This window comes from Dermacentor albipictus, chromosome 1 (assembly GCF_038994185.2).
Source record: "Dermacentor albipictus isolate Rhodes 1998 colony chromosome 1, USDA_Dalb.pri_finalv2, whole genome shotgun sequence".
Lineage (NCBI taxonomy): Eukaryota > Metazoa > Arthropoda > Arachnida > Ixodida > Ixodidae > Dermacentor > Dermacentor albipictus.
The window spans coordinates 439,640,903-439,785,081 of record NC_091821.1 but is presented as its reverse complement, the minus strand read 5'-3'; the positions used below and the strand labels follow the sequence as shown (position 1 = coordinate 439,785,081).

Here is a 144,179-nt window from a genome sequence, read left to right as displayed (position 1 = left end):
CCAACTCTGTGCATTAAGGCTAAAGAAGCATGATTTATTCCTTGAGTGATGACATACCAAGGCCCTGACGGAAGATTAGTCAATGTGGGGGAGTTTTGTAATGGGGGGCGCATGGCAAACTACGTCCAATCCTTCACTTACGCCAAAGGAAAGAACGTTTATTCGGCTACTACTATGTACCACACTGGAACGTGGGTCATAAATGGGACGAAGTTCAATGTTGTGTAGCGTGCTAATACAAAGCCGTGCTGTTTATCTATAAAATGTTCTTTACACTTACAAGAAGCAGGGAATGCAACACAGATTGAAACACTTCTGACGCAGGGTAGAGGAAAGATATAAGCCGGTAGTTAGTGACTGCAATTCTAACACCCGAAGTGTGTACGGGCACTACACATGCTACCTTCCAAGCATTAGGAGACAGACAAGACTTTAGGGAGCTCTTGAATATTTGTGTGTGAACGGGTATAGGCATGGTTTCACACCTCTTACGCAGTGTGAGAAGGATAGCGTCAGCTGCATAAAACAGTGAAGGTTTTAGGTGTGTCATATACTTTAAAACACGATTCTTATTGACTGATAGCGTGTACACCATATCAGCCTGATAACGAAGCTTACTTGAGGGCAAAGCGTGTTTCGAGCCACGCACAGAACGGAACTGTTCGAGGCAACATCGGTATTTTCATGAACACGACATGCCTTTTCGGAGCTCATTTTAGAAGAACGACCGCGCACGTAGATCCAGAAATATATTGAATTACCTGTGATGCTGCCTTTGCTACATTCTCGGAAAGACAGCTCAGCAGAAAGGAAGATTACAAGACGTTTTTTTAGGACGAGATCAATTGCGTTACGGACATCCGTTTGTGACATATTGATGGCCGATTTATACCACAAATACTTTGCCAGCACTACGGTGCGACATGCGTATTGAAAAATGGTGCATTTTGGAAACTATGAACACAAGGTCATCCATGAAGATACTAAAAAGTACTGGGGATATAAACGACCCTTCTCCGGCTTCGACAGGCCAGATAGAGCTAGAGTGACTGTATAATACTCCCTTTGAGATCAAGTGCAGAGATAATTCGTAAGGACGTCAGAATGTCGTGAATATCTAACTGTCTAAAAGGCGTTACTGAGACCAAAAAAAAAAACTAAACGCTAAGCAAATGTTGGTTGAACACGGAAACAAATGTAATCAGAAAGTGATTCAGGAAGCAATTGTAGCTCCTTTACCAGGCGAAGAAATCAAACTGATAGGAGGATACAACTGAAAACTTGTCAATGGAGGAAAGCAATATCTCCGGGAGAAATGTTTCTAACGCTTGGAAGAGCATAGACAAAATAGACATAGGTCTATGCTTTTCCATTACATACTTATTTTCTTCTTTGTGAAGCGACTTGGCCAATACAGTTTTTAGCTTTTCTTGGATAGAACATTGATCCAAAAACCCGTTCAACACAAAAATGTGGAATGCCTGAAAGCACCTCAAAGATACTTCGGAGCAAGCTCGCTGAAATGTTGTCAACACCGCATGGTTTGTTCTATCTCAAGCTGGAAATATTCCTACATAGATTATGTAATGATAGCCACTGGCGCAATGCGGAGGCCGATAAGGATTTTTCGGAACGTGCACTCCAGAGAATTCAGGTAAGCTGCTACATCAGGCGAACGAGCAAAGTAATGGCAAAAGGTCGTGCGGCAGTTCGGAACGGAATCAGTTGCAGAGCATAGGGGCGCTAACATAAAACTGTTCCAAACTTTTCTATTCGAATTCTGCACTCAGCGCTCCACGGTCGGTAAAAAAAAAATTCTGTCCACCCTACTTTGCCGGTCTGTCACGCGATGTCATGAAAACCGAGAAAACACCCCATTTGATAAGGTATGCGCACACTGATTATGCATGATGAAGTCAAATGGAAGAATAATAAATATTTTTATTCGACGCTTTTTTTGCCATCAGCCGTCTGCTATTGGCCAGGTGTTTTCGGGCTTCGCTCACTTCGCCTGTCTGTCACCTCCGCCTGGCCTCAAAACGGCGTGTACGCGTTAAGGGCGCATTAATATGCTGAACAAAACTGCTTTTTTTTTTCGAATAGCCGGGCAGTGCCCATTTTAGAAAGGAATAGGTGATGGTTGCCCACAGATCGCTCTGGTATTGTCGAGTCGTAGCTGCTGGGGAGTGTGGATTTATTTCCGTTTGATAAGCATTTTTTTGCACGGCAGTATAACATTATGGAGCTCTCCTTTCGGCCGATATACCGCATTGTTCTGCCGACTCTTGTTTGCTGAGGATCCGTTTTCGTGGCATCATTATCCTTCCGTTGCACGCCGCCGCAATTTTCGACCCGCCACCGCAAACTAAGGGGAAACGGACCAATCGTAGACGCCGGCATCACCCTTCGGATTCGGTTGTCAGTTTTCACTGTGCTGGCTCGGCGCCATTGAAACCCTCTCCACTTAAGCGGGCTCCTCGCCTCGTGTCAGCCAATTATATAATCTAAAGTGCTAAAGTACGCAAATAGAATTACCTCCTGTGAACGAGGACAGCGTTTAATTTGAGTTTTTAAACAGCGCTGCGGGTTCCCGCCCACTGTTTGCGTCAGTGTACGTACGTTTGACGTCAGGAGATTGCAATAAAAAACAGCATGTAATAATTTTACGTTATAGGGCCCCAGGTGAACTTTACCGCGTAGGTGGTTTAATAAAGACCACGTCTTTCGCGGGTTCTGCACGGTGTTCGAAAATATTCTCATTTTGCAGACCTAAAAAGGGCGACTGCTATGCTTCTTGCTGCTGTGTGCTCACCGTGTAGTGTTAGATTTTGTGAGGTTACTGCGAACGTTTCCACAACACACGTATTCCCGCTATAGCACGAATTACGTTAGCATCTAAACAGTTATGATTCTTTTGGCGTTACCTTGTTACTGTTTTTAGCCAAGCTGTCTAATATTTTCACTTGCTCACAGCAGACTTTGTAGACGACATGTGCAGTCTTTGGCTTCACTAATTCAGACCAATCAAACGCGTTAATGCAGTCGTATAGCTTGCGCTGGTCTTCCATACAAGTTTTAACAGCATTGTTAGGCCACCCATCTGATAAAAGCTCGTGCTGATATGGGCATTGATGACGCAAAGCCATAAGCCATAAAATATAGATCTTTCATACGTTGCGTTATGACGGATGAGAAGGATTCTATGTACGAACCGCAATATGATCAATGCATGAATGGACTGCATGTCTAAAAGCTCAACGTGATGACTAGTCTACTGCAACATTCTTTGCGAAGCAAAGGGCGTTTAGGTTAGTCTCCAACTTGGAATTTTTCATTAAACGTGTTGAATCGCTGCGAAAATGCTTCCACTTCTATTAAAACGTCGCTGACACTATTTGATGGAGCGCGAGAAACTGCGAACACTGATAAAAGGAGCTAAGAAATCCTGCCCCCCCCCCCCTGTACTGAATTGACAACACCACATCCTCCAAAAGTGAATGATACATCTATCTGTGAGACACATAACATATTTTTGACGATAATAGCAACCCCTCCTCCTCGCCGACGTGATCTTCTATCAAAGTGTTATTGATAACAGTGCCGAAATTTCATATACAACCATATTTCTGGGATGTCATATTCTGTAATACAAACATATCCAGAAAACTGAGTGTTGAAGTGACAAAAACTTTAAATTTGTTTTAATATTTTCGGAAGTTTTTTATCCTAAGCCGAAGCTTTATCTCGGAACCAAATGCGATGCCACGTAATCAAATACATGTAAAAAGCAGAAATATATTTTTTGGATAACCACTGGGCAAACTTTAATTAAATGTGTTGTATTTTAGAGAAAAACGTTTATGCTAGAGACTGTTGGATGCTAAATCTTGATTCAGGACCTGAAGTTCTTTTCCTTAATTTACCAAATTTGTAACCTTGAATAATATAATAGGAGGAAGTTTACAGATTTGTACCTCTGTATCAATAACAGATATCGCAGTTTTTTAAGCTGCGTCTGTTCGACCACCTAAAGTGGCCAACTCTGATTCGCGCCAAATTGAGCGCCAATTTGTTACGCGCTTAGTAGGAGTTTCACTAAAGCTCTACTCACATATCACTTGTGGATTCGAGAATAATGCCTAATACATAAATTTTGTTTATGTCCACTATTAGATGCAATTAATACAATTGTGGTCTGTGATTTTTCATTGCTGAGAGGCATGGCTGTCAACTTAATAGTTTCGTTTTCTAAAATGTCTGATTTTCAACCATCTTTTTTTTATAATTTGCCAGCCTTAATCGAAAACTTGCTACTAACAGTCACTATATCTTCACTTTTCTTTTTAAATGTGGCAAACCACGTGAGATTCGGTGCACTGGTTGCTGAGATAAACGATTTTATTTTGCCATGTATTTCAATAAGAGCCCTAGAGCTAAAACTTGCACTTAAGATTAACAATAATGAAGTCAAGCTTCGACTTCTGTCTGCAGCTGTCACAGAACGACTGAAAATCAGAAAGATCATGGCACGTGCTTGCTATTATGTTGGACCTTCTTTTCAAGTTATGCTAGCGTGTTGATCCAAATGAGAGCCAAGGATTAATCTTTCTTTGCGAAAATATTTCCGGCTTTGACCCAGCCGAACTGTTATCCCATCTCCGTTGGCTAAGGTCCTTGGCTTCCAGAACAAGTCTTGATTTTTTATTGTTTAGATTTTAATTCAAAAACAATTCTGGCAGCCGATAAGATTGATCACGCTCCTGCACCTTGCCGCAAACCTCCAACCATATTTGCTGAGCGGTCACAGACGTGTAGCAAACCAGTTCTGTAGGAATTGAGTCGCGCTTTCTTTGTAAGCGATGACCAGCTACCACTTGTGATTGGGTGAAGTCTACTAATCTCAGTATTGCAGTAAGCTGCCCCAACGTCTGCTTCAAGTCTTCGTGTTCTCGTGAAAGGCCGTCAATTTCTAAATTAGCATTACTACTATATTACTCACTGTCATTTTGAAGTTTGTGCAGGCGCTAAAGCTGCTTTGGGTACATTTGCACGTTAGATGATAGATCGTCAATCCGAGGTTCGTACTTGGCGTTTCGAGTCTTACATTCATTAAGCCGGGTCATAACAGAACCGTATTCATTTGACATAAATGTCACTGCCTCCTCCAGGTCATCAGCGGACTGCCATACTTTCGAAAACTCTACATTGACGGCTAAAATTGTGTCCGCTTTTTGAGCCAGCAATGGCAAACGAACAATAATCTCTTTTACGTCCTTGAGCTCAGCCCCCAGTGATCCAATCAGAATCGTGTTTTCCAGAAAATAAGCAGTGTCAGACTCTGAAGCAGAACCAACACGGTTTTTCGTAGTTCTACTGGTTTTACAAACTCACGCACCTTGTTTAGTTAACCATTGTCGTTAACGTATTCAGGCGTAATACGCGAGAAAGAGTGCCGTAAGTGATAGGAATGGCTGAAGCTTAAACATGTAATTAACTTTACGTCAGTGGGCGGCTGTTTCTGAAGCACCATGCAACCTTCATCATCGTGAGGCATTGTGATTTCGCTAATCAACAACAAAATTTTTGACAACCCCGAAACTGTAGTTCCGGTGATACACGCAACAAAAGAAAAATAAGACGAAGTGGTAAGACTCTACCTGTTATTAAACGAGGCGTCATCGCTGAGCTGAAATACCACAACCAAGCGCAAGAAATCATGGGCATTCATACAGTTGATATAGGTGCTCTTCTACCACACTTCCCAGATGAGTGAACGCTTGTCGCCAAATCCAACAACTAGCAAGCAGCCAATCGTAGTGTAGAAATAGGATCGACTGGTCATCCCACGCTGTGCTGAGCATCCCAGAATCCAAGAACAGCGTTGTGTTGTGTTGGGTTTAATGGCGCATAAACAACTCACGCTATCATGCGCCAAACGCAAGGTCAAAACAGCAGCGGGGGCGAAAATTTCAAGAATTGACAAAACTTTAGCAGTGCAGCATGAACATGTTCCAGCGGCACATCTGTAACCTGTTAAGAATCGAGGCGTAAGCGCTGGGCATGTAATATAATTGTTACATTTTGACGGTGCTTGGTTTGCCTGTGAACGAGTGCTTTCATTACAACGTTAAGCCCCGGAGAAGTCCGTTTATGTTCGCCGTTCATTGAAGGCAAGAATATTTCTCAACGCTTTAGCCCCGACTAATTGAGGTAATCGCAAATAGAATCAGGAACACCTTAGACTTCTGTCAACCAAAGGACCAGGCAGGATTCCGTAAAGGCTACTCAACAATAGATCATATTCACACTATCAATCAGGTGATAGAGAAATCTGCGGAATATAACCGACCCTTATATATAGCTTTCATTGATTACGAGACAGCGTTGGATTCTGTCAAAACCTCAGCAGTCATGGAGGCATTACGGAATCAGGGTGTAGATGAGCCATAAGTAAAAATACTGGAATATATCTATAGCAGGCCCACAGCCACCGTAGTCCTCCACAAAGAAAGCAACAAAATCAGAATAAAGCAAGGCGTCAGGCAGGGAGATACGATCTCTCCAATGCTATTCACAGCATGTTTACAGGAGGTATTCAGAGACCTGGAGTGGGAAAAATTGGGGATAAAAGTTGATGGAGAATACCTTAGGAACTTGTGATTCGCTGATGATATCGCCTTGCTTAGTAACTCAGGGGTCCAATTGCAATGCCTGCTCACTGACCTGGAGAGGCAAAGAAGAAGAGTGGGTCTAAAAATTATTCTGCAGAAAACTGAAGTAATGTTTAACAGTCTCGGAAGACAGCAGCAATTTGCAATAGGCAGTGAGGCACTGGAAGTCGTAAGGGAATACATCTACTTAGGGCAGGTAGTGACGGCGGATGCGGATCATGAGACGGAAAAAATCAGAAGAATAAGAATGGGCTGGGTTGCGTTTGGCAGGCATTCTCAGATCATGAACAGCAGGTTGCCATTATCCCTCAAGATAAAAGTATATAATAGCTGTGTCTTACCAGTACTCACCTATGGGGCAGAAAGCTGGAGGCTTACGAAACGGTTTCTACTAAAATTGAGGACGACGCAACGAGCTATGGAAAGAAGAATGATAGGTGTAACGTTAAGGGATAAGAAAAGAGCAGATTGGATGAGGGAACAAACGCGAGTTAATGACAGCTTAGTTGAAATCAAGAAAATGAAATGGGCATGGGCAGGACATGTAATGAGGAGGGAAGATAACCGATGGTCATTAAGGGTTACGGAGTGGATCCCAAGTGAAGGGAAGTGTAGCAGGGGGCGGCAGAAAGTTAGGTGGGCGGATGAGATTAAGAAGTTTGCAGGGGCGGCATGGCCACAATTAGTACATGACCGGGGTTGTTAGAGCAGTATGGGAGAGACCTTTGCCCTGCAGTGGGCGTAACCAGGCTGATGATGATGATGATGATGATGATGATGATGATGATGATGCTGAATTGAGGTAATCACTAGAGTAAAACATGCAAGGCAGACAAATACTCTGCAAAAATTATCCAATCGATATATCTGGGGATTGCGAATTGAACAAAGATTCTGACGTGTCCTATTTATGCTATATATACAAAATATGGCAACCGAACTTCATTGTGACATAGCCTTCCTTTAGAACGCAACATAACGAACATGTGTAAACACCAAGTCCAACTTTCTCCCACCTTTTTCTTTTCTTCGGCCTTTTGTATTTTATGGTCCTTGAACATCTCATCCCCTGCCCCATGCAGGGAAGCATGCATATATATATATATATATATATATATATATATATATATATATATATATATATATATATATATATATATATACCCTTGGCCGATTCATACTGCGTGCTGATCCACCACTGGAGTTGCTCAGGAATTGCGGACGTGTCTTGTCGTAAGCAGTCGAAGCAAACCTCAGAGTGCCACGATGTGGAGCTCACAACTGCTGCTTACCATCCGCAGACCAATACCCTCTGAGGACGCTTTAACCCTAAGCTCGTTGACATGCTCGCAGTTTACGTAGCCTCCGACCACACAAATTGGAATATAATTTGCCTTTCGCAACCTACGCCTACGATACCGACACTCAGAGCACCACTGGACTTTCACCCCTTTTCTTACTGTACGGCCGGCACCCGTCGCACGCAGTCGACACAGTCTTGCCGTACAAGTTGCATGCATCCGAGTGTGCGCCTATTTCCGCCACTGCCAGGCATGCCGAATAGCGTCGGGATCTCGCGCCGGCCTTTACTTCAAATGACCAAGTGCGCCGGAAGAGCGTTAGCGGTGATACCACTTCTGCGCCCACGATCCTCTCCGGAGCGCTTGTGTGGCTCTCAGTTCCTTCCACTGCACCTGTCTCTCGTCGAAACTACTGCCCAAGTATGAAGGCCCCTATCGCGTCGTCAAACGCACATCTCCGGTCAACTACGTGATCGAGCCCATTGAACCGTCTTCAGACATGCGCCGTCGGGGGCGGGACATTGTAAACGTCGACCGCCTGAAGACCTACTATGACCCACTCATAGTGAGAAGCTGCTAGGTCGGCGGGTGGCTCCCTTTTTCTTCGAAAGGTTAATTGTTGAGATGGATTGGAACGATATAGTCGGTCGCCCTCTTCAGCGCTTTCGCTCGTGAATGCCGCTTGCACTCGGACCCCGTGCTCTGCCTAGACTATCGCCACTACACTGCTCCTAGTCCGATCAGATCAAAACCTTAACGTTATATGTGTGTATATATATATATATATATATATATATATATATATATATATATATATATATATATGCGCATAATTGTAATTTTTGCTTAATTCATACACGCTATTGCCAAGGCGCCGATTCTGGCGGTTACTTCAGCAAGAGTTTGGAGAAGCTTCATCCGACTCTAGTTCCACAGAATAAAATTCTGCAGTGGCCAGTAGATCTGAGAGGCAATGAGAGAGACAATTACACAATCATAACTTACTAAAGAAGGACAAGCAGGATAGTGTATCTCCACTCATTCACGTGGATCTGTATATTTCTCTATAAAATGCTTGGGGTGAGTCTACATGATACACTGTTACCATTTTTTCTTGCTTGCGTCTTCTCCATGATTTTTTTTATAAAGCTATTCACACGAACATATGTTGTTTCGACTCATTTGCGCAGAATATAAGTGTTATAGAGCGAAAAAACACTGCTTAAGCATCCGGCAATAGTTCACACAGCACAGTAGATTGCTAATGAGAGAAACCATTGCTAACCAACGAGTTAGCAAATTATGCGGCGCGAAACATTTGCAGATGGCGTGATGGGAACTGTGCATATGCTAAGCCTTGCTAATGTTGACAGGTTGCGCTGCTGCAGTGTGGCGGAAAGTCTAAATCACCATTGTCTGTGGTAAAGCCTGTAATTAGAACGCCCGTCGAGATCCACGTTTGCCAGACTATTTTTGCCTCTTGTGATCTCGGAATCGCGTGCTAACGGCGCTCGCAAAAGTTATTCTACATTACGCAAAAATCCAGCCGAATGGTGAGGCATTTATCGGCAAAGCCCGAATAAATCTTACATTCTGTTGCACTGTTTTTGTCGGGTTGTCAGAACGAAAAAAAATAATAAAAGATGGTTCTTATACGTTGAGGCTCGAAAAGAGCTGCATATGGATGTGTCGCTATGTAAGTGCTCGTGCGAAGCTAAATTTTGTTCAATTTGTCACTGGGCTCGGGCTGCGTTTAGTTGTCGCACAGAAGAAAAAATGAACTGGTTTGCGCAAACCGGTGTATGGCAAAAATGGATAGCAGTCTGAAGACACTGGTTCAGTTGGCCGAGGATTTGAGGCTTGCCTTGGACACAAAGATAGATGGCCGGCGAAATCTGAACTGGCATGATGAATACCTTATTGAAAATGTGCGCTCCCCTTTCTGTCTTCCTTGCGAGCGCATGGACGGTGTCGCTTATCCGCGAGATGAATAGACTTGCGCGCCCACGTCCCTGCTATATTGGCATTTATGGCGTAGAGACTGAAATAGACCCATGGAAAGCTTAGCTGAATGTGTGCCGGGAAAGTGCCTCTCTGGCGTACAAGTTTTAAGAGAGCACAGTTTTGGTATTGAATGCCACGACACTCTCAGGGATACGGGTTAAAATATGAAAGCAACACTGACAACTTCTTATTCTTCAAAGCAGAATCAATTGTTTCCCAACTTTAACGCCTCGGATTCGCAAATGCGTTTTTTATTAGTAGGTGACGCTTTATTTATATGGTGCCTGCCAAATTGCCTTTAATTTTACTGTTCCCACGTTGGTAGAATTTGCGTATTAACACCATTGTTCGTTTGAAATTTATCAGGAATACAAAGAGCACAGATAACTTAGCTGACACAAATTACGTTGTTCTTGGAAGAGACACTTTGCGAGTAAGGTAGCGTGCATACGGAGAAGCGCCGCATTATTGAAAAGTTGCCTTGCTCGCTTGCTATGCGTTGATTAATGAAACGTGCAGTCGAAGATAAGATAAAAAAATAAAAGGAAAAAATCATTATGCAGCGGCCACTCAGAAACAACTAATCCGAGACGTTGACTTCGCCCCGCAGGGGCGTCTGTGTCAGCAGGCGTTTGGTGTGTTGCGACACCACGGACCCGAGCACACGAGGGTTGGACCCTCCCGCGTGTAGTCGTGCGCGGCTTAGCCGTGTCCGGGGAAAGGGGGATCCTGGAGGTTGAGCCGATGCTGGGTGATCGGACCTTTAAGGCCCCCCGGCGGAGGCAACACACCTCTTTGGCCTCTGCTTCACGTAGACGGCACCCCCGGACTGACCCACCCGGGGGAAATCGGTAGTCGCCTTTTCCTGTCTCTCTCTTCTCAAACCCTTCGTCTTTATCTCTCACTTTACATCTTTCCTGTCTCCTTCTCTCTTCCATTTACTTCCTTTCTCCACGGCGGCTAGGGTTAACCTTGTGTGGATATCCTACCTTGGGTACACCATATTGGGTTATAGTGATGGCGTACGGCTGGCGTCGTGCAGGCTTGTACACAAGCTCTGCCGCGTCCCCTCGTTGGGCTCCGTGGTGGGCGGTCGGCGCTGTTGCCGAATCTTATATATTCCCATGGAAACTCCCTTCCCCAAACTTCCTGATCGCCCTCCGAAACGAGGGCGCACCGAAGATGTTTTTCAGTTTTTCGGACACCAAATCCAGAATTTTCCCCGGTTCCACGTCATTCACTCTGAAAAGCCAAACAAAGCAGTGCGAAACATATCACCATTCCTTGTCTCAAAGTCCTTGACTGATGTTTTTGGACCAGGTTATAAGGTGTCCAGGATGGCAAGCGGTGACCTCCTCTTGGAGCTCCGCGACCAAAAGCAATATGAGCAACTACAGAAACTAGTGTCATTCGGGGAGACCCACATAACAGTAACGCCACACCGCACAATGAACACCACCCGCGGTGTTGTTTCCGATGATGATCTGCTTGAGCTGACTGAGGCGGAGCTCCTGGAGGGCTTTAGTGAGCAAAATGTTATCAATGTTAGAAGAATAAAGATAAGGCGAGATGGTAAAGAGATTCAAACGAAGCACTTAATAATCACCTTTGGTTCAAGTGTCCTGCCCGAGTCAATCGAGGCCGGGTACATCAAGCTCCGCGTTAGGCCGTATGTGCCCAACCCACTCCGCTGTTTCAAGTGCCAGCGCTTCGGCCACAGTTCGCAGAGTTGCCGAGGCCGCCAAACTTGTGCTAAATGTAGTGCCCAAGAACACGCCACTGAAACGTGTGAGAACGCTCCCCACTGTGTAAACTGTGATGGGGAGCACGCCGCGTACTCGCGGTCGTGCCCCTCCTGGAAGAAGGAAAAAGAAATAGTAACGATCAAAGTGAAAGAGAATATATCGTTCAAAGAGGCACGAAGGCGGGTAGCATACCTGCCAAAGAAAAGCTTTGCCGAAGTGGCGCGTCAGGGGGCAGCGTCACAACGGCCTCCGGCGACTGTCCGACCCACACGCAGTGAGTCGGCAGTTACGCCATCTGCCCCCACGGTGGTTGCAGCTAGCGCTGCTCCGCCAACCGAGGAAAAGGGGCCATCGACCCCGAAGGTTGGCGCAGCCGAGGCTACCCCAACCTCCCCGGCCCCTTCCAGCGCTGGCAACAGCCGGCGCAGCCAAATCCCGCACAGTGCCCCATCGATTTCCGGGCTGGTGGGCGCAGGGGTCTTGCCCTCCAAGTCGGGACCCTCGCTGGTAACTTCCCGCTCGCAAGAGCACGTGTCCGGCGCCTCACAGGAGGCAATGGACACTACACCTATCTCCACGGCGCGCCAAGCGCCTAAGGAGCGGCGAGGCTCCCTCGAACGCTCCAGAAAGGGCAGAACTCCCGTTACAGGGCCTCGAAAGAGCTCTGTAACCTAAGGCATCACCTCCGTTTCCGTAAACACAGCACCAATTTTTCTTTAAATATGGATACACAAATCATCCAATGGAATGTCAGAGGTCTTCTCAGGAATCTCGATGATCTGCAAGAACTTATCCAAAAACACAATCCAAAAGTGCTGTGTTTACAGGAAACACACTTAAAACCAAAACACACAAATTTTCTTCGACAACACGTTACTTTTCGCAAAGACCGCGATGATGCTGTCGCATCATCGGGTGGTGTTGCCATTGTAATTCAAAAAAGCATAGCGTGTCAACGTTTACAGCTACGAACGGCCCTCGAAGCAGTGGCGGTTCGAGTTGTCCTGCTGAACAAACTCATCACTATTTGTTCGCTTTACATACCCCCACATTACAAATTAAAGAAACCTGAATTTCAGTCCTTCATAGATGAATTGCCAGAACCTTATGTTGTTCTTGGCGATTTCAATGCACACAGCACCTTGTGGGGAGACTCTCGTATCGATGCGCGAGGTCGTCTCGTTGAACAGTTCCTTTTCTCTTCTGGTGCGTGCCTTCTGAATAAGAAGAAACCCACATATTACTGTCTTGCAAACAATACCTTTTCTTCAATTGATCTGAGCATAGTTTCTCCGTCCATACTGCCTGAACTAGAATGGGAAGTTACGAACGATCCTTACGGAAGCGACCACTTCCCCGTACTATTAAGAACACTTAAAGAAGACGAATATCCACCACAGGCTCCTAGGTGGAAGACTGAGACAGCAGACTGGGAGAAATTCCGTAACTTAACTAGTATATCATGGGATGACATGTCCTCGTTAGGAATTGATGCTGCCGTGGAATATTTTACAGCCTTTATAATAGATGCCGCAACTAAATGTATATCACAAGTAAATGGATTGGCATGCAAACGGCGAGTCCCGTGGTGGAACGACGATTGTAGGATCGCTCGTAAGAAACAAAACAAAGCGTGGGGGATGCTACGCGCCTCCCCCACTGCGGAGAATCTTATCAATTTTAAAAAAGTAAAATCCCAAGGCAGGCGAACCCGCCGACAAGCCAGAAGAGAGAGTTGGCAGAAGTTTTTATCTGGTATCAACTCCTATACAGATGAGGCCAAAGTCTGGAACAGGGTTAATAGGATAAAAGGGCGACAAACATATTCACTTCCTTTGGTGAACACACAAGGTGAAACACTGAAAGATCAGGCAGACACACTTGGAGAACACTTTGAGAGCGTGTCGAGTTCAAACCACTATTCGCAATCATTTTTGAAATACAAACAAATAGAAGAATGTAAGCCAATAATACAAAAATCCAGACAGAATGAACCTTATAACCGGCCGTTCAGTATTGCAGAGTTGAGAGCTGCTTTGACCACATGCAAAAGCTCTGCACCGGGACCTGATAGACTCATGTACGAAATGATCAGAAATTTACACACTGACACCAAACTTACACTACTCACGCTTTTCAACGCTATTTGGGCTATGGGATGCCTCCCATCCGCATGGAAAGAAGCGATTGTGGTCCCTGTTCTTAAGCAGGGTAAAGACCCCTGCTTGGCGGCAAGCTACCGTCCGATAGCTCTTACAAATTGTCTTTGTAAGGTTTTTGAAAAAATGGTTAACCGCAGACTTGTACATTTCCTTGAACTTAACAATGTCCTCGATCCCTTTCAGTGTGGCTTCAGAGAAGGGAGGTCCACAACCGATCACCTTGTGCGCATTGAGGGAAACATTCGCGACGCCTTTCTACATAAACAATATTTCCTATCCGTATTCCTCGATATGGAGAAGGCGTACGACACTACGTGGCGCTATGGAATCTTGAGAGACTTGTCGGGAATTGGCATCCGTGGCAATATGCTCGTCCTAATAGAAAGCTATTTGTCCAACCGTACATTCCGCGTGAAAGTCGGCAATGTATTGTCGCGGCCTTTTATACAGGAAACTGGTGTACCTCAAGGAGGTGTACTTAGCTGCACGCTCTTCATCGTGAAAATGAACACCCTTCGTGCTTCATTACCGCCAGCCATTTTTTATTCTGTTTACGTAGACGACGTACAGATGGGCTTCAAATCCTGCAACCTTACTGTATGTGAGAGGCAAGTTCAACAGGGCTTGAACAAAGTGTCCAAATGGGCAGAAGAAAACGGATTTAAAGTTAACCCCAACAAAAGTTCTTCTGTGCTTTTCACAAGGAAAAAAGGGCTCATTGCAGAACCCACTATCGAAATGTATGGTCAGCGAATTCCTGTGAAAAAAGAACACAAGTTCTTAGGCATCATACTTGATTCCAAATTAACGTTTATTCCACACATAAAGTACCTCAAGGACAAATGCTTAAAAACAATGAACTTGCTTAAAGTGCTATCCCACACAACATGGGGCAGCGACAGAAAATGTTTAATGAATCTTTACAAGAGCCTCATCCGATCACGGTTGGACTACGGTACCGTGATCTATCATTCTGCAGCCCCGAGCGCGCTAAAGATGCTAGATCCGGTCCACCATCTAGGAATCCGACTGGCCACTGGAGCTTTCAGAACAAGTCCTATTGAAAGCTTATATGCAGAATCAAATGAGTGGTCACTTCATCTGCAGAGAACATACATCAGCCAAACATATTTTTTGAAAGTCCACTCTAATCCTCAACACCCGTGTTTTAATATCATTAACGACACGACATATGCTACACTATTTAATAATCGTCCTTCCGTAAGACGGCCTTTCTCGCTGCGTGTGAGGGAACTTAGTGACGAAATGCGTGTCCCAATCCTCGAGCTTTGCCCAATGCATCCAGCCAAGCTGCTACCTCCTTGGGAGTGGCAGCTGATACAATGTGATATATCCTTCATGCAAGTTACAAAACATGCTCCAGAGATTGAAATCCAAATGCATTTCCGGGAACTCCAGCACAAATACTCCTGCACGGAGTTCTTCACAGACGCATCGAAGTCACACGACGGGGTGTCCTATGCAGCCGTCGGCCCATCCTTCTCTGAAACCGATGAACTGAATCCGGAAACTAGTATCTTTACGGCTGAGGCTTACGCACTGCTGTCGGTCGCAAAGCATATAAATAAGTCAAAACTCCAGAAATCAGTTATATATACAGACTCCCTTAGTGTTGTGAAGGCCTTGATGTCTTTCTGTAGCCACAAAAATCCGGTAATTAATCAACTCCACTCCGCACTGTGTAAAGCATATATATCAAACCAACATGTGATTATATGCTGGGTACCTGGTCATAGGGGCATTGAGGGAAACGTACTAGCTGACCAGATGGCCACATCCATTTCATTGCATTCAGTTAGTCCTACTGCTTCGGTCCCTGTCACAGACCTGAAGCCTTTCCTAAGAAGAAAACTGCGAAACCACTGGCAACGTATGTGGGACGCAGAAGTAAATAATAAACTGCACGTAATAAAGCCACAGTTAGGTTCTTGGCCCTCCGTAACAAAATCGCGGCGAACAGATGTCCTATTCTGTCGCCTCAGAATAGGACACACATTTGGCACGCATAACTATTTACTCACTGAAAATAATCCTCCAACCTGCGGTAGATGCGGGGAGAGGCTGACCGTCCTCCACGTCCTCCTGGAGTGTCGGGCAGCCGAATCCGAAAGAAGGAAACATTTTTCGCTAGCATACCGGCAGCACATCCCCCTACATCCCGTAATGCTACTCGGCCCAGAACCTTTATTTGACACCAACGCAGTCCTAAGTTTCCTGAAAGATGTTGTCCTGCATGTTTTTAGCCCCACATGTTCGTAGCGGGTCCTCTCTTCAGAGGATGCCGCTGCGATAGCTCTTTAGTATAGCACATGCCTCTAGGCCCTTGGGTTTCAAGGGCTCTGGCGAGGCAGTAGTGCTCCAAGTTTTTTTTACCATCCTATATATTTTTATTTTGCATCATTCTTCTACGATAGATTTTATTGTTCATAGTATTCGTCATTAGTCATCGCCATAATTTTATAGTACATAGATTTTACCCATTTACAGCGACTATTTTTAGGCCTCTTTACAGCCAAGTCACATCTTCCACAATACATCGATAACACTACCACCTGTCATGGCGCTCTTTGGCCAAACCTGGCCCTTGCGCCACAAAACACCACACATCATCATCATCACGTTGACTTCGGAGACGGGCCCAATTGCGAAGTTCCCTTAAAGAAAGGGAAAAACCGTCATCGAAGCGTACATCAGCTTAAAGCTACGAAGCTACAGAAAGCAAGGGCGCACGCGTAGGGTGAAACAGTAAGACGTTGCTTTAGATGGCATGCGCGAGTTTTTTCGCGCCATCGTATTTTAGTAAGCCAGCAGCACCCGCTGTCGATTTTCTCATGACTGACACAGGCAGGCGACGCAGCATTGCTATACGTGCACGAACAAAGTAAACCTGAATTCTTGCAAAACAGTGAAGGCCCGACAGAGTCTGTCGGAAAGTCCGATGACCCGTAAGAAATTATGAAATTTTAAATTCATGTTACATGTGACTGGTCCGCGCGACAAACGGCGACAGGTGATCTCAAACATTCCACAATACACTTTTCATGCAAGCTTCTCCAACATAAATGAATCATCAGGAGTATATAAGATTCATCAAGTACTTTATTTTGGAAATCGTAGAGAGATCTAGAGGTTCGCTTGCAAATGAAAATGAGTCTGTTTTTGATGTATGCCTATTTAGGGTTTGCTTCGGTCCGATGGATTAAGCCCACGATCTGCAAGCATGCGTTAGCCCTGTTTCAGTATGCGAAAACACACGCAAACTTAATCGCGCATTGCATAACAAGCTAATAAGACCACGGTACAATAATATCTTGTATTCCAGAAGGCGCATGAATTGATTCGCCGTCTATATTAGGCCACCTTCCGTAGATGTCGGAAAATAAATTCGCAGTTTAGCGCGAAGGTGGTGCATTGAAAGCGAGAGCAAGATGCAGTTTTTCCCTAAAGCCGTCTCAGAGTGCTTCGGCAAAGAAGACTGCTGCCTTTGGCCCTGCAGGCTTCGCACTGCAATGGTGCACTAGATGACACCAACGGTGTACTGCCAGCGTTGGGCGACATCCAGTGAAATTTCTCGTTAGCGTAAGGCTTACAGTCCACGCAAACCAGTGAACACACACAGGAGCTTGGTTTGAACGCTATAGTATGTTTACAGTGTGCATGCTCGTGCCAGCCTTGGAAGACAGAACGCTGTCGGCGCCGCCCCTAAGCAATTCCCTTGTGAGAGGCCGCTCTTCGAGCCACCTGCTCGGATGACCAGCAATGGTTGGTGGACCGTGCTTGCCTATATATGTCGGCCAGGGGGCTCCCAGACGTCTAGGGGCCCAACCACATTTAAATAGATCCAGTAAAGTTTCATTCATTCATCAATCCATCCTGCTGAGAGAAGCATTGACGGGGCGTACACTCCGCTTCGTCCTTCTTGCTGCAAAACGTACTTCCCGGTAACATTACTACCGCTTTATGGGACCACGATGTACAGACGCACTCGATCATTCGCAACGACATCCCGATGCGAAAATGCCATCTCGCGTCTCCTTTTTCTATTTCATACATTTAGGTTACTAATAAAAACTTCTGCTACGTAATCTACAAATCAAATTGAAGTGTTTAAACATTTCTTCGAATACCGCGAACACTGTGCACGAAAATAAGGAGAAACTAAGACAATGTGTTTTACAGATAAACATGGATAATGTTATTGTAATCCCCACATCCGCTTCTTCATAAAATGAACCAAGGAATACAAATATGCCGATAGCCAACATGACACTAGTGCCACCTGGACGTTTAGTATGCATTCCTGATGTCGTCGTCGTCTTCATACTATTTTTTTGTCCCCTGCGTGGACGAATACCTCTCCCGGCGATTTCTAATTACCCCTGTCTTGCGCTAGCTGATTTCAAGCTTCGCTTGCAAACATCCTAATTTCATCATGCCACGTAATGTTCTGCCGTCCTCAACTTCTCGTCCCTTCGTTTGGCATCCATTTTGTCATTCTAATGGTCCACAAGTTATCTGCCCTGCGGATTACATGGTCAGCCCAGCTCGACATTGTTCTCCTTCTCCTAATGTTAACTAGAACATCGGCTATCCGTTTTCTCTCTCATCCACGCCGCTCTCTTGCTGTCTCTAAACGTGAGGGTTAACGCTATGTAGGCATCGCTCTTTGCGCGTATGCCTACAGAAGCCGGCAAGCACCCGCGTGCTCTAACGGTTAGTGCTCTGAACGCATAAGCGCTCGTCCACGCTACCTTCACAATGCCCCCCTTTATACTTGCGATTCTTTAAGCACTACGAGCCATCTGTATTGGGCTGTTGGGCCGGAAGTTGATTATGAGTTCAGCGAACTGCCGAACCGAGACGATCCTCGCTCATGGTAAACTCAACCTGCAATACATATGGGGCACATGGCTATTACGTGCACCGTTATATTCAGCCTGCGCCATTTTGCGAGGGCCCGCGCTGTTCCTTACTGTCCGGTACGTATGGTAGCGCTACCTCAAGACCATACCACTCACCCTCTATTATCCATGCTCATTCACCGATGGCAGGATCGCTGTGGTTCTTATGGTTCTTTCGCTGCGTTGCCGCGATTCGTCGGATAATGCGGCTATTGCAAGCCTCGAGAGGTTGAGTTCCCCAGACGTCTGGCTGCACCTAGACGCTGTAGTCGTGTATGTGCCTACAAGTTTGCTCGTGGGACTAGAGACACGTGGGAGCCAATTTTTCACTCCTGTAGTTCGGAGGGTTACGAGCCCTCTGGAATGGTCACATTTTCTTCTCTAGTCTGTTATCTCCACGTAGATTATTTGAAATTTCATTCTTTCTTTAAGGGGATCAACTGCAGTAAGAATAATGGCAAGCTGTAGGCACGTGAAACAAAAAGCCGCCGGGCTTGAACAACCTTATCAATTATGAAAATCATATAGGCCACTGAGAATGCAGTCAGACAAAGGAAAACAAGGGAAATGCCTGCGCCCGTGTCTCCACTAAAATGTCCATTCTCTGCAACACTAGGTCAACGGCTCTGTAATGGGTAGAACTCGGCTGCGACGAGAACGTTAGCAACGACGGCGCCAAGGTTCAGGACAGCTAAGGCGAAGGATGGCGGCCATATGAGCCGTGGGTGTAGAGTGCCTACGTTTGTTTTCTTTGTTTTTTGCTTGGATGTAGAAAGACGGGAAGGTAAGCTAACTTAGAGCCGGCTATGACAAAATCCTAAATTTCTTAGTCAATTAATATTTTAGAAGGAAAGAAGCGAGAGCATGCAGTGATATTCATTTTATGTATTTGTTCTTGAAATATTTATGGGGAGTTGGTTCTAGATGCACCAAATTTTTTTAAAATTTTGTCTGGCAAATAACACAATCCTAACCATTGATCTAAATTACTCGATTAGGCAGCCACTACTCGTGCGAGAAATCAAAATGCCTTATTAAATAACTAATATAGATAAACTAATTATATTTCTAGCTCATTACATTAGGGCTACAATTCAAGCTACAAACTGTACCTAGTGAGGTTGAAAGGCATCTCGAGTTGTGACGAATTCAGAGGACCGCAGTGGTTTCAAGATATAGGTGCCGTCAAAGTTGCAGCAAAAATGCGCGGTTGTTCGACGTACTTTTTTTTAAGAAAACGCTTTTCATGCATTGAAGCACAAAATAATTGGAACGAAAATGCATTTCGTTGGACACTTTGAACATTAATATCTTGAAACTGGTGTAGTCTTGAAAATCAATTCCAAGTGGGTATGCTATGCGTACTCACAATCTACCATTCGAACATTGAGCTATGTGCCATAAAGAAAATAAATAAGATGTGATTGGCGTAAAAAAGTCAATAATCAATTAGGCATCTTCATTTCTTTTAAAAATACTGGCCGCCTGATCGGGACCAAGCGGCAAAATGTTGCTAACTGCTGCAAACAATTTTTTTAAAATTTGATGCAATTAAGTAAAACCACACCCTTTATGTTCAAATATTGCAATCATGGTGAAGGACTAAGATAGAATTATCCAGTCGTTGGCATTAACGATGAAGGCGACAAATAAGAGGTGGTCTGGTGTTATCCATGCGACATTAAGATTAATATGACAAGGTCGCAGTTACAGAAAGCGGGGACGGACAGGCTAAGGCAAACCAGCTTTCGCACTCGCAATTGTGGCAGTAAACGTGCTAAACTGAAGCGAGAGTGTGAGTAGGTCCATTCTGAGCTGGCTATACATACGTTCAGTGACTTTTACAAGATGAGTGTTGCAAAGTCATAACAAGCAATAAGCAACTTGCATATGATAGAAGGTAGAGAAAGCAAAGGATGAAGCGCTGAGAGCTCATCGAAATTAGGCTCCGGTTGACTGCTCTGCGCTTGCGCTATGAAATGAGGGAGCAAACGTTAAAGAGAGAAGAAGACAAGAAGTAAATCCAGCCGGACAAACAACGGGAAAAGCCGAACAGCATTTTCCATATGTAATTAGGATTTTCTTGTGTTTTTCTGTTGTATCGGTTTTAGGTGGTTTTCACGCCGTCATGTACGTAAGTGCATCCTCATGGTTACTATCGAAGTGTGCGCGTGCTTGTTAGGGTGTATAAGTATGACCAATCCCGGAAGTCAAATTTTCGTTGTTGACAGTTAGCGCTTGTCTTCGTCTTCGTTTCTTCTTGTGTCCCTGTTTTCTTGCGCTATGATGACCTTTATAATGATATGATGATGACGCATTTCAATGATGACCGACCAACAAGCCCATATCTCTACCAACGTAGTTTAGTATGTATCCCTATCATCGTCGTCATTACCCTCTTTTTATGTCCCCTGCAGGACAAACGCCTCTCCCAACGATCTCCAATTACCCCGTTCCTTCGCCAGGGGATTTCAACTAGTACCTCAAAATTTCCAATTTCCTCACTTCACCTAATTCTCTTCCGTCCCCTAGGGCGCTTCCCTTCCATTGGTGCCCATTTTGTCAATCTAATGGTCCACGTGTTATCTACCCTAAGGATTACATGGCCAGCCCAGGTCTATATTGTTATCCTAATGTTAACTAGAACGTCGGCTATCTGTTTTTGATCTCTCGTCCGCATAGCGCTCTTCCTGTCTCTTAGCGTTAGGCCTAACATTTCTCGTTCCATCAGTCTTTGTGCATCTCCTTAAATGAGCCGGCAAACATACGCGTGCTCTAAATGTTGGCGTGCTGAACGCAGCGCTCGTCCATGCACTCGTCCATACTTTAAGAAAGGGGGTCAACCGAGGGGCCCGATTTTTATTAGTCACATCATGAGAAGCCAACAAACACTGCCAACAGGGGAAATTACTTGTGCTTAATAAATGAAAATAAAGAAACGATAAATTAATGGAAATTAAAGTGGATGAAAAACAACTTGCCGCAACTTGGAGCATCTGTCACCGGTCGTGCATTGTAACTGCACAGAAATTATAATCGTAACACAGTGCACAAATCAAAAGCAGGAGTTCTGCAAAATATACGAGGGCGAGTCGAATGAAAGTGAACCAATGCGAATATATGACAAACATGGTACTTTATTCAAAAGTAGTCTCCTTGAGCATTTAGACATGTGTGCCACTGACTAACAAGTCACGTGATTCCCGTCTGATAAAACTCCTTGGGTAGCTGTTTTGAAAAGTCTGTAATTGACTTTTTCACGACATCGTCCGACACGAATCTAATTCCCTTGAGCTGTTTTTTGAAATGCTCCAAAATGTGGATGTTGCAAGGCGACAGGTCTGGGCTGTATGGCGGACGTTGACGTGTTTCCAACTTGAACTTTACCGCATCACCGACGTGGGAACGAGCACTGTCGTGGAGCAAGATGACCCCATTTCTCAATTTGCCACGTCATTTATTTTCGATTGCGACACGAAGCCAATCATATACGTTTCAAAATTCCGAAAGCGATTGACAGTCTCTCTAGTTTTAGCAAATTTGATCCATAATGGCCCCTGACGATCGAAAAGAAAGTAAACGCACTTTTCCGGCAGACTGCTTTTGCTTTGCTTGCGGTGGTTATTTCAAATATTTCCACCGTAGGCTTTGTCGTCGTGTTCAGGTTCGTGGTAGTAGCATCAAGATTTGTTCCCAGTCACAAATGCAGACAAGAAGTCGTCACCCTCATTGCGATACTGGACCAGATGAAGCAAGGCAGCGCCGAACGTCTCCGTCTTCTGGCCATGGCTCAAAACCTTGGGCATCCATTGCGTACGCAAGAACCGATAACCGAGATGGTCATTAATTATGGCGTGACCCGAACCGTGACGGATGTTCACACGCCCTGCCAATTCATCGATGCTTATCCTCCGTTCCTGTCTAATCAGCCTCTGCCGTTGTGTTCGGGGTGATTGCACGGTGGCTTTGGCCCGGTTTTGGATCGTCTTTGCAACTTTCCTCCAACTCTTCACAGTGGCCGATGAAATACAATGTTCAACGTACACGGCAGCCATACGGCGACTAATTTCTTTTTGGGAAACATCTTCAGCTGTCAAAAATCTCACGACACCACGCTGTTAAATTGTTGGAATGTCCATTATGTCACGCAACTATGTTCAACCCACTGTATGAGGGCATTAAAAAAACCTTTATTCTCACACCTGCGTGTAACTTTTGTAAATGAGAGATGACTATGTGCTACGCGCATTCTGCACATATAACGAACCGAACCATTATTCGCAGGGTGGGTTGGCTCACTTTCATTCAACTCGCCCTCGTACATTAGAAATGCGAAGATAAAAGGAATATACAAATGCGAAGATACAGCTTCATAAAGGGCAAGAAAGTGTCACTGGAAACAATGTTCACTGCATGTATACACAAAACTTCACAAATATACGAATAACTGCTTAATAAAGCTGCTGATTTAAGAAAAAGTCACTGTATATAATGCGTTAAACAAGGCAAATAAATTCTTCTCGCTTTTCTCCCTTGCGCACACAAGACTCAGCCACCATCGTCGGCTCACCCATGCTTACGCATCCCCTCCCCCCACCCCGTACGCTTTCACTCACACATACAGCATGCGGTGCGCAATCACGATGTTATCGCCCTTGGATGTTATACGGAACATCAGGGAGACGGCGACGGCAAGAATACGCCTGGAGTGTCCGTATAACTTCTATCGCAATAATACAAAAAGAGTATCCGGCAGCTGAAGCGTCCCGTGGCCCATTGCTTTCCGCAAAGTAATTAACAAAATCGAACTTTCACGATGCGAGAATTTGCTGCGCTGCAACAATGTCTTTTTTTGTGTGTGTGGGGCGGAGGCACGGAAATGAAAAGAAAAACGCGAGGAAAGCATGTTGGCCACAATGGAATGCCTACTTTGGGCACCTAATGTGGCTACCGAAGGAACAACGAAGAAAACGTGAGACGCTGGCTGCAGAGAGAACCATACGCATACTGCTCAATATCTCACACCGGTGAGACAACATTTTCCGGAGAGGTTGCGCTCAAGCGAACGCGTTGCAATCCGTCAAGTAGTCGCAGCGATGGCGGCCACCGACAATGCATTGTTTCTTTGTTCTTGTGTGCTATCTAGAAAGCGTCCAAAAGTCTACCAGACGAAAATCCACTGGGCCAGAGAAAAACGAACGCGCATCGAAGTGCGCCGCGCGGTGGCCGGGGCACCACGAGGAAAACGCATGCGCTCTGGCTGGTTCCAGTAGACCACGGGTAGTGAGAACAAAAAACGAAAATTCAATAGGCTCAATGTGTCCTCGCGTGTAAAAGTCAAAGTATAAAAATAAATAGGAATGTAGCTACCTTTGCAGGTTTTAGCGTTTCAACATGAATGCGTTGGCGTTGGTGCAAAAGAATGTTGATATTATTTTCTGTGGCGTGACGGCACAAATGAACCACCACAACGCTTCTGCTCATCGGATATCGCTGCGAGGTTTGTCAGCTTGTTTGAAAGTGTGTTGATTTGGCTTGTCTCCTTGTATGGTCCGATGTACGACTTTAGAAAAGTCGGTGCACATTTGGCGTCAAATGGTTAAGACAACATTATACACGCAAACTTCCGGAATTGAAAATCTGAAGCACGGCTTTGAAAAGGTCAATGCACCTTTCGCATCAAGAAGTATATGAGAACTTTATACCCCTAATGTCTCAGAATAGAAATCCGTGCGCTCCAGAGATTCCGTGGCCCCCGCGAGTCACCGCGATGAGCCCGCCCGCCATCAAAACGCCCTTGAAACTGTGCTCGGTATGCTTGCTTTACGATATGTGACTCCCGGTGCATGGGCGTTGCCGCGATATCCAGCCCGATTTCGCGGTGTTCACGCTGAAATGTATTTTTGAGCATTTAAAAGGACATTCTAGAGAAAATTCAGCATGATTTCCGGCATCGGGGGTTGTTTTGGTCGGGGCACATGACAGCACGAAACAGGGGAAGGGGTCAAGGCAGAAAGCTGGGCTAGTTGGTGTGTCATCATTATTGAAAGACGAACGCTGGTAGATTCATTAGCGGGCGGCGGCCATTTGGTCATGCACTATAAGCGATGCGGGTGCGTGCCTGCGTTTATACCACGTGTGTGCTTGGTAGGAGAGGCACAAGGTGGGGGCGCGAGATTTGTGAGGCATATCACATTGACATGGAAGGTGATAACTGTGTCAGCACGGCTTCACTTGCCTTGTCTAAAAAAAAGAAAGAAAATGTAGTGAAAGAAAAATCTGCCACATTTTGATTAGAATGTGCTTGTACTGTTTTAATCCTGCGTGCGCATGCACCAACGAAATGTAAATATGTACCTTCGCTCGCAGTAAAAACCTCAGTTGATGTTTAGCGCTCGTCCTGTCGTCTTCTCTGTCTTTGTCTCTGTTATATTGCGCTAGCCTTTTGAATAAAAAAGGCGAAGGGGAGCTGAGCTCCATAAGCCCCCCCCCCCCCCCCCCCTGGCTACGCCCTTGTTCGGTACGTATGGTAGTGCTACCTCAAGAGCCGTACCACTCACTCTCTACTACCCCTGTTCATTCACCGATGGCAGAATCACTGCGGTTCTTATACTGTGACGACTCACGACATGCGCTGCAGTTCCGTATCTTCGTCACGTACAGCTGCGCTGCCGCGGTTCGTCGTCTAATGCAGCTATTGCGAGCCTCGAGAGATTGAGTTCCCAGAGGAGGGGCCTGGCTGCACCTAGACGCTGTATACATGTATGCGCCTATAATAGTGGTTGTGGGACTAGAGACACGTGGGAGCTTACTTTGCGCTTCTGTACTTCAGAGGGCCTATGAACCCACTCGAATTGAGATCTTTGCTTCTTTAGTATGTCGTCTCCACAGAACCATTGTTTGAACTTTTATTTCTTTAGGTGAATCAAGTGCAATATGCGGCCCGCTATAGGGACGTGAACGAAAAAGCCGCCGGACTCGAACAACCTGATCAAGTGTAAAAACCGTATTGGCCAAGAACAAGGGAGCCAACAAACGGAAAACTAGGCAAATGCATGAGCACGTGGCGCCAGTAAAATGTTTATGCTCTGCAACACTAGGTCAATGGCTTTGTAATGGTTGAAGTCGGATGCAACGAGAAGGTCAGCAATGACGGCGCTGTGCTGCAGAAAAGTGAAGGCGAGGTGTGACGTCAAGTTTCGCCGTGGGTGTAGGCTGCCTCCATTTCTTTATTTTTTTTTATTGAGTTCGATATAGAAACATGGAAAGTGGGCTATGTTAGAGCCGGCTATCGCGATATCTCAAATTTGTTGCTGAATCAGTATTAAAAAAGGGAAAGAGTGGCAGCATCGAGACATATCTATTTTATTTATTTGTTCCTGGAATGTCTATATTGGGTGTATTTTTTTCTAGCTGCACCAAATTTTTAGAGTTGCCTGTGGCAAGTAGTGCAATTTTAACCCGTGATCAAAATTACTCGACGAGAGAGCCATTACTTCTGCGAGAAATAAAAAAATGTCTTATTGAAATATTGGCATCGATAAACTAATCAAATTTTGAGCTAATTACTTTAGGGCACGCATATAAAACTACAAGTTGTTGCTAGACAGATTATAATGTATCTTGACCTATGTCGAATTCAGAAAGAGCCAGTTGCGTAGAGATATTCACCGTGAAAGTAAAGCGAAGAACTTTGCTTTTATATACAATAAGAACACTCTCATACTCCTAGAGGCAGACAACTCGGATACGCATATCTCATACGGAAGTTGGATACACTGCAACGAACCATTATATAACGCAGCTACTGAATCCATCTGTTTTAATACAGCGCAAAAATCAACAGCAGTTCCTCATCTTTCGCGGTATCACAATAGCTTTGCACAAAGCTGACTTTATCCTTGCTTTGATTTTTAATCTGATACTGCACAAGCTGTTTTTAACTTATTGTTATACTCAATTTCTTGTTGCTTTCTCATCATTTTTTTTTCGCCCCGTGGTTATGGTGCTTTGCTTTAGCACTGAGCTCCTAAGCCCAAAGCTTGGGGGTGGGGGGGTCTCGCTGGCAGCATTTCAGGGTAGGGGAGGGGGGGGGGGGTAATAGAGTGACACTCACGTAACATACACTGAGTGCACAATAGATACTCCAGGTAGCCAAAGTAAATTCAGAGTCTGTCACTAAAGCGTGCCTCATAAACACATCGTGGTTTTGTACACCAAACCGCAAAATTTAATATACACTATATCATTATTTTTTATTTGCTCAATCTGTTTTCGTTTTCCCCGAATTTTTAACACGATTGCGTGAGCGTACTTCTTGCTTTTATCTACCCATACCATCCTTTTTTTTTAACCGACCATGTCTGGGAACAACTTATTACCAGTGCATTTATTGTTCTTCGTATTCATTTTATTATTACTCGCTCATCAACTGTCAGAAACACATATTTTCTTAGTTCCCTCTTTCTGGTATAACTAAGCTTACCAGATCCACGACTACTTCTTACACTCCTTTACCATTGTTGTCACCCCCACTTCTGAGGAAAAACTGAAATCAGTACCCTTACATGCACGTTCACTCGATAGGAAATCATCTTATTCTCTTCCCCATTAAGTGTGTGGGAGTTCACGTACGTATATATAGTTTTGCATCTGCCGGAGGCAAGTTCTTTTATGAAAACGTTGGTTTCAGTGACATTGATCCTTCAACTTCACGTGAAACTGCCGAGAGCCATGGGATTTTATTAGATAGACTGTTTAGAACTTATGTTTAACACTTTATATTCCCTTTACAAAAGGGAGTCGCCATTCTCAGCAGAGGATCTTGTTTTGTGCATCAGTAAATCTCCGCCGACGGCCCCGACGGTGATTGATTTCTGGGGTTTTACGTGCCAAAACCATGATTTCATTATGAAGCACGCCGAATTGAGGGGCCCCGAATTAATTCCGCCCCCCCCCCCCCCCCCCAGGGGATCCTTAACGTGCCACCCGATGCGCGGGACATGGGCGTTTTCGCATTTCGGCCCCATCGAAATGCGGCCGCGGCGGCCGCGATGTGATCCCGCAATCTCGTGCTTAGCAGCGCAAAACCATAGCCGCTTAGCCACCACGGCCGGCTTGGCAACGACGGGTCACTTCCAGGCAGCATCTCTAACCAAGAATGAGCAAGAGCAGCCTGCCGCAACACAGCACTTAACTCGCACGTGCCTATGTGGCTTCGTTTTTTGTTTTGCTTTGTTTGTCGGTCCAGCGACGTGTCTGCGCCATCCATCCAGACAGGCGCGCCGGTGTCGGCCGCTCCTTTCGGTTCTGCACACTTACGCCTCTCAGTCCTGCCTGCGGAGAGGCAGGAATCCCTCAGATGTGCGCTGAAGCATGCTGTGCTCTTTTCCACCCCGGGGCCACCACTTTGGCGGCAGAACGAAAATGACATAAAAACAGGAAGAACCGAAAGAGCAAGGTGGCCATAACTAACACCGATGGCGATCTCCTGGCCTTCCGGAAGTACCCGCAAGATTCCTGTTCACGTACCCAGACATGGGGAAAAAAAGGCAAACAGAGAGTTGCTTGTTCCGGGCTCCGCCGACCGGGCGAAAAGGGACATTGACAGACAAGTGATCGCAATGCCCATGACCGGCTGTGACTGCCGCACTGCTGACCGAAGGTTGTCGGGGGCAAGACTGACCCCAACTGTTTTATATGATTTCCTCGCTTCAGTGAGACGACAAGCAGGCACGAAAAGAAAGAAAGCAAGGCGCTGACTTTTGCTTCTATTGGGCGTTCTTTTTTTCTCTGAGCAGGCAACCGCCACTCATCTTTATGTTTCCCTTCACTCCTTGACATAACGCTGAATTGCGCTGTGCATAGAAATTCATGCTGAGCTAGTCTTTCGTGCCCTTTTTTTCGCGGTGAAAGTAAAGCAGATATCCTGTTTTTTGCTCAATACACTTCTTTCTTTTTTCTGTCCGTCGTCGTAGGATTTATCAATCGTGGAGTCGAGGTTCTTTGCCAGTGATCAACATGTCATCATCTGCAGAAAGTAGTGCACTGCATTTCGTTGTTCACTCTTAACAACATAGCGAAATATGTTTTTAGTAATGCTTCCACATGCTTGTCGTGCACATTTATATGTAAGAAGCCAACAAACACTGTCACCAAGAACAACATAGGGGAAATTACTTGTGCTTAATAAATGAAATAAAGAAACGATAAATAAATGGAAAAAAGTGGATGAAAAAGCAACTTGTCGCAGGTGGGAACCGAACCCACAACCTTCGCATTTCACGTGCGATGCTCTACCAAATGAGCTAACGCGGCGCCGTTTCTCCATCCATTTCCTTCGGTATGTATGTGTCCTAGCAGTACCTTGTGAGTGTTAGTGAGCGCCACCACTCACACACCATGGCGGCGGACGTCGAACGTCGTTCTTGCCGCAGGCGACATGAGAACGTGGTGTTTTTGGGTGAAGACAACTGGTCAATAAGGCCACACATGCTACCTGAAGGCATCAATGTTGCCGGATTCGGGACCTTCATTATGTAATGGGGAACCGCAGGTGGGAACCGAACAAACAACCTTCTCATTTCGCGTGGGTTCGGTTCCCACCTGCGGCAAGTTGTTTTTTCATTCACTTTAATTTCCATTTATTTATAGTTTCTTTATTTCATTTATTAGGCACAAGTAAACTCCCCTATATTGTCCTTAGTGTCAGTGTTTCTTGGCTTCTTATAATATGACTAATAAAAATCGGGCGCCTCCGTTAACCCCCTTTCTTCTCGTTTATGGTGGTAACAACTTTATTGAGATTCTGCGGTTATGTTCTGGCAGTCCCGAGTCCTAGAATGGCCCCCCTCGAGGGGCGACCCTTTCGGCCCGTCTCGTTTATTAAATCTATATGTTGTTAATTTGCGATTACCTGATGTCGACAGTGTTTTAGGTTAGTTCGAAATTAGTTGTTTCTGGGGGTACTGCCTCTTATGCACCACCTTCTCTGTTCTTTTGTACACGCTGTTCACGTCCTTCCCGTCGTTTCAATTAGAATCAGATATTTTATTTTTGATTGTCACCTCTATACCCTTTCAACGTCTCAAGTGACAGTCATATAGTGCCACTTTCCTCTGGTGCTTCTGCTTGCTTTTCATGTCGTCTTTGATTTAAATACGAATACATTCATACTGTACTTTGCTATGAAGCAAGTCCCTCTGCTTGGTAGTAAATGCCGGAGTGAAGAGACCCTGCGTAGCCTCCCGAGGACATGTCTAAAAGTTGGCCCCTGCCTGGAGGACACGTTGGCTATGTTCTCAAAAAGCCCGATTTCAAGCGTCTCACATATATAATGTATTTGTAGAGTCTAACAAGGTATATATTTTCAACTCTTTAAACTAAAAATAACAATTCACGCTAGCAAACAAGCGAAAGGAGGTTTTGGATGGAAGAAATAGTGAATTCAATCAATGTTTGGTGTAATATTGTCAGTTCTAGTATCCTGACGAAACAAACAAGAAAAAGCTAAAAACAATTACCGTAGACGCCGAACCTTCTTTGGGAGCTATCTAAATGATGCGTAAGCATTTGCTACTCATCACGTACTGTTTCGTCGTCGTATTCTGATGTGTTTGGTATAATTGTGAGAAAATCTGAGAAAGAATCGTGAAACAGAATAGCGTGGTTGCAACACCAAAACGTTAACTTAGACCAGCATAAGACGACAAAGAGGCACGTAGTAGCAATGATGATACCTCGGTACGCACGCAATCCTCTCTGGAAGCGGAGGGAGGTACCATAGCACTAGTTATCGCTACCTCCACTGTCACGCTCATATTCAGTGACTTGAAAACGGCCATCTGAAACTACGTGAAAGGCCTGATAAACACAGTGGCTCATCAAATTTTCAATTCAACCACCCCTTTTTCTAGAACCATTCGACTAGTTTGGGTGCCGGCCCACGCGGTCAACCCTGGCACTGAAGCTGCTCATTCTCTTGCTCGAGCAACCGTCAGCCGGTCAGGGCGCGCAACAAGACTAGGGTTCCCTAAGGATCGACTCCTTACATATTATTACAATATTACCGGTAGATACTCAATAGACGAGCCGCCGCGTGAACGATGACGAAGTGGGTCGGTGCCCTTGGCGCGAGCGAATGTCGACCTGGTGCTCTGGCTCCAGTCCAGTGTAAATAGCCTGTGAACAGCCTCTTCCGTCTGTGTCTTTCTACGCGTAACAATGTAATGAAATCATCCGCGAAGAACGGTTGCGATACTCTCCCCCACAAGTCCGTCACCAATCTTGAGCAAGTCACATGGAGGCAACTCCAAGCACGGACCATTCTTTCCCGCGCTATTGTAGCCCTAATTAATCCACCCCACGCAATTCTCCGCAGAATGCACCCTCTGCGAAGCTCCCATTTTCGACTTCCACCACATCCTATGCACATGCTCAGAATCTCAACGACTGTCCGAATAGAGGCTCACACACCTAGCACACTGCGAGGTCGCTCTTTCCAGCTCCGATCCGGCTGCCCAGACGCGGCTGATCAGCTTGGCGCCGCAAGTTGCCAAACGCCACAGGCTGCCGGCCACAGGCTGCCGGCCACAGGCTGCCGACAACAGGCTGCCGTCCACAGTCCCTGGCCAAGAGCCACCCCAAACTTAATTTGTAATTTAAGGCTACGTATTTAATAACTCTTTTCATGACCGCCTCCTAGTGTTATAGATCATGCGGACCGTCGTGGGCCCGCCTCACTCCACTGTAGCCTTCACCGTGCAAAGCATTGAAGAACAAACGGGTGCACAGCGGATGTGCTGTTTGACTGCCATTACCTGCGTTTCTTCCGAACGCAATGAAGTACTTTTTGGCAGTAAAGTATTTTTTAAATAGCCTATTTTCCATTCAAATGCATTTTTTCACGTCGATAAAAAGTTGCTCAGAGCCCTTTTAAATTTAACTGAACGTTCAATTTTTACTGATGCGCTAGTGGATTAGCAGTCATTGAGGGAAAGGTGCTTTTGGCGAGCTGCTGCGTGGCCAAAAGGCCGCTCAAGACATGTGGGCGTAGCAGCGACAGAACTGCAAGCATTCTGAACTTGCACCGGGTACTCCTATAGAAGGACCTTGTTGCTAAAAGCTCAAATGATATTGTGATTTGCTTCGATGAGGCGCTACTGTTGAGAGTGCACCGAAAGGCTTGCCTAAGAGTCAGTTTCATATACCTCGCGATGAAAAGCTGGGCGGGAGGTCGAATCGTTTGTATAAGTCGCTCAGACTCGTTTTCATGCAGTTTCCTCAATCCTATAGAACGGCGTCTACTTCGTGATTTGTCATTTACCATCTGGTGTACACCAAGGCAGCGTAATAGGCCCATTTTTGTTTCACATCTTTCTTAATGACATACCATTAAATATAACATCCACAACCAGATTTTTCACCAATGAATGCATTATTTATCGCTGCATCCACTCTGTTAACGACCATATAGCTCTCCAGGAAGTTATTTGCAGCATGACTCCCTGGTTCTCATCATGACAAATGGTCCTTAACACTGCTGGTAAGAGCCAATTAACGACATTTAAGCGCAAACGATTATTTCTTCATATATTTATTCCCTTAATAACAATCCATTCACCCTCGCGTCATTATATAAGTACCTCGGAATTCGTTTTTTACCTAATCTCGCATGTACAACCCCTATAGAAAAAATAGTTCCTAAGGATAACCGCACATTAGGTTATTTAAAGCGCAACCTTAGAGGCGTGTCCAGTTCGATTCGGCAACTTGCCTATAGTACACCCGTTTGCCCAACATGCACCCAACGTACCATGAACCTCGCCGCAGAGCTCGCGCACGGGCGCTCCACAAATACTATGGCACGGAACCGGATGCTGTGTGGGTGGATGCCGCATGCACAGGTGAGGACGCGGTTGTTGCCATCACGAACTCCCTACAACCGATTACCACCCTTCACATATCCCCAACTGCCACTTCGGAGGAGGCTGAAGAGGCTGCCATTGCCGTAGCTATTATGCGCACGGAGGCCCGGTATATATTATCGGACTCTAAAACTGCCATACTAAATTTTGCTCGCGGGAGAGTTCGCGTCCCTGCATTTCGCATACTGAACTCTCTCGCTGCACACCCGCCCCGCCACATGGAGCTCATATGGGTGCCTGCCCACTCGGGGAATCCTGGAAACGAGGCTGCCAACGCTTTAGCCCGAGGTTTGCTCAACCGGGCACCGGCGGCCTCCGATCCAGGGTTCTCACGGGAGCGCATGCATTCATTCACTGAACTGACGCAAGCCTGCAAAACCGAGCGTCGGCTCTACCCCCCACCCCATCCCTCCCTCGACAATTATCACCAGACACTTTGGAGGCGGCTCCAAACACGCACCTTACCCTCCCCTTATATACGCTCGCGCTATCACCATGTCCACACCGACCCCTCCTGTACCCTCTGCCACCACCCCAAAGCCACTCTCGATCACATTCGTTTCCTCTGCCCGGCGGATCCTCCCCCGCGGGGCCTGGAGCACCTTACTACTTGGGAGGCTTGGGAGATCCTACTGCGCTCCGAGGACCCGGCCAAGCAAGCCATCGCCACAGGCCGGGCTGCCAGCGTCATGAGCCTCCGGGACATGAACGTTTGAGTGCAGTGGGGCCGTGCGGGGGCCCAAGGACCTGCGTGTCCGCAACTCCCCTGTGTCCAATAAAGTTTTCACCACCACCACCCTCAACTTGAATACGCATCTTCTATTATGTCGCCTCATCAAGAATTCCTCATTCATTCCCTTGAACGCGTAGAAGACATTGCCGCTGGTTTTATTGCACCAGACTACAGCCGGAATTACAGCATAACTAACATTAAGGCATCGTTCTCCCTTCCAGCCTTAGAATCTCGAAGAACATGACATCACATGACAAGAACTTTATTTGAGTCCTGAGGGTCTGAGATCTTGGGCAGCCAAAACCGAAGGCTCCTGAAGATTAATTCGGCGGCTCCGCCCACGATGGGACCGGGGGATGAGGTCACGCCGCAATGTCGTGGGCCCTCTGGACAGTCTGGAGTTCGATGTGAAGATTGCTGGTCTTCAGAGGTTCCTGCCATTGTTCTTTCGGGATGGATAGAGAGACGTTAAGGGCTGGGCGCAGCCACAGCATATATTTGCCGCTTCCATATACTTTTTATAGCCATCATCCATTTACCCTACCTCTTACACATCCGAATCACCTTAGTTTCAAACGGCTTTCGGGAAAAACCACCGCATTCAACTCATCGGCCCCGCCATGTGCAATCATCTATTGGAATGGTCTTCCGCACAGCATCGTTCGCATCTGTGACCCCGTGATCTTCAATGAAAGAATATGCAGCATTTTTGTTTTGAAGCGTTATTGTTTCGTTCAATTTAAGAGTTTATTTTTTTTTTTTTGGGGGGGGGAGGGACAATAGCATAACGATGTTCACACACCAATGTTCGAACTGCTTCTGGTCGTCCAAAATTTGTAACTCCCCTCACATAATACTCAAGTTGGAGCCCAGCAGGTACCTGAATAAATAAACATAAACATAGAAATTGATCATTCACGGACGTTTCTTAATGAAGAAGACATAATGTGTCCGCACGTTGTTCCTGAATAAGTGGATATAGCATCTGCGCAGCATAGTACCATGCAGCGCAGTTTGTTCTAAAAGCGCAAGTGGAAGGAATGCGTAAGGAGATAAGATGACACCTGCTGTATTTCTTTACATTCCATATAGCAGTATGTTTCAGCTAATATCTAAAGCAACACTACACTATATTTTTTTTCTTTTTGGGTGAGCTTTTTTTTTAGCGTCTAACCACCATTCCAAAGCTATCGGTTAGTTCAAGATGCGCCTGCATGTCTTAATAATATCAAGTATGTTGTCACGGATTTATTAGCGAAAGAGCGTTATCTAATCAGACTGCGCGCGTGAAGCCAATACTGGCCTTCATTCTCGATCATATATGAGTGCCCCAGTTGGGATGCAATGTGCGAGCATTCCTATCTGATGAACCGATTCCTTGATCCGTAGATCAGATTCAGAGGAAGCATTACTTTGCGTGCAGCCGTCGTTGCGCTTCAAGTGTTATTTTCTTTTTCAACGTAAGCTCGCGTTATATAGAAGTTAGATTCATGACTCACTCTTTTGGAACGGCGTTGTTCTTGACAATACTACAACGTGACTGTATATACGGGCTAAATCTTCAGTGATTGAATGCTGGGAAATGGACTAGAAGTTTTGTTGGCGTTTGCATTTACACATATGACGCAACAATTTATTTTTAGAACCTACTTTTTAATCATGAAGGTTATAAGAGACAGCAACCTTATACTTAAAAAATGTCTTAAGAATAAAGAAACCTTAAATGCCTAATTACCAGCATTCACATCATGATAAGAATTACACTTGAAAAAGCTATGCTTATGATAAGAAAAAGCCAATCCATCCTCTTGACAATGTTTCATCTTAGTCCCCTCTTTGCAAGGTGATAACGATTTAAAGCTAGTTGGTATCGTGGGCCCTTCACATATGTCCAACTGTCAAACAAAGCGTTATTCCGAAGGTTTCATTTCAGGATGGCGTGTTATCCTCCTGCCCTTCACCCCGGTTCGCAAACCCGCTTAAAACGAAAGTGCTGCGGGAAGAACATCGTTAGTCGAAACTCATGAACTACATGTAACTCATCTCTCCTATATCGCCGTCATTCAGGCTTAGATAAGAAATTTATATGTCAAATGGACGCCTTACGAATTTGAAAACAGCTGCGTGTAACCAGCCCAGCAAGGTTTCATCCATTTCGTACTTTGTCCCAGGAGAGATCAGGCAGGCCACCGAGAAAGGAAAGCTCAACATCATAAGGAAAAGGACAAAGTATGGAAGAGCGAAGGGCAGGTATATTGGCCATGTAAGTTTCCGTTTGGATACTCTACACATTGAGAGAGAAAACATTTAATGTAATTTAACGGTAAACGCGAGAGAAATGCGGTAGGCATTACGGCACAGCTCGGTGATGTCCCGGATCCATGACTGACGCCCCGTTCACCACATTGCAAAGTGCTGTTCAGGAGCACGTGCGACATACGTCTTTCCTGTTCGAGGAGCAAAGCGTAACCGACGGGTGTATGGAGTAAACTACCGTAACACACACACACACACACACACGCACGCACGCACGCACGCACGCACACACACACACACACACACACACACACACATATATATATATATATATATATATATATATATATATGTACCCTTCCTTCCCACTATGACATAGCTAATGCTATGCACTGAAAGGAAGACAGAGAGATAAGGCGAAAGAAAGATAAGAAAAAGAATGAGGAGGTGATAATATTATTTGGGGTTTTACGTGCCAAAACCACTTTCTGATTATGAGGCACGCCGTAGTGGAGGACTCCGGAAATTTTGACCACCTGGGGTTCTTTAACGTGCACCTAAATCTAAGCACACGGGTGTTTTCGCATTTCGCCCCCATCGAAATGCGGCCGCCGTGGCCGGGATTCGATCCCGCGACCTCGTGCTCAGCAGCCCAACACCATAGCCACTGAGCAACCACGGCGGGTAGAATGAGGAGGTAGCGAGAAGGAACACAGCAGTACACGCAGTGCGGGCATTTTCAAGAAGCACAGTTAGACTTTTGTAGCCTTGTGTATGGAATAATGCTTAGGCCAAGCACCCAGGATATTTTTTTTTCCTAGAGTGGACTGCCGTGGAAGCGGCTAATATTAGCTCGCGGAGCACAGCGGTGAATGTGGAAGAGGTAAAGAAGGCACTCTTTACTGTCTCGTCACCCACCTAAAATTGCTCGCCGCGCAGCTAGCCATTCCTAGGAAATTGTATATGCGACGCCCAACCGTTTGCAACATAGCCACATTGTTTTTCAATGGGAGAGTCCCGGTTAGAGAGACGGTGGTTACGGAGATGAAGACGCGCTATTTTCCGCAGCAATTAAGGAATGAATGAATGCATGACTTCATATACTGAGAAAAAGGAGGCGCAAACATGGTTTGAACAACGTCTCAGCACATTTCGAAAGGAGCGGGGGACAAACAGAAGAAAAGCTGGAGTAAGGGTGGCAGGCAATGTCGCAGTTTATGGTCGAAGCAGTATAAGGGAAAGTTGCTGAAACTGGTTGAACTTCACTGTAGATGTGGGATGTAGCGAGAAAATTAACGTAGTCACTGCCCAGCATGCGTCCTTAACAGTGGTATAGGCGCCTACTGTTCTGGGTAATAAACGTTTCCTAATTGCCACTATTCGCAATTATTGATCGGCCATACCTCGTCGCATATTACTTAGTGGTAGGTTCTGTGGATTACAGCTGCGCTGTGATGACAGCTTATGACCATGCTCTGAATCTTGTGGTTACGGTGGCCATACTCGTGATTCTTGCAGATGCGCGAATATTATAAACATGGTTTACTGCACAAGTTAGAGAACGGACAGTTTCGAATAGAGTTTCTCATGTTACACACGCTAAAGAAAGCACCTTTGCAGCATGTTACGGAGCGCGTCCCTTCAAGACGGAGTTTAATGTGCAGGAATGCAAACATAGGAACGCTTTAGAAGACAGGGTGCCGTGACTGCCGTCTTTGGCCTCGTTCCAAACACATCCAAGCCAACACAATCTATTAGCAACCATGCTGTCGTTTCTATGGAAGGAAGTTACATACACAAACTTCTTGAGTGGCATTCCCAGCCGCCGCCTATGGGAGCGAGTGAAGCTTCAGGCGGCCATATTGCTAGATGAAAGAGAGCGCGCTCCTCCAGCATAGGTGGCCGCGGTATGCGCCCGGCCCTCCCTGCGTTTGCGCCGCGCGTATACCGCGGCCAAATATAATAAAAATATCAAACCAACCAAATAAAAATAAAATTATGCTTCTTTAAGAAGTATATTACTTCGCGCGAAGTTCGTCGGTGATGTCGAAGAATAAATACTCCTGCGTCGATTGGTTGCCGCAGGCTTTGTGAACTGTATATCGTGGGAACCCTTCGCCAATCGCACTTCCTCGCTTGGTTATCTTATGACCGATCTCTCCATACAAACTAAGCTTGTGTGATAAGAGTGCTTAATGAACGTTCACCGCTGTTTACCCACTAAATTGACGTGAAAGATTATGAGACATCTTGCATAAAGACTGAATTCGCGTCCGTCAACGCTTGACCAAATCGCGGCGGCATTTCGTCTTTCGTGAGCGTTGTGACATGATTGGGGAAATGTGCAGAAACTGTACTAAATAATTCGTATTTGTTGAAGGCAGTTCCAAAAAGACAGTGACGCAACTGTAGGCCTTGCTTGAAGCGCTTGAAACGACTCACAATATGGTATGGGCCAATCCAAATGAACCAGCGCAGTCATACTTCTGTGGTACACCACGGTTGCCTGCCACTACAGCATCATGGAGTTGCGCATGACTGTTTATATTGTGTGCTCGAGACTAAGAACTAACACATTAGATAAATCAGGGAGACGTTTCTACGGTACAAGTTGACATCCTAAAAAAAACATAGGCTTGCGAATAGAGACATTACGAGATTGAACTATTAGATATGTAATCTTGAACCCTGAATGTTGTAGGCGAAACCCATTCAAGAGCTAAGGATTATCCGGCGCGTTAAATTGTGTGCCAACATCTGGTTATATCACAAAAAAATTGAGCACTGCGCCCCTTAGTGACCTTGTTCAGGATGATGTAAGCGTTGAATTCAGCTTTTAATTCGGAGAAAATGAGTTCAAGGTATGTTTATTTGCATCGCAATGGCGCGCGTGCTCAGTCAAAGAGTTGTAGCAATTCATTTGTGGGTGACCGAGTATTCTGTATACATTACGCTTGTCAATGATACGCAGAATACAGCCTTTTTAAACTAATAGAATTCGAAGCGAAGCTCACTTATTAGTAGAGTGTAGTTAAATAGAAGTGCCTTGGCAGTATAGCTGTGGGGGACGCAAATAATGTACAGGCTGAAAAAATACAGCCTTGCATGTCTGTCGTAAACTAGATAGACCATTGGCGTGTTGGCAAAAAGGTAACGTTACTCCTGAAAGCAGAAATCTAGTGGCCCAGTCGGCCAAGTTCGCTCTTGGAATGATAAAATCCCGCAAAGGACGGGATCACACCATGAAGACACGCCACTGTACGCCAAGAAGCAGGCACTTTTTTTAAACTGTGAATTTATGTATATGCTTAAGAATCGCGCTCATTAATGGAGTAGTTTCATTCCAAGTGCGAAATAGCTGCTTCCGTGTCGACGATAATGTCGATTTAAACGGCTTCAATCACATGGCCGTTGCATCATTGCGGACTTCCGTGGTATCGTAGTCGCCAAAATGGGCAGCAATTGATGGTGAATTCAGGGGGCTGATGAAGGGCAAGAAGGCAGAAGCTTGCAGAAAGACTAATGTAAATCAATAAACTTTTTGAGTAGCATGATCAAGTGGCGTGCTATTGTTACGTCTTTCGAAAATCCCCTAAATGTGAACAGAGGCGGACAAAAAGTGTACAGTAACTCCACTAAACTTGTTTAAATATGCGTACATACCCTAAAATTTCAGCAAGCAGACCCCCAAATTTCATGTTGGCCCACTCTCAAATTTGAAATTTGCAGTTCGCCCACCCCGAAATTTAAAGTTGCCCCAACCCCAAATTTTGGGCTGGCCCATCCCCAAATTTAGGTTGGTCCAGCCCAAATTTAAGTGGGCCCACTGCCAAATGTCAGTTAGTCCATCCTTCAATTTCAAGGTAGCCTGTCCACAAAGTTCAGTTAGTCCATTCGCCCACCCCTAAATGTCAAGTTGGCCCAATGATAAATTTCAGTTGAATCATCCCTAAATGTCAAGTTGGCTCACCCCCAAGTTCGAGTTGGGCCACCCCCTAATTGCTAGTAGACCCACAGCCAAATGTAAGTTGGCGCGACCCCAAATTTCAAGTTGACCTACAGACAAATATAAGTTTACACATTTCGCGTGACATGAGTTCCTGAAGTACACGCTAAAGATTGCTTAAGAATTAAAAGGCGGGCGTCTTAGCACAAATGAAACCACTAGAAATGTCAGGAGATCACTAACCTAAATATCGAGAAGCAATTAAAGATGAGAAAAACGTAACGTTGGAAGTGTGGCCAAATTTTGAAAAAAAAATTGGCTGTACACGACTAGTTCAGCTGATAGCTGATGGTGAAAAATAACGCTAGAATTGTCGGCGAGTGTTGAAGAGAAATCCAGTAGGTCATGGGGCCTACGCCAGCACCTGCAAAATGTCGAGCGACTGCACATAGCTGGTCATCGGTCATTTCAGGGTGAGCCGAGTCTGGATTTGGGACGCGGACTCCACTTTGTACTCTACAGTGTCATTCTTCGACGACTGGTACCGATTCTCGTCCAATGATGGTATGAACAAATTTGCTCATGGGCCATCAATCACCTTTCTTTAACTGCCAACTTTCTTTAATGATGTCCTTGACAGTCGCGCAATCCTTGAACACAAGTGCGAAGAGTTGTGCGCAATGCCGTTGCGTATGTGGGCAGCCATTTTGGCGTTCGATATCTGACAGTCTACATTGGGGCCATATTATAAAGGCCGAACATCGTCACAACAACCTTAAATTATTGCACAACAACCTTAAATAGATGTGTTGTTTCAAGCACATGGATAAGCATGACAGGACAACTACAAGTACGGTATATTTCATGCCCAATTGTGTACCTGGCCCGCTGGCCAGTAAACGGGACATAATATTGTGAGCAGCTTCGCCCATAGCATGTTAACAGATGACGAGAGATAGACAGTTTGCACAATTGTTGCGTTGTGCCTTTTGCTAAAAGGTGCAAAACCAACTTATGCATGCATCCAGCACAATAGTTAAGCACATATAGATTTGCAGCTGCAGCGGATGCCCTTGAGTGCGGATAGCAAAGTCGCTAGGGAAATCATTGGAGGCACCTTAAGGAAAACAATAATTCAAAATCAAAAGGCGTCCACGACGGCGTCTCTCGTAGACGCTGTGCGAGGTTCGAACGCTAAGAATGTTTGCATACTGAAGAGAAGCCGCAGCGGAGTGCTTCCCTACGATTACCCTAGCCCGCTTACTCCGTAGCATAAGAGAAACAAACCGTGGCAGCCTTTCGGCAAGCCTCTCAAAAGCCTAGAATGAATCACCGCTCATCGAGACTAAAAACTCTTAGACAAATAAATTGGCTGTAGGACTAATTCAGCTGATATCCGATGCTTTGAAATAAGGTGAGAATTGTCAACTGTTGAAGAGAGGTCTAGTAGGTTCTGTGGCCTACGCCAGCGCCAGCGAACTGTTGGACGACTGCACGTATAAGCGGGATGCCTGGTCGTCAGTCATTACAGGATGAGTCGGGTCTGTAAATTTGGACGCGGACTCCATCACATCAAGTACAATGCATGCTACACTGTCATTGTTCGACAGCTCGTACCGATTCTCGAATGCGAACAAATTGTCTAATGTGCCGACTGTCACCTTCCTCGAACTGCCAACATTCTCTAATGGTGTCCTCGACAGTCGCACAACCATTGAACATGAATAAGTAAGTGCGAGGAGCTGTGCGCGATGCCCTTGCGTATGTGGGCAGCCCTTCTGGCGCTCGATATTTGCTAGTTTACCTTGTGGCAATACTATAAAGACAAACATGGCAACACGGTAGGCAATATGGAGAAGTGACAAATACCACGTGTATTACTGCACGATAATTTTAAATAGCGGTCATCATTCACGCACGTGGATAACCGTGACAAGAAAGTAGTTTGACAACTCACTACAAGTAGTGCATGTGCCGCGCCCAAAGTTGTACCTGGCCCGGTGGCCAGTAAATGGGACGTAATATTGTGAGCAACTTCGGCCAAAGCGCGCTAAGGGACCACAAAACAGATAGAGTTCCACAATTTTTGTGCCGTGCCCTTTGCCTCAGGGTGCAAAACCAACCTGTACATTTGTCCATCTCATACATAGGCGCATTTTTTCTCGATTTACAACTATTGCGGCAGTCCCTGAGTGCGGATAGAAAAATGACTGGGGAAATATTTGGGGCACCTTAACGAAGCCGATAGGTGAAAATCAAAAGGTGTCCATGATGGTGTATTTCGTAGAAGCCGTGCGACGTTCGGACGTTACGAATGTGTTCCGACAGAGTAAAAGCTGTCGTGGAGTACTTCCGACGATTATCCTAGCCCGGTAATACCATAGCATTTTAAAAAAAGAAAAAAGAAAAGAAAACATGGCTGCTTTTCGCGGAGCCTCCAAGAAATCCGGAATGAAGAATCGCGGGGTTTGCCTCATGAGTCTAAACACTCTTAGGATGATAAGTCATTTCCAGCCGACGAGTGGCTCCTCTTTATCAAGAAAACTGATAACTGCGGCTGGGCAAGTTTTGTGGGGAAGTTCAGCGCGCAGCGATAACTTTTAGTCCTTTTATTTCTGTTTCGATGACGTCATCAGTACGTCACCGCGGGATGATGGAACAGTTTAAGGACACTACGACACGTGGTGGCACTCCCGCGAACTAAACCCTGATGTCCAGAAAAGTTGGATACGCATAGTTGCACCGCAATGAGATACTTCTATCTCGGCTACTGGTGAGAGGATTCTAAAGATTTTTGCGGCAGAACGCTCCCTAGAGGACACGTAACAACTTCCAGCGTATAACCAACGTTTGCTATGGGGCCTGTGAGGCGCCCTTTAATGAGCCAGCGAGAATTTCCAGTCACGCCGACACATGGTTCAGACTTTCGGGCATAAGTGACAGACCAGTTTTAGGATATTTTTTTTCGCTTCAGGTGATAGTAAGTTTCCCGTACATTACTATGTTTGCAAAAAGTGCAATTCGCCGTTGAGCGCGAGGTGTGAAATAATCGTTCGAGAATGGTGAGCTTTTTTTTTCTTGCAAATTCATTGTCATGTCTATCGTTACGCGCTATGCCGCCGCAATGTTCACGCAACGTGCAGTACCTGATAATTGTTGTGTTATTCCTCGAAGTATTTTGTTCACAATACAGAGCGTGTAAAAACCATAAGAATGGCGTTTAATTGATAAAAAAGTTCTCACGTGTATGATATCTTGCCATTATAGATTGAAAATAAGTTGTGTCCTCATTTGCAAGCAGGATTTTTTTTACATATTCCCGCTTTGTCCAGCATAATCTTGTGCCTTACGATTCGCGTATTTTTCTTGCCAGCATATTCGGTTTCTTTCTTTGTCGCGAGTCAAGCTGTTACAGTTTCGAACACGAGGAGCCAACAATATGGGAATCTTTCACGTTAGAAAGAATAAAGGTCTGATAGTGTTCGTGCTTGTGGCAAGGCAGTTTTTCAGAATATTATCTTGTGCGAATAATCTTTCTATTATATATGTGTTCATAATTTCTGAGGAAACAAGCCGCAGAACGGTAAATCGCAAAGGTTCAGCTGCTTGTTAAAAGACAACTCCATAATTCCAGCCAACGTATACATGCGTAACTATGGAAGCAGTGTCATCGCCAGCCACTACGCACCGCCTTAGTTTACGTCTACAACCGACAAGGCAAGAAACATGTTATTTCTATGGCATAATTACGTAACGATTGACTACACAGTTAATGTATAATAGTGAGCCGTGTTAGAAAAAGCAATAACAGCGTGCCTAAAGTTCTTCAACGTTGCGGAACAAGGTAGCGACAGCAAAACAACGGCAGCTTTAGAGGTCAGATGTTCCCGTACATGCACTATTACAACGCTCTACCATTGAGTTTTCCCCGCTTTATATTGTATGAGCCCGTAAATCACAAGAGTCGTATATTTAGCGGCATCCTATCATTATGACAGCGCGTTGAATAAATGCCGTCTGCAAGCGAGGTTAGACGCTTGAAATCAGCGACGTTACGCAAAGAATACACGTAAAATTTAGGTACGGTAATACACAACCCAAATAGCTAACGCGAACGCCCACGTATATTCAGTCGCTCTTGAAAGATTATTAGATCTACCTGATCTCGGCGACTGTTAAAGGGGCATGTTATTATTGCGGCGTCCGTATACCGTACCGTGAGGACTCAAAAACCTACTCAAAAGGCTCATTGATCATCCGCAACGGGGCTGAAAATTATATGAACACAGCGTACCACAAGCATCACAAAACCGGGCCAATCGTACATCTGGCGTGTGGCATGTATGAATAATGATTTGAGAGGCCACAGAATGATTGCGCAAGAGACGGCGCGAGGTCTAGGCGTGCGGGAAGCCGAAAGACGTGGGTAAGAAGGAGCACAGAGAAATACGACGACGAACACCTCATTGCAAATGCGCGGGACAATCCATTCCCGGGCGTCGCGTGGGCAGCCACCGCTGTCCCGAAAATTAATAGACGGCGCAGCTCGCGCCAGTCTTACTAAGCCATTTATAATGTTTAGCCACGTGTAGAGCAAGGCTCATTACTAGTGCATGATCATCCAGGGAAGTACATGTTTCCTTTGGAATAATATTAAGAAGCCGGGCTTGGTGTATAACCTCCACGGAACGCGCGGCTGTTTGTGGTATTGAACGACAGGCATAGGTTTTTGTAAAAGCACCTGCTGCTAGACAGGTCATAAGCGAGTGGGTTGTATGACCATTTTTACTGCGCTATGCGTGTTGCACAAATGTACTTATACATGCGTATATTAAGTAGGTACGTAAAGATAGTGCGTTTTTGTTTGCGAGGCCGCCCGCTCACCTCTTCTTTGTCGTTAAGGCTCAGCATTGCCAGTTCATATTCTTAACCTGCTCATTAAATGTTCATGAACGCTCTGAATCAGCAGCGGTGATATTTCACGCCGCGATGGCGACCACCCGGAAAAAGACACATGCTAATTCCTCCTTGAGCTCCCTCGTCACGCTCAAACAATATACGCGAGCGCCCTCATCAACATAAATCAAGGCGTTGATCAGCTGCGGCAAAAAAGGCAACAAATAGCAAGCTTTTTTTTATTGAAGACATTGATGTGCCTGGTATCCCAAAGCGCCACAAAAAAAGTCGACACTATTTGCTTTCAGGAAATCTATAGAGGAGAGTATCGTTGTTTCGCGTTGTTAGTTCAAACATATGTAGATTAGACTAGCTTTAAACACAAGTAAGTACTCACAAACTTTTTTTTGCCGCATCCTTGTTTTTTTTCTTCTGTAGTATTGCTGACGCACCTCATGAAGGTCCGACCTCCCCTTCTCTCACCACACTTGCTCCCTGTCCCGGTTGTGGGAGAGGAAAATGGCTGTTACCGCCTACGCCGATAGTCGCGCAGCAGGAGAAGACACGCGTGTAAGGAATCACCTTAAGCTTGTGGCTAGCCGTACTACATCCTCAAATGTGCTGGTCAACCGCTGTGTTCTCAGCAGAATTACGCAATGAAACAAGCCCTAGAGGTATATATTCATTGCAACAAAGATATGCCCTCGAGTGCATCAATTATTTAATAAATTGAATAAATTTTCAGAATAGTTCAGCTATGCGCTTACTTGTGAACCTCGGATGGCTTTTAGAAACTTTTTTTATTAAGCAGCACAGAATTGCGCTTACTGGCAACAGTTCTTAGGTTGCATGCAGGGATTCTGTAAGCCCGTTTTATAATTCTTGCATTCGGTGCCCAGATTTAGGAGCTAAATTTATGATTTGATTATGAGGCACGCCGTAGTGGGAGACTCTGGATTAATTTTCAGCACCAAGGGTGGTTTAACGGGCCGCATTTAAGGCGCGGCATTTCGCCCCCATCGAAATGCGACAGCTGCGGCCGGGATTTCATCCCGTGACCTCGTGCGTAGCAGCGCAACACCATAGCTGCTCAGCTACAGCAGCCTCGCTTATATAGCGTGTCACAAGCGTCGTATTTAGGGCGACCTTTTCTCACACCCTATGTTGAAAACACTTGTGAGTGTTACGCAATAGTTTAACCAAAGTGGATGAAGCCATTGCTCTGTTAAAGGCTTATTGCGACGGTTAATTTGTAGATCCCGGATAGCGATTTTTCTACTTTCTTGGTCAAAACCACTTATTTCATTTTTTAACCTTCAAGGCCAATGCCATTTCAGAGGCGAGGGGGTAAAAAGGAACATACACATAATACTAAATAGATAAAAATGGCTTTGCTTATAATAGAAATGCAAAACTAGTAAGGTATTCGTATACAATGCTGGCTATTGTGTGAGAGCGTGGAATATTTTTAATAAAGGCCCTGCCGGTGGGATGGAGGTGCCACTCAATTGCTGTGCGTGGTAGAAAATAACAAGACATTTTTTTATATGTACAGTCCGGATAAAACGAGCCTGGTTATTCTGTATAAATTTGGGCAGTGATTACGTTTTCACTAAGTTGATTCTAAACTAAAGCAGTGTATTCTGGCTTTGGTATTGTTTCTTTTGGTAATATAGTAGCTTTATTGAGTAGGACGGGGGGCTGATAGGTTCCTGAGTAAGTAACCTAGTTTATGGTTGGCATTGTTGATTATGTTTTCCATGTTTGACTTCCAAATGCAATTTTGTAGCATATAAACGCCTAAGTACGCATAAAATATTACGTTTTCTAAAGAAACATTGTTCAAGATCTGTAAGGGAATAATGTTATCGTGACCGTATGTATATACTCTGTAATGCTTTGGTCTTGATAGTACAATAAGATAAAATAAAAACTTGGGGAAATACTGGGAAAGAAGGAGAGGAACATTCATGACGATGGGCCAAACGAGATTAAGGTAAAAGCGGGAGCCAACGTCTCGATAAGCGAACTTCTCATTCTCAAGGCCTCCTTTCTGTTGAAAATGCCTTCGAAAATGAGAAGCGCACTTGTCGAAACGTTGGCTCTCACTTTTATCATGTTCTAGTTTTGCTCATCGTGTACAAACTTGCATTTCGCAGTGTTTAGCTCTATAGCCGTACTTACAGGTTCAACAAGCACAGATTTTAGACTGGATATGGAAGTGCACACCAGACAAGCGCTTGTTCTGCGTCTACTTATCCATCCCGTCTAAGGATTGCGCTTATTAAACCTGAAAGTATGAAGCGACTTGCCCAGCAACACATTTAGTTAACGTCGGTTAGCCATGTTTTGCATCATTTATAAAAACAGGAAAGTCTGACTGAGGAGTATTAAATATTGCTGACGCTACTCGTTCACAAAATATTTCGCATTCGTCAGCGAAGTAATGACTTCTAAAGACACAGTGGAAGGAAGGTGAAGAATATAAATTAAGGATACAAGTGGTCAAAAGGCTAACCCCAGTGGAAAGCTCAACGGTACGCTAGCAAACGAGGTGTAGTAACTATTATCGGTAAGAAATTGCCAGCGATTAAGATGGAAGCTTTATAACCACCTAACAAATTTACGCTTATTGTTAAGCTAGTCTAGCTCATAAGCTTACCTTCCTTCATTTGTGGCAGCCGTTGCCTTTTTTTGAAAAAATGAGAGTAAATATTAACAAACCGCAACGAGTCATCGCGACACTAAAGCCAGCACGCTCAATAGAGAGCCACTTTACCCCATGATATATTGCGAACAAAGCAAATGAGGAAACTTATTATCGCACCCACATTTTGCCCTACATAGGCGGACTTATATCCAAAATCTTTTTTCAAAAATTGTAACCAGAGTTTTCTTTTGCTTTAGGAAAATGGGTTTTTGATAAATCTTGCTTAACAATTTTTTTGGTCTCTTATCTTTCATGTAGGAACATAATATTTTGCATAAATGCTTCAAAGAGAACGTTCTATGATTGAGATTCTTTTCAAGTTGCAGTGTGAAATAGAAATTGCGCCAAGACAAATCAATATACAAAATTTTTCTAATTTGGGACATGTTTTCCATTTTTCTTGCATTTTTTAGTTTATGGAAAGCATAAAAAAACCGCATGGAACTAATGTACTGTGAAGCTTATTAAAATTAGCCCATAAGTAGCCAGATAATATTTTGAAATTATCAAATTTACAGGCATAACTTGGCGTCAGTTAGAGCAAGTGAAGGGTAATTGGAGTTCATTGTAAGAGGCTTTTGTCCTAGAGTGGAGGGCATAAGAATAGGTAGTTACTGCTGCTTCGGCGAATTATTATTATTATTATTATTATTATTATTATTATTATTATTATTATTATTATTAGTCGGCAGCGATACAGTGGCCTGTTAAACTGATCGCCTGTACTTCCACAGATCACCTGGCCTGCTGAAGGTTTTCCCGCTGGATTGGCAGAAGTACGCCCATCGACGCCTACCGACACTGCTCGGCTGATTTCATCGCCTGGATTCTGCTCTTCTGGCAACGCTGACCCGGCGTTTCAGCATAAAACGCCCACTCAACCCAGACCGCTTCGCAGTCGGCAGCGATACAGTGGCCTGTTAAACTGATCGCCTGTACTTCCACAGATCACCTGGCCTGCTGAAGGTTTTCCCGCTGGATTGGCAGAAGTACGCCCATCGACGCCTACCGACACTGCTCGGCTGATTTCATCGCCTGGATTCTGCTCTTCTGGCAACGCTGACCCGGCGTTTCAGCATAAAACGCCCACTCAACCCAGACCGCTTCGCAGTCGGCAGCGATACAGTGGCCTGTTAAACTGATCGCCTGTACTTCCACAGGTATATTTTCCTTTGTAATCTTTTGCTTCCCATTGTATGTGAAGTGCTGCCGACTGCCAAGCGTTGCTCTTATAACGTGTTGCGATGTCCGAAGACAGCCTTTGTATTGCCTGTCAAAAAAGTCTGCCTAGTGATGGGCGTATTATGGCGTGTTGTGAATGCAAATATTCATATCATCTCGGACAGACTTGCTCGGGTATTGCCCCTAATACCTTTAACACTATGGGACTGGCGAAACGTGAGGGTTGGGTATGCAAGACCTGCAGAGCGAACAAAAAGCAACCTTCTTCATCCCAGTCGGATTCAGCGCAGGCGGCAGGCAACAACGACGCTATTTTAGATCTTGTTGCGGAAATCAAGGACGTAAAAAAAAGCTTAGAAGTACTACCGGCACTGCATTCTAAGGTTGACTCGCTCTTGTTTCTGAAAGCCGAATTCTTAAATCTGTCGAAGACCGTCTCTGACCTTGAAGACGCCGTCACTTTCTTGTCAAAGCAGTACGAGACTACACGTGAACAGCTCAAGTTGTCTGAAGAAGCAGCCAGGACCAGAGACAGAGAAATTCAGAAGTTAAATGAGACTGTCCGTGTTCAGGCTGAGATTTTGCAACGATTGCAGCACGATCAAAATGAATCTGAACAGCACAGCAGAAAGGCAAATTTGGAAATTCGTGGCATGCCAGTTGCTGATAAGGAAGACTTGAAAAAAATACTGCATGATCTGGCTGATAAAATTGATTTACCCGAATTTTCTGTGGATACTGACGTCGTTGCTGTCCACCGACTTTCTGGCAAAACAGACACTGTCCCTACAGTCTTGGTTCGTTTCTCAACGGTAAACATGAAAGAAAACTGGATGAGGGCTCGTGGAAAGCTTCGACAGCTCTGTGAATCCAAAGTACTTCCGAAGCTCTACTTTAATGACAATCTAACCAAGGCAAATCGGCATCTGTTCTGGCTTGCCCGGGCCGCGGGCAAGCTACACAAGTACAAGTTCGTGTGGGTGAGAGCAGGCAAAATCTTCGCTAAGAAGGACGAAGTCTCTCCACTCATTCGCATTACCAATGAAATGGATGTTGAAAAAATCCAATGAATATGTATCCGTCTGTTTTGCTTGATTTTCCGAGCTTTCGAGCTTTTAAGGACAGCTTCGGTCCGAATTCCGAATCAGACTTTACTTTGGTCAATATAAATATTCGCAGTCTACGTAAATACTGGGACGAGTTTAAACATATTGCAGAAGATGCCAGAAATTTTGTAGATGTATTTGTGCTAACCGAAATAAATATTCCCGAATCAAGCACACAATTTTTTGCCATAAAAGGTTATAGTGAAAAATTTATCACTCGTTTACACCGTCGAGGGGGTGGAATTGCAGTTTTTGTGAATGAAAAGTACACAGTATCATGCATTGATGTAGATCTGGCTCATGCTGAATGCCTGTGTTTAAATGTAAGCTTTCTTCAGACCACTCTTACTTTGTTAGCGATCTATCGGCCTCCTGCAAACAGCGTTAGTCGCTTTATAATAGAATTAGAGACTGTTTTGAAGCGTTTCAGTTATGAGGAGGTGTTTTGCCTCACCGGTGATTTAAATATTGACGTATTATGCCCAGGTAAAGCTCAAGTGTCAGACTATTTATCTGCCCTTTCTGCTTTTGGCCTCGAAAGCATGGTCACCACCTTCACACGTGAAGAAATTGTGAATGGCCGAATAACGCATTCTTGTTTAGACCACATCGCCGCACGGGCGCCTAATCATGATCTGCATTCATGCGTGATTACGCAACGCTTAGCAGACCACTATTTCACTGTCTGTCGTTTCAGCTTGAGGCGTCTTTTTAACACACCTCAACGTTGGAAAGTAAATAGCTCAGATAGGCGGACGCGCGTTATCGTTGTTGATCAACGCAAATTGGATGAAATGATTGGCAGGTTCGACTGGTCTTCACTGATTGTTTCCGGAGTGCCAGTGTTTATTTATGAACAATTCAGTTCGAAAATACGCAGCTTTCAAGAAGCCTGCACTCGAATTGTTCTAACTAAACAGAGAAGAAATCATAACTGGCTTACCGTGGATATAATGAATGCAATCGCCTACCGAGACTTGCTGTGGAAACGCCTTAAACGAACTCCTAACAATGCTGAGCTTCGCGCTAGCTACAGAAGCGCAAGGAATAAAGTCGTCGCCCTTATACGATGCGCAAAACGCCGCTACTTTCAACGTCAGTTTCAATTATCCGTTCGAAATCCGGCAAAGACGTGGTCACTGATAAATCACCTACGCGGGAAAGACACTAATAATTCAAAGCTAGCTGACACTTTCCCATGTGATCTTGCACAGACAGCCGCAATCTTTAATCAACATTTCGCGCGCGCTTCGGGAGCAACTTCAATGGTGCCAGCTGGCCGCTCTGGAAAAGAAAAAATCTTATCGGCTTCCGCGTTCTTACCAACGATAACATTCGACACACTCGCAAGAATAGTTGCTGGGTTTAGGCGACATAAGCCAGCTGGTATAGACGGTATATCGGCATCTTTGCTCCAACGAAACTTCAACGCACTATCGCGTATTCTTCTTGTCATACTTAATGGATTCCTAGAGACGGCTACAATGCCGGCGGAATTAAAAACGGCTATTGTATCTCCATTATTTAAAGGAGGAAAGAAAGGTATTGTGGACAGTTACCGACCTATTTCAATCTTGCCTATCATGTCACAAATAATAGAAAAATTTCTCTTAGAAACTATGACGTCATTTCTAGATAAGTTTTCAGTTATATCGAGTCGTCAGTTCGGCTTTGTCGCGGGACGGGGCACCATTGCTCTGCTCGAGGAATTTTCCGATGAATTGAACACAGCTTTAGAACAAAACATGTTTGCATGCGCGTTGTTTCTCGATACTTCTAAAGCCTTTGATACTGTGAACCACGAACTCCTGCTTGAAAAACTATACCTGCTCGGCTTCAGGGGTCCATTTTACCAGTTCCTAAAAAACTATTTGTCCGGCCGCTCGCAGGTGATATCTTTAGACAACGAGTTATTCATAAATAACAAACTACCCTTGAAAGCTGGAGTGCCTCAGGGCTCTATATTGTCTCCTCTTCTCTTTAACATATTTATAAATGACTTTTCTTCAGCTGTTTCGAAGTGTATGATATTTCAGTACGCAGATGACACTGTCCTTTTAACTAAACATATCTGTTACTCAAAAGCAATTGCATTACTTCAAGAGAGTGTGTACGACGCAGTGACCTGGTTTGCTAACAACTGTTTGTCAATAAACAAAGAAAAAACAAAACTGTTATGTTTTAGAAATCCACTTAAAGCAACGGTTACAAATTTGCCCTTGTTTCTACACTGTCGTACTTGCCAATCGTGTCAGTGTGCCCCTGTAGAATATGTTAACTCCATTAAATACCTTGGTGTTTTCTTGGACAGTGACCTCTCATGGAATGATCACATGACGTATCTTTGCGGCAGGCTCAGAAGTGTTTCCTCGCTGCTTTTTAATAATAAATCCATTGTTCCGATGCCTGTAAAAATCACTATCATGCACGCCTTAGCATACAGTGTGTTACGTTATGGCATTACACTGTTCGGGTTTTGCTCATCTCGATGGCTTTGTCGAATTGACAGTATTCTAAAAAATATGTTGAAGTCCATTGTTTATAACTCTTCCTCGGCCGACAATGTGAACTTATTTATACATCTGGGTCTTCCGTCATTTCAAACTTTGTTCACTCAAACGGTTGTGGTGAGACATTTTTGGAACCCTGATTTCAAACAAGAATATGTTGCTCCCCGTGCACTGCGGAAAACATTGCGTTTTGTAGTACCGCACTGCAACACAAGATTTGGTAAGGCTAGTAGGTATGCTTATGTCCCAAGAATATTCAATGATCTTCCTGATCATATATTTACTGCAACTTCGAAACGAAACTTGAAAAAAATGTTGAAGGCACTGTAAGATATGTATAATACTGCATTTCTCTTTTCTTGTATTTCTTTTGTCACTGATTTCAGCTGATTTTTCTGTTTCATTTTGTGTGATGAACTTCACGAGCTTGTCATTTCTGTACATGTTGCCATTTTGACTTTGTTTGCCGACATGCCGGGCCAAGTCACGCAAGCCACTTCGTTGGCTTTGACGGGCCTGCCTTCTGATGTACGATTATTGTAAGATGGCAACAATAAATATTATTATTATTATTATTATTATTATTATTATTATTATTGAAGGCTCCTGCGAAGGATATATTTTAAGGCCATGATCTTTTAACATTGTCTTCCAGAGAAGGTGGTTTAGTGGATGACAGGAGGTTACGCATAGCAGATTGAAGTGCTTGTTAAGCTCAGAAGCTAACTGATACGGAGGCAGCCCCCGTGAAGAGTGTCTGAGATTGTATTAGGAAACGGTAAACACGTTTATTCCTGCTCAATAAACGATTAAGATAAGCTTTAAGAAGGGGCTCGTGGGTTCGCGGAGAAGTGCCACCTTCGAATATATCTGTATGTTATGATGTGCACCTTAACTTTCATGAGATCTATGCGCACTATAATCGGCCAGTTAGCGAACTTATCTGCGCAGTAGTCCTGTTTCGCTATAATGACTCGAAACATCTTTAACTGAACTCATGATGTAAATGGTTGAGTTCCAGCTGTGACATTTTTGCGAAATACTATAATTCTTGAACCATGGGTAGAGATGAATCATGCGAACAACTACTATGTAAAAAAAAACTTTTTCCCATTTTTGTTGCGACGTAGATTTTCGCCAACCGCCTTACTGGCGCATTCTCTATTCTGCTGTTCGTCATGTTTGAAACTCGTCAACATCATTGGCAAGCAAGTTGTTTTCTTATGCCATCGACAATGCTTTGACAAGCATGTCGTCGAATAAATGTACGCTGACATACTGAAATTTTGTGAAAAACAGATCGTATGAGTGATCAGTATAACTTAATCTTAGTCCGCTGGACTACTTTTTGTTGTGACCTCCGATCGATGGATGCGCGGACGAACGGGTTGACATTATAGTCACCGCTTCAAACAGAGTAGTGGCGCCTACATGTATCTACAGACGCCACCGCTGTTAGAATCTCAGCTGATCGCAGAACCTCCCGTAAGTTTACCAGGCGCTATTGTAGCACCTTAGCGCGCTGGTTGGAGCGCGTGGTTCCAGAGGGTACATTGATGTACTTGCATCAGTTCCGATCCCAGTGGAGTTTTCGTTTTCACTCTCACAACAATAGCGCATCTCTTTATGGCGCGGCGGCCTGGCAATAAGAAAGAAAGCAGCAATGTCCATGGTCATCATTACCATAATGAAATTCAAGGATGGTTGGGCGGACAATACAACACGAAGTTTTCTTAAGTACCTTGTTGTGGACTGAGTTATTCATACCGAAATATTAACCTGCTGCGAACTAATAAGCTGTTGAGCAGTACGTTACTAGTCTAATTTCTATCACTTGGAAACTCTCTCAGCAAAATAACAATAAGCAGGAAAAGACGCTCGCAGTCTGCAATGCGTGTTCCTTTTTTTTTGTGCTTATCTGTAGCAGGCGGAGTCCAAATTATGTTTTTTTTTCTATCTTGTCATGTAGTCTCTAACTGTGCCACAGATCAGGGTCATCTAGGAGATAATAGAAACAATTAGATAAAAACAAGGTTTTCAATACTCTCATAGCTAACCAAACTGTTACATGGGTTACGAAACGTTGGTAACTGATGCAGAATGAAAAACTGTCTTCTCGGCTGTCAACAAACTGTCAGCATTTTGCCAGCTCATTCGAACGTTGTAATGGGGGACAAAGGTAGACACTTTAAGCACTTGCCATCGCATGTACCTGAAAGTCTGGATTGTATATCAAATGTGCCTTTCTTGTGGGAAATCATATGTGAGAAATGGCGGCAGACACCGTAATATTAAAATAAAATCGTGTCATCATCCAATAGTACACCACATTCTTGCATTTCACTTCACATTGTCGTATCTCGGGCTGTTCACCTTGTTTACAGGGTGAACATATTGGGTGAGCCTGTTGATACATACGAATCAATTTACTCCTTAAAACATCGAAGCTTTGCGCAATCGCAGAATGGAGGACGCATGCGAAAGTCAAGCTTCTAGTCCAAAATAAGCGAAATAATATTTCTGGCTGAGCGTGTGCTGTTATTATGTATGAAGTTCATGTTTCTTAGTGCTAATTTTGCTTTGTTCCTCTTTTACGCTCCTCCTAACAGTTTATTTAAACTTTTGTATCGCTCCTTTAACATGAAAGTCACTCGTATGTGCAGTTTTCTAATAGATTCTGCAGCTGCGAGTCAGCGCTCTTCTTGGGTGTCTCGTCTGCGCCTGCGTCTTTTCGCTCAGCCGCGAAGCTTGTCCCTATACCAACGCGGCCAATTATTGGTCCTGCTAAGTTAGGGACTGAAAGTGTAACTATTCATGAACACAACAAAGTTCAAGGATCTGGCATATAAATATCACTAATGCTTCCTTCGACCTAATCGTCCAATACTCGTAACATGTACGATTGTGCACAGCGATATAAACAAACATTCGCTTTCTTTACCAGAGATCGACTTTGTTTATATTTTATTCAAGAATATCGTACTTTACAGCTTGGCGCCAAAAGAAAACAAATTCGTTTGCACAATTTTTCTCACCCGGTTTAAATGTACGCATTACCGCTGGCAAACTTATTGGTGCATGATAAACCTTGCTCATTTCATAGCGATGCATAAGTTCAATACAAAGCATCAACCATTTTAACTGCGTTAATTTTCCATGATGCTGTAGGATGATATACTTTGCAAAATAAATGTGGCTGGCTTTTTTGGTATTGTCTAGAAGACCAGAACCTTCAGAAGTGCGTGAGTTCATTGAAATCACTATTAGAATGAGCGATCATACGGAAATATCATTTGAGAAAGGCGATCCCATGAACGGATACTCTAGAATTTATGAAAAGTTGATCTTTAGGAGGTCCCATCTGCATATAAATTAAAAAGAAGAGAGTGACCAACGCCATGGGCATTCACGTCGGGTGTCTTGTACTTGGTGTGGCAACACTTCGGCTGTTCCTCCTTCCATTCCCTTCTTATCATCTTCTCTTCAAAAAGTCTGCGTCCGCTTACCACTGAAGCCACTGTCAGTTCTACCCCTGTTGGCAATTCTAAGGCAGCCAATAACAGTTGTTGCTCTGGAACTAATAACAGCACTTTCTATGCAGCGTATAAACCAGTTCCTCTTCCATCCTTCCTCCGCTATTCCTTCTAGAGGCTCTAAATTTCGCAACTCCAGCTCCAATTCTAAGGGGGCCTTCACCGGCGGTGCAGGCTAAATTGGACCACAAGGGGTGTGAATGAGAATGGTCGGTCCTATGCGAAACCTTACCTCTATCTCTGCATGCCGCGACGCTCTTACTCGGCGCAATGAAAAAGCTGTTCCAGATGGCAACTCAGTCAGGGGTGGCAACGTTATTTAAAAAAAGAGCTACCACTGTGGTGTTGTGACTACATCCCTTCACGGGCTGCACAGTTTTTATTTCACGCCGCTGAATTGACGCTATAGGAGCACCGCTGGCGACATCTGTCGCGGCAATATACAAACAAACAGGAAAGATTAATACAAAAAGTATTCTAGGGACCACAGCAAAAGGAACACGCTTCTGCGTGAAGGAGAAGTTACTCTGCTTTATCAGAAGAGTTATGAGCGATATCGAATGTCTTGCAGAAGAAAAGTAATTACATCGTTCTATAAAATCTGATATTCATTGTATATCTGCTTCCTCACTTGAATAGTCCGGTCCTCATTTTTTTCGTTCATTGACCGTCAATGGCTATAATTCAATGGCTATAAAACACGTTCAATGGCGTTCATGACCGTCACTGGCTATAAAACACGTATTCAAGTGTGCTACTCACTTTTAGGAAATTCTGTTTATTCTGTAAGCATAAAAGTAATCCTTAACATGAGCACAAATGCGAAAAGCAAGGCAGGATGACGTTACCCGAGAATTTTGGGCAACTACTCATTATCGCGCAGTAAACCTATATTAATGGGTTAGTTTGTAAAGCTGTAACGGTTAACCAAATACTATGAGATTTCATGTACCGAAAACCGTGTTGCGTTGCTTTTAGCTATGTGCTTGGGAAAATGCTTCCTAAATTGGGTAAGTTCACGCCAGTGAAAGTGAGAGATTACTTGCGCGCTTAAGACGTCAAGAGGTAGACATTTTGTTTCCGCTGCCATTCTGATGCCGTAGAAAATTGTGACATGCTGCATCGAGTTGCATTTTGCTGGTTAACTATGTAAGCTGCAGAAACAGTAAACGGTAGCGTAGAACCCTTTCCACGTAAGCTCTAAGCTTTATCTAGGAGTCCCATGGAGGCGGAGTCTCTATGTCTTCATCATAATCATCATTATCACCATCGTCATCAGCCTGTTTACGCCCACTGCAGGGCAAAGGCCTCCCCCATACTTCTCCAACAACTCTGGTCATGTACTATTTGCGGCCATGTCGTCCCTGCACACTTATTAATCTCATCCGCCCACCTAACTTTCTGCCGCCCTCTGCTACGCTTCCCTTCCCTTGCAATCCAGTCCGTAACCCTTAATGACCATCGGTTATCTTCCCTCCTTATTACATGTCCTGCCCATGCCTATTTCTTTTTCTTGATTTCAACTAAGATGTCATTAGGTGCCGTTTGTTCCCTCACCCAATCTGCTTTTTTCTTATCCCTTAACGTTCCACCCATCATTCTTCTTTCCATAACTCGTTGCGTCATACTTAATTTAAGTAGATCCCTTTTCGTAAACCTCCAGGTTTCTGCCCCGTAGGTGAGTACTGGTAGGACACAGCTATTATACACTTTTCTCTTGAGGGATAATGGATACCTGCTGTTCATGATCTGAGAATAGCCGAACGCACCCCAGCCCATTCTTATTCTTCTGGTTATTTCCGTCCCATGGTCCAGATCCGCCGCCACTACCTGCCCTAAGTAGATGTATTCCCTTACCACTTCCAGTGCCTTGCTACCTATTGTAAATTCCTGTTCTCTTCCTAGACTGTTAAACAGTACTTTAGTTTTCTGCAGATTAATTTTTCTACCCAGTCTTCTGTTTTGCCTCTCCAGGTCAGTGACCATGCATTGCAATTGGTCCCCTGAGTTACTAAGCAAGCCAATATCATCAGCGAATCACAAGTTACTAAGGTATTCTCCATTACCTTTTATCCCCAATTCTTCCCAATCCATGTCTCTGAATACCTCCTCTAAACACGCTGTGAATAGCATTGGAGAGATCGTATCTCCCTGCCTGACGCCTTTCTTTATTAGGATTTTGTTGGTTTCTGTACGGAGGGCTACGGTGGCGTGGACCCGATTTAGATATCTTTCAGTATTTTTACATACGGCTCGTCTACACCCCGATTCCGCAATGCCTCCATGACTGCTGAGGTTTCGACTGAATCAAACGCTTTCTCGTAATCAATCAAAGTTATATATAAGGGTTGGTTATATTCCGCACATTTCTCTATCCCCTGATTGATAGTGCGAATATGGTTTATTGTTGAGTAGCCTTTACGGAAGCCTGCCTGGTCCTTTGGTGGACGGAAGTCTAAGGTGTTCCTGATTCAATTTGCCATTACCTTAGTAAATACTTTGTAGGCAACGGACAGTAAGATCATTGGTCTATAATTTTTCAAGTCTTTGGCGTCCGCATTTTTATGGATTAGGACTATGTTAGCATTTTTCCAAGATTCCGGTACGCTCGAAGTCATGAGGCATTGCGTATACAGGGTGGCCAGTTTTTCTAGAACAATCTGCCCACCATCCTTCAACAAATCTGCTGTTACCTGATCCTCCCCAGCAGCCTTCCCCCTTTGCATAGCTCCCAAGGCCCTCTTTTCTTCTTCCGGCGTTACTTGTGGGATTTCAAATTCCTGTAGATTATTCTCTCTTCCATTATCGTCGTGAGTGCCACTGGTACTGTATAAATCTCTATATAGCTGCTCAGCCACTTGAACGATCTCATCCATATTTGTAACGATATTGCCGGCTTTGTCTCTTAACGCATACGTCTGATTCTTGCCTATTCCTTGTTTCTTTTTCACTGTTTTAGCCTTCCTCCGTTCCTATGAGCATGTTCAATTCTCTCCATAGTATACTTGCTTATGTCAGCTGTCTTGCGCTTGTTGAGTAACTTCGAGATTTCTGCCAGTTCTATTCTAGCTGTAGGGTTAGAGGCTTTCATACATTGGCATTGCTTGATCAGATCTTTCGTCTCCTGCGATAGCTTACTGGTATCCTGTCTAACGGAGTTGCAACCGACTTCTATTGCAGACTCCTTAATGATGCCCATAAGACTGTCATTCATTGCTTCAACACTAAGGTACTCTTCCTGTGTTAAAGCCGAATACATGCTCTGTAGCTTGATCCGGAATTCCTCTAATTTCCCTCTTACCGCTAACTCATTGATCGGCTTCTTATGTACCAGTTTCTGCCGTTCGCTCCTCAAGTCTAGGCTAATTCGTGTTCTTACCATCCTATAGTCCCTGCAACGCACCTTGCCGAGCACGTCCGCATCTTGTATGACGCCAGGGTTTGCGCAGAGTATAAAGTCTATTTCATGCCTAGTATGGTCATTCGGGTTCCTCCACATCCACTTTCGCCTATCCCGCTTGCGGATGAAGGTATCCATCAACCGCATATTATGTTCTGCACAGTCTAATAATAACTCTACCCTACTATTCTAGAGCCTATGCCATATTCCCCCACTGCCTTGTCTCCAGCCTGCTTCTTGCCTACCTTGGCATTGAAATCGCCCATCAGTACAGTGTATCTTGTTTTGACCTTACCCGTCACCGATTCCACGTCTTCATAGAAGCTTTCGACTTACTGGTCATCATGACTGGATGTAGGGGCGTGCACCTGTACGACCTTCCATTTGTACTTCTTATTAAGGTTCACAACCAGACCTGCCACCCTCTCGGTAATGCTATAGAGTTCCTGTACGTTACCAGCTATATTCTTATTAATCAGGAATCCGAATCCTAGTTCTCGCCTCTCCGCTAAGCCCCGGTAGCACAGGACGTGCCCCCTTTTTAGCACTGTGTATGCTTCATTTGGCCTCCTAATTTCACTGAGCCCTATAATATCATATTTACTGCCCCCTAATTCCTCCAATAGCACTGCTAGACTCGCCTTACTAGATAACGTTCTAGCATTAAACATTGCCAAGTTCAGATTCCAATGGCGGCCTGTCCGGAACCAGGGATTCTTAGCAGCCTCTGCTGCGTCACAGGTCTGACCGCCGCCGTGGTCAGTTGCTTAGCGACTGCTGGGGACTGAGGGCCGGGGTTTGATTGTTGTGTTTATATGGGAGGTTGTGGCCAAGTACTGCACCAGGGTGGCAAATTCTGCTCTTTTGAGGGAGTGCGTTACCGGTTCTGGTCACCGGGTGCAGGCCGCACTCCAGGCCTGTTTGTGCACTTTTATCAATGTTTTTTTTTTAATCCGGCGGAAAATTGCGCGGCACTGGGATTCGAACCATGGTCCTCTTGCACGCAAGGCGGATGCTCTAGCTCTACGCCACCGCTGCAAACCAACGACGCATTTATTTGTGTCCCGTTCTTGTCCACTGCATTGGTGACGAATGCGATACTTCTTGCAGTGCTGGCCGCGTCTGCGTACAAGACATTGAACTGGTTCTATTTCCTCGCGAGCGCCAGTGCATGTGTTTTGTAGTCGGTGAGCCGTGCATATTTCATGTATTCGCGTGGTGATTTTTGTCGCTGCACTTCTCTTCCGTATGGAATAACCAAGACGTTCCAACACGCAGCGTGCTGAATATTGTTGCTTCAATTACGTGCCAGATACACCCATATCGTCCCGTTTTGCTGTGGCCCTCACTTGTCAAGGTTCCCCCTGAGCATGTATGCGTGATGACGACTGCATGGCACTGATGCAGTGACGATGGAATGAACTAATGATATTGATGGGAATGTCAAAGGTGCATGACAACCAGGGCATGACAACAATCAGATGTCGATTCTAAAGTTATGATGATGGTATAAGTTATGATGAGGCGACAGTTATGATGAGGCGACATCAAGACACTGAGATTTCAACAATGGCGGGGTGATGAAGACATCATGGCAACCGGATGAGGAAGAAGGAATGATGAGAACAGCACGGCCAAATTGGCATGACGACAACAGTATAACAATGGGTCCATGACAGCGTCTGTGTCACGACAACACAATGACGACAATAACCTGACAATGGTAACGTGATTGCGGTAGAATGACGAGCAAAAAATGACGTTTATGGATCCACGAGGGTGGTACGAAGACGGCGGCATGATGACAGTTGGAGGAAGATGCTAAAGTGATGACGATAGTGAAATCCCAGCATGATGACGATGGCATGGCGACAATGGTGGGACGGCAACAGTATGAGGATAGGCGGCCGTAGAAGTCACAGTCATGACGATGGAACGACCACGATGTCGTTGCGGCGAAGGTACGACAACGAATGCAGGACGGCGAATGTATGACGAGGATTCAGTGGCGATGATCGCAAGACAAAGGGCTCTAGACAGTGAAATGACGACGGGCGTATGATGATAATGCAAGAGAGAGCTATATCACCAAGCATGTATGAAATGATGACGTCACGACAGCGATGCGTCGAAAGTCGGATGAGAGAATCACACGACCACGACGGCATTACCAACAGTCTTACAACGGAGGCATGATACTGACTGTCCGTGAATGTGTGAGAAGGTTGGCATAATTGGGATTGAGTGTCGGCATTATGATTACAATACAATAAATAGGAAAGATTGACTTTTATGGAACAACGAAGAATGAATTCGATGGCATGGCGGCACTGGATTAACGTCAAAGAAGTGACGGTGATAAAACGGTGGGCGTAAGAAGATAGATAGATAGATAGATAGATAGATAGATAGATAGATAGATAGATAGATAGATAGATAGATAGATAGATAGATAGATAGATAGATAGATAGATAGATAGATAGATAGATAGATAGATAGATAGATAGATAGATAGATAGATAGATAGACAGATAGATAGATAGATAGATAGATAGATAGATAGATAGATAGATAGATAGATAGATAGATAGATAGATAGATAGATAGATAGATAGATAGATAGATAGATAGATAGATAGATAGATAGATAGATAGGGCCAAAAGAACAGTGGTAGGTAAAAATGCTATTCGTATTTAAAATTGATCTTGAAAACTATATTGGGCATCATATACGTTTCCGTTGGAAAACCTCAGTGCCGATGCTTCCAGAAAAAGTTAGCACGGGAATCAGTAATTTTTCAGCATGAGCTTAACAACCGTAAAATAGCCAATCACGAGTCTTTTTCAATTGTATTGCTGCTAACTGGCTCAGGAAACAGTTCCACAATGTGCACTACTGGAATAAAACGACGAAATCAACATGATTCTTTAAAGTTAATTGATTTGAATGACTCTGCCGTGTTATTGAAATTTTTTCTTTCTTGTTCAAAGTAATAATATAGAAATTCGTGCCACTGACCAGAACATTTCAACAACATTAACCATCGAAATCTGATAGCCGAACACTCGTCACAAATGCTCATTCTGATCCAGTGCCGAGCACCGCAGGAGAGTAACCGTAACCGAAACCCGCAGTCTCCTAATTTAACGTGCCGCAGAAATCGCAAAAAAAGCAGGTTGCGTCAGCTTCATTGGGGCGAAAACAGATCCAGATCTATTTGTGCGCTTGGTCGGACTGCTTAGCGACATGGCAAGTTCGCTCCCATGAGGCGCACACGTCGATAGCGGTACAATATCGGTACAAATAGCTACACAAGACCATACTCAGGGCGCACGTCAACCGGCAATGAGGAATAATTGAGGCGCTCCTGGCCGAGTCCGCCGGCCTACCTCACGCTTGCGCGCCTCCTGAGAGAAGTCGACGATATATCACGGGCAGGAAGCACGAAATAGAAAACAGCTCTTGCGGTGCAGCAGACCTGCATTGTTGTTGATTCAGCTGATTTTGTGCGTGACGGGTCATCGCGTAATTGCGGTGCCGTCTGGCTGCATCATCGGTTTTCGTAAACGCCTATGTAAGCAATTACGTCAGAATTTCTTGGGACTGTTACAGGAAATGCGAAGCTCGTGTTCTCAGTTCTATATGTTTCTTCGCACTATCAGTGACTGCAGTTTTGGTCTGGAGTTGCGGACGCTCTTTAGTACACAAATGCTCTGTAGAGGACATGCGAGCACTTTACTGTAGCAATGAAGCATGTGAAGTGTAATGACTAACGTCACCGCAGAGACGATGTCCACACATGGCTCTAATGAAATATGTGGCAATACGGGTAGGTCACAGCTGCCTGTCATTGTGACTTGCTAGGTTAGGCTACCTAAGCTGTTTTTTCTATATGCTTCAAGCTTGAAATGCTTCTGCCCTGCACTAAGTACAGTTTAAACAGTTAATTTCGAATGGGTATCGACTGTTGGTCGGTTATTCTCTATTCGGAAACTTTCTGTTGAAATCATTTTAAGTACAACGAATGTGTAAAAGACATTCAGTAGGACTCAGGAAAATATGAACATATTTAAATTCATATAGATAAGATCCCATGCTAACCGATAATTTCACCTACAACAAACAAATTACAGGTAAAGTTTCACTCACAGATATCTTTCCCATCTGGTCATACTCAACCAAATATTCACTCTAGTTTTGCGCCCTTGACACCAGGAGAAATAAAACAGTATGGTCCAGTGTCTAAACCGTTCCGTTGGTGACTTAGAAGAACTTCTTGAATGGTGAAAAAATTTAATTTCTTCCCAGATGAATGATGTACGGGTCGATTGCTTTTACGTATACTGACGCATTGTTCTGAAGAAGAACAGTGAAGCTCACTACCATAACTCGCTAAGTTCCTTGAGAATGAACTCAACCGAACGTAATGATCACCAAATTCATGGCTTTCGAATTCTGTATTTCTTAAATTTCCTACTGGAGTCTTCATGCAAAAACGTTCGTCGACGGTTACTAACAAAAACATTGTGAACGGAACAGCAGAGAGGCATAGTTGTTAGCCATGCAAAGAACTTCGCTCACACAATATCAGTAGCTAGTTGAGGCGCTGTCCCGTTTGTTTCCGATGCATCCGTATGTCCGTTCCGTAGTATCCGATGCATGTCTGATGTGGAAGGCGACCTTTTGGTAGCGCCAGATAATAGACTTCAGAAGCTTACGAGGTCTACATTACGAAATCTCAGGGCAAAATGGGGATTGAGATTAAATGATCAACAATGGCACAAAAGAATAAAGCAAGTAGGGAAGTGGAATAAACAAAAATAAATGCCATTGAAGCCAACAATTTTATAAGGTAGCATGTATTCTTTTGTTGCCCTCATGAAAACAAGTTCACTTGTCAAAACGCCAGCTTCAGTGGCATTCTTTTTTATACGAATGTTGATAAGGACGCCTACCTCCGTCACACTGCAGCGTGCGGTTGCACACTTGCACATTGTCTGCGTTCGCCACACATTTGAGGCATTGACAATGGCTCCTGAGAAACGTCCGTTTTCCCATGACCTCAATCACACTGGTGCATTGCTCTGTTGTGTGGTTTTCCGAATAACTAACGATAGAGGTGGTTTATAGATTTTCGTACTGTTATACAGTGCTCTTGCAGCAGCAGTCGACAATACTCTGCTATACATTAGACTTTGCTGACAACGGGCATCAGTCTCCCTTCTGTCTTTCTTTGAGTGCTCTTATCGGTATGATTGAGGCTGAAGTAACTTCGGTGGTTGCTTAACCTCCTCTTGAGACGATAGTTGAGTGCCTAAATGTGTCAACCCAGAATTTCATACGGGTAACATGTGATCGTCATCTCATGCTACACAGCCTCCAGTGGTGGCACTTAGGAGTATGCTTTACAGCAGGGCCGCAAACAACGAAACACTTTTTCTGGTAATGATGATTTCCGTTTTAGTCAGAATTCGTCAGGTAGGGGCGCTATAACCTAAAACTATTACAATATGTTTTTATTCCAATCTCCTGACGTCACATTTACGTAGCCACCAACGCAAGCATAGGGCGGTGACTCGCAGAGTTGTCGGAACAGCCCAATCAAACGCTCTCCTCGTTTATAGGAGGTCACTTTTGTTTGCTTTCAAAGCCAATAACATTGCCTACATTTAGCGTTTTTCTTATCTAATTGCCTGAGCAGAGTTAGGGAGAACGCTCAAGTGGAGAGTGTTTCCACGAGGCCAAGCGAGCGTGCTGAAAGTAGATAACCGGATGAAGAAGGAGGGGCTGGCGTCTGGGATTGGTCCGCTTTCACTTACTTAACTTGGGGTGGCTTGTCTGAAATCGCGACGGCGTGCAACGCAGAGTTAAAAATGCTGCTAATACGGATCCTCAGCAAAAAAGAGTTGGCAGAGCATTACGCACCGAAAGGGCTCGATAACGTTACACAGCCACGCAAAAAGTTTGGTTATACGCAAACAAACCCACGGTTCCCGACAGGTGCAAGCACCAGTGCCTGAGCCATCGGCGCCAGCCATCTTCTATTCCTTTGGAGAAGCGGCAGTGTCCAGCTGTTCAGAAATAGAATCGAATTTGTTCGGCATATTCATGCATCTTTAACGCGCAGATGTCACTTTGACGCGGTGACTTTTCGTTGTTTAGAGACGTCGCGTGAGAGACAGGTGAAGTGGGCGCAACCGAAAAGCTTTCCACCAATAGCAGAGGACTAATGGCGAAAAGCGTCGAATCAGCAATAATTATATTTCTTTTGTTCGGTGTAAACCACCGTAATTAGTGTGGACGCGTCATATCAGATGAGGAGCTGTCCGCGGTTTTCTGACGTCGCGTGACAGACAGGCGTTGAGGGGGCAAGCCAAAAAATTTTTCACTAATCAGGAGGCCTGATTGCAGAATGAGAATAGAAAAAATTGGAATATTTTTACGTTATAGTGCCCCAGATCCCGCAAAAGCTACGTCGTTCGAACATTCCAGTATTCTAGAAAAAGTTTCGTTTTTTGTGGGTTTTGGGACGGCCAAGTTGGCATTTCCCAGTCGTCCTTTTATTACACATGGTACATAAGCAACAGATGGAGTTTGTCATGTGGATTTCGGTGACAGCTTGGGAAGCAGCTGTGTAGCACTGATACAAGGTAATGGAGGCGATCCGTATAAGTCAGCCAGTGGCTTTCATGAGCCTGTTCCCCCCCCCCCCCTGTAATATATATCCTACAATAGTTGTCAGACAGTGATCGCACAGTGTGAAAGAGCAACTTACGTTTCGTGTAACCTGGTGCAATTCTCCCGTTTTAACGTGACACTTCCTCCGTCCTGCTTCAGCTGCTGTCCCTGGCTGCGTCATCGGAGGCCGCTCATTGCAAAATTAGACAGGTTTATGTGGCGCTCAGTCAAACCTAAACCGCAAGTAGCATCTGCATTTTAATTCAGAGCGGCATCATAATCTTCCGCTGCAAGCTCACCAGTCGTAAAGATTTTAAACTAGACTTTGAGTATCAGCGATTATCAGTTAGGGCATATGCATACAGATGTCGACGTTTACATGTGAATTTAGTCAAGATGGTAAAAGTATTCGATAAATCTGCGTGGCTGTGTGTGCAGGGCAGCAATATACTAAAGAACACGGGAACATCGAAGAAACTACAATGACCATGTTCTCCGGCGTGTGTTGGTTAATGTAAGGCGATCTTTGCCTACTTTGACCCACTTTGGCTTGGTGCGGTATTTGTATCGCCCAAAACAATGGCTCCCCCCCTCTAAAAGAAAGACGAACAGTAGTTGCTCCCCAGTGAGAATTGAACCCTGCTTTCCAGAAAAGAGAACGGGTAAATATACTACGCACCACGCTTCATTTTTGTTTCCCGGAGGGGTGGCTGCGTCAGCAGGCGTTGGTATGTTGCGACACCATGGACTCGAGCACATGGGGCTTAGTCATTTGCCGGGAAAACGGGAACCTATAGGTTTAGCTAAGGCTGGGTGCTTCGACCTTTATGGCCACTCGGCGGAGGCAACATAGCCTTTTGGCCTCTGTTTCACGTAGGTGACACCCACGGACTGACCTACCCTAAGGGAAACCGGTAGTTGCCTTTTGTTCTATCTTCCTCGCTAACCTTCATCTTTGTCTCACACTTCCAATCTTTCGTGTATCCTCCTGTCGTTCTTTTACTTCCGATTTCCCTGGAAGCAAGGGTTAACCTCGGTGTATAGTCTATCCAATCTTGGGTACTTTACATCAGGGTAAAGTAGCTACGTACAGTTGACGTCTGCGTTTTCCTAGGTTCTCGTAGCGTTCTCGTTTCCTAGTTTCTCGTAGGGGTGGCTGGCGTAGCTGTCGAAATCAAATAACTTCTGTATGGCTAAGGAGTCGTGCTGCCCGTTTCACGATCGTCCTCTTCTATAAAAAGGACGCGCCGAAGAAAATTTTCGACTGTTAAGTCAGAGCAAAAGAACGTTCCCTCGCTTTCACGTTGTACACAGTCAATATCCTGAGAACAATGTCCGAACTATTTGACCTTCCAGTTTGGCTGAATGCACCCTTATACACTAGGGGCTAGATACGAAGTGTCGAAATTGAGCAGCGGTGACCTCCTCCTTGAGGTGCGGGGCACACAGTAAGCTACCGAACCTCGTAGCACTTGGTAATGTGCTCATAACAGTGACCCCATATCGATGACTTAACGCAAATAAAGGAGTTATCTCGGATGGCGATCTCTGGAGCCTCAGCGAGGAAGAGCTTCTGGAGGGCTGGAAATAACACTGCTGGAGACCAGGTAGAAAGGCAGGTGTCACTTAGTAGTAGTTGGGTCGACGGAGAAATGATAGAACAGTACACGGGCAGGTCAGGTGATCAAGCGTCAGGCACCAAGCGCGTGAACTCTGTCCTCGAACGATGCGTTGAAGATGTGGCCAAAGCACACGCCTGTTTTCTGCGCTGCAGTACATGCATACAAAGTCGGCGAAGTCGTGTTGTCGACAAATTTGACTTCGCCCAACCATCTGCTAGCCGCCTGGTTAGCTCAGATGGTATAGTGGCTGCCCTGTAAAGGCGCTGATCTCGGGTTCGAGTCCCGGACCAGGACGAATTTTTCTCCAGGTCTGAGGCTTTACTTTCGAGGAACCCGTGTGGATTTCCATTCTAGCAATTGCTACGAACGGTGGATGTCTGATTTCACCTTTATTAAATACTTCTCTCTACCTTGCCGGTTTCCGCAGAACTACTACATCATACTTGGACTATGTTTCAATATATGTCCACGCACGCCACACGTGCGAGCTTCGTTGCTGTGGCTGTAGATGGCGCATCGTGTTAAGTGGGAATCAAATCGCGAGAAAGCATTCGAGTGGCATACACGCCGTACACAAGGCGCGATTTGGTAGTTGCCAATATGCTATGTCGATACACACACTCTGAAAAGATTCACGCTTATCCAAGCGTGCGTTTCAATTTTTTAATGCGACAGCGTTAAGGAGCTCGTGTCGCGGAAAAGTCGGTGTCGGCAACCATCGCCCGACACGTGGCGCGCCACTCGCCCCGTGATCGCGTCCACCTTCATGGCGCGTCGCGGCCCGGTTGTCCGTGCCGATTGCGACGTTTGGCTCGCGTAGATCGTTTGAGCGGGCTGTGTGAACGGTGTGCGATAACGCTATGGCGTTCCACTCTTGAAGCGTCCTCCATTTTTTTACATGCTGAATCTAACAGCGGTATTTCTTAACGCTTACCGATCACGCCTCCTGAGAGTGATCAGCAACCCCTCTTCACACTTACCAGACGTGATACGCAGCCGTCTTCCAGCGCTTATTATGGCGTGGCGAACCTCCACGCTTACAGAGGGTTCCTGAGGGGGTGCGGAGATGGAGTAAGGAGCATGCCCCATCCCCCCTCGCACCTTCTATGCATGCGCCGGAAGCAACGAAGAAGCACCGGCCCTTGCAGTCTTGCGCGCTAGGGTCACTTTTCTGAAGCAAGCTTCGCTCTCCAAGCTCTTCGCAGTCCGCTTCTTTAACTTTTGCTACGACGGCAGTCTGTAACCAACCAAGACGCTATGACAGTGGAAGCATGCTGATGAACTAGAAGCTGAGTATGCTGCAGAGAGATTGCGCAAGATGCTCCTGCCGGTGACACTGAAAGTAATGCACTAAGAAGGAGCTTTGCAAAGCCTTGGCACAATTAAACAACGCCAAGGAATGTAAAGCGTAAACAAGCGCCTCGATAACTTGCACAACATGACGAATGCCCTCTCAACCGTGCTCTGCGGCACCGCGCGTTCAAAGATAGCAAGCCTTGTGTTGTATAGAAAGGTCAGGACAAAATTCCCTGCATTAAAATCGTCATGCGACTGCGCTCTTCCTCCGATTGTTAGCCCAAAATACCCGGACGGAGGTTTCTCGCACCGAACTGATTCTCTAAGAAAGAAGAATATTCTAGGAAGCGAAAAAAGTGTGACACACATAATATGATACAATGAATCGTTGAGGAATAAAAACAAAATTTACAGAGCAAAAACGTTATGAGATTACTGAGACAGCGTAAGTGTTTGTATGACTGACTTAAATGCGCGACGCAGTGAAAAAATCATTTAATCTTGTTTGCGCTCATGATATTTCTTTGTTTGTTCTCGGCTTTAGGTTGGTTGCGAAAAATTGGCCATTTACCACCGGACATGTTGCATATCACCTACAATAAAGGCATAGGCACATTACTAGTGCCTTTTCTAGGGATGTGTCATCCCTGATCTCAGTGTATTCCTGTTCACAGCCGCAGATAAGGAGCCTTGTTTCCCCCAAACAGTGCATGGTCTTATAAAGTCCCTTCGCTAGCTGAAAAAAAAAGATTGTCTCAGTACACAATGTATAACCCTTTAGAGGTGAAAACACGCTGCTTTTAGACTAAAGATGGTAACCAAGACGGCTTGCTTTTTCACTGCTTTAACACCTGATTGTACTTTCTCTGACATTTTTTCTACTCACAGTTCTTAAAATGCTGCGGCTTGGAAGTTTTTAGAAGTAGGCGATGGGGTGGTAATCATGGTCAAATTACCGCAGTAATAAGAGCATGCATTGCAAGCCTGGGTCGCAAGCACACTTCTAAAGTGACGTATGAAGTCTAAGAAAATTTCACTATTTTTGATGACGTCAGAAGGAGCTTTTTCAATTTTTGTTCATTTTCAGCAATCCTACTTTCAGACCTTTATTTGCATTGTTGTTTTGTATTTGCAAATACAAAACAACAATGCACAAAACGCATTTAGGTAAGACACATATATAGCTGCAACTGATTTTATTCCATCATGCTCGCCATAAAAATAAAGTTTGAGAATTCAAACACAACAGGCAATGCTTTCGATAAAACGTTTTAATACATAAGCAAACATGAGCTAGAAAAACGTAGTTGCGCTTAATTCCCAACCTAATGGCGGTAGAAATTTTGCGAAAAATGACATTCTACGTGAACTTATCATACATGAACTCTCACTGCGGACATAGACTGGTTTGGAGCTGGAAAGGAAGAGCTGCAATGGGCAAAGTATATTCATATTCATTGAACAGTCATAGTTCCTCTCTTTAAAGGAACAAAATGTGAAATATGCAAAGCTACACTGATGTCACCCCACCTGGCCCGAACGCCCGGGCCCATCCCAGCCCGTTGCCGCACTAGGTCCGACTGAGCAATTGCTGACTTAGGCCTGGCTCGGGTTTGGACCTAGGAGCTTCAGATTCGGGTGGGGTTCGGCTCGGTCCTGGAGAACAGCCGGACATGTTCTTTGCAGCTCTAAAAAAAATAAAGACTATAAGAATGACACGCTTAAGACCGAAGGCTATAATAACTGTATGCTGCATAGATTAGTGCACATTATCGGCGCTCTTCGGCAACGGAGAAAACGGTACAGTACAGTGATCAACCGCGTCAATTGCCACCCTGCTTTTTAATGCGAACGGCATTCTTTGCCTACATCTGGCACTTCTCTATCTATCTATCTATCTATCTATCTATCTATCTATCTATCTATCTATCTATCTATCTATCTATCTATCTATCTATCTATCTATCTATCTATCTATCTATCTATCTATCTATCTATCTATCTATCTATCTATCTATCTATCTATCTATCTATCTATCTATCTATCTATCTATCTATCTATCTATCTATCTATCTATCTATCTATCTATCTATCTATCTATCTATCTATATATCTATCTATCTATCTATCTATCTATCTATCTATCTATCTATCTATCTATCTATCTATCTATCTATCTATCTATCTATCTATCTATCTATCTATCTATCTATCTATCTATCTATCTATCTATCTATCTATCTATCTATCTATCTATCTATCTATCTATCTATCTATCTATCTATCTATCTATCTATCTATCTATCTATCTATCTATCTTACGCTATGTGACCCAGTTGCTGTTTACTAACTCGAGACACTAAGCATGTCCTTGGGGTTATAGCAGCTCCATCATCCTCATACAGTCATGATGATTCCGCTTTAATCATCTAGTTCTCGTAACTGTCATACCACCGTCAACATTTCACAAACGTCATCAAATTGTCGTCATAGGCTCGTCGTCATACCATCTTCGCAGTTCCACTGACATCACTCCATCGTCATTATACTGTCATAAATCAATCGTGATTATCCCGCGGTTATCAGACCATCGTCGTCATTACATCGCCGACATATGGTCATCGCCACGCATTTGTTGTAGTACCGTAGTCGTGATGCCGCCGCAGTAGTACCATCGTCATCATCACCTTCTCGTCATAATTTCTGCGTTCTGCCATTTTTGTCTTACAGTTGTCTTCACACTGTCATCATTGTACACTTATAATTTCATTGTTGCCAGGCCAACGTTGTCACGCTGTTCTCGCACCGTCGCCATCATTGCAGAAATGTCATTCAATTGTTGCCATGCTGTCGTCGACGTCATACCGCCTTCGTCGATCCATCAACATGATTTTTCCTTAATTCCGTTACAGTTGTACAATCGTCAATCAATGGTGGATATACCACCGTCGTCGTGACACTATAGTTGCGTCGTGGTCATTCATCATAATCACTTCAGAAACGTCCCATCGCCGTCATGCCATCGTCGTTATAATTATTTGTCATTCTTCTGACATCATTATTTCTTCGTAAGTCTAACGTCGTGATTTCATGCGATGTCTGCGTGCGGTCCTCGTCCTACCGTTGCGAGATAAACTTGGCGAGTGATAGTAGTAACAAAGTGGGCCAATAACATTTACAGCGTATGTCGCATATAGCCGAACCCCTCGAAATCTCGGGAGGATAAATACAGATTCTAATTAAAGGTATCAGTCAATGCGGTGAGTCGCTGCGGCCTCAACTCGACAGTCATCTTAAGGTGGATTCTGCCTGAATTCTTTTCTCTTCGAAGCTCTAAAAAGCTCTTGTCAACATTGTTCCCATGTTATTAAGGCTTTGAATTCCTAGAGGTTGTCATGTTCAGGCGTTAGACGGACGACCCGATGTTCGATGGTCGTAGCGCTGTGAGTTTGACAACGACCCCGCCTATCCACAAGGGGAAGCGCAGTGGGTAAGTTGGGAGTGGAAGCGAAACGCAAACATCAAGAGCTGCTAGACATCACCGAGTTGACTCGAAATTATGAATAGTTCTGAAGATATTTGCATTGAAATTGCCTTAAAGAGAGTGAAAACTATTTGATTGGTGCAGATTCGCTGCAACATGTTCACTAGATAGTCTTCAGGTAACCAACCAATCGTTCATATTGCGACCACAAGATGAATCAATGGTGAAAGGAGTTTCAATACAGTAGGTTTCATTTTCCAAAGCGCAAGACGTGCCTAAAGGCAGAGTGGTCTGCAATATTTTATTGCTGCACAAAATAAAAACGTCAGCACGTTACACTCCTGCATTAAGTGAAGGGGGAGGCCTGCTGCCTATTTGGTGATGCGCAGTGTAGCATCGTCGTGTTGCTGCTTTCGCGGTCTGCGCCTTCGTGCGCTCGTATAGCGAGTCATACTCGTGCCAGTGACATTTCTCGTTGACTTTATGTTGCATCCCCTCAGCAGGTGATTGAAATGTATGCTGTTCTGTGTAATGTATGGGTAATTTCAATTATTGTATGCGCTGTTCGCTTCACTTTGCTGAGCGCTTGTAGCCTGAGCCTCGGGGGGCATGAACCATTGCATTTTTTGCTTGCTTGCGGGGATATGAGCCATTGAGAAGGTCACGCGTTTTTTTTTTACCACTCGACTAAACGCCGCGCTTCTATTTATTTATTTATTTATTTATTTCATACAAACTGCTAGCCCCCATTTGGAGGCTGTTGCAGGACATGGGAAAATACATTGCACCAAAATAAGAATGACAAACTTATAGACTTGCTAATATTGAAGTTTACAAGAAGACGTAGCTGAACAATACAATAAAGGGTGTGACCTTCCTGAGTCAACCCTTAAAGGTTAATGAGCAGAAATACAGAAGCATAGGATAAACACTAAAAAAGTACATCAAACCAATTAGACACAAAATGCGGCGTCTGCAGGCGATACTGGTAAATCAAGATGCGTACTCATAGACATATTTTTCCAGCATAGGAAGGAAATCGTCAGGTGAACAAATTATACTATCACTAGGCAATGAATTCCAGTCTCTGATTGTGTGGGGAACGAAAGAATACCTGAATGTGCCTGTGTGGAACCTCTATTCAATTAAATGTTTATGATGTTTAGTACTAGTGTTTCACTGTTCAGTGAAAGATACATATGTACCACTGTTTAATTTGTAGCTTCCGTTAAGGAGGTGGAACAGAAACTGGAGGCGTAAGCATTTCGCACGCTTGTAAATAGTCGGGAGGCAAGCTTTATCCAGGAGTTCTGTCGGAGAATCAATACGGTTGTACCTATTATAAATGAATCTGATGGCTTTTCTCTGTATTGCTTCTAGGCGTTTTTTGCTTCTAGGTAATACCATATTCTAGTATAGGACGAACGAATGAGGTGTAGGCTAGCATCTTAGTGTCTGGTGAGGCAGATTTTAAAGAGCGTTTAAGTAAACAAAGTGTTGTAAATGCCTTAGAATATATGTATGACACATGTTTGTCCCATTTCATATCGGATGACAGGACTATGCCCAAATATTTATAATTATCGAATATCTATAACTTTTGCTGTTCGATCGTGTAGGTGAATTCTAGTGGGGTTCTTTTTCGGCTTACTCTCATAAAAACAGTCTTGTCTAAATTAATCTTCACTTGGCATGCCTGACACCAATTTGCTTCTTGCGCAAGCTCGTGATTTAGTGTTACTTGAACATTATGGTTCCTAATCTCCCTATATATAATCCAATCATCTGCAAACATGCGCATCGTTGATTTCATGTTATCTGCCATGTCATCAATGTATAGTAAAAAGAGAATTGGTGCTAAGACTGTTCCTTGTGGTACTCCGGATTGCACCTCTACCCAATCAGATTGCTGACTTTCGATTTCTACGTACTGTTGTCGACCAGCAAGATAAGCTTTTATCCAGTTTATTATGCCGCCAGATCCGAGAATGTGTTGTAGTTTGTCCAGGAGATAAGGATGGGATACCCGGTCGAAGGCCTTCGATAGTTCTACAAATATTATGTCAATCTGACCACGGTTATCAATTGTTAGAGCGAGATCATGCACAGTTTGTGTCAGTTGCGTCACAGTAGACAGTCCTTTTCGGAAACCATGTTGGTTGTTGCTAAGAAAGTTATTATCTACCGCGAAGGTTACGATGTGTTTATTATGATGTGTTCGAGACTTTTGCAAGAAGTGCAAGTTAGCGAGATCGGTCCATAATTTGATGGGCTTGTTGCGCCACCTGATTTCAGAATCGGGACAATCTTTGCTATTTCCCAGTCTTTGAGAACGCCAGACGATTCTAGAGATTTTTAAAGATACATAAGATGTATTTAGAGACCCGTTCTGCGTATCTATTGAGAAAAGTATTTGGAATTCCATCTTGGCCGCAAGATTATTTAATATCGATGTTAAGCAGCAGTGAAAGTATACCTGATTCCGTTATCTCTATGTCACCAAGTATGTCACCGATTCCCCTCTGCTGATGGTTTAAATCGTTTAATTTAAACGCTGATGGTTTAAAGTTGAATTTCTTAAGTTGTATGCGGGATTCCAATAAATGCATGCACTTTACTCTTCAATTTGATGACTGCTTGTGGCCTCTGCATTACGAGAGGTTCAACCAATGTATTTTTGCTTGCTTAAGGGGGGTATAACCCATTGCTGGTGATGATAGTTTTTGTACCATTGGACCGGACGACGCGTTTTTTTATCAGGGCCGCCTGATGTGCAGCGGTCACTGATGTGCCGGTCTGAAGTGCCTGTTCGTGATCACTTTAATGGAAGAACAAAATTACGATAAATTTTTTACAATTTTTAAGGGTACTTCAGTAAAGTGGAAGCAAATAAATTCTGGAAATTTCATTAAGAACTTTTTTGTGCCATATAGGCATAGAGCAACTCACTAGTGCTTTTCATTACATTTCTTGATTATGTTTCAAGCAGGCTGAATATTCTACCGGAGTTTGTCTCACAATTAGTCCAACTAATTTAATTTAGACTTTAAATTGCCCTTGTTAGATAAATACTTAAGGCCTGCCCAGATGCTGCAAAAGTTCTCAACATTGATCAGAGGATGGGGAAAAAGAAGGCAGAACACAGAAAATGTATTGTCTCAGTAATTTTAATGCTATTTTCACGCTTTAAGTTTCTCAACCTTTGCTTTGCAGCCCTTACATGTTCTTCTACCACTGGATCGGTTCCCTGCTAATTTACATGAATGAACCCACAGATAATATTCCACTCTGATAGGGAAAGAACATGCTTTGCCTACGCTGTACATGCACTGTACTAGAACGAAAGTTAGACAGAGTACAAATTTGCATATATTTCGAAAGAAGGATGCCTAAATTGTTTATTGAAAATTGACACCTTTATTATGAAGCTGAATAAATCAACGAACATTGCATTTTCTATGCGAAAATATGGTTGCACATGAGCGCTATCCTTGCGGATCACCAACTTCTGTTCAATGAAACAACTTCTAGTGGCCGTGTATTATGATATTCCTGAAAGCCAACACAACAGCATATTTAAATTTATTTTCGCCTCAAATTTATTTTCTGGAGTTCAACCACTGTACATCCCAATAACTATGTGAGATTAAAAAAAAGCGAGATGAAACGGGTGGTTGCGTGTACAGGAGTGTTCACCTATGCCTTTGCTATAGTATTTTGCCACAAAACTATTAAAAATTGTTGTACGACCTTTCTTATCACACTTTCAAGCAGGAGCATGGTGATCAACGGAGAGGAGTTTCTATATCTTTCTGTCGAAATGTAAGTAGGCGTTGTGTCACTCCAGCTGGCTGTTGGCAGCCTGATCCCTCCCTATTTTCCTAACAGACCTTTGTATATGTGGGTTTTCTTACCAAACATCAAGATAATATACTGCCCGTGTTCGGCTAGTAATGAAATGAAATTAAATGTTTCTTAAGCATAGCTAAAATAGCCAGCAAGAGGGGATGCAGGGCAAGAAGCTGCTTTGATGCAGCTTGAAGACCGCCCGGCACCCGTTGAGCACATCGCAGTTTCTTCACAGTAACCGAGAACTCGACCCAGCTTCCTAGAGGCTCAAGGGCTAATGGCGAAGAGAACCGGGCAGATCCAGGTCACGCCCGCCGCAATCATTCAGGCCCGAGTCTAATACAAGCCAGGCTTAAAAACAGCGTGTTGGGCTCAGGCCGCAAAAGCAGCTCGTGCAGTGCTCTACTTTGGATAGTCGGATGAGCAGATTCTCACATTATTCTAAAAGATTGAGTAAAACAGCTTAAGGCATAGCCTACATCTTTGCTCAAACAAATGAATCCAGTCAAGTTATTTTTACAACGAAGCTGTATATGGCTAGCCAATTCGTCCGTCCGTCCGTCCATGTGTCGCCTGTACGCCGAAAAGTCTTTCGGTGCAACCCCTGCGCATGCGCAAAAGAAAGTCGCACTGGTCGCTCTAAATATTATCATCTTCCTTTTATGTATAAAGTGCGTTGCCTTTTCCGCGTGATGTTATCAGTCGCGGCAGTCGTTCCAGATTTATATTGTTATCAACCACGTTATCCCGTATGACTCTCATGGCCACACAAAAAAATAAATAAATAAACGTTGTATGGTGGCGCTCCTTCGCTCCCACTGACAGGTCGAAAAGCAACATAAAACGCAGTTGTGCACTCACCAATGGTCGAATTTAACGTCGACTGAGTGCATCCCGACGGCAACTACATTGTATCCTTCCTGTTGGAGCGGCTTGCAATTGAGTGCTACATGGGCGTCAATGTGCCGATCACGCGTTACCAGTCGTGTATAGATTTAACCTTTGGAAAGAACTCGTATAGCACAACAGTACGATCGATCGCCTTGGAACGCAACGACTACACAGCTGTAGTCACTGTGGTAACGAATGAGACCAAAAAAAGACGCTAAAAACCATGAAGTTACGTGTATGTGTCTTTATTCAACCAATATTGTCAACAATTTATTATGCGAAGCATATTACGAGAGCTCAACCCAGCTCCTCAGGCGCGGCGGTGTCGCCTTGAATACCACGTGACACCGTGATGTCACGACAGAGGAGAAGTGGCTTTGGCTCAACTCTTACAAGATGGGCTGGGTGGGAATCGAACCAGGGTCTCCGGAGTGTGAGACGGAGACGCTACCACTGAGCCACCAGTTTTTTTTTTGTCTTTATTACCGACATGGCAACAAGGATACAAAACAAGACATTTTAACAATAGACAACGGTCACGACAACATCTCTGCCATTGGTTGGCAGTCACAGGGCTAAAATCGCTTAAAATTCGCTAGCTCAGTCATCACACTGAGCCATGTTGGTTTTTCTTTTTGCAAATTATATATTTCCTTAATATGACAAATGCTTTCAATGAAGTATTCTCTAACAGGCCGGGCATTTACTTCGGCATGTCTCACGGCCATTCTAGTTTTCCATAAGCTATGTAAGGACACCAGCATGAACATGTCATAGAGTACTTTGTCTTCATTTAGAGTAGGCAAGAAACGAATCCCATATGGTGTAATCGGCAAGTCCTTGTTTAGTGTTCTCTGTAATATGTCCCAATGGAACACAGCATCCCAGCAGTCTAGAAAAATGTGTTCTATTGTTTCGGGTTTCCGGCATAGTAAACAGTTGACGCTCCAAGGCACGGAAAGACCTTTTTCATCTAGCCACGGTTTCACAGGTAAAGTATTGGTGTGGAGCTGGAAAAAGAAGGACTTTACCGATGGGCGTACTGGCATTCGTTTTACTCTTTTTAGTACGTCCTTTTCAGGTCCAATGCAGAACATCGAGCGATACAATGGCACCGGCAACATTGTGTCTACCAGGTCCTTATATAAGCGCTTTCGTGGTACCCTACTTAGGTATTCCATGGAGAACCGAACCTTTAACAGCTGAAACGCCAAGACTACCTCTTTTAGGAAACCACGCGCTCTGCCTTGACTGCACCGATGTGACGATACAATAAACTCAGGTATAGCTTCGCTCAGCCTTGTCTGAAACATAGTTAATAAAAATGGGTCATTTTGGTCCCGTAAGAAAACAAACCGCGACACAATCTGCCTAATGAACAAATGTGCCAGACCTAATCCTCCATTTTTAACCGAACGAAAGAGATTAGTGCGACTGGTGCGCTCCCAGCTTGAACCCCATACAAACACTGCGAGTACTCTGTGTAAACGTTGTATGTTAGCCCTTGACATGCACAACGCTTGGAGCACGTAAAAAATTTTGGCAACGGCAAACAGGTTGCACACTGTCGCACGAGCAAACATAGAGAAATTGCGGCCTCCCCATTTAAGTGTACCTTCACGAACCCTTTCAGTTTCGGCATTCCAGTAATCAACGGCGTCACGGTAGTGCTCAAGCGGCACCCCCAGGTACTTTGCCGGCGTGACTGTCCAGCGGATATTTGCAAACGTACTCGGATGGTCTTCACAGTTGCCGATCCATACCCCTAGGGATTTATCAAAGTTGATAGCACTGCCTGTCATTCTGCAGTATGATAAAGCCTCTGCGACCGCGATTTCGATGCTTTCTTTATCCCGACAAAACAACGCGATGTCATCCGCGTATGCCAGCACTTTCACCTCCGCGGACTGCACTCTGAAACCCGATATTCTATTGTCATTCTTGATTTTCCTACAAAGCGGCTCTAGGTAAATTGCGAATAAAAGAGGCGACAAACCACACCCCTGGCGCACAGATGACCGGACACTAAAGGATTTGGTAACCTCCTTGTTTATAATCAGGCTGGCGGTACAGTCTTGATAGCACATCTTTACCCCATCCAATATCAAATCCCCTACCTTTATGTGTTCTAGAATAGTTAAAGAATTTTATGGACCACACGGTCGAAAGCCTTCTGCATATCTAACTGTAACATAGCACAGTGTTCACCTAGGTCATTACAGTATTCTAAGATGCTTCTGGCAATATGAATGTTTGTGTAGATAGACCTTCCTTTAATGCCGCATGTTTGATGCGACCCTACTATTCTGGTCACCACTCCCTGTAATCGCTTTCCCAGCACTCTTGTAAATATCTTATAGTCTACATTCATTAGTGATATCGGCCGGTAAGCGTCAACAGCTAACAATTTTTCTGGGTCCTCTGATTTCGGTATCAGGACTACGTGCGATGTCCGAAAAGAAGGGGGAACCTGTTTCTGCGCATAGGCCTCCTTAAACAACCGTAACAGGATCTCACTGACATCACTTTTGAAGGCTTTATAAAAGGCCGCTCCGAGTCCATCAGGTCCCGGAGACTTGCCTACAACTAAATCATCTATGGCTCCTTCCACTTCGGTGATGCTCAGAGGCCACTCCAGACGCTTTCGAATGTCTTCCTCTAATTGCGGCATGTTTGACAAAAAGTCCGTCTTGAATTCTTCTGTGACGTGTTTAACAGTCCCGAATAATTTGCTATAATAATCAAGAAACGCCTCTTCAATTTTCTGAGGTTGGCTCGTGATCTCGTTCTCGTATTGAATCAGTCTGATTTCATTTCGCCTCGCGTATGCCTTTTCGTCAGATAAGGCTCGTTTAGTCGGTGTCTCACCTAGCCAAGCCCTTTCAGCTCGTGCCCTTATAACTGCTCCTTTGAACTTCTCTTCTTCGATAAGCTCAAGCTGGCTTTTCAGATCTCTTATCTCCTTTGTTCGGCTCCCGGGTCTCTCGCTTTCCACGATGTACAAAAAGTCAAGCTCACGTTGCATTTCATTTTCTTTTTTCCTTTTAATAAATTTCTCTTTACTGGATACTTCTATAGCACTGATCTTGACTCCTTGTTTAAAGTTCTCCCATAAGTCTAGCACGTTGCCATCTTCGGCTTCGATCAAATTATCTAACTTTTGCTTCACGCTTTCGCAAAAGGATTCGTTCATTAACAGCCCATCGTTGAACTTCCACAACTTCCAGTTAAACTTCGATTTTCTTTTTGTGGTACCTACACTAAAAGTTACAAGGCTGTGATCGCTGAACGAGACGTGTTTCACACTATAGCTGCCACACATCGGAACAAGCTCCAGTGCGACATACCCTCTATCTAGCCTTGCGTGACTTTGCCCTTGAAAATGCGTGAATGCAGGCGTGCCGGTAGTACACAGGAAATTACCGACGTCATCCAGATTAGATTCTTGAACTAGTGTGTTTAAAAGTAAAGCACTTTTGTCACGCACTGGGAGGTTTTTCACTCGATCGGCCGCGTAACATACACAATTAAAATCTCCTAGCAATACGACTTTCCTGTCACACTGTAAATGCTGATTTACTGTTTCAAAGAAAGGCACACGCTCACTTTCAGTGTTTGGGGCGTAGACAAATATCACGCGCCAACCTACATTCAGAAAGGAAAAATCCACAAAAACCAGTCTTCCACTTTCACAAGAAAAGACCCCTTCTTCTCTAATTCCCAGGTTGTTTCTAATGAAGATAGCGCACCCCGCGGAAGTCCCAACAGCATGTGATACACAAACATTGTATCTATTGCGAAACTGCAGCACCATGCGATCCGTCTGTTCCTCAGTTTCTATCTTTGTCTCCTGCACCGCTGCTATATCAACATCTGTTTCTAAAAAAAGCCGGCTAAGCTGGTATTGCCGCTTTTTGGAACAAAGACCACGGACATTTATAGTAGCAAAACAAAGTGCAGTGTTTTGAGCCATTATTATGTTTTTTGAAGGACAAACGAACCGCATGGTACCCACCTCATGCATCTGTGGCCAAAGCTGCTTTCGCCTTTTGCACAAACCTTCCGCAGCTGCCATAGCAGCCTTAGGAAGGCACAGTTGATGTCCCTGTCACGGCATTCCATCGTCCCTTGAGTTTGGCTTGGTCACTGCGTAGACTAGAAGAGACGCCGCGAAGCACACGCTCTCGCGGCTACGTCGGCGGCGTCTCCGCCAACCTCCGGTCCGGAGGTATGTTCGGACGCGCCCTCAGCGTTGACCGCCGAATGCTCGCCGCCTTTGGCGGTGGTCCTTCCGAGATCCTTGCAGCCAGGGCCTCATGCTCGTCCAGCGTAGCGTCGTGGCCGCGCTTGGAGACTGAGGCTCCGCTTGTTCCCTCGCTTACTTCCATGACTGCTGGCTCCTCAGGTGACTTCGACGGCGTTGAGGCATCCTGCACTTTCACGACGCCGGTGGCGTCGCCAGCTGCGTCGGTCAGCTTTGGGCTTTCCTTGTTAACACTCGCGTCTTGGGGCATGTCGGGCGGGGTTAACGTTGCCGCATCAAGTTCCTCGAGCTTCGACGTTGCTTCGCTTGCGGCTTCTTCAGCGTCAGCCTCGTCCATGACGAGTTCCGCAGTGTCTTCTCCACCAACCGGCCCTGCAACACTTGCCTACGTCTTCACGCACTGAGATTCTTCGTGTCCAAAACGACGGCAGTGCGTGCAGCGAGGAACTCGGCATTCTCGTCTGATATGGCCCTTACTGTGACACCGCAGGCACAGTGGCGCTCTACCGGGAGCGACTAGAAGGGCCATGTCACCGGCTACGCGAAGCTGGTGTGGAAGGTCATCAACCTTAATGCCGTTATGGAGCTTGAGGCGCACGAGGCGTGTTGTCGACCCCTTGTCTTGGATACCTTGAACTCTCCACTTTTCCTTCGAGACCTCGGTCACCTTTCCGAACGGAGCAAGCGCTACACGCACATCATCGTCAGCCACATTGAAAAGAAGCCAGTGAAGCTTCAGACGCACGTCCTGTTTAGCCGGATCAATAACCAAACAACGTTGGCCCTTCACCTTCATTTCGCCGCATGCCAAAGCTTTCTTTATCCCTTCCGTGCTCTTGAAAGTCACAGCCCATACGTGGCTCATCTGATATGCCCCCAACGCTACCACTTCAGGGAGCAAACCAAGACCCGCCAACGTGTCCCGGAAATGTTCGACTCGGTAAGGCCTCGACCGGACATCCGCGTGCAAAAATAAAGTATTCAAAACACTACGACCTGATGGCAGAGTAGGCAAAACCACTTCGTATCCCTCGGTATCCATTCCGTCGATCCTGTCACCGCGGCCGCTGTTAGCCGCAACCACCGCTCCTTGGGAGCCCATGAAACGCACGTCCTTCCACTTCAGTAGCCAAGACGCGTCTCCATACTGAGCCACGAGTACGATGCTTCAAAGTGGTACGAAAGCGCCTCTAGTGAATGCGGTGTTGCCTTAGAAACGAGCTGTTTCTAAGGCTCAGGCGTGCGTCGCTTGCTCAGGCGCACATTTCGTTGCCGCGCCGAACGCTGCGTTGCTCGACGCTCACCGCGGCCAATGCGGGGCGTCCAAGGCGAAGCAGAGTAACGCATGAGTTGTTTCTTCGTCTAGCCGAACCAAATATAGCCAAGCAACAGCAGGTCACCAAGCTAAACAGTGGTTCAACAACTAAAATAAAGGCTAGTAATCTTCGCATCCTGGGCTTACCCTTACCTAAGCCACAGCCATTTTTTTATTTATTTCCCCAAAGGTATCTTGTTGAGACATTACAAAATGGAGTCGGTAGTTAATGGCAAATAAAGATATTACAAGTTACAATGGGATATTTTCGAGGAGCCGCTTGAATGCAAGTGGTTCGATGATAATGTCAACTTCGGTGGTCAGGCTATTCCAGTCTCGCGCCGTAGCGGGCGACGTTGCATCCCTCCTCTTGCAACGCTTCGTACATCGCCATGGTGTGGCCCGGGAATTTCTAAATGATAGAGGACGTGCCTACCTTTCTGAGGTATTTAACGCGCTCCTTATTGCATGGCACACTCTCCATCTCACCACTACTCTCCATCACCCGCAGCCTAATAGCATGACTGAGCAATGCAATCCCATTTTGGTTGGCATGCTATCCATGTGCATTGCGTCCGACCGCAAGAAATCGCCTTATTTTACCCTAGGTGACCTACGCCTACAACACCGCCTCACATGCCATGACGAGGTTTTCCACATTTTTCTTCATACATGGCCGTGAACTTTCCTGCACACTCGACACGATTCTCCCTTAGCGACGTTACCCATCCAAGTGCACTCCTCTATCTGAAGTTTCCAGATACACCAATGAATGCCGCTAGCTCGCCTGCTGTTATGCAGCTGAAGACCAATAACAGCAAAAGTTAAGTCATGATGATGACCAACTCACCTGTGCATAAGACCCAGGCTATTTAGTCTGGATCTGGATACCTCCATCCGCTTCAGGTTTTTAAGCATGACATGCCTTGAGCTCCCATTGTCGGCGACCTTCAAGTGACGGGCCAAAAGCGAGAGTCGTTATCCGCTTACTCAAGGCGAGAACAGAGAGAGAACATCGGGGCTTCGTTACAAAAACTAATCGAGATCATCCGGGCAGGTAGCCAAAACTTAAGAAAATGTGGTCTCTCTCTCCTAACTTTTTCTACAGGACCGCATTTCATACGCTAGTTACTCCCCGAACAGTGCGTGTGTGCGTGTGCGCGCGTGTGTGAGTGTGTGTGTGTGTGTGTGTGTGCGTGTGCGTGTGTGTGTGTGTGTGTGTGTGCGCATGTGCGTGTGTGTGTGTGTGTTTGTGTGTGTGTGCGTGCGCGCGCGCGCGCGCGTGTGTGTGTGTGTGTGTGTGTGTGTGTGTGTGTGTGTGTGTGTGTGTGTGTGTGTGTGTGTGTAACCGTTTTCGCGTCTACGGGCGTCACATATAGCGAATGGTCGAATGTTTAGCCCATCGGGCAGCTGTGCTGAGGAAACAGGGTTGGAAAGCGACCATCGGATCGGACCAGATTGGGTCACTGAGTATATGCAAATGTGTACATGCGTGCCTCTCTTCAACGAACCCCTTTCACATCGACTTGGTGCACTGGGTCTGTCCACTCGATCTATGCTGCTCTCCAACGAACCTCTTTGATGCCGTCTTGGGTCGTTAGGCATGTGCCAATAGGTGTGTGCAGCTTCAGGACGATGAATCTGCCCCTTAAGTTTATGCGATGCTTAGCGGAATCGACCCCACCTTACAAGGTTTCCTCATAGACAGCAACCCGACGAGTTAGCGGGTTCCACCAGAAATCATCAGGGTTTGTGCACCTTTTCAATGACCGTCCTTGACGCCAACGCTTTAGCGAGTTGCGCCATGAATTCACTGGGTATTTGTCACAGCCCAATAAACATCTCGTGAACTAGTGTCACTGAGTATATTCCACAGAGGGTGCAGTAAAGAAGGGAACAGTTCTCGGTGTTCGCAGGCATCTCGCACCCCGCTTCTCGTCTTGCAGCGAACAGGCGGACTTCTCTGTAGTGCCTTGGATGGTGCAGTGTGGCCAGAAGCGCTAGAGTGGAGCTTGGTTGCCGCATTACGCATTTCCCAACGCTCGCACACACTGGCGCGCCATTCATTTGGGAGGCCATGAGCAGGCTTTGTGGTTGTGGCGCTAGATGGTGCCGTGTGTTCGTAGGGAAGCACGACAGAGAAATCGTGCTGCTGTACAGGCTTTTTTGTAACTTCTCTCAACGGTCACAATATAGTGCGTCGCTATGTTTATGCAATGCTGAACGCATTACCGTCGACTGTCATTGTAAAATGAATTCTGCCACAATGTTTTACGATGAATAGGAGAATCTTACATCGCAAGGATCATGGCATGAGCACTTCTAGTTATTCATGAATACCTTGCAAGCAGATCACCCGAAAGCAACACTAGCCTTAAACGTAGACATTTTGCTTGAAAATGAAGCCGCCGAATGTGTAATCTGTGTGCAAGAGGATGTGATTTATGAAAGTACAGGTGCGTTGCTATCTTGCACCGCATTTCTTTGCGAAAAGATGATCTGATAAGTTGCTTTGGAGGAATACAAGAAACGTTTCGTTTGGTTGAACAAAGTTGACAAGAAAGTGACAAGGTTGCTTTAATTTTATGAACCATATTACATAAAACAGAAGATACTCATCTGCAACGCTACACTTTAGAGTTGATCTAAAAATATAACCTTGCACACATGTTCAGTTTCGCTACGAAAGCGTCTCACATGGTACAACGATCGTTTTGCACTGCAATGGAACACCGCCTCCGTCGTTGCAGCCGCTCGGTGAGGATTGGTCTTGCTCTGGAACAATGTTGCTATGGTGTCTTTTGGAGATAGAAGATGGGAGGTTTTAGTTCACGTGAAGCCTCAACCTTGAACACGTGGCTCTGAATAGGGAGGTCAACAGTCGGGCCTCTGCGTGGTTTCTTAGGAGGAGCACGCTGCGGTTGGAGACTACAGGAATCCTTGCCCATCGACTAGTGGTTCTGACCGGACAGCACAACACGACAACCTATTGTGTTGAAACATATGCATATGAAACCCAACTGGTTGGTCGTCCAGCCGTGGCTTCCGTGAAAGAGGCCGTCGAGGCATGAGACCACGCGAAGCCTTGAGCTTCGGTTAGTAGCCTTCACCAGGCACTCAGGACTCCGCCCGATTGTGTTTCTGGCGGTAAGCTTCCGTCCCCGTCCACGTCGCCCGAAAACCTCCCTTTACACCGCCTGTCTCCTCGCACCACGATAGAGGGTCCTGATTCGTCGACCTGTTCTCTTCTTCTCCCTTCCCACCTCTTGCCGCAGTCCCGCATAGTCTTCGTCCATGGAGGAAATTGTCTTGTCTTGTCTTGTGTCCCAGACATTGGCGCATACCCACTATGGGGGATTGGCCAAGAAGCAGGCGGGTTTTCGTATGCTTAGTAGTAAAGCTAAACTAGATTTAAATTGTGGAGCATGAGACTAGAACTGTAATTTAGACGTATGATGAAAATATTGTGAAGCATTTTGATAAAATAAGTTAACGTAAATAAATGAAATAATAGAAAATATCGATAATTTAAGAAAGTCAGCAAGGTACTCTTTTTGTATCTCTAACAAAATTGTAAATTGCAAGAAAAGCGTCCTTGTGGCTTGATCCCAGTGAGGTTGCACCAAAAGAAAGAATCGTTGGTAAGGTTAGCGATAGCCCAAGTTTGGTGAATGAGTGTACTAATAATTTTCTTTGTCTTATAAAGCGGCGGCAGGAGAGAAAATAATGTTCGATAGTTTCAGGTGCACTGCAAAAACAACATAGAGGGGATAGAGCGAGACCAGACCTGTGTAAGTAAAAATTTAGAGGAGGTATACGGCATCTCAATTTTGTAAAAATCTGGCGCAGTGCTCATGTGACCGCAACTTCAATGTTTTCTTCGTCCCGACATCCCAGGCAATACTCGCGCACTTCTCGCACTGCGCTATGTATAGGTATATATTTCCACAGGTAGTATTTCCACAGCAGCAACATGGTTGTTTGAACAAAAAACTAAAATATTAGCCAGCAATGCATATGAAACCCAATCCCAGCACATGCGTGAATGTCTATATATGCGACCATAATATGGCTTCTAGCATACCGCGGTTTCAACTTGAAGGTAGCTAGATATCACTCAAACAGGCGAAGATAAACGTTATCTGCAGAGAAGGATGTAACGCACACTTTCGGAACAATAGTGACTGTGAGAGCAATTTCTTTTGTCATTACAACCCTAGTCAACAGGAGAAATTGAAGAATTAAAGATAAACCCTTTGGTCTTACGCATGAAATCAAGATCAGATTTTGAAGCACACCTTAGAAGGGAGTCCAGATTATTTTTAACGTCTTGATTCGTTAACGTGCACGTAAACCTAGGTACTCTATGGCTTTTGCATTTTGCCCCCCCTTGAAATACGTCCGTTGGCGCTGAGACCAAATCCGTGACCTCGAGCTCAGCAGCGCAGCGCCATATCAACTAAGATACCGTGCCAAGTATTGATGAGCGAAAAAGAAGAAAAAAGTTGAAAGTGAAGAAAGAAGAAAAAAATCCAAGAATTTTGTTTAACTGTTGACATGCAGCGCAACAGATGCGCCATTTAAGATGAGGAGAAGAGTAAGGAAATCTAGCTTGGTGAATGGTACGCACTTCCGGTTTGCTACACTACACAGGGGAAGGACAGTAAGAAATGAAAAGAATCGTGAGGAGGCACTAGCACTGGGAACGTCTTCGCTTGCCCATTATGCCAACAATAGTTCATTGAAGCCAGTCAAATTAAAAAAGTGTAATAATGACCACGTCTCTTTCTAGGCCTGCAACGCGTAGGGCGATTGTTCTAGGAAAATAGGTTATACTCTAGCCGGTTTCAAACCTTGCGAAAAGGTCGCTTCCGACATTTAGAAAGTTAAGAAAAATCAACTCGTGTTCGACTTTCTCTTCGCAGTTGCAGAAGTGTCTGACCGTCACATAAGGAATGATTAGGTTATCGTAATAGCCAATCCTATCCAGAAGTGACAAACTAAAGTTGTACCACGGAAGGATAAGTATGTGGAATTTTGAGCTTCAATGAAAGGTCATGCCTGAAAATACGACAGTTCGAGATAGCCATAGAAGCAGTTTGCACGAGGGAGGGGGAATGCCCAGGGAGAAGGAAGTGAAACGGCGTTCGCAATAAACTTCTTGAAGAACACCATGCGAAGGTACCCTCATGTTTCTTGTGAGTCCAGAATTTCGCCATATTGATGAAATGTGAAATAGAAAACATTGAATCTTGTCCTTGCTTGGTTTGTCTCGCGAGAGCATTAGCTAAATATGCTTTAGGACAGAAGAGAACCGTTACACGTTAAACAGTGCAAGACATGTGTCTTAAAAAGCGACGTCGAGGATCAGTTGTACATAACCATATGGCTACCAAAGTGCGCATCAGGGATTGTAGCTTAAAATGGGCTTAGGTGGCCATCACCACTCCACGGCGCAGTTTGGAAAGCAAATAAATACTTTGGTAGCAAAGGCATAACAAAACAATGCCGCCGTTTTAGCGTTTTTTTTTTACCCTTCTCAAATTCTTCTAGTTTCTTACCTGTTGTCTACATAGACCCTCAAGCCTCTTGCGGTCAGACAATAGAGCCTTAGTTCACTGCGCGGTTTTTCCTAAGAATCTGTTTAGAAATAACACGCGCAGCATATCCTCAAAGGGAACATCGATGAGCTAGGAAAGCAGGTTCATGACCTATTGAAATCTCTATTTTCAAAACGTTGACATCGCAATTTTTTTCTTTCTTCATGAATGCTCCACATTTTCTCTATAGAGTACTTGCCCTAGAAAATAATATCAGACCATCGCTTTTTTTTCTGCGCTTCTGCCGCCGAATCGTTAAGTATCATTCAGCCTTGTGGTTTCTGATATATTGGTTTCAGTCGTCATTATATAAAGTTTAAAAAAAAAGCAAGCAGCTCCTACAGGTCTCTAAAGTGCAGACAGACAGAGCGAAGCCTCCTTTCATAAATAAGGCGTCCCGCTGCTGGAACCTGCAACCGAACGCTTTCTTGTTTTTGCTGTTTCCACAACCAATTCTCTACTTTCGCTCCGCGATACGTCGACCCACTTCTGAAATATTTCACGAGCCATTTCGGTTAGGGGACCCCACGAAGCAAGTAAGCTGTTACCAGCATTACTTTCCTGTGTTTTCGATGCATCACTTATAACACAAAATAATAGAGAAGAAAGGTGCCTTCCTTCTGGTGCCATATATACCTCCACCCAGAATGTCGTTCTTTGGAAAGCTGCGTCTAAGAGAGAGGCCAACGAAAAAAAATACGATTGAAATGCAATTAATGCTGACATTGCACCTCGCAGTTCTGCGCATTTCATTGCAACACGATGTTTCAGCCACGCTAAGGGATATTGTTGGGCAACACATGGTGCCCGTGCGCCTCAAGTTGAGAAAAAGAAAGAACTGTGAACAAAGACCAAAAGTTTTGAAGTTGTCTAGCACAGCAATTGCAGCAACCCTTCCTTTTTATATATCAGTGGCGCAGATTACGAGTTGTGATGCGCGGGAAATAAGGCCAACTTTCAACAAAAGGCTCTTTGATGGCTTTCTTTTGTATACAAAGAGTGCCCTCACTGCTTTTGACTTGTGAACTTGCTGTTTATGACATATACATGTGTGAGAACAAACTCTTTTCATTGAATATATCGTTTGAAAGTTAGGTTAAACTTTCTGTACCATATCTTATTCAGAAAAAAGCGGAACTCATCTAACGATGATTGTCGATGGTAATGCGAATAGCATTCGAGCCATGTAACGAGGCGTCGTGCTTCTGAAGTCAAGTTTATTCGTAGCGGCAAGTTTATCTATTGTTTTCATTATGAGACTACTTCCTTTGCTTCGGTTAAATATGGCATAATCCGGTATCCTTCTATGTTGCTATGGCACTTGCTCTCCAACATAGGTCATCAGCCTGGCGACATGACGACGACTGTATGACGCTGACGCATTGATAACGATATGACGGCGAAGAAGGAATTACGTCGTCTGAACCATAAATGTGGTATGATGACAGCGGCAATACGAGAATATGGCGACTCTGAAATGATTACGACCGTACAACTACAATCTCATGACGACAGCGACATGGGCACAATGGAATGATAAGTACATGAAAAAATGGCGTAACGACAATGGTATGATGACAATCGCATGGTGACGCCGGAATGCGATCATGGAATGACCACGATGACATAACAATGACGGTATAAACACAGATGCAGGATGCATTCCCTCTGACAACGACAGAATGATGATGATGACATGACAAAGGCGGTATAATGAAGAGTGAATGACGGACATCATAATTGCATTGTAGGAAAGGAGGAAAGAGAAAAGCAGAAAGCAGGAAGGTTAACCAGAATAACGTCTGGTTGGCTACCTTACACCGGGGGAATGGGACAGCAGAAAACAAAGATGACAGGGAGAAAGAGGAGGGAAGGAAAGAAGGTAATTAGCGGTGAGTTTGCATACGCCTGTGCTCTAATAGAAATTGCATTAATAGTCACAGAAGTTCACACAAGCCTGTCGTCCTCAAGAAGCACAAACGCACCTTCACCGCTTTATGGGCCGACGTGTGATGGGGGCGGTGTTCCAGCAGCACCTGCATAGAAAGTGGCCGATTGTCCAGTTTTTGGAGAGCGTTAGCAAGTTCTGGTTTTTCTGGGGCATATCATGGACAGTGGCACAGCAAGTGGTCAATATTTTCTTCGATGTCGCAGACCTCGCATTCTGCATTGTCGGTAACTCCAATTTTTGCAGAGTATGCCTGTGAACGCAACTCCTAACCGAAGGAGACAGAGAAGCGTAGCTTCACGTCGAGCAAATAGGAGTGGAAGGAAGGAAGGAAAAAGTGCAGAAGGAAGGCAGGGAGGTTAACCCGTGTAGCCTAATCGGTTTGCTACCCTACACATGGGAGTGCGATGGGGGATGAAAGATGGGTGGAGAAAGAGAGAGCACATAACACAGCAAACACATCGTCAGTTACAGTCCGTCACTCTTGCGCGGTACGTGACATCACTGTCACAACCACTTGTCCAAGCCAGTATCCTTCATAAACCGAAGTAGTCCCTTCGTCGCCTTCAGCTGCGATATCTTCTGTCGGCGACATGTGAAAATGGTTGCAACTGACAATGGTCTCTTGTCCAGGTGCGCTAGAACGGACGCCATGGACTGTCTCGGAACATTGTATGCAGGACAGTCGCACAGAATGTGTTCCAGCGTCTCCTCGCAAAGACAGGCATTGCAGAGAGCGTTGTCTGCCATTCCAATGCGAAACGAGTAGGATTTCGTGAAGGCCACCCCTAGCCATAAGCGATGAAGCAGGGTAGTGGAGATCAGAGTTGCTGTGAGGAGGTTAATCAATACAGTCATGTAAGCCTTAAGTTTCGCGAGTTCCACTCGGTCAATGAGAGACTGCGTGCCAGGTGTCGAAGGTGCCTTGCGGCGTCTGTCCTCGAAAGCGGAATTCGAACGCTGCGCTCTTCCTGATGTGCTGTGCGAGCAGCGTTATCGGCGGGATCATTGCCGCTGATTACACAATGGCCATGTACCCATTAAAAACAATCTTCTGACCTTTTTTTTAAGGATAGTGAAGTTTCACGATTTGGTATGCCAGTTGTTCATGACACCCGTGTCGGAGAATTGACTGCGTGCACTGTAATGCCGGTTTCGAGTCAGAGAACAGAGCCCATATTCTACGTCTTTCAGAATCAATGAATCCCAATGTACGACGCAGAACCGTTGGTTCTGCCGCCATTCACGTCGTGACTTGCGATGTCTTGAACAGCAGTGTTATTCCTCGCGTTGGTGTGACCACTGCACCACCAGAACGATGGGCTGGCGAAGGAGTGATTAGGTCGATGGAATAGACGAAGGCAGTATGAAGACGACCGAATGACAACAATGGGATGGCGATTATAGTTGTGCGAATATAGAACGAGTTCATGTAAAGAACATAAAATGCTATATAGAGAGAGAAGAATACAGGAAGGCAGGGATGTTAACCAGTCAATAGTCTGGTTGGCTACCCTACACTGGGGGAAGGGAGAAGGGGAAGAGAAAGAAGGGAGAGAGAAGGTGCAGGTACGTGTACGGACAACACTTCAGTTAAAGTCGCTCGAGCAAATCAGAAGTTCTGAGAAAACACAAAAGTGCTGTCACTGCCTTCTGAGCCGATGATCGGTCGGGACGGTGCTCTAATATTGTCTGTTCACTCAGAGGTCGATCGTCTAGTTTCCTCAATGTGTCGGACAAACACTGTCTTTGTGCTTGAAATTGAGGACAATGGCACAATATGTGGTCAATGTTCTCCTCGCATGCGCAAACATCACATGCAGGACTATCAGCCATTCCAATTAGTGCTGAGTAGGATTTAGTGAAGGCCGCTCCAAGCCATAACCGACACAGAAGAGACGCTTCACGGCGGTGCACACCGGCTGGAGGTCTGAGTTGAAGTGATGGGCTTAGTCGGTGCAGTCTTGTGCGCCTTGTATGTACGGTATTCCACTCTGCTAAGGAGATAGTGCTTGCCAGAATGCCAAGTTGTCTCGCGGCGTCAGTCCTTGAGAGCGGAATGGGGACGCAGCGGTCTTTTTGACGTCCGAGCTGACGTCCGAGGTTTGAAGTCCGAGCTGCCTTATCGGCGTCATCATTACCAAAGATACCGCAATGACCTGGTATCCACTGACAAGAGATATCATGGCCTTTTTCTCTTAAGTGATGGACAAGTTCCGCGATTTCGCAAGTGAGCGGATCGTGAGTTCCATGTCGGAGAAACGAATGCACACATTGCAACGCCGGCCTTGAATCGCAGAAGACTGCTCATTTTCTAGGACTTCCAGTATTTATCACTTGAAGCGCGTCGCGGAGAGCCGCGAGCTCTGCAGCTGTAGACGTAATGACATGGGAAGTCCTGAACTGCTTGGTTATTCTCATTGCTGGTATAATTACAGCGCCGCCGGAACTGGTTGATGTAGTTGATCCATCAGTGTAGACGTGTGTGCAGTCGCTGTATTTCTCGTACAAGAGAAGTAAAGTTAGTTGCTTGAGTGCTGATGATGGCAAGTCCGACTTTTTCTGAAGTCCTGGGACTGTAAGGTTCACTTGAGTACGGCGCATACACCATGGAGGAATAGAAGGCCTTGCCGCAGGTGTGTAACCTTACCTGAAAGAGGCATGGTGTGCCAAGACAGTCGCACTGAATGTCGTGTTGGGCCTATCTACTGGAAGACTTGCTAGGTGGTGGGCAGGGGTTCGGGCGAAGTGTCTTATGTGCACACGCATTGTTTCAATGCTAATGTGCGTTCTAATAGAGAAATCTTGAGCGACTGCAATAACTTCACTCGTTGACGCACTCCGCGGTAGACCGAGACATATCTTGAGTGCTTGGGCTTGGATGCTTTGGATTATGTTCAGGTTAGTTCTGCAGGTGTTGGACATGACAGGTAGGCTGTACCGCAGGAATCCAATAAAGAGGACCCTTTACAGTTGCAGCATAGAGTGTATTGGCACTCCCCAGGTTTTCCTGCAAGGAACTTAAACATATGGCAAATTCTTGTCAGGCGTTTTTTCACATAATTCACATGAGGGGTCCAGGAGAGATTTTTGTCAAGGACCACCCCCAAAAATCTGTGACTCGTGCTGTACGAGATCATGTGTCTGTCGATGCATATCACGTATGGAGACATTGATTTCCTGGTAAATGCCACCGCTGCGCACTTCTCGTATGATATACGAAGTCCTTGTTCTCGAAGGTAGGATGATGTTAAAGTAGCTGACTTTTGAAGCCGCGCGCGAAGCTGCAGTCGCGTCACAGCCGACGTCCAAATGCAAATGTCGTCGGCATAGATGGAGAGCCTAACGGTGCCTGGCAGGATGTCGGTGAGTCCAATGATTGTTAGACTGAAGAGCGTTGGGCTGAGTACTCCGCCCTGAGGCACCCCACGGTTACTGTAATGCTGGGAGGTCGGGCCATTCTCGGTAAGCACGAAAAAGGATCTCTTATGTAGATAGCTACTTATCCGAAAATATACTTTGCCGCCAAGTCCCACTGCCTCTAACGCGTTGAAAATTGCTTCGTGCGTTACGTTATCGTACGCTCCTTTAACATCCAGAAAAAGGGCAGCAGATAATCTTTTGCAGGACTTCTGGTGCTCGACGTACGTCACTAAGTCGATAACGTTGTCTATGGAAGAACGGCCACGCCTGAAGCCGGCCACTGCACCTGGATATACCTGGTAATGTACCATTCTAGCCGTGCTAGAACCATTCTCTCCATTAGTTTTCCGATGCAACTGGCAAGCGCAATCGGTCGGTATGATGCAATGTCTACAGGCGACTTGCCAGGCTTGAGCAGTGGAATTAGGCGACTGGTCTTCCATTCTTGGGGAACCGTACCAGTCTGCCAGGAGCTGTTGAACAGGAGCAGGAGCACTTTTCGAGACTCATCGCCAAGATTACAAAGGGCACGGTAGGTTATACCGTCGGGTCCTGGTGAAGATGAACGCTTGCACAAGGCCAGTGCAGCTTCGAGCTCGTCCATGGAGAAAGGACTATCCATGCGGGAATCGCGTGAAATTGGTGAGTGGTGGAGCGTCGATGTTCCAGCGCAACTAGGTTCGCCAGCAATCCTCTTGCAGAAAGCTTCCGCTACGTCAATCTCGCTGCATTGTTGGTGAAGGGCCAAAGACTTAAAAGGGTGGCGCAGTTGAGGGGTTCCACGGAGACCACGAACAGTTCTCCATATGTGAGACAATGGTTTTCGTGGATCCAAAGATTCGCAGAATGATTTCCATCTTTGTGATGCAAGTTTGTCCATGCGACGCTGAATTTTCTTTTGAGTTCTTCTGGCCAACCTCAAGTCATGTACAGACTTCGTGCGCCTGTATCTTCGCTCTGCACGACGACGAATTGCACGAAGCTTCTCTAGCTCAATGTCGTATTCGGTGCATGTAGACGTTCTCTGAAGCGAATGTTTCGCAACCTCTAGGGCACCTTTTATGATGTCCTCTAGGCTAGTGGACAAGTCATCACGACAGCCGTCTTCGACAATTGACTTGAACATTGGCCAGTCGATACATTGTGTGACGGTGGCTAACCTGGAGTCCTTCAACCCTTCAACCCTAAGATAAGTGTGTAGGTAGTCACTTCCCTTCGTTTCAATATCCGGAAACCACCTGACCTTTCTAGTGAAGGAGCGTGAAACAAAGGTCAGGTCCAGGCAGCTACAGTAGGCAGTTCCACGTAGAAAGGTGGGGCATCCATCATTTAACAAGCACAGTTCTTGTTCGGAGGCAAATGACACTAATCTTCTGCCTCTCGAGTTTATCTTAGAACTTCCCCAGAGATGGTGGTGGGCATTAAAATCTCCAGTAATCGCCAAAGGCTGTGGAGTCGCTGTGGTGATTCGCCGTAATCTCTCGCAGTCCAACCGACTTGAGGGCGATATGTAGGCTCCAACTAATGTGAAAGTGAGCTTGCCTTTCTTCACTGTCAGACAGACGTATTGGTTTTCTTGGTCAGGCGACACTGGGTGATGGATATACATAAGATGACGTCGCATGAATACGATGATCTTGCTGCATTCTCCATGGGTGACGGACATGAAACATTCATACCCGGACAGTCTGATGTTATCTGATAGGGGCTCGCAGATGGCGATGACTGGGAACTTATTCGTGAACACAAACTGTCGAAAGTCCGACATGCGTGACTTCAGTCCTCTGGCGTTCCACTGAAATATCGACGCGTTTCGGACTTCGTCACGAAACGACGGCTTCTGGAGAGCCATGATTTCAACCAAGAGCTGCAAGTACTGCACTCAAAGTGTCCAGCACCTGTAGTGCGCTTTGCGCAGACGAAGACTTCATGTTGATAAGTATAACGCGAATGGCACTCATGAGCGACCGCAGAATGTTGATGACCTGGAGATCATCAGCCAGCGTCGCTTCAGCAGTTGCAGAAGCCGTTGAAGTCGGTGCGTTTTGAGGTAACTTAGCAGGGAGTTGTGCCCTCGGTAGCTCAGGCCATTCTTCAGGACGGGTGAGCCTCTCCTCTTTGTTCGCTTTCCTTGCATCTGTCTTGGTGGCGCAGTGTGGAGATGCGGCAGCCCTTCTGACTGTAGCTGGCGTGGACCTATCTGCAGTTGCGGAATTTCTTGAATGTTTTCGGTGTCGACGCCGACGTCGCCCAACAGCGGTAGCAGCCTCTCGGTGCGTTGAATTGTCGCGCACCATGCGTTTTAGAATCGTGAATTCCTTCCGCATCCGCGGGCAATCCTTTGATGAGGCCTTGTGAGGGCCCCTGCAGTTAGGGCACTTTAGAACATATGCGCTGCAGGCGTCTTCTGAATGGGACTCAGAGCACCGCGGGCACACTACGCTGTTCACGCAGACACCCTTCACGTGGCCAATCTTGCAACACTTGAAACACTGGAGGGGCTTCGGTACGAATGGTCGTACTGGATGGCGGACATGTCCTACTTTGACGTGGGAAGGAAGGCTGTCTCCTTCAAACAAAATCTTCACACAGCGTGTGTTTCCCAATCTGGAAATCCTTGTAATGAAATTGCCTTCTGTCGTTGACTTTATCAGCGTTGGCAAGTCGTCATTAGGAATGGCAACGTCAACGTCATAAATGACGCCCGCAGTACCATCGCCGTCAGTAGGGATCATTGATCGCACCTTTACCTTGTCGATATCAGTTACATTACGTAGGTGTTGTAGGGCACTGCGATGTAGCACATCAACTGCCAGGAGATTTTTCCGCGAGTTTATTCGCACGTCTTTAATCTCGTTTGGTGCGATTCTCTGGAGTAAGGAAGAGAGGACCTGCCTGTTGAGGAGCCGCAAATTGGTCGCCGGGTCCACGGGCATAAAGAGCACAGTGTGCGGCCAGCGAAGCGGTGCACTCTTCACAGTAGAAGCACTTGGCGACGAAGATGCCTGCAGTAGTCTTCTTTTCGCTTATCTACTCATCACGACCTGGAAGTCATCGTCCGACGAGTCGTAGCTGTCCGAACATATCTCAGTGGCCTCGCTGTCTGTGTCGCTTGACGCACTTCCACGTTTCCTGGACGCTAGCCGACCTGACGGCTGCACACCAGGAAAGTCCTCGGAGATTTCTTCATCCATTGCCGCAAGGACGGAGCGGCAGCTCCCAGAAATGCAGGGAAACAAAGCGAAAAAGCGAAGACAAAAGCACAAGCGTTCCATCAAAGAAAACATAAAACATAAAATAAAAATAAAATAAATAAAGATAAATAAAATAAAAACATAAAATGCTATGGTGACGACTGTGTGATTACGATGTCTGCATGACCAGAGTCGGGTGTTGAAGTTAGCATAATGACAATATAACGATCACTACGGCCTTACGACGATGGTATGACAACGGTAAGAGGACAATGGCATGATGACGACTTTGTCGCGAAGCTGGGATGGCAATCATGCCCTGATAATGAGGGCGTGACGACGAGAACTTCACGAGAGTCGTATGATGAAACTAGAGTGCCGACGATTTCACAACCGTGATGGCATGATGGAGACGGTGTGGCACCGTATGCTTGATCTCATGACGACGTAGAGATGGTGATGACATAACTATGCCGGCATAATCACGGTTGACTGACGAATGCATCAATATGATATATAGTATGGCGTATAAGGATTGACGTCGTTGACACAACGACGATGGCTTGACGAGAACAGGATTATGTTAGGTAAGTAATTACGGTGGTAAGACGGCCGCGTGACAATGACGACATGCTATCTAAGCTTTGCCTGCTTTGCTCAACTCACACTACGTGTCCCTAGATAATATTTCGCATGATAAACAGCCAGATTTAGTTTTCTTCGAATGCTCAATCTCGGGGAATAAATTTCGATATTGCAAGTAGGTGGCGGATAGCAGCAATAAGAAGTAAGAAGGTGTTTTCTCAACTTCCTGGAAGATTTATGATCTTGGTCTTCTCAGGTTTTCTTTTTCTTTTACACTTATAAACAATTTCAGAACTAAGAGATGGCAGCTTTTGATGCGGGAATATAGTGGCTCACAATTTGTTCCCGATGAAAATTGCGTGGTAAGCGAAAATAGATAGATGGCAAATAAAAACTCAATTCAGACGCTTGCCAAGCAGATATAATGTCCCTATGTATGTCCGAAGTCTCTGTCATCTGCGCTAACTGTAAAGGTAGGCACTAAAGACTACAATGTTCTCATATATTTCAGGCACGCGGAAGTTAGTGAACTACTCTTGCCATTCTTCTTACTATCTACACAGCAACATTCGCAATCACTGCCTTCAAGCCAAGGCATCATTCCAAGAGTATGGCCTGTTCAGGAGTGCTTAAACTTCGTAAGAATGCAGCTGCTATTTTAAACGTTTTCTTAGCATTTAGCATGCACCCCTTATTTGCAGGAATATTTTTCAATTATGTTTGGACATGCGAAAGGAAGTACGTGCCATCGTGCTTCAAATTATTGGTCGCCCACTACAAACGTTGCGATTTGCACCAGATGTTAATTACATCCTTTTCTTTCTTCCTCGGTAACTGAGGCTTTCGGTATGTCTTGGCTCTAACTTTAAACTGTTTGAAACTTAGCGATCTAAGATGTGCGAGCCTTTTTGAGCCTTCTTGAGCCAAGCGCCAAGTTTTCCTTGAACTTACAACAGCATCAGCAGCTTGCATGCTTTGTTCAGCGTTTCCTTGCGGCAGCTAAAAAAAGAAACGAGAGTGACGCATAAGCTGCCTTAAGGAGTACATGCAACATGGTAGTGAAAGGAAAATAAACTACAAGACGAGGTGAGACAAAGTACCTTCCCTTAGAACTTTTCGCTGGAATCTGCTATCCGCATTTTTTTCTTTTTTTTTTCTTCAGAGCATAGCAGAAACACAACCTGTGAGAAAGAGACAGAGATCGTATTTTGTTGCCCGCGGTGCATTCATGCATTCGGTGCGAACAGCGAGAGCGCATCAAAGATTGATCCGTTCGTCTGAACAGCCATCGGTCGTTGCGATGGAATTGAGGGACCAGAGACCAGCCGCCTCCGGCGAATAAACAAACGCTACGCAAAGAAAAACAGTTCGTCGAGGCGGGGAGTCTAAACATACGTCAGTATATGGTCCCGTCATATGGCTAAGGCAAAAAAAGAAACAAAGGCAGTTCAAACATTACCAAGTGGGAAAATGCAGTAGGGAGGAAAGCGAAAATAGAAATCGCACGCGCACGCTTACAAATGCACCGGCATGAAGGCACTTATAGCTTGATAGCTTGCTCGCCAGTGCCGTGTCGCTCTCACTCTTTTACGTTTCTTCCCTAAGGTCACGTTGAACAAGAGGGGTCGCGTCGCTGTGCTTTGGCAAGACTCCGAGTGGAACCGTTCAACCGAGACTGCGCACACGTTCACGCACGAGCATCTCGTGGTTCGCAACGTGTCCCGAAACGATCTGCGTTTTCTCTGTATATATAGTAGCTGCCGAGCTAGTCGCGACGTTTCTTTCTCTTGATTTTTTTTTCGTTGCCCCTACTTGCTTTTTGCTCCTTACTTTTTCCTCTACTGATCATCACTGTTTAAAATGGCTTCGAGGTATCTGTGTCTAAGATATTTGCGCACGACTCTGAGGCAGAGCATATGTTCTTATTGACCCCCGGACAGGCGCTCGCACAGCCTCGCCTGAATACCACTGCAGTGCAGCCTGTACTTTTCACTAATCTTGTAATGTTGGCCTTGTGGTGCGTTGCGGTGAAGGGTACGCCTTGTAGCCATGAATACAGCGGCGCCTGTTTGGTTACAAATCTCACCGCACTGAGGCCGCCTTAACCTTCGTTGTGCACCAACTCGATGTCCATTCACGATGATCGAGTCACTTTTGAGACAAAATTTCCCAAGCTATTACGCAACGCCCTCTTTGCTTCACGGTTCTGTCAGATCATTAGTGCAGGCATTTGCTGTGTATGAGCGCGTCGCAGAATTAAGGCTCACAAAATCACAGTGATAAACGTATATAAGTGAGATCGAAATACCACTTTATGGAAAAGGAGCCGCGGTGCATACGGTTTACTTTATTATACGGTGATTTTAGTACTATCGCATGTAGTGTCTGTAGCTTGCTCTTTTGAAGAGCATGTGCCTAGGAACGCATTTTCAAAATACCTCGTCGGTGTAGTTGGCCATTTTTCAGTACGCATGTCCTTCTCACATCCAGAAATTAGACTCACTGAGTATTTTATTTAGAACGAGTAAGGACTTGAAATGCATTTTAGCCTGAAAAATGGCACCGCGATCACAAACTGCGAAACGCAAGCGAGGATGGCGAGTGACACCTCTCAGAAGGCACGTGAACGCATATTCTGCTGGGGCCGTATTCTGTAGTGGTTCGCTTTGGAACCGGTTCGGTCTGGCTGTTGCCATTGGTCGGCGCTTCGTTGTCGTCATCCCTGGTGGGCGGGACGACAAATTTTGTCGACGTCGCGCAGGTTGTCAATCATCTGGAAAGGAACCGGTTCCCTGTTACGAGAGGAACCACGGAGAAGTGGTTCGCTCGAGGGTCGCGCGTGGTGGCGAGCATGATGTCGAGGGTTGCTAGGGCAACCGTGGCTGCCGGCTAGTCTCGCGCCAGCTGACGAGCCAGCATCTAGACGAGACGAGACAGAGACGGCAATGGCGGCTCCTTTGGTTGTGCTGCTGGCGAGCGCAGAAAAACAACGATGCGACGAGACGCAATGACGCGATGCGCTCGGCATAGCCGAAGAAGAGTTTCGAAGGCATTTTAGGCACTCCAAAGACATAGTTAGACGTCTTTGCGATGAGCTGGAAGAACATCTCGGACCTCAAAGATTTCGTGGTGTCGACACTACGATGAAAGTGCTGTGCGCGCTGCGGGTTTTTTGCCACCATGGGCTTTCAACAGTGCGTCGGGAATGAAGAAGCAATTTCACTGCCGCTGCCTTCGTTCAGCCGGATCATTACAGCCGTCACCAAGGCCATTACGGTTGTGAGCAAAGTAAAAGGATGGGTTAGATTCCCATCCACGGCGCAACAGAAAGCCGCCGTCAGCTGCTGGCCCAACACACACGACGCCTTTGCTAGGCAGGGGTGCTCCTCGACAAATGAAACGAGTATTTCGCGCTGTCTCGCTGAAGCATGAGGACCCACCGCCTGTCCTTGTGCGACGACACCATTTCGGTTTCGGCGCGCGTACAAGTCCAAAACGTAAACAAAGTGAGGCAAGTTGTTTGCATAACGTATGGCACACCACCTAGCGACTAAATAGGGAAACAACACAAATAAAATTACAATTCCCAGTAGCCGTCTGCGCCGCAAGCTCACATTTATTACTGAAAATTATATTCGCAAGTGTTCTATACAAACCAATGTTTTTTTATCAAACCAGCAACATCCTTCAATTGCTATACCGTCCCCCAAGTACAAACAAAAATGATGACGTGATCTTCCGGCAGACCGCCGCTCGCTGATTGGTTCCCCTCTCGCCGGCCCGTTCCACTCTTTCTCCGAGTGACGTAATCCAGCCGTAACAGCCAAACCGAACCGGTTCCAAAGCGAACCGCTACAGAATACGGCCCCTGGTTAAAGCACGTGGGTCTCGTTAACACACTGGTCAACGTAACTGTAGTACTCTTAAACGACGCGTGTGAGTGAGGGAATTACTTTACTTGCACAAGAAGTAATTCACCCGAAACATAGTATAGTGTTGAGGGTGGTAAAATGGTCTTCAGGTATGCCCTTGGCTATAAGATACGTGATATTTTCAAAAGATTACACTTCCAATGAATGCGTAAAGCTCAAATTTTTCAACATTCAAAAACATCATGGGAGATTGTAATGCGTAATGATGTAAACGCACACATATATCGCAGTTCGTACACCAGATAGTGTAGAACGGAGGAGCACCCCAGCTTTGCTCAATCGGTCTATAATAACCTAAATATGCGGTAGTCGCGTGTTCGCGTCAAGCGAATAGCACGAAGTTGCTTCTCCAGGTTTATTGCCTTTCCTTAAATGCAGCCATACACACACAAAAAAAGAGAGAACTTCAATCCTTGGCCGCTTGTGGAAGTCATTGAAAATGAAAGTGGATGGTTCGCTTTCCTATGGGTTCGGCCACTTGAGTTCAGCAAGACTTAGTGGCTTTGTCTGGAAGCCTCCCTACTTATTCCCGTAAGGACATGTTCTGTCAATACTCCAGCGCAGATTTTATTAGGATGGGATGTACCCATAATCAACTTTCGTCATTATACGAAAACACAGGAGAAACGTAACACGTTCCATGGATGTGCCATGGCTACCGCGGTGAAAGAGGCTTTTTTTTGGGCATATGCAGACGGTGATGGTACCTTTATGCATGCTTGCTAGATGCCTAATAGATATTGATGGGCTAGTTGTTAAGCCACGATATTCAAACAGGGCACTTAAATCTTACACGTTCATGCACACATAAAAAGGACATTCACAGGCGCTTGACTGAAACTATGGCTTTATTGTTCAAAGACCCACCTTTTGTACTGTCTTCTTGAGAACTGCGCGTGCTCTGATGGCAGTGAGGCGTCAACAAGACGCGAGTAAAGAAACGAAAGAACAAAGATGACATCTTGGAATTCCCACTCTAGGAATAACCAAAGTCCAAGATAGTGGTGCGCTTTGTCAGACCATGATAGCGAAGGTAAACTGATTGACCTGTCTTTCCATTTGTAAATTTCTATTGCTTCAAGAATTTCCTTTGTTTGTTTTTTTTTGTTCCCTGCGCACAGCTTCCGTTTTTTTTCAGGACGGGTTCGCAGCCACAGTCCCTGCAATGAAAGGCTAAATGAGCTCAATGTTTACCCGTGCAGTGATAACTGCGTTCAGTTGGCCTTGTATTCAAGTACCTGTCCGTCTGCCCAATGTATACCTTGTTACAGGACAGAGGGAGCTTATAAACCACTCTCTCTGTACAAGTGACGTAGGGCCTTCGGTCGCTAATTGCGCAGGGACTCGTTCCATTTTTTCCACAGGCCCGACAAATCGCACAGGTGCCGGAAACAGCACATCAACGCCGGCCCTTTGGTCTGTCTTTCTCCAATTGGGGAAAATTGTGGGCGCATATTGTATGGCCACCTTGTCTTCACAGTTCTTTCAACTGCGCGAGACTTCGCTCGCATTTTGTGTCTTGTTTAGCAAGCATTGTGCAACTGATATCAAGAGCTTCGAGGGTACCCGGAGCCTTTGAGGTTGCTGACTTGCTTTGTGAAGCTGGTTTCACATTTGTGATGGCGCGATATTTGCATTACGTTAAGTAAGCAAAAACGGACAATCGTCCTCTTCACAAGCTTCGAATGTGCCGATTGGTAGGGATTGCGGAAAATTTTTAAATTTGGTTATGTTGATATTTTTGCTATGTTTGACTAGATTTGCTTTCAGGTGTTTTCTTCCAGCGTTAATGATTACCCGTACGGGGCTCGCCTAGAGGCAAGCAGAGTGCACTACTTATACGTTTCCTCCAAGGTTGTCGTACTTTGTTTGAGTGGTTCACTCATTTAAGAGAAGTTCGTGCTTCATGTTGTAATAGTGGAGTGCAGATGCGCTATTACACATTTTACTGTACGGTTGCCTACACAAACCATTCGCGTGCAACAAATAGGATAATAAATGCCCATGCCGCTTTCCAAAAACTCGACTCCACGACCACCTGAGACTGTCGTATAACATACCTCTACGAATGTGTTCATGCTGACTGCCCTCTTCTTTGTTTCTCATCGGACTTTGTCACTTTCGCTTCCTCTAAATGTAGGGTAGCGAGATGGAAGAGGTCCTGCTTGATATCCATGCCTTTTCTTCTTCGTATTGCTCTACCTACGATATATGCAGCTTAAGATAATATATGCTAGAAAAGAAACGATACGGACGCTCTAATAAGTGTGGGGGGAGAGGGGATGCTTGCCTGGCCACACGCCTAACATGCTACTCCGGATGAAAACTTGCAGCGCATGCAATGAGAAAATTATGCACAGACGGTACGCACTCACAAAAAACATACACAAGTGACAAGCACAAGAACAGGCAGAAACAAGCATTTAGAGAGTTTAGCTCCATCCGGTTTCGCGGAGGTTGACTAAAGACGCCTTCCCAGCGGCGCAGAGCAGTACCAGCGCTGTTCCAAGGCCCAAGAATACGGTGTGACTCTAGAGAGCTGGCACGTAAGTTTAAAACACGTTTCAGTTTTAAAACACGTTTCAGGGCCACTTCGTGCAGAAACGATGTGATAGCCAAACAGATAGTTGAATACCAGGAACCCATGTTTCGGCAAAGTTTCGACCGCGAACAAAACTAATAACTTGGTGGCGGCGATTGTGGAAAGAACAGTGGGCGAAGAAGGAGGAATTAGAACTAAAGTGAATCTCGCTCGGCCCATTTTTTTGCATGGCCTAGAAGTTTCTCAAAGACCCACGTATGGTGGGGCGAATTTCCGTAGTTAAGTTGAACGCTTCGAGCTGACGGAGCACTTACATAGTGCCATAGCAGAAGAGATTCTCCAACAGACATGTCGTAATCATCGTGCGCAGGTTACTGGAGCTTCAAGACTCAAAAGGATTAGAACCTGCGTTAGCGGTCACACAAAATAGCAGAAGGTAAGCGGATCATCAGCCATTCTGCACTAATCCAAGTGTCGTTTTATACTCTTTTATTTTCCATGAAATACTTGCACTCTTTCTATAACGAGCCATGTGAAGTCTTCCATAAGAAGGTCAGTTATTTCCTTTTTTAAGCTGGGGCTCTTTAAAGAATTAGGCTTAAAATTATTGGAATGGCCAGGTTAAAGACCGTACCATGTTAGTCGTATAACTTTTTGGCGTGGTAGTAAAGGCCGTGAAAGTAGCGGCTATCTGAGAATGCGATCGGGCCTTACGGTCGTACTACCAATGATTATAGCCAACTCAGCTTGGGTGCTGATTGCTGTCGCGTCATCCAATATAAGCTACATATTGACACGTGTACTTATCTTTATCGGGCGACCAAGTTTCGCCGCCTAACAAATGTTGTCGCACGGTGCGGGGCGCGCCTGCGTGTATCCGAGGTTTCTGGAAAACTGTCGTTGCTTATATCCGCTGTCTGTTGTCGCCGAACCTTCTGTTATCTGATTTCATCGTGTGACGCGAATGGTGTAGAACTTTGTGGAAGGCACGGGGGTCCCAACGATTAGTCTGGAACATTCGATGACTGCTGTATAAAAGCCGACACGCTGGACCCGCTGATCAGATTTTCGATGATCGCCGACTGTGTTCGCCGCTATCGTTGTGCTTTAAGTGTAGCCTGTTTTGTGGGCACAGGTTCGCCCAATAAAAGCTAGTTTTGTCTTTCACAGTACTGCTACTGTGTCATTTAACGTAACTACCACGTGACATCTGGTGGAGGTGCTTTTGGTTCATGTACCGGACGCCCCCGACAAGCCGTGATCCAAGCCCGGACCGTAAAGAGAGCACCAACGTAGTCACGGACCATCGAGTAAGCCGTCGTCTACAACAGCTGCCCCCGGAGCACGGACTGCTTCCTGAGAAGACCAAGAAGATTATGGCCAAGGCAACCCCAATGGCAGCCCCAGAGTCCCCCATCGTGCTGCAGCAGCCCAGGGAACCACCGACGTTCCGCGGTTACCCGCCGTGGTTGCTCAGTGGCTATGGTGTTGGGCTGCTGAGCACGAGGTCGCGGGATCGAATCCCGGCCACGGCGGCCGCATTTCGATGGGGGCGAAATGCGAAAACACCCGTGTACTTAGATTTAGGTGCACGTTAAAGAACCCCAGGTGGTCAAAATTTCCGGAGTCCTCCACTACGGCGTGCCTCATAATCAGAAAGTGGTTTTGGCACGTAAAACCCCAAATATTATTATTATATTACGTTCCGCGGTTCCACATTTGAGGACCCCGAAAGCTGGCTGGAAACGTATGAGAGGGTCGCTACGTTTAACAGCTGGGCAAGCGACGACAAGCTGCGACATGTCTATTTCGCATTGGAGGACGCCGCCAGGACGTGGTTCGAGAATCGAGAAGCCACCTTGACGACGTGGGACCTGTTCCGCAGCGGCTTCCTGCAAACATTTACAAGCGTCGTGCGAAAAGAGCGAGCCCAAGCTCTACTGGAGACCAGAGCGCAGCTGCCGAATGGGACGCTTGCGATCTTCACTGAGGAAATGACCCGTCTGTTCCGCCACGCCGACCCGGAAACGTCAGAGCAGAGGAAAGTCCGCCTACTGATGCGTGGTGTAAAGGAGGAACTTTTTGCCGGAATGGTAAGAAGCCCACCGAAGACCGTCGACGAGTTCCTTCGTGAGGCGACGAACATTTGAGAAAACACTGGAATTGCGGAACCGGCAATTCGAGCGACGCACCAAGCCAACAAGCTACGCCGGCGTTCAATCAGTGGCCACCGACGACCTGCGCGAGACCATCCGGGCAATCGTACGAGAGGAGCTTCAGAAGATCTTCCCTTCATCGCAACCTCAAGTGGCCTCAATCGCCGAATTTGTCAAAGAAGAAGTCCAGCGATCGCTCGGAGCTCCCGAGGTACAATTACAATCATCGCCGATCCAGCCACAAACGATGACCTACGCCGCCGTTGCACGCCGTCAAGGTCCCCCTTTGCGACCGCGCCGGGGCCCTGTCACGCCGCAGTTCCGTCGTCCGCCGCCGCCACCGCCAGCACGACCACCCGTCGCCCAGCGCACCTACGCTAGGAAGAGGGATATTTGGCGCGCCCCCGACCACCGCCCGCTCTGCTACCACTGCGGCGAAGCCGGCCACGTCTACCGACGATGCCCTTACCGGGAGGTGGGACTGCGAGGTTTCGCCGTCAACGCTCCGCGCCCGCAGCAAGGTGAACGCCCTTGCGATATCGCCGATTACCTCGCCGCTACTCAGTGGAGCTCTCGACGACCGTCGCGTTCGCCATCACCAGGCCGCTACCTGTCGCCGCAGCGCCGACCATACACTGGCCCAGCCCGGGGCCGGTCAGCGAGCCCATATCTGGAAAACTAAAAGCAGCAACCGATGGAGGTGCGGTTGCTGTTCGTCGAACTGACGAAGATCCTCCGCCGCCGACGAAGACGACGAAGAAACCATCTCGACGACCTAACGACGACACGCCGCCGTTCCGACGAAGTCAGGAAGCCAAGACTACACCGACGAAAGACGGCTTGACGACGCGACGTTCCAGCTTCAGTTCAACACGACACAGCCGTGATCCGACGCCGAGACCTAACTGTAACGCCAGACAAAGAACCACCGACCTCGACGTGCTTCTCGACGGCCACGCTGTTACCGCCTTAGTGGACACAGGGGCTGATTACTCCGTCATGAGTGGACACATTGCCGCCCAGTTGAAGAAGGTTAAGACTGCATGGGAAGGCCCTCAAATTCGCACCGCTGGAGGACACCTGATTACGCCGACTGGAGTCGGCACGGCAAGAATAACCATTCATGACCGGACTTACCCTGCCATCTTCGTTATCCTCCAACAGTGTTCACGAGACGTCATTCTCGGTATGGACTTCCTGAACCAACACGGCGCAATCATCGACCTGAAGTCGAAGTCAATAACGCTGTCGGAAGATAAAGCAATACCGCCGAAGAGCCCTCGTAGTCACCACGCCTTGAGTGTGCTCGAAGATCAAGTGAGCCTCCCGCCTCGCTCCAGCATTATTATTTCGGTCGGCACTGAAATACCCGCTGACGTAGAAGGTGTCATCGAAGGCGACCAACGTCTACTGCTAGACCGTGAAATATGCGTCGCAAGAGGGATCGCTTGACTGCACGGAGGGAAAACTGAACTGTTGCTGACAAACTTCAGCCAGGAGTTCAAGCACATCAACAAGGGCACAAAGATCGCGTACATCGAGGAAATTCTGGAAACCAGTAATGCGTTTGTCCTCTCGGATTCCGCCGCATCTACCCCAACGACCACGGTTCCCGAACCAGACTACGACATTAATCCAAGCCTCCCAGTGATTAAGCAACAGCAGCTCAGAAGTCTGCTCCGACGATACAAAGGCTGCTTTTCGCCGTCATCGAGGATTCGACGAACACCAGTCGCCAAGCATCGCATAATCACCGAGGAGTACGCTCGACCACTCCGCCAAAGCCCTTACCGAGTTACGCCGAGAGAACGCGAAGCTATAAGAGAACAAGTCGACGAAATGCTGCGTGACGACATCATACAGCCGTCGAAAAGCCCGTGGGCATCCGCTGTTGTCTTGGTGAAGAAAAAGGACGGAACCCTACGTTTCTGCGTCGATTATCGTCGTCTGAACAAGATCACGAAGAAGGACGTATACCCCCTTCCATGGATAGACGACGCATTGGATCGGCTCTGCAATGCTAAGTACTTCTCCTCCATAGACCTCAAGTCTGGCTATTGGCAAATAGAAGTCGACGAAAGAGATCGCGAAAAGACCGCCTTCATCACCCCAGATGGCCTCTACGAGTTCAAGGTTATGCCATTCGGACTGTGCTCGGCGCCTGCAACGTTCCAGCGCGTCATGGACACGGTATTAGCAGGATTGAAGTGGCATACCTGTCTCGTTTACTTGGATGACGTCGTCGTCTTCGCCGGAAATTTCGACGATCACCTCAAGCGGCTTGCGACAGTACTGGAAGCCATCAAGTCATCAGGGCTCACTCTGAAGCCACAAAAATGCCGCTTCGCTTACGATGAGCTTCTGTTCCTAGGCCACGTCATCAGTAAATCCGGAGTACGCCCCGACCCCCAGAAAACAGCTGCCATCGCAAAGTTCCCGCAGCCCACCGTCAAGAAGGCAGTGCGTAGATTCCTTGGCATGTGTGCCTACTACAGGCGCTTTGTCAAGGACTTTTCACGCAACGCCGAGCCATTGACACGTCTAACTAAATGTGATGTTGAGTTCAAGTGGGAAACGCCGCAGGCCGATGCATTTGAAGAACTCAAACGACGCATGCAGTCGCCGCCGGTACTTGCGCGCTTCGACGAGTACTCCGATACAGAAATCCATACTGACGCCAGTAGCCTAGGCCTCGGTGCCGTTCTAGTCCAGAGGAAAAACGGAGTCGAACAGGTGATATCTTACGCTAGCCGGTCGCTGTCATAAGCGGAAGGTAACTATTCCACGACCGAAAAGGAATGCCTTGCCATCGTTTGGGCTACAGCTAAATTTCGCCCTTATCTTTATGGCAGGCCATTCAAAGTCGTCAGTGACCATCACACGTTGTGTTGGCTAGCGAGTATAAAGGATCCTTCAGGACGACTGGCGCGGTGGAGCCTCAGACTACAAGAATACGACATCACTGTAACCTACAAGTCCGGACGAAAACACTCCGATGCCGACTGCCTATCACGCGCCCCCATTGACCCGCCGCCGCAAGATGACGAAGATGACGACGCCTTCCTTGGAATGATAAGTGTGGAAGACCGCTGAACAGCAACGGGCAGAGCCGGAGCTAAAAGGACTCGTGTAATATTTGGAAGGACACACCGACGTTGTCCCCAGGGCATTTTAGCGCGGATTATCTTCCTTCACGCTTCAAAACAATCTACTCGTGAAGAACTTTTCACCAGTCCGCGCCAACTACCTTCTTGTTGTCCCGTCAGGACTTCGTCCAGAAGTATTGCACGCCCTACATGACGATCCGACCGCCGGACACCTCGGATTTTCCCGGACACTATCGAGGATACAAGAAAAGTATTATTGGCCGCGCCTGACCGCCGACGTCGCCCGTTATGTCAGAACATGCCGAGACTGTCTGCGACGCAAGACACCGCCGACAAGGCCAGCCGGATTACTACAGCCAATCGAGCCTCCTTGCCGACCATTCCAGCAGATCGGGAAGGACTTGCTGGGACCCTTTCCGACGTCAACAACCGGAAATAAGTGGATCGTCGTGGCGACGGACTACCTCACCCGCTTCGCTGAAACTAAACACTGCCGAAAGGTAGCGAAGTCGAAGTGGCGAAATTCTTTGATGAAAACTTCCTGCTGCGACATGGCACCCCAGAAGTCCTCATCACCGACAGAGGAACGGCTTTTACAGCGGAGCTCTCCCAAGCCATACTGAAATACAGTCAAACAAGGCACAGGAGGACAACGGCCTACCACCCGCAGACGAATGGTCTTACGGAGTGGCTGAATAAGACCCTCGCCGACATGCTAGCAATGTACGTCGACGTCGAACACAAGACCTGGGATGCCGTCCTGCCGTACGTAACATTCGCTTACAACACGGCGGTGCAAGAAACAACACAGATCACGCCGTTCAAGCTGGTCTACGGCAGGAACCCGACGACGACGCTCGACGCCATGCTGCCGCACGTCACTGACGAGGAGAACGTTGACGTCGCTACCTATCTCCAGCGCGCCGAAGAAGCCCGACAGCTCGCCCGCCTGCGAATCAAGAGCCAGCAGAGGACCGACAGCCGACACTACAACCTCCGACGACGCTTCGTCGAGTACCAGCCCGGCGACCGTGTTTGGGTATGGACCCCGATACGCCGGCGAGGACTCAGTGAGAAGCTACTGCGACGCTATTTCGGACCCTACAAGGTCATCCGACGTATTGGCGCACTAGACTATGAGGTCGTGCCAGACGGCATTTCGCACTCACAGAGGCGCCGCGCACGATCTGAAGTGGTCCACGTGGTGCGCCTTAAACCATTTTACGGACGCTGACGAACTTTCTTATTTTGTTGTTTTCTTTGGTACGAGTGCTTTTCTTTGTTACTTTCGTTTGTTTGCAGCATCGGGTCGATGCTTTTTAAGAGGGGGGGTAATGACACGTGTACTTATCTTTATCGGACGACCAAGTTTCGCCGCCTAACAAATGTTGTCGCACGGCGCGGGGCGCGCCTGCGTGTATCCGAGGTTTCTGGAAAGTTGTCGATGCTTATATCCGCTGTCTGTTGTCGCCGAACCTTCTGTTATCTGATTTCATCGTGTGACGTGAATGGTGTAGAACTTTGTGGAAGGCACGCGGGTCCCAACGATTAGTCTGGAACATTCGATGACTGCTGTATAAAAGCCGACACGCTGGACTCGCTGATCAGATTTTCGATGATCGCCGACTGTGTTCGCCGGTATCGTTGTGCTTTAAGTGTAGCCTGTTTTGAGGGCACAGGTTCGCCCAATAAAAGCTAGTTTTGTCTTTCACAGTACTGCTACTGTGTCATTTAACATCACTACCACGTGACAATATCACGAGATCTCGGTTGCTCAGCGCCATGCTTGTTTTCCTCAAGGACAGCAGCTCGGTCAGGGTATGGAAGCCTTCGCCCTGTAAAAAAATTTCTAAATTATCGCACGCTAAAAACGTGCTAAGATAAAAAGAAAGATAAAATGTGCGTTTTAAGAAATCTGCTCATTCGGCTGCCGATTCCTTCACAAAAATTTGGAGGATGCTTTACTTTCGCCTTTAAGTTGGAACGCGATATCATTCAAGGATCTCCGACGGATTCTCCCGCTTCCAGGTCACTGCAGCTTATGTAACCATAATGCTTCCCGGGAAACACTGGCGGCGAACGCTATGCACGAATGAGAGCTTTCTGGTGGAAACACGGCCTTTTACGAGAGCCTCGGATGCGCAGAGGCGAGTGCCATCTTCATGGTCTTGCGAGGAAACGAGCAAGCCGCGCCGCACTAAGAATGGTAGAAACACTGAAAAAGGGGTTTGTGCTTGAGTCTCGACGTAACGGATATATGTTTTATCGTGTATTCAAATTACAATCCGATGCTACCCTGTCTGTTGGTTGTTTGTAGGTAGCACTTTGCAATTTTTCTGACGCATTTTACTTTGATAAATTCGATGAGTTCAATAACGCCTCTGCGCTACACGATGGGTCTGCGTGGTACGGTATGCGTGGTTAGGAATGATTTGACGCCCGATGAGGCTACCGTATTAAAATGGTGGCTGTGCCTACGTTTAGTAAGTGAAAGCCCATTATTGAAGACAACGTTGGAAACGTTTCGTAGGAGCCTTGGCAGCGGAGAATAGCACTCTCTGCTTCCAAATTCTGAAGTCGAACTGTCCAGAAGGCTGAGTTTTACATGGCAAGTTCTGAAGCTGGCGGTGGGGTTTCCTGTTTCGCAGTTAAATATTCGTACGCATATAACCCGCCACATCGATGAATAGAAATAGGTTACGCTTGAAGAAAACTGCGTTTTTCTGGATTATCGAGGATAAAGAAGCTACAATAAAAGCACTGAAATGCGGCTTTTGTGCTGTAAAGTTTGAAGTTTTATTGGAGACTGCTCCAGGAGAAAGTGAGTTTGTGCCGAATACAGATCAATCATGCCGCTTTATCCAGGCGTCCACATCTGGTCGCTATGCGCGATAAAGCGCGCCGCCACGAAGCATCTCGACGAGAAAAACACGAAAGAGAGAGTTGCAGGAAAAACGATGCTTGCGCGGTATTGAAAACATCAAAGCCGTCTTGCGTATAAAGTAGGACTTATTTCGTGGGTGCCATGGAGGTCGTGAGAAGAGAAAGCACGTGATTGAACGGTCACCTTGTTTTCATGGCTGAATGACCACTCTTTGTGCAAAATTGAAAGCGTGTGGTCGTTGCCGTACTGCACGTCCCGGCGAAGGAAAAAGAAACAAGAACAGATTGAATCAATTTTCAAACTAGACCGTGACCCTGGTGCCTCGAAGGAGGAGGCTGTTGACGTGCAAAACAACGAGTAGGAATAAAAAAGGTGTTGAAGGAATGTACCAAAGCGAGGTCCGAGAAAATAAAAATAGCAATATGATGCACGTGAATATACGCTGATAGAGTAAAAAGCGGTTACTTTCTCCTTTCAGAATAGAAAATCGCTTTGTAAAAATTTTGAAGCCCTCATCAGCTTCTTTCATGTCTTCATGGATAGCAGTAACGGAAAAGGCAAGTCCCCTCTCGCGACTGCCTTTGCAAACAGAAGCGTTCTCTTGAACCAATTGCGTGCACGCAAGTACTTTACATCCTCTCACAGCGATGAGTTGCCCTACTACTCCGCTCATTGCACATTATTTGGGGTTAAATAAAAACCCAATGACAAATTCACAAAGCTTTTCGTTCATGAGTGCTTGTGTAATTGTTCGGCCACCTTTGCTGATATTACATCCAGCATCGGGATTTCATCGAACTCGCCCTTACGAGCGATTACGTCGTAAAGCTTTTTGTTCATTCCGGCCTGGTTCACAATCATTGCTTCTTAGTCATTTTCACGTTCGTAGCGAAGGGGCAAAGCTGTTGTCGTATGTTCAAAAGTGGAAAAGCGACAATGAACATGAGGCGCAATAACCTGTTTGAATTGCTTGCTTGTTTTCGTCCTCATTGACAAACGCTCCATCAAACGACAACCTTGTTTTTGGGAGTAGGAGGGTTCCCCCCAACATACATTGCTTTAGTTGCAAAATACGCATAGCTCTGTGTCATATTCATGGCACGCAAAATAGAGTGCAAGAACCTGCTGACCCCCTGATTATGCCCAGAAGGAACATATTTTGTTTTCTTCGTATACCTGGTAAACTAAGGTTACTGTTGGTGCCTTTTAAAGAAAGAAAGAGAAAGAAAGAAAGAAGAGAGATTGTTGCATTTTAGATATTTGTTTGTGTTGTACTTATGCGTTCATGTCCCCACTTTTTAGAACTGCGGATCGTTCACGGAAAAAGTTACATTGACGTTTAACTTCGTGAACGCGGGTGACGCACAAGCGTATGGGTGCTATAGCGCACGCGAAGCTATCGGCCACCAGTGTTTCTAGTTGCTAGACTGTCCGCATCGAAGATCGCTTCCAAGACACGGCTCGCGTGACCGCTCCATACGCAGCACTCTTACTTGCGCGCTTGAGATTCAGCACTCCTCCTCGGCTTACGGTCTCACGCTTTGACTGTCACATACAACGTACGGATCGCGGGGACGAAGTGATCAGGAGACGAACCGGGTATCTCCATAATGCACAGAGAACCCGCAGCGACTGCCACATAGGGCAACATAGTAGCATAGGGTAACATAGGGTAACATAGCGTAGTATAGTAACATAGTAACATAGGGTAACATAGGGTAACATAGCGTAGTATAGTAACATAGTAACATAGGGTATTATAGGGTAACATAGATGACAAGAGTCATCCGTCGCATCCATTGGCCTCAAGCAACTAAAGCTGTTTCACATGTATGATGAGTACAAAGGTGCTGTGCACGTGTAAACCGATGTCTTTGTCAGACTATGTGCCTCTAATGCTGCTTTTGTCATCCCATATATGATCGACTCACGGTGGTTTAAAGTAGACCATAGATCAACATCAACTGCCGCAGCACTTGTTGCTATCCAGGAGGCACTTCTATTGCTTTCCGGGGAGCCTCCTCGCGCATGGCCGATATTCTGCGATTCCAAGCCAGCTCTCCAAGCCATTGACTGTTTCCTCAGACGGGGCCCGCTTTCTTCAATGGCTATATAACTTACAGAACATCTTGACCATGCAAATATACAAGGCCATATCACCTTTCAGTGGATACTTTCACACTGTGCGGTGCTAGGGAATGAACAGACAGACGCTGAAACGAGAACTGATTTAGATAGTGCTTCTAAGGCCCTTCTAAGGTTCCGTTCTCACGAACAGACACAAACGCGCTACTTCGTTCCGTAATACACAATCGTACGTTTTAGCATTGGACCCAACCAGACCGACGACGCAAGCGAGTGCATAAATGGGACCCAGAAATGAAATTTCGTATGGCTCACAAGCTCAAAAAATGCAAACAGCCATGGTGCACCAGATTCTCATTGGTGTCGCATTCACTGTGCAGTATAGCAATCTGATAGGTTCCAGTGATACTAGCCCACATTTTAAATACTGTCAGCTACTTTATATTTTGCGTTTGTCCCGCGTATGCCTCGGGAGTCTACGACGCTGAGAGCGTACGCGTTTCGATGCGGATACTTGGCTGCGAGCTAGCATCGGTAACCATCAAGGCATGCAACCCGGAAACGGCTGAAGAAGCGGCAATTGCTCTCGCCACCACCACATGCACAGATGCAATGGCTATATTCACTGACTCTCAGGCCACCTGTAGAAACTTCTTGAGGGGCCGCATCTCGACCGATGCACTCAAGATACGAAAAAGACGAAGCACTCCGCTCCCGTACACCTGCGTAACATGGGTAACTGGACACGAGGAGCTAGAGGGGAACGAAGCGACCCACGCCACTGCCCGCGAGCACGTCCGCCGGGCTCCCCTATCCCCAGGCGCTCTCCGACCCGCGGTAGAAGAGGCGGAGGCCGTACCCACCAACTATTCGGCCATATTGCAACACTGCAGGCTCGATCGTCGAGTGCACCCTCCACCACACCCTAAACTCGGCAGAGAAGAAAGCCTGATCCTTAGACGCCTGCAAAGTAATACGTGCACTCACGGAACGATAAAGCATAGCCTCTACCCGACGCTCCACGGCTACCTCTGCCCACTTTGCAACGTATCCGACACTTTGGCAGACTTTCTGTTGGAATACCCGGGGCAGGAAGGCAGCGAAATGCAACCAGAAACGGATGCAAAACGAGCCCAAGAAGCAAGCTACCTCTTCGAAACGTGGGAGGCCAAGCTCGCCCTCGGGAACCTGTAAGACCAAGGACAACTCGTCGCCAGGGCCAAGAGGGCAGTCGAAGCCAGAGGGTTCCTGGACTAAGGAGCCTTCCACACTTATGGTGATACCGGGCCTCGCTCGGGACACTGTTTCACGTAATAAATATTTCTTTCTCTCTCTTTTCTCTCCTGCGTACGCCCAAGAACGACAGAGACTGGACTCCAGCATTGCAAAGATTGATAAGAGGCTGGTATCAGAAGAGCTTATTTTAGGTCCTTGACCTAATGCAAACCGCGCAACCCTGATAACAAGTGTCGCTGTAGCCCTTCTCCTAGTCAGTGGGCTGGACGTACGGCTTTAGATTGCCACAATTAATGTTGGGCACTTGTATATACGCACCTTCTCCTCATATCATCGTCATCATTTATCAGCCCTTTTCCTCCACGTTTCTTTTCCCACTTGTTAGAGTAGCAAGCGCGCTCAAAATAGTTAACAAGCACGAAAAGAAAGGAAAAGGAAATGGTTCATTAAGAAATGCGGCCTATGAACACATGCCGTTCTGTGCAAAAGGATTCATGTTAGTTTATTCAAGAAGGTTGTGTGCGGCGGCTTCTGAAAGAGTATGGTGCGCCAGTTTTGCAAAGAAAATATTGTCGTTTCTAAAGCCGTACACGTGCAATATTTGCAGATGGAAATAATGCGTACTCATTCAACCTCTGTACCATGGTATGTGCCCTGAAGCGTTGTTATCTGTTTTGCATTGCGCTGAAGATGTGTTTTCATGTTTTAATTGTGTATCGAGACGTTACCGTAGAAAGTTTATTCTCTCTTAGCTTTTATAACAGTGCTTTATAACAACCCCATTTTCAGCGTATTAATTGTTCGCTTTTTGTGTAGTGTATTTTTCTCATTATATGAATGCCTGTGTGGCGTATGCTTGTAGAAAATGTATTCGCATCACGCCATTCACTCTCGAGTATTGTCCATTGCTTGCATTTTGCAGTTTTTTCTCTTAGGCATGTTTCGCCACTTTTCTCACAACCTTGCTGCAATAAATTCTTGTCTGCTATATTAGTGTTTTGGCGGTCCAGAAAGCTCCCTCACTCATTTATTCAAGGTACTCCTTTCGGTATTAATTATTTGAAGTACAGTATCACAAGCGATAAAGTTCTACTTCCTCATTAACAGTTGGGACGATTCTTGCGCTAAGTTGCAGGTACAACCTAACGAACATGGATTTAAGTAAAACCAAAATTAAGTGAAACAACAGTTATGTACGCTAGTCACAGTAACACATAAACAGCGGCGCAAGGACCTGCATGAAACCACTCCATGATGCATGAAACGTTACTGGGCGCATCCAAAACAAAAAGAAATTATCGCCTCCGAGATTTGGCGGTCTGCGGTGGTCGTCTTGGAGGCTGGTGCGTTTCGCCGCTTCTTCTAAGTGCACAGAGAGCCAAGGTTGCTGCAGTGACATACAGTACTAGCCACTCTTTATGTTTACCATATTACTCTAAGACTGCCAGAGGAGGTCAACCCAGCGCGTCTCCGCTTACCCTCCTTTTCCGCGACGCCTCGCCTCGCATCCAAGCTTCACCTATGCGGCGGTTTCCCTGTGCATTGTCTTTACGACGAATACACAGGAGCATTACAACGTGCAGAAGCGCATGAAATCTTTTCGAATTGGCTGTCGCGTGTTGTGATCTACACCGCGCACTAGTTGGATGCACTCTCGGTTTTGGATTCAAGGCGCATGTAGATAATTTTTGTTTCATGTCAGATTACAACTCTATAATGCACACTACGCAAGCGCTTCATCATTGCAAAACTGAAGCATTAGCTTGGTCACAGCTAACGATATAGCCGCGCAAGAAAAGCCGAGATAAAGTAAATAGCGTCATTCCCACGCTTGTCTCATAAATGAAGTGTCACCGCACAGGCTTACCTTTGTCACGAGATACACAAAAAAATGTTAGCGATAATACACCAGTAATTAATAGAGCGTGAAGTACCATCAGCTTACGTGATTGAAAACTCAAACTACTAATGAAAGTTCACTATTTTCTTTGTCAAGTTTAGCAAAATGTAAATAAAGCGAAATGGTTCATAATTTAAACAGTTGTGAATGATAAAAGAGAAGATTACTTTTCGTGCAGGCAGGCACCGTAGCTATCATCGAGTTTGCAGAAATATGGATTATGCTCTGTAAGTCACAAAGAAGCAGCAACAAGACAGCAATAACGCAAGAAAAAAACTGTGAGGGAAGGGAACGCTACGTTCATGGAAAGTGGTTTTGGGAACAGTGTAGGCGCAAGTAGGAAGTGCAAGTGCAGGAAAATTACTCCCAAAATAAGCTGTGCTCTTTTCTTCTATGAAACTCTTTCCTACTGAAGACAAGGCACGGTATATTATTCTTTAATTAAAACGTCAGGGCGTAGAGTTTGTGTTATAGGGTATTAGCTTAAACGTGTCTGACCGCAAAGCCGCTTAGCAATGGCACCGGCCGGAAGTTTTAATCGAGTACTTAAATCGGGTCAGGTGTTCCACCCCCCTCGCGCGAGGGGAAAGAGTGGTGTTGCCACAGTTGATTAACTTACATATGTGTTGTAGAGTTCGCTGTCCGCAAGAGCACAGTAGGTTATAAGGGACGACAATTAGCCTATAAAATGAAATAAAAGTTGTGCCAATAACATCAATGATAGTGAGTGCTGTAGACTACCGGGGAAGTCACAAACTACGGTACTTCAAATGATGGTATTTTGTCCTACTTGATTCCTGTCAGCTTGTCATGCCTTTTCTTTGTTTTTCAAATTTGTCCTAAGAACAATATCTGTGTGCTTATTCAGATGAGGGCACGTAGGTGCTTAAAAGCTCAAAATCGACGACACATGCTAACACTGACAGTGCAATTTGTTAGCACGACGAGAGGATGTGCACATATCTACTAAAAGGAAGGCTATAAACCATATAGGTGAGGTTGCGAGTGCCTGTTTGAATTTTTGACTTTCTTCTTAATGAAGGAATTCCGGGGTATTGCGGGGCCATAAGCACAATTATAATATGAGGCACGCCGTAGTAGGGAACGCCGGATTAATTTAGACCACCAGGGGATCTTTAATGTGACCCCAGTGCATGGTACACGGGCTTTCTTACATTTCGATCCCATCAAACTACGGACGCTGAGGCCCCCAGGCCATGGTTTCGTGCCGCAACCTCGTGCTTCGAAGCGCGACACTATATCGGCTGAGCCATCGCGGTGGGTAACATTCGTCTTAATCCATGAATTGCAGCGCACAAACGCGGCACTTGTTGGAACTTGTTGATGACTTGCCATGTAAGATATGTAAGATAAGATATGTAAGTATGATATGTAGGTAAGATATGTAAGCAGTGATTGGGTAAAAGGCGCATCCATCGACGGGTACGCACCTAACCTATTCACTAAGTACCAATAGAGCTTGTAGACTTAAAAATAACCAGAAGCGGCTTCCTGAACCTCAAGGCACAACGCGACGAAACGCTTTTCCAAAGGACGAGAACATCCGGCAGGGACAACCGGCTTACTCTTCAAGTGTGCTGCAGCCTTCAGAGGTTGTCGCTTATAAGTAACAGTAGCAGCCGCACTGCAACAGGTCCCACGTACTCGGGAGCCTTTTCACTAGCGCAATGTAAAATCTGTTTAGTGTTTTATACTCTGAGAATGGGACTCGTACAAGCCACGCTGTGTCTCATGTGTTGAAGTGAAGCCATGTTCTTGTCTGTCTAAGCTTTCCTACACGTCTCAATACGAAGCAGCTTTATACGGGAATCCGTAAGCAAGACTCGCTTCCAACCTCGGTTACCACTGCTGCCACAAATTGACCTATATGCTGCCAAGAAAACCGTGCTGGGGGCTGTTGTGTAACACCGTACAACCAATTATTGATCGGAATCGTGGTCTCAACGGGCGCAGACTACACGTGGTCAAATATTCGCGCAAGACCTCGTCACCCCAAAAAATATGGGGTCTAATCTTCTACGCATGCAGAAGATTTAAGTGTTTAAGTGTTTTAAGTGCACATACTACGGGCATACTTTCTCATACTTTTCTTTTTCTTCAACTCTCTCTCTCTCCCTCCCTTAGGGCTTTTCACTCTTTCATTTCATTCCCCATGCAGAGTATCATATAGGTGACTGCAGATACGGGGACAAAAGCCTCTGAAGGAGATTTCTCTCTCTCTCTCTCTCTCTCTGTCTCTCGTTTTAGTTGCCTCAGCCTGTCGCTCAGGTAAAAAATTTCTGCTGTTTTAAATGCTGTTGCGAACAGTGGCAGGATGCTTGTTTACTTAAGTGTAGGCCAACACTCTGACCAACCGGTGAAAAATCTGGGAGGTGATCATTAAACATGCTACGGGGTTTGAATGTCCCTGAGGTTTTTCTTGTTCATTAGCTGTGAAATAGGGAATGCTTGCACACTACAAGAACCGGCTATCCGAATTTGAATATCCTAGCCAACAGCAGTAATAAAAATGCATATAAATTATACAAGGCTCTCAAAGCAAGCATAGAACGAAATTTATTTCTACTCTGTCTCTCGCTCGCTCTCTTACAAAATATTAGTTGTCTCATCGTCAACTAAAGAGAGGTCATGTACATTAATCGTCCCAATGTTGGTTGCGTAGGAAGACTATTGCAGTCGAAATGAAGCATGGGAAAAACGATTAAGCGACGAAGCGGATATATATATATATATATATATATATATATATATATATATATATATATATATATATATATATATATATATATATATATATCCACATATCCACTTCTAAGGTATGTGAGTGAAGGCGCTGGCTAACACTCCCAGGGTTCTACTAGGATTAGGGGTGTGCGAATACTGAAATTTTCGAATACGAATGGAATACGAACACGGCGAAAAACCGTCTTCAAATATCGAATATATATGCAGTATAAAAAATATTACGAAACGATGTAAAAACAGCTTTATTACCCTTTTAAATATATTACATTTTACAAAGCTGCTTCAGGTTAAAGAGGCATTCATTATAGTTAATGCACTCAGGTAATGTCAGGTAATGCTCTCAGTCAGATAAAACGCTCGTTCCACGTTATAATGAAGGAAAATTAACTGCTCAACATGTACAGAAAGTAAATGCTCTCTATGCACTGTGGCAACATTTCCACTGGTAGAAAGGACTCTTTTACTAGAAACTGAGGTGGCAGGGATGGCCAAGCACTTTTGAGCGAGTGCACTTAAAAGCGGTTACTTCAAGCGGCCAATGGACTGCCACCACTCACAAGGATTCTTGCCGATTGCCAGAATAGGCTTTTCCGCATAGTCTGTAACTTTCCTCTCGGGGTAAGATGCCAAATGTGTCTTCTCCTCGTTCATCACTAGATCGTCAAAAGCATTGCATACATTGGATGCCACCAATAGACATGAAGTCGACGCTCGTACGGCAGTGTCCCCACTGGGTTCCAAGTAAGCTGCCTGGAGTTCCCTTGTCACAAGGTCTTTCAGTCAGATCATCTGCCCAGATGCCTGATGAGCTGTGGCCTTAAAGTGCCGATCAAGAAACATGGCCAGGCTGGCCACTTCGTCAAATTCGCACTCCGCAAAACGGGTCTTGATACATTTTGCAAGATTGTTAGCAAACCCTGAGTAGCCTTGCAACCTTCGAGCCAATGCAGTATTCCAAAAATAATTGGAATTTGACATGACAAGGAGGGGTACTTTTCAGCACTTAAGATCACAGTGGCGTCAAATAAAGGTATCTATGCTCGTGTCCAAAGTGGTGAGCTCAAGTGTGATGGACTCTTTGACTTCAAGGAGCCTCGAGAGTATGATGTACTGACTGTTCCATCTTGTGTCAACATCCTGCACAACATAGAATACGTCTTTGTTCAACTGCCTCTGAGATCATTCAGTCTTTTCTGCGATCTAAGGCTTTTTTTGTAGTGTCCTACAATTGCTTTCACCTTCTTGCAGAGTCTGTTGATTGCCGGAGTACATGGCAGCGCACCGTTTATCGCCAGCTGCAGAGTGTGCGCAAATCAGGCTCGCTGGAGCCATGGCAGTCTCCTGGCTGCCGCACGGATATGCGGCCGTTGTCCGTCACGATGGACTTCACGCACGCGATTGGTATCTCCCAGTCGGTTCACAGTTGCTCCAACGAGGCAGCTATGCTCACAGCCGTAGGACTATGCGGCATATGTCACGTGTTGAAAGAGTACTTTTTCATCTCGAACTTCACCGTAAGAAAATGACACGTGAGGCTTGTAAAGCCCTCATTCGCACGTGACGTCCAGATATCGCTCGTGCAAAAGTGAGAGTGCTTGTTCCTTGTTCAAGTGCTTTTCCCAGATCGTGTCGTACGTTTGCCCTTGTTTCGTCGTACAGGCGCGGGACGAGCACATGCGACAGATTTGTTGGAGCCGGCAGAGTGTAGCACGGTACAGCTGCTTTAATCACTGCTTTGAACCCCCGGTTTTCTTCAAAGTTGTAAGAAAGAAGATCTAAGGCGACCATTTCTGCCACTTTCTGGTTAAGTTCGCTTCATTTCTTCTGGGACAATGGCTGCCGTCTCTGCTGTAGTATATCGTCCAGTGTCGGTTGATTCTTCAACGGCGGGTTTGGAGCGGCGTCTTTTTTGTACTCTTCCATCAACAAAGGGTGTTGTAACAGTAATAAAGAGTAATAGTCATTCCTGTTAGCGATTGTAGAACCCATTCGCTCGACTTGCACTGAGCTGTCGACGGCGAGAGTCTTGTGAAGTAGTGCCAAAGAAGTCTTCTTCAGGCTTTCTTTTCTTGCTTGCTCAGTAGCTCGTCTTCCGCAGTTGATGCCATTCTCAGAGAACACGCTTAAGCGAGGTCTGTATCAGCACTCAGATAGTTACAAGTTGCGCCGCGGCGAATTTAGCGTGGTTTGCGTTTGCCGCACAGTGCAGCAGCGCAGCACGTAGCAAAGAGCCCGCGGCCACCTTAGAACAGCGGGAACACAAGGCGGGAGTTGTCGATGGCGATGCAATGCTCTCCTCGTTCATAAATTATCGTCTTTTTAATTTCCAAACATCTAAACATTGTCCAGGTAACATTTTCTAGATGCGTATTTTATTTCGTTGCGAAAGAGCCCTGGAATAAAGCTTTGTAAAAAAGAAGCCTAAACTGATCATGTGTCATGGACCTGATGCACATAGACTGAAACAGAGCCTACAGATAATGAGCGAATCGTGCGAAGTTATCAGTGAATAAACATGTTCTTAGGAGAATGCGCAGCAAGCATATAATCCATGAATTGCTCAATTATTTGCAGTCTATCCGAATATTTGCCGTTTCCATCGTTATTCGGCCGTCCTCGAATATGCGGGAATTTCTGAACATGCATTTCTCGAATCGAATACGCTTCGAATAAGGAAAATATTCGATTCGTATTCGAAATTTCAAGTATTCACACACCCCTGACTAGGACACATAAATACCCAAGAAAGTGGATGGGGAAACAGAACCGTGGTAGCTCAATTGGTAGAGCATCGCACGCGAAATGCGAACGTTGTGGGTTCGCTTCCGACCCACGGCAAGTTGTTTTTCATCCACTTTGATTTCCATTAATTTATCGTTTCTTTATTTCATTTATTAAGCACAAGTAATTTCCCCTATGTTGTCCTTGGTGTCAGTGTTTGTTGGCTTCTCGTGATATATATATACATATATATATATATATATATATATATATATATATATATATATATATATATATATATATATGTACATATGCAGAAAGCCTAAGAAAGCCTCATACTTTCTTTGCCATGATGTCAACCCGTCCCAATAAAGGCGTAACGGTAAAATCGCTTAGAGTCCATTTGCGATTTTTTTCATAAAACAAGACTAGTGATGTCTACAAAATATTTTACCTGTTGCTCCAGTTCAAAGAAGGGGGCCTAATTTAGATTCAAATATTTATGCGTGGTTGGCGACTACGATGACGAAAGAGACCGCAACAGGGGTTTTCAGTTGTTCCAATGGCACCCTTTTCGAAAAGCAGGGGCAGTAAAGAAGTGCGACAAATTTTCCTTCCTGTCTGGTTCATTGAAAGTTATGGCATGTGCATGGTTAACGAAAAAAACGAGACGCTGCTTAATTGGAGTCGTAATGCGCAAGCCAAGCGAGTGTTTATAACACAGGAAGGTCCGGGATCAAATTCAGAAAGTAAATTTCTTGCGGGAGAATGAAAATACACTTGCCAACACATATTACATTTGGAAGCTCAGTGACTCAATGCAAGGGCTCAATGCAACGCCCATACTTGCTTGGGCCTGTTTAAAAACTCTACACATCAACAGGCCACTACGGGGCAAAAATATTAACAATAGTTACAATATTAATTATCGTGTCATGTTTCATTGCAGCGATCAATACGAATTACTCATAAAATATGGATTCAAATTAAATCGTAATGGGATATCTTTCACTCGAATGAAACTGTAAGTAATAATGCAGGTACTGTAACGTATAGTAGTTCGACTATTGAGACAGATTACGGCCGATTCTGTTGGGAACACACACACATTTATTTCAACGAAACTGCAGCCATCTTGGAAGCTCCCCTGAACCCCAGGGTTGCATTCCTTCATTCCAAAGAGTGCCATACATGGACACTACATCATCCCCTCAGGGAAGGAAAAATCAATTTTGCTTAAACACGAAGTCTTTCAGGTGCCTAGGTCGTTGCCTGGATCGTTGGAGTACCGCTGTGAGACGGTCTTGGGAGCTGCTGATATGGCTTGTCTAGGAGTAGCTATGCTTGGGGTTGGAAGGTCACTGTTACTCGGCACAGCTTCATCATCCAGATATGGCATGTCGATCGGGTCCTGATGTCGTTCCTCTTGAACTGTGCTTGCATCTTTGAAGAAACTTGAGTTGCGACAAATCTACACTCCATCTCTGGATGCTGTGATTCTGGAGCCATTGACTTTGGTGATTGTGTATGGGTGTGGGTCATAGTAAGGCGAAAACTTGTTTGACCTGTCCTGTTTACAGAGGACTTGTCCCACATACAGCTGGTTGTTACTCGTATGCCTCCGAGTGTCGACGTACCACTTGTTGTATGCTTTTCTTTTAGTGTCATTCTGTCTGGCCTCATACTGAGCCGAGTTGTGAGTACCAGCGACGAGTGTCGGTAGAAGATTCTTCATGGGTCTCTCAAACAGAAGTTCAAACGGAGATTTTCCTGTGGAAGTATGGGGTGTGGACCTATAAGCCAGGAGGAACGACTGAAGCTCATTAGTCCAATCCAAGTGGCTGACACGACTTGCGAGTATAGACTTCTTGAGGGTGCGCATGAATCTTTCTGCTTCCTCATTAGCCTCTGGCCACCGTGGAGTGATGCGGTGATGCTTGAACCCGAGCTCACTGGCGAACTCTGCAAAACTCTCACTCTGAAATGGCGAGCCATTGTCTGACTTTACAACTTCTGGACAGCCGAACTGAGCGAAAACAGTGCGCAGTTGCTTGATGACTGTAGGTGCTGCAAGAGTGTGTAGGATGCTAACAACTGGGTACTTGGAGAAATCATCCACCACTGCCATGGCATACTTGCCATCAGGGAAAGGGCCAGCAAAATCTAACGACAGTTCAGTCCACGGGCCTCGAGGCAGCTCCCGGATTGGCAAGGGATCTCGATGGTGTACTGGTGTGTTTGCTTGGCATGCCAGGCAACTCTTAACTGTCTGGTCCACCAAAGAGTCTATCCCTGGAAACCACACAGTCAAACGCAACAGCTGTTTTGACTTGACAATGCCTTGGTGTCCTCGATGTGCAAGATGCACTGCGTTAGTGTGAAGTTGTGCTGGCAGTACTATCCGCGTGCCTCTTAACACAAGGCCTTCTTTGGAAACTGACAGTTCTGTCGCATCGCGAGAGAAGGGCATCAGAGTTGTGGTCTTCCAATCTTTGCTTTGCTGGGGTTGCTTTAGGGCTTTCTTGAGCGAGTTCATCACCCGGTCAGCGAGCGTTGCTTCGGTTACCTCCTCTCAGGTCATGGCACGAGGCAGGCTATGAGACACAATGAAGTTCACATACTGTTCGGCGACAGACTCCATGCACCGATATGGTCATGTGGAGTTTACTGGGTGTCGGGACAAGTAGTCAGATGGGTTACTTGGACCACTAGTGTGTTGCACTTCATAGGTGTATTGTTGAATTCGAAGTGCCAAACGCTCCAGCCGTGCTGAAGGCAGGGAGCGAGGGTTGCTGAGAATGCTGACCAATGGCTTGTGGTCTGTCAGTAGGCGGAATGCTGTCCCATACAAGTAGATGTGAACATGCTCAATTCCCCACACCGCGGCCAGCATTTCCCGTTCAATTTGAGAGTAGCTTGACTCCACAGGAGAAAGAGCACGACTCCCATATGCTACCACTCTGGTTTCGATTCCGGATGTCTGCGTGAGAATGGCACAAGGCCACGAGGAGCAGCATCTACCACTGCAGCCATCTTGAAAGCTCCCGTGAACCCCAGGGTTGCCTTCCTTCATTCCAAAGAGTGCCATACATGGACACTACAGGTACGAATAAGTATGTTTGGTCAATTTGAGTAAACGGCTGAACTAATAAAGAATAATTTCCTCTGTGTTAATAACCAATACCTTACTCGTCTAGAAGTCTAGTAACTGGTGCTACCTCATATTTAAGAAACAGAACCACTTTTTCGGATTGCTCGGATAACAAATGATAAAAAAAAGATGTAACCAACGTTTCAATTTCAAATTTTGTCGTGGTTTCAAGTGCATCCTTCGCATCCCGAGAAAAGACCAACTTTATTCTGTAAATCTACTGCTGGCACAGTCAGAGGCAAGACAGACATGAGCTGCTCCCACGTCTCTAGCCATACAAAGATATAGACGTACTTAATTACTTTGCTGAGCCGCAACTGTTCCCTTGAGCAGGAGTTAAACTTACAACTCTCGGTGCATACGCAATTTTTCCCGCTTCGACTGCGAACCACCGCGAAAGTCCATCTACGTAGACGACGCTTCCGTGACAGCACCGACCATAAGCGCTATTGTAACATCCTGCGATACCTGCCGAGCGAAGTGCAATCGCTATTACGCAGTGACCTTCATATCGTGCAGAAAGACCGCAGGCCTCCGCCTGTTATATCCTTACCTACCGAGCCCGCCAACAAATCGCAGTCGATGTGACTAGCGCCAGGCCGCAGTTTCGCCCGTAAGGACCACAGTAGGCTCTGCAGTTACGCACACTCCTCACGTACGCGTCTGTGTATAAGCCGCGTAGCCGGAGGCGGGAACCGCGAAGCGAGCGGGAATTCTATTGCGCACCGGTCCGTTACACTGCAATCTCGATACACCTATATGTGTGCGCGCGTGCAGCAGAGGGAGACGGGAGAACTAGGTAGTCGATGTTTCGCTCTTGCAGCCAACAGGGTTAGATCCCGCTTAGAATCGTGTTTTATTATTCGTTCCCCCACTCTCCTTTTGGCTTCTAATGACAGGAGGAACCGCACGGTCGTTTACGATTTCACGTTGGCATTTATTGCCGCATTGAGACGGAGGTAGAAAGAACCGAGCTAGGGGTACAGGAATGCGAGAAGGATGGGGCCACAGAACAACCAGTCTGAACATTGGGTTAATAACGGAAAACAGCATCCACGAAAGAGAGAGAGGGAAAAGACGGTATTTTTATGGAGGCGACGTGGCGTGGCGACGTACGCGCGTGATCTGTGTAATCAGTTCGTTTCGCGTAGCGCTGCGTTAACGCCACCGTAATGGTCGAATTGGGATATAACGGCCGCACTGGCAGCGAAGCTGTGCTCGATCGTTCGAGGTTGTTAACGCCCACAGCGTGCAATGAATAACGCGCGACCCCGGCACCGTTCTGGCGCCCGAATTCAACGCCAGGGCATGCAAAGTATTATGGCACGCCCTAGCCTAGTTGGACGTTCATACAACTCATTATGCAATTTTTCGTTCTTTGTGTGTGTTACCCAACCTACGCACAAGCGCAGCAAATGCCCCCACTGCTTCGGGTATATCTAGGCGTTCATTCATATTATTTTTTTTTCACGCGGTACATTTATCGCCTCAAAAACGAGGTAATGTTTACCAGAGACCTAAAAACACACGGACGCCATGGACACGCATTATGTGCGACCATTCAACGATAGATAAGCCTTCGCCCGGGAGGAATCCTACGGACGAGCTTGAAAGCGGAGGACCAAACCGCAACTTTCAGAAGCATTGAACTCGATTTTATGCAAACGAGAAATATGTGCGCAGGTAAACTGCCAGAAACCACGGCGCAGTTTTCGAACTCGTGTTGAAGCAAACAGAGACGTAGGAGTTTCCAGAATAACGTCGTTACGGCAGGAAACTGAGCTTTCAGCCCCGAAGCACTCTGCCGGGCGCCTTCCTCTTTGCGTCCACAAGATTCGCTCGTCTAAGCTCCCGTAAGCTCGTTTTTAAAAGGCCAGAGTGTCGAGCATCGTTTTGTATTCTCCAGCTCGTTTCGGATAATGCTAACGACTGCGGGCTATCTTTTTCTTTTTTCATATTTCTTTGCGGAGCCTGGCGCCTTATACAAAGCCACTCGGGGACTGCCACATTTGGCTAGCTCGTTATGTGCTGAGTTGAGGTAAAGACTGAGCCTGCCGCAAGTATCGGCATTGGGTCGTTATGAAGTAAGGAGTGCACCGAACTCTGTTACTTCTTTTTCTTTCTATTTTTTTGGACGCACGTGTATTTCACATTTATCTGTTTCATACAGTCTCGCGCTTGGTGTATCTTCAGGGGCATAGATATAGTCACAACGTGTCATTTAATACTTGTATTCGTAGAGATGCTCGTTATGGCTCATGGATTGCTCTAAAAAAATTGAGCTGGACGCGTGCATTTTTCCGCTGAAAAGAAACGAATGTATGTTCGCAGAAAATGCACTTCGTTGCTATTGAAAGAATAAGATTGAAGGTACTCAAGTCGTTGTTAAATTGGGAGCACACTTTTTTTTATATTTAGGCACATAGCAAATTGCGTGCGCCTAGACTGTACTACTGCACCGAAACGCAACCGTTTTGCAATATTCGAGGCGATAAATTTCTTGGAAGCAGCTATGGCGAAATTATAAAGGACACTATCAAATTCCTCTATTGCAATCTAGAGATGCACCATTTTTTCTATGTTGTTGTTGCCCCCCCCCCCCCCAATCGAAGCTTCACTTTCCCGAACATGCAAAGACACTGTCAGCGATAGTCAACCACGTTATTAAACGCAAAGTGCAATCGTAATGCTCGGCAGGTAATGAGTTTTATAAAAAAAAGATTGCAATAAAGATTGCAGGCATCGCGAGGGCAATCTGCTGTGATAATCACAGCATTTATTTCCTCTTCTTTCTTCTCTTTTCTCACTGTCTACTGCTCATCTTGCTTGTCTCTTAATGCGATTAACATTATTAGGGTACTTCACGAACTTTCCGTGGCTGTTTGTCTATTTAGCTGCTCTGACTGTTTTCCCGCCAGCTTGGGACAGAAGTTCACCTAGTAGTCCATGGTCTAGTCGTTAATGCATTGTGCCGCATTGATAATGCAACCATGTACGAAGTCACTCGTTTGGTCAATTTGGGTCTAGGGTATGCGAAATTGCATACGTGACGCTTGTCCCCTACACCGCTTCCCACCAACTTGGGTTACTAGGTATGTGGTGCTGCTCATGCTCCGCTTTTAAGTGGACCCCAGTCACTTGAACTTGCATCACTGGGTACATAGAACTTTGTGCCACACTTCAGTGAACTTATATGATGTCAATTCGGGTCAGTGGGCACGTGCAGCACTCTATGTGCGGCTCTTCAGTGAACTTCATTACCACAAACTAGGATCGCTGGATATGTCTTGTCTTGTGGCCTCGAAAGTGGCGCGTACCCACTATGGGGGATTGGCCAAGAAGCAGGCGGTTTTCCGTATGGTTAGAAGTAGAGACAATCTAGATTTGTGTAGTGGAGCGTGGGACGATAGTACTGTAAATTAGAAGTTTAATTGATTATTGTTAGGGATTCCAATAAAATAAGTAAACGTGAAGAAATGAAATAATATAAATTATGGATAATTTTAGAAATTCAGCAAGGTACTCTTTTTGTGTCTCTGATGAAATTGTTAACTTCTAGAAAAGCATCCCTGTGGCTGGATCCCAGTGAAGTCGCCCCAAAAGAAAGAATGGTTGGCGAGGATAGCGAAAGGCTAAGTTTAGTAAATGCGTATTCTAATAGTTTTCTTTGTCTTAGAAAGCGGCGGCACGAGAGAAAGTAGTGTTCGACAGTTTCAGGCTCACTTCAAAAAGAAAATAGAGGGGACACTGCGAGACCAGACCTGTGTAAGTAAAAACTTAGAGGAGGTATGCGACATCTCAATTTTCTAAAGGAAACTTCCAATTGCCTTGAAGGACACCAATTAGTATTCCATGGGAAGCCAAGATGGTGGAAATCAGAAGAGGGTGTTAGCATGGATATTGCAGAGTTTTGAGATATAGCGAAATTTCTGTACCTAGCCGCGGTGACATAAGCCAATGTCGGCAAAACAGATATGATTGGGCCGTTCAGGGAAGCTCGTGCGAGAGAATCAGCCATTTCATTCAAATGCAACCCATGATGTCCGGGTACCCAAAGCAAACGTACTTTTCGTAAGTACCGAGGCACCATCGAACGAAATGTTCTTTGAATCGCTGAATTTAAAGATGCAGTTAGTGCTGTGCATACCGATAGCGAGTCGGTCACAATAACAGCTAATGGGTCATTTTGGGGCAGTTTTCGTAATGCTAGTGTTATCGCTAATAATTCTGCCTGAAATATAGGCGTGAAGTCGGGAAGGCGAAGGGAGTAAGACCACTGAAGAGATTCAGAGAAGATCCCCACTCCTGCCTTCTCATTGCACACAGAAGCGTCCGTAGCTATTACATTGTCAGTGGTTAGCTGGTGTAGGTGGCCGTTTAAGATATTAATGAAATCTTGTCTTGGTAATAGCTTAGCATGATTTAGAAATATGTCATCGAACTGAATTTTGAGGTCTGGGAAGGCATCATTTGAATGGTAAACATGGTGTAGGGACACATCCAATTTTTGTAACTGTTCTTGAACGAATATTACCTGAGGACTGTGGAATCTCGACCACGATACTTGGAAAAACTCAGACGGTTCAGTGATAAATATATATTGCGTACGCCTTTTGAAATAATCGTAAATTTTTAAAAATGTCTGAACCGTTAGTATGCGGAATCTGCAATCTAGGGTGGGTATATGAGCTTCCTGATAAAGAACAACGTTGGCAACAAATCTAGGTAGCCCAAGGCATGACCGTAGAGCTTCTCTTTCTAAAAGTACCAGAGGTTTAATTTTGTAGGCCGGGCCACCGGAAAATATTACGCAGCCGAATTCTAATATGGGCCGAATATACATTTTATAGATCATCAGTAAAGTATCCCTGCGCAGTCCAGAGCATCGGTGGCTGAGCCGGCGGAGCATGCCTATGGCTCGTTCTGCCTTTGTTTTAATATATTCAATGTGACTGTACCAGGTGAGTTTGCCATCGTAAATGACACCAAGGTACTTGACTTCGTCAACTTGGGGAATGATTTCCTGTCGGTATTGTAAAGATATATGCACCTGTGCAGTTAATGGGAAAACTAATACCGCACTTTTGCTAATATTTAACGACAAACGTAACCTCTCTAGCCATGTTTCCAGCATTCCTAAGTAATTCTGCAACGACTGTTGTAGTGAATGTGTATTATTTGCGGACGTAAAAAATGCGATATCGTCGGCATAAACATAAACACGTACTTCCGGAGACAAAGAAATTGTGCTTAGCAAAATGTTAAATAATATAGGAGAAAGAACGGAACCCTGTGGTACACCTCTTGTCTGCTTGTGTTGGGAAGTCGAAATACCGTGTTGGTAACAATAAAACTCTCTATCTCTTATAAATTCATAGATCCAAGCGGTTATATATTTAGGAAAATTCGTAGACTGAGGTTTATCGAATAAAATACCATGTTCTACAGAGTCGTATGCTTTTGATACATCTAGTGTTACCAAAGCTGCGTACTCTCGTTTGCGGCGAGCAAGTTTAATGCGGCTCTCTAAATCTACATGGGCGCACCATATGGAGTGACCGGGACGAAATCCAATCTGGCAAGGACTGAGAAGGGTGTCATCCTGCATCCAATTTGTTATGCGGCCGTGAAGTACTCTTTCTATTAATTTGACGACATTGGAAGTAAGAGAAATCGGTCTTATGTTGTCTAAGTCAAGTCCTGCTGATTTTTTCTTTAATAATGGAATAATTTTAGCTATTCTCCACTCTCTTGGAACCCATGCATTTTTGAGAGAGAAATTTATTATGTTTAGGAGGTCCTGAGGCGCATAATCAAATAAAACTTTTAGCATTCCTGTTGTGATTCCATCTGGACCGGGGGCTGACGTCGGTAACGAACTAATAATGCCTTGAAGCTCTGTCACTGTTACTGTTTCAAAGTCGTCTCCTATGGGAGGTTTCTGTAGGCCTAATGGCAATTTATGTTTGAAACGTTGCGCAAGTCCTTTAGCAATCTTCTCAAGTGATTCCGATACTTCTTTTGTTGTTAAAACGACAGAATCGACATTCACGGGCGCCGGTATAACTTTACGAGATCGAAGAAATTTAAACAGTGCCTTTTTATTGCAAGATTTCGAAAGGTATGTGTAGTGCTTGGAATCATAATCCTCCTTAGCCTTTGACACTGTTCGTTTAAATGTATTAGATATATATGTATAATCAGCCCAATTATTAGGACTTTGGTTGTATAAAAGCTTTTTCCACGCAGCTTTTCTACGTCTAAAATCTCGCTCGCAGTCCGAATTCCACCAGGGACAATATGAACCACCTTTAGTAGATTGCACGATAAACTGAGCTTTTTTTGATGACTGTTTTAGAATTGAACATAGGCTCATTGCTTTAATATCTCTCTCCATGCCCTCCTGAGCGTGTAAAGCTGATTTTAACGCATTTTTAAATTTTTCGTAATTAACAAAAGTGCGCACATTACTATGTAAACTAGTCAATGGGGTAAGCAGTTCAAAAATTATAGGGAGGTGATCGCTGCTAGTTCCGGAGTCTACAGTCATCCAGGAGGTGACAAACATGCTCGAGGTAGCAAACGTAAGATCTAGGGCAGATCGCGACTGACCCCGCACGAAAGTATGTGCTCTCGAATTTAGGCAAGAGAAATTATTCATTAAGACCCAATCCCACAACCGTTTTCCACAAGTGTCCGTTCGGAAACCCCACGACACATGATGAGAATTAAAATCTCCCACCAGTATGATGTTCTTCTGACTGCGAGCAATAGAGATATCCAGATAGCGGGTATCTTGCACTCCAGCGGGGAAGTACGTGTTTATTATAGAAAACGGTGTGCAGCCAGGGAGTATTATATCCAGTGCTAAGATTTCACAGTCTGGGGACATTATCTGGTATGCTATAGTAGCTCTATGGCAGATTTTTGATGACACAAACAAAACTAAACCACCGCCTGGAGATAGGCGATCCAATCGAAGACATCGGAAATTTTTTAGATGAAAAGTCTGACCAGCAACAAGCGAAGTTTCCTGTAAAACAATAATATCTGGAGAATATTTAGAAATAAGATATAATAAATCTGTTGCAGCGGAAAGTATGGAACGACAGTTCCACTGAATTACTTTTAAAGTTCCTATTGTGAATAAATCCGAGCAGCAGAGACTGCTTGGTCTAAAACGCTCTCTTTTAAGAAGTCCTTCTTAGTAGGAATCACTTTAACGTACTTTTTTGCCTTGGAGTTGGTGGGAGAGCTATGGTTTTTCTCTGTCGGTGACCTTGTTCGTTTAAGAGATCGGGGGTCCATATCTACATCTTGATTTTCTATCCCATCTGTGTCGGAGAGACAGGTTTGGTCGACTCTCTCAGAAGTTGATGGCTTTGATGAATTGTTATTTGTGAATGTCTGCGTGGTCGATATTTCAATTGGTGGAGTCTGCGGTACACCCGGCACTAGATCCTCAATATTGGCTTTGTTATTTAATTGAAGCCACGTAGCTAGTTGTGAAGACAGCACCTGTACAAGGGAGTCGGTGAGATTTGTCATGATACGCTCCATTGTTTTCTCCAATGCCTCTTCTACGGAAGCTGCCACAGCCTCAGAGATTGAGTTTTCCATAGACAATGTTTGACGGGCCGTTATACCAGCATACCCTTGAGATCTGCTCTGAATTTCTCCAATGGCCTCACGACGAGAGCATCGACGTCTATCAATTATTTCAAGGATTTGTACTTCTTTAGACCTTGCAGGGCAATTAGGCTCATCTGCTGGGTGGGAACCACTGCAAAGGCAGCAGGACTCATTTCGGGAAGAACAGTCATTTGAATGATGGCCTTCTGCACACTTTCGGCATCGTGTGTTTGACCTGCAGCCTTTTATGGAGTGTCCAAACCGCCAGCACTTTAGACACTGAAGGACACGGGGTGATAGAGGCTCAACTCGGTATATAAGTGGCCATGCCTTGATTTCCGATGGGCGGTTCATTCCAGCAAAAGTAGCAATGACTGTTTCTGTGGGTATGCGCTTATTGTCAACGACACGGCTGCAACGATACACAGAAATCACGCCTGCCGCTGAAAACATTTCCAAGATGTCTGCCGGACATAGACTTACGTCGACACCGCGAACTAGGCCTTTGGTACATGCAAGGTGATGAGGAATGAAACTGCTCACCGGATGTGTCGCGAAAACATCGCACTTCAGTAAATCTTGAACACAAGCCTGGTCAGACGAGCAGCAAAGAATGCCCCCTCGGCCGAACTGTCGAACCTCGGTGATTTGTTGAAAATTGGCCGAGGCCATCCGGAGTTCGCTTTGAATTGCTTTGGGATTCTTCATGCGAATCACACCGCCATCACTCGGAACCAAAGCCACAGGAACGCTGCTCGTCCCACTGCGTAAGAAAAGCTCCACCGGCAAATCAGAGTTAGGAACAGAAGCCGACCAGGAGGAAGCCTCCTGGCCTGGCGATGAGAGTGACATTGCAAAGAAACAAGTAATTACTCTGGAAGGTTAGCAGATATTGAAACAAAAGATCACAAACAATTACGTTAAAGAGACAGAATAAAAGAAAACCGCCAGCTACTTGACCAGAACCAGTGATCGGGAGCTCAGGCACCAGGCCACGTCAGCGCTCAGCGGATATGTGTCACTTCCCAAATGAGCGTCTTTTACGTTGTCTTAGGTCCCTACCTATATGAAGCTTTGGTATGTGATGCTCTTGCATGAAAACCAGTCATTTAACTTTCTCCGCTGGTTGACGGAGCTGGGCATGCGCCTTAAATATTCAGACACTCTTCTCAGAATAAGTATTCACTCAGGCGCAACCCTGCGGTGGCGCTAGGTATCGCAGCAAGACCCGAGAGGAAGCGCGAGGGAGCATTCCGGCCTGCATGCAAGGACGCCTCGTGAAAACGGCGGTGGGAACATGGTCTGTCGATAGATTCCTTCAATGCTTGTCGCAGCAACGTGGACATTAATTGCGAGATGATTTCTGCTAAATGTCTTGAACGTCAAAGCGGTTTATTGTGTATTTAAGTTGTAGACGGCACAGGAACCATTCAGTCACGATTCACTGGGGGCCATTGATTATCTTTTTCGCCGAAGTACTGGCAGTTCCGGTAGGTGGTCTAAAATTTTTCTTCGAAAGTTTAGTTTAATGCTTCAATGCCAGCTCGAATGCTCTTTGTATTGATTTCTGATATATCTAACATAGAGCTTGATAATCATTGGTACCTGCTAATTACAATTGCCTGGTCTGTTCTTCTTAATTGACCTTCCGGGAGAGTTGTAGTACCGATTAATTTCAGTTTCGTTTATCTAACGCAGTTCGGGGGCTATTTTGTCTCATTCTTTTAGTGTATGTTACGTGTATTCATGTTACTAAGTTGTTAGTGCGGGTACACAATTTCCGCCCCTCTACTTACCGCGTTTAGCCCAGCGTACAAAAACATTCTTTTGCACCGTGCTTCTATGCATGTAACAGAACACCGAGTGTCTTGAAGAAATATATTTACAGAAATTTTTTTGCTGGTCTCGCGATTTGTTCCTCATGAAACACAACGCATCATGGAAAGTAGGCTAGTCGGATTATACATGTGAAATGAAAGTGTGCTTTCTGGAATCTCATGCGAGGAAGAGGGAGAGGGGGGCAGGTGTACCTGTGACGGCTACTATGGCATGATTTGCAGTGCAATCGCTTGCAATTTTTGCTCTATTTTCTACTACTGTGAACATTGCTTAGATAGCCTTCGTCTAGCAGCATTACCCATAATTACCTAGAAAGTATTACGGTGCAACATATCTGTCCGAGTCAGTGCCACATATTTGAATCGTTACCTTCATAAACAATATGCCTCGATTGTATTATGAGCTGTAAGTGATGTCTTGCGATTCCGGTAATGCCGTTGTAACTAAACAATGCACTTATAACTAGCCGGAAGGTGCAAAAGACGAGCTACAACAAAAAGGGGTTTCAGAGGGCCCACAAATGTTATATAAATGTAGACGTTCTTTTGTTCGTTTTATTGGTCAATTACCTGCTGCGAGAATGTCAGTAAAATGAATCTCACTATACACAGTTTCAGATACGGCTTTTGGCTACATAAAACGCAATTTATATTGCCATCAATTATTCGAGATAACTGGTTATGTCGTTCTAAATGTGAGCGCCGGTTAGCGTCTGCCCGCATGATGATTGTTTCGTGACGCGGTAATCATGAAAGCTTCGCGCAGACGACTTCAGACCATGACTATCTGGAAAGTGTTTACGTACAGAATGTTCAATCAGCTTCCTCACCCCGTTGCAGCTACACAGGTGGGCGTTGGCTGTGACGAGGCCTCTAGTTAATTAAGCACAAAGCTTATAAGGCAACACGTAAGCCTCGCGATTCATTAAACGTAGCGAACACGTTAGCCTTTGAGTTAGTTGCCTTCAGTGCTTCGTACCTTTTCTCTGCACGTAAATACACATACTCGTGTTCTCGCTTTGATGTCGTGTCTAGGGAGGAAAACGATTATATTCGTAAGCGCATTCCGTCACTGCTCGTAGAATGCTTCAGGTGTCTGCGCTTGTTGTGTCTCATCTCGCCATGTTTGCCATTCAATTCGTAGCCGTATGCTGTCAAGAATGCTTATACCGCTAAGCTCTTGGCATATTTTAGTGTAATAATCCGTAATTTACGAGATCACCTTATTAATAGCAGGGCAGAGAAAAGAGACGCCATATTTCCTACTTGTGTTATTCGTGATCAGATGTTTTCATGCGAGGGCGCGGCTCACAGACGCCCACGAGGAACTTCTACTAGGTGCTGCGAAATTGAAAGCCCGCGTAACTCGAATGACAGAGCACGGGTGCGCGAGTGCATAAATGAGTAAGCACGCCGACTGTGCGACCATAAATACCGCTTTGTGGACGGCAGCGAGACCTGAGCAGCGGTCTCTGTGGAAGGTAAAAAATCAACGTGATGGAGAAAGGCAACAGACAGGGGAAACGAGATGAGGACACTGAGAGGGAAAGGTGAGGAATAGCCCGATGAGTTGGCAACGCAATTAAATAAAAACCAAGCTAACGAATGTTAATAAGCTGCAATGTATTTTAATACTCGCCTTAGTTCTATGCGGGCAGAATTTTACTGAGAAGGGCGGCGGCATTTTCTGTCGGCTAAAGCGAAGAAGGCAGGTTGCAACCGGCTAGTTGGCGATCCGTTGTAGAGACGACACACCAGTGGACGAAAAATTAGGAGAGGCGGATATAAGTGCTACCGTCCATCTCTCCTGTTAGACTTGCGGCAACTGCTGCGCTGTTTCTGTTATTCAACGAACCGAGAGAAACGCCACTCGAAATAGAAGAATGAAACGATAGAAAAGCTACGCAAGGAGGAAGAGAATGAAAAAGAAAGGGTCACCAATAGGCGAATTTCAAGGTTCCAGATGAGCAATACGCGGTAGAAAACCGTGTGAAGTTTTTACGAACGCTATTGAAAAAGAAGGACCCTTAGGTGAATGAACCAAGATCGCCTTGCGTTAACGAAAATCATTAAACACTTACTAATCTATCAAGTATGATAATGTTGTGGACCAAGAAAAAGTAAATAATTAGAAGAGTACTTATGAAAAGGTATGTCGAAGCGTGAACCAAGGACTGATGACGGTGGCCGTGAACTTAGAAGCGTGTGAAGGAAGCGACTTCAATAGCAGTAAAATTGATAGCCCGGTCGCTGGACACCGACGCCTTCATTCATGGTTATTGGAGGTGGACGCGACCGTGTAAGAGTATTTTCCTCCGCGAGCCATGTTTCTACGATCCTGCAAGGACAAAAGCAATAAAGCGTATACAAACATTAGAGATATACAGAGGTTAGAGAAAGGGAGAGAGGGGGGGGGGTGAAGTGTAGGGGCGAAGCCGTAGAGCGGGTCTATCCCACAATCCACAAGACTAAAGGCAGCGCACTACAACGACACAAGTCGAGACTAGAAAACAAAATGGCTGCTTCGAAGACGGATAGCTTAGGAAAGATGCAGTATACGCTATAGGGTGAACAAAAGCCTCGTGGATGGCCCTGCGACACAGGGATCACCGCTAAAACCCGGCGAAAATGATAAGTACAAAGTGGCCGTCTCGATGGGGAGAAAAATCGAAAACAGAGATCGCGGTGGCACGCAAGCCCGCCTCCATAGGAGTCAAGCGGGAGGGGTGGAAGGGCTCCGCGCAGGAGTGTTTGAGTATAGCATGTGCGTGTGGGTCTTTGTATATACTCGCATATGTGTGTTTATGTGTGCGCGCGTCCGCGCGTATTCTTTGGGACGTCGTAAATACTTTACGACCTTCTGGTCCTCCCCTCATCGTCCGCGTCCGTTCTCCTCCCCCCCCCCTCCCCCCGATTCCCACCTCCATATCTCTATAAAATTTGCGGCACGCCACGTGACCATTTCTTTACTTTTTTATATATATAGCGGCCTGGGTGTATCAGTCTTTTCTGGCTTGATCATTGTGGGTGAGAACAGCAGGCGCAAAATAAGAAAAAAAAAGGAGCCAGTACAGTCCACTAAACAAACACCAGTGTGTTGCCCACGGGGAACCAGTGTTTGCATAAAGTAACAGGACGAAGAAAAAAGCGTCTGAACACTGCGCGTAAGAGCTCGGTGGCAAGGGCTTCTTAAGATGCGGGGTAGCTTGGGCCGCTCGGCCACTTTCAGCGTGTGGACCCAGTGCTGCCCTCGTGCCTGCCGAAAGCGTCAGCTCGCGCTCGAGGGATTTGTCCCCGTCATCCCACTGCTTTTGTTCCTCTCCGCTGCTTCAGGGGCCGTCGAATGCATCGGCGTTCATGTATACGAAGGCGTCGTAGGTATGCGCCAGCGGTGTAGTACCAGCTGCCCGGAAACTGCCCTTTATTTTCTTTTTCTTGAGGGGGGGGGGGAGTTTGTTAGGACCTATTCTAGATATAAAAAAGGTAATAACAAAAGAAACGCATGCTAAACATCATTCTTTAACAATATGATTGTTCATTGATCCCAGCAGAGGTTACGTTGAGACCTAGCTTTACAGGGTAACCAAAGGGAACCGCCAAATAACTTTGAACTAATAGAATATTCTTGCACAACTAGATTTACGTCAATTAGATTTGCGTTAGGTGTGACGTGCAGTACCTGAATCTTTCTTCCTTTATTTGGATCTTCCTGGCCGTTATGAGAGTTCTCTGAAATGTATTTATTGATTGATTGATTCATTCATTCAATAATGTATTTTTTTATTTATTTATTTATTTATTTATTTATTTATTTATTTATTTATACAATTCTGCAGGCCTTGGTATATGGCTCTAGAAGGAGGGGCATACAAATAATTATTAGGCATAATAACTTAGCAGAGGAAAATAACAGTGCATAAAATATAAAATCTCTCCATCATCTCTACAAACAAAGCGGGGAAAAGAAACATTCATGCTTTGAAGGAATTCCCAAAACAAATAAAGCGATATATATGTGCATAAATGAACCATCAATACAGTTTAAGCGACGTACAGGGACAATAACGCAAAAAAATAAAAGAAAACCAAGTTGGGTAGTCCATTAATAAAAAAGTAATGATGTCAATAGTTCGGGTGGTGAATAGAAAAAATGCTAGTTAGTAGTGATTGAGGTAAATTGTTCCAATCAGTAATATTACGCGAAAGATAAAAAAAAGAATATTTAAAGATGTTAGTTCTGGCATTACACGGAGCTTAAAAATCAATGGGACGGTGCCGTGTTCGGCATGCCGAACATGGTGTGGTTTATTACTTGGCTCGTTTAGAATTCAATGTAACCCATATATACCGGGAAAAGTTTTTATTACGCCCAAGAAGACGCCGTAAAAATACATGACATCACGACGAACTGGTGCAGCAACTTCAAAGAGGCGCCGCCACTCGCCTTTTCATTTTGTAATATCCTGCGCACAAGTCACCTGTCAAAATAAGTGTCAGATTATTGGTAACAGCGAGAGTGATCTACTCACACAACTCAACTATCATTTCTGTTGTACCTTTAACATGAGGTGTAATACTGAGTTGTCGAAAATATTGTCCACTGTAATGTTGTTATTCATCTCATGCACTGTAAACCACATAGTACAAAACAATGTCTTGATAATGAAATTATATGAGAAGCCAACCATAGCATCACCTACTTGAGGTGTGTAAAATAAGTTAAAGCCTTCAGCTTTTTCGTGTAGCCAAGTGTAAACTGTAACTCGCGAGCATTGTCGTTTCCTGTCACGCTTCAAGGTTGCTTGAAACGGCCGCGCGCATATAGGTTTCGTTTAGAGACAGAACGCAGCCAGAAATTAGCTCAGCTGTACATAATCGAGCAGGATTAGAGAATGTTTCACGCTACATTGGCTTGACCAAGTGTTATGACCTGTCTCTCTTCTCGTGCGCGAGAAATTTGGCACGAAGCGTTCCCGAACTTCCAGGTGAACAAGAGTTCCCTTCCCTTCAATCAGATATTGGTCTCGGAGACAGTAAAATAGATGATGACACTTCTGCCATCATTCAGTATTGATTTTGTTTATCTTGCTGCTTCTGGTTGCCACCAAACACCAAGCGACCGAAAGAGAAACGTAGCTCAGTAGCTCCACGTAGAAATCACACCGGTGTGTTTTCTCTGCCTAAACTTTGAGCCCCAGCTTTGCCGCATACTGACTCTTGGTGCAGCAATGAACCCTTCACAGGAGTCCAGAATTCGAAGTATATTCCTATGGACAAGGACATCAGCGAAGGTAATGTGTAATAGCTAATAACGCAATTGATTTTTTAACCCTCTGTGCGTGTTCAAAGAGGGTAGGGTAGGCTATACGACAGACTGTGAACAAGAGTAAGCGCGGACACTAACGAATGCAGGTGAAGGCGCAGTAATTCTCTCGAGGTTCATGTCTGTCTACTTGTAACGTTACATGGCAGCTTGAACCAACCGGTAATGTGAGGCAGTGCTCGAAGAACTGCATATGACCAGCCGCTATCGCCAAATGTAACCAAACCTTGGTGGCAGTTCCTCAAGTTGGCAGGTGCCTGTGGCAAATTACAGACTCTGTGTATACCTCCGTGGGTACGCTGTGGCAGCTCTTTCTAACACTTCTTTCTTTCTTCCTTTTATTCAATTTTCGCAGAGCAGAGGAGCCAGCTATAACGGCTAACCTACATTCCTTTCAGCGGTGCCTTTAATGTACTTCGCACAGTTGCTAGGGGTTATATATATGTGTATCTATGTTTGTATCTTCCTATCTAAACGTTTTCCCGCCTACATGGGTCATTACCTGGGTGCGCGCCCATCGTCAATGGACGTCTTTGACGTCAAACTTGGGTAACTAGGTATGTTCCAGTAGAAATGTGCCGCTCTCAAATAACGATAAAGATCCCCGAGATTTATCCGTTGCTGAACGCAATTGAACCCACCTCACAAAGGTTGCTCATGGAGCGCCGCCCAACGCTTTAGCAGGCAGCACCACAAATGCACTGGGTACGTGGCGCTCTTCAGTTAACCTCTCGCCACATTGGCTCACTGAGCATCTGTCACTGAGTTTTTCTGCTACCGATGGAACAATTCCCATTGTTCGCAGGTGCAGGCCAGCCACGCTTCTGGTCACGGAGGACACGCGTGGACTTCTCAGCAGTGACATTGGATGACGCGGCGTGGCCAGAAGGAAGCGTGAGATAGGAACGGAGTTACCACCTAGCATGTTGCTCAGCGGTCAGGTGCACCGTCGCGCTATGCATTACGCAGGCAACGCGAAGACTTCGCGGCGGTGGCACTAGGTCACATCGAGTGTTCTTAGGGAAGTGCGAAAATGGAATCCTGCTGCAGTACTAGCCTCACACGTACCTCGTTTCGTTGGTTTCCATGCCTTGCGTTACTATATCGATTCAATGATTTATTAAAGTCGACATTTATCGTCAGAGGGATTTCAACCAGTTTCTTTTCCTGTCGGATCCCCCTTTGTCTCGCCATAACCTTTTCTCTGTAAAAGTTTCAACAACTTTGCCTTGCTGGGCAGGGGAAACGGTGTCCTACACTACCGTGTTTACTCAAAAATACGCCGGACACGAATATAGGTCAACCCCTACGTAATGAAGTTGCTGACGAAATAAAAAAATATTAATTCGAATACAAGCAGACCGATATACTTTCTTAGAAAAAGAAAACGCTTTAAACATGAGGCACTTCTAAAGCCCGACTATTAAATCCCGCAAGTCGATGTCACAAGTTGCATCCTCGTCGGCCCGCAAGAGAAGTCGTTCTGGTTGCGTGCTTCATAGGCGTCCTCGGCACCCTAACTGAGACGTCCTCCTCAGTGCTGTCGAGTGTATTGAATATGCAGATTTTTTGAAAGCCAGTCTGCATATTCTGTCTGGGTTGAAAGGTCCCCCACACGTCTTTAACTAACATTGAGATTCTGCCGGTCTCTTAACAGTGGTGCCCGAACTTGTTTTATTATTTTTCTTGGTGATACGTTTTTCCTTTTTTATTTACACAAGTGTCGATTTACCACAAATATAATGCCTAATGTACCAGTGAAGACGGCGCCCACGATGCCTGTAGAACAGCGGGCGTGACGGGGGCACTCCGTTTGCTTGGTATTTTTGCTTACTTTGTTTAGGAATATAGGTTGAGGTTTCTTGGTCGCCAATAATGCTGCAGGGCTCATTTAGGGTGACATTAAAGAAGATGGGTTATCGATATTAGAATAAATACTGGATGTTCTCTTTGTTTTTAAGTAACACATCAGGCGTTTTTCATCGTCAACTATTCAAGGTGGGCTGGTTTGAGCAGGTCAGGTGCGATATCTGTGGAAAAGTGCTAGTTTGTGGTGTAATTCAAAATCAAGAAAGGGGATGACAGATGGAATAGCACGCTGTGGTATTAAGGTCATAAACAGGGATATGATGCGTCAGAAAGGCTGGCCAACGTTTCGATAGGAGGACCTATGTTTGTCATAGCCGGCCGCGTCATCCTCGGCCTGTTAGTTTTAAAGGGTTAGTACAGTGACGTCATGTGCGGCTCTTGTCGGTGGCGGCTGGTGGTAATGGGACAGTCTTCAAAGAGAATGAGCGCTGTCGCCTGACGTCTGTGAGCGAGGTTTCTAAGGCGAGGGGACAAGAGCTAAAGAGTGTCTTTAAAAGGGGTAACTCAAAACTGAAATTCTCACATCAACAACCAAGGCATAAAACACATTATGCGACCAGCTAACCCTAATTCTTAACCTTACCTATTCCTCCATTTCGAAAATTCTTTTCCTGCCTACTACTCAATGCAATAAGCTCCTTCACGTTTTTACGTTAATATCAACTGTACGACCCCCTTTTCCCGAGCACACCTGCGCCCGCCCACTTCTGCGCGCGTCACCCTCCTATTTCTTATTCCGGTTTCGGTTCCCCCCTTTACTGTCTGTTTTCTATTATATGTATTTTTTGAAGCACTCTCACCTACACATTCGAAAGTCCCAGACGCCAGGATACCTTTCTCGGCGCCTCAGCCACACAGGGTATCGTATCTTTTGTATACCGCCGCAACGACCCCTACGTTGAGCTACAGGGGCTAACGTCCCTTGAAAGACCATGCCGCTGCCTTCCAGTTACTCCATGCATTTCACCCCAGACTCCTTGTCGCCATTTTAATTCCTTCAAAATTACTCGACGCATTGCTGCAATGCTACTAAAGTCAACTGATATATTTTTGGGTATTTCTTGTTACTCGCGCGCTTACTGCCTGACTGGCTCTTCTAAAGCCACAAAAACATGCCGCCAACAACACCCCTGAATCTTCCCTAACCCACGCCATTCTTTTTCTTTTATTGCTCTTTTTCTTTCCTCTTGGTGTCTTCTTTTTATGCGAAGCATATTACGAGAGCACAATCCAGCTCCTCAGGCGAGGCGGTGTTGCCTTCAATGACCTTTGACCCCATGCCATACCACGTGACACCATGACGTCACGACAGAGGAGAAACGCGGCTCCAACTCGCGCCGTCGCTCGCGGCGGTATATAAGCAGCTGCGCTTGCCTCTGCTAGACATTTTCTAGGTGGCTTTGATCGGACGCGGTGAGCGTCGAGCAACGCAGCGTTCGGCGCGACAACGAAATTTCTAGGTGGCTTTGGCTCAACTCTTGCAAGATGGGCTGGGTGGGAATCGAACCAGGGTCTCCGGAGTGTGAGACGGAGACGCTACCACTGAGCCACGAGTACGATTCTTCAAAGCGGTACAAAAGCGCCTCTAGTGAATGCGGTGTTGCCTTAGAAACGAGCTGTTCTCGTGCGTCGCTTGCTCAGGCGCACATTTCGTTGCCGCGCCGAACGCTGCGTTGCTCGACGCTCACCGCGTCCAATGCAGGGCGCATAGTCGCTGCGCCGTAGCCCATTGTCTTACACCCCTTGGCGGGTCGACGGGAACGCTGTCGCGTTCCACTCTTGAAGTCGAAGCAGAGTAACGCATGAGTTGTTTCTTCGTCTAGCCGAACCAAATATAGCAACAGCAGTTCACCAGGCTAAACAGTGGTTAAACAACTAAAATA

At 45.6% G+C, this 144,179-nt stretch overlaps 1 long non-coding RNA gene and 1 pseudogene across 1 annotated transcript; one reads left to right on the top strand and one right to left on the bottom strand.

Annotated features, from left to right (window-relative positions):
* Window positions 1-47,966: 47,966 nt before the first annotated feature.
* Window positions 47,967-141,368, top strand: LOC139054753 (uncharacterized). Its single transcript, XR_011511475.1, has 3 exons — window positions 47,967-48,431; window positions 103,999-104,064; window positions 141,233-141,368. It is a non-coding gene; the product is annotated as an uncharacterized lncRNA (long non-coding RNA).
* On the bottom strand, window positions 81,016-82,209 carry LOC135919959 (uncharacterized; annotated as a pseudogene).
* Window positions 141,369-144,179: the final 2,811 nt, after the last annotated feature.